Source organism: Peromyscus eremicus, chromosome 16_21 (assembly GCF_949786415.1).
Source record: "Peromyscus eremicus chromosome 16_21, PerEre_H2_v1, whole genome shotgun sequence".
Lineage (NCBI taxonomy): Eukaryota > Metazoa > Chordata > Mammalia > Rodentia > Cricetidae > Peromyscus > Peromyscus eremicus.
This window is the reverse complement of record NC_081432.1, coordinates 33,832,505-33,973,224: the sequence shown is the minus strand read 5'-3', so window position 1 is coordinate 33,973,224 and position 140,720 is coordinate 33,832,505. Positions and strand designations below refer to the sequence as shown.

General features: G+C 46.4%; 3 protein-coding genes across 5 annotated transcripts; 2 read left to right on the top strand and 1 right to left on the bottom strand.

Annotated features, from left to right (window-relative positions):
• The first annotated feature begins 9,976 nt into the window (after nucleotides 1–9,976).
• Npas2 (neuronal PAS domain protein 2) lies at nucleotides 9,977–13,850 on the top strand. Its single transcript, XM_059282060.1, has 2 exons — nucleotides 9,977–10,570; nucleotides 12,441–13,850. The coding sequence occupies exons 1-2, from the start codon at nucleotides 10,382–10,384 to the stop codon at nucleotides 12,615–12,617; spliced, it is 366 nt and encodes a 121-aa protein (XP_059138043.1). The 5' UTR covers nucleotides 9,977–10,381; the 3' UTR covers nucleotides 12,618–13,850.
• Nucleotides 13,851–19,318: 5,468 nt separating this feature from the next.
• On the top strand, nucleotides 19,319–23,467 carry Rpl31 (ribosomal protein L31). 2 transcript variants are annotated; one of them, XM_059281300.1, is made up of 5 exons: nucleotides 19,319–19,447; nucleotides 19,793–19,899; nucleotides 21,987–22,112; nucleotides 23,036–23,148; nucleotides 23,404–23,467. In XM_059281300.1, the coding sequence occupies exons 2-5, from the start codon at nucleotides 19,793–19,795 to the stop codon at nucleotides 23,433–23,435; spliced, it is 378 nt and encodes a 125-aa protein (XP_059137283.1). In that variant the 5' UTR covers nucleotides 19,319–19,447; the 3' UTR covers nucleotides 23,436–23,467. The 2 variants fall into 2 exon arrangements, with proteins under 2 accessions (XP_059137283.1, XP_059137282.1); XM_059281299.1 differs by lacking the exon at nucleotides 19,319–19,447 and adding an exon at nucleotides 19,454–19,569.
• Nucleotides 23,468–24,057: 590 nt separating this feature from the next.
• Nucleotides 24,058–134,121, bottom strand: Tbc1d8 (TBC1 domain family member 8). Of its 2 annotated transcripts, none has more exons than XM_059281298.1 (20): nucleotides 133,837–134,121; nucleotides 80,135–80,245; nucleotides 60,511–60,629; nucleotides 56,138–56,366; nucleotides 53,824–54,064; nucleotides 46,441–46,648; nucleotides 44,140–44,340; nucleotides 43,076–43,249; nucleotides 41,480–41,630; nucleotides 37,881–38,095; nucleotides 36,921–37,038; nucleotides 34,498–34,783; nucleotides 33,507–33,636; nucleotides 33,294–33,392; nucleotides 32,594–32,662; nucleotides 30,944–31,184; nucleotides 30,420–30,485; nucleotides 26,428–26,505; nucleotides 26,037–26,134; nucleotides 24,058–25,031 (listed from the first exon to the last, which is right to left on the bottom strand). In XM_059281298.1, exons 1-20 carry the CDS (start codon nucleotides 133,961–133,963, stop codon nucleotides 24,576–24,578), a joined length of 3,417 nt encoding a protein of 1,138 aa, XP_059137281.1. In that variant the 5' UTR covers nucleotides 133,964–134,121; the 3' UTR covers nucleotides 24,058–24,575. The 2 variants fall into 2 exon arrangements, with proteins under 2 accessions (XP_059137281.1, XP_059137280.1); XM_059281297.1 differs by having other exon boundaries at nucleotides 26,416–26,505; nucleotides 133,837–134,119.
• Nucleotides 134,122–140,720: the final 6,599 nt, after the last annotated feature.

Here is a 140,720-nt window from a genome sequence, read left to right as displayed (position 1 = left end):
ACATGGCCCTTACTTGTGTAAGCACTGTTTGAATTTAAGTCCAGAGTTTATCAGGATGGTGCTAACTAATGAAGCTTTGTGTGCAAAGCCTCTCTAGTGGCCCCCAGGACTGTCCCTAAGAATTCTTCTCTGCCTTCTGCAGCCCATAATAACATAGCTGAGCAGTTCTGAAGCTCAGGGGTGTTTGGTTTTTTCCTCTTATTCTATGGCTTAGGGACGCTTTCCTTGTTCCCTTCAATCAGTGGAGAGTCTGAGCTTTAAAAGAATGATGTCTAGAAGGCCATGTACTACCTATGGCAGAGCCAGGGACCAATTGACTCCAGAGCACAAACTCCCTTGACTTTGAATCTTCAAGACAACCTTGTTGGCCCTGTCTGGGGTCTCCCTTAGCCTATGGATAACTTTCTCTACAGTCTGTGCCCCTTAATACTTGACCACCTTCCCTCTGCCCATGGAGTGGGAGCAGGCATGGGCATACATCCTGTGGGAAGCCATCTTTAAAATTCACGGCTTCTGTTCTCAATTAGGTAGGCGGGTTTGGATTTTGGTTTTGAGTTTTGCTTGTTCTTCGGAAATGTCCCATGTAAGTGGAAAGAAAGATGCTTGTTACCTCACTTTCCAGAGATGCTTAATTCTTCTGTGAATGAGGCAAAACCCAGAGCATTTTTCCCCTGCAGCAGCTGTAACTGCCATTTTTGGTCAAACCAATCATTTCTACCCTACTGTCTCTTCCAGACATGACCTAACAGCTCTATTCTCTAGAGGGTGTCGAGTTCTGCCTCCCATATACACACAGAAGTCTCTACAGGGGACGTCTGGAAACCCCAAAGCCTGTTGCAGATGACCTCATACAGAGAAATGACTTCTTTAAAAACCAAACACAGAGGGGAATTCCCTGTATTGTCTTCAAACATCATCCTGTTCTTCCAGACCTTCCCATAAAGGCCGTTCCTGGTTCCTCGATAATGGACCATTATCGCCAACATCTTTTTATGTTATTATTGTTGTGATAAAGTACACATCATGTACCATTTGCCATTGACAGGTAATATCACATCTGCCATCATCACCATTTAAGCACATAGTTCAGTGACATCAAGGCAGCTGCACTGTTGCACAGCCATGCCCACCATCCATTTCCAGAACTTTTCATCTCCCTAGACTCCATCTCTGCACAATAGTTCCGGCCCCGCAGCCCCTGGCAGTCACCATCCTTCTCTCTGCCTTTCCGTGATTTTGACTATCTGGGGCCCTTGTACAGTGTTTGCCCTTTGGTAGCAGACAAATTTCACTTAGCATAATGTTTTCAGGTTTCTTTCCTGTCCTAGCCTGTGTCAGTACCAAGGTGCTGTGTTCCATTGTACAGCTATGTTCATCAGTCAGTGGATGTGGCACCATTCTGCCTTCTAGCTATTATTGTGAATAATAATATTTCTATGGGCATACATAGCATGAATTCTAATTGGTCTTAATAATAAAAACCCAGAGTCAGATATCAGGGTGAATGTTGCGTCCACCTCGACCAGCAAGGAAGACGCAACACCAGGCTCTTCTCCAAGCAGTTTATTCAGGAGCCTTGAACAATCTTCTGACCCCGGGGAAAGCTATCTTCTGACTCCGGGGAAAGCCATCTTCTGACTCTGTCTCTGTCTCTGTCTCTCTGTCTCTCTCTGTCTCTGTCTCTCTCTCTCTCTCTCTCTCTCTCTCTCTCTCTCTCTCTCTCTCTCTCTCTCTGTCTCTCTCTCTCTCTCTCTCTCTCTCTCTCTCTCTCTCTCTCTCTCTCTCTCTCTCTCTCTCTCTTGCCAACCAACCCCGTAGTGCCACGTGGACAATGCTGATAGGGTCAGACATACACAAGCAAGCCAGATTAGGTCCAGGTGCTCGGAAGCAAGCCAGATCCTAGCCTTAGCCAAATAAGGAGTTGTTTATCCCAGAGAACACCTGCCATCGGGAAGGCGGAAGCCGGACGCCGGCGCCATCTTTGAGGCGCGGCCGTGCACGGCTCTCTACAGGTGAAAGCTGAAAGATCAGAGAAGCAGAGCAGCCAGCCACTAGAAAGACTTCTTACCTCTAGGAATCCTCAGACTGAAAGGGAGTGAGGGCCTGTCACCTCCCACTTTATATTCCTCTTTCTGCCCAGCCATATATATATATCACTTACTGTCTCTACCTCCCTAGTGCTGGGATTAAAGGCGTGAGATCCCAAATGCTGGGATCAAAGGTGTGTGCCACCACCACTGCCTGACTGTTTCTCTTTTAGACTGGATCGATCTTGTGTAGCCCAGGGTGGCCTTGAACTCCTGATCATCCTGTTTCCTCCTTCCAAGTGCTGGCATTAAAGGTGTGTGCCACCACTGCCTGACCTCTATGACTAACTGATGGCTTAGCTCCGCCCTCTGATCTTCAGGCAAGCTTTATTTGTTAGATCACAAACTAAATATCACCACAGGTATACAAATATCTATTTAAGTGTGTACATTTATTTCTTTTGAATATATAACTAGAAACAGAATTGCTGGATCATAAGGTATTTCTATTTTTATTTTTCTTGATTTTTAGTTAACATGTGAATTAATGGAATTTGTTGTGAAATTTCCCTACATATGTGTGCTCTTATCCATCTGCCCCACTTCCCTTGCCTGTCCTCCAATCCCACCCTCTTGCTGGCGCATGTCCTCCCCCACAAATAGCTCCTGTATAGAAGCTCTTTATAATCATGCAATCCCACTTGTCAAATCTTGGAATTACTTCCTGTGGTCCTACGGTCCCTTTAAGAAAGTCCTTGCTTATGCCTGTACCTAGAAATGTTTTCCTCTAGCAGCCAGGGTTCCGGTGTTACCAATTATGGTCTTTGATCAATTTTGAATTGATTTTGGTCAGGGTGAAGGACATGGATCTAGTTCTTTCTTCTACTTGTGAAAACTCTAGTTTTTCCAGAACTATTTTTTGAAAATGCCGTCTTTTGTCCAGTGTATATATTTTTGACACATTTGTTGAAGATTTAGTTGGCTTAGTTGTATGGGCTTGTATCTGTCTCCTCTGTTCTATTCTATTGCTCCACATGTTTCTTTACCAGCAGTTTGTTACTATGGCACTATAGTGTAGTTTGAGATCAGGATTCGTGATGCCTCCATGATGGCTCTTTCTGATAGGAGTTGCTTTGACTATTGGGGGGTCTTTCGTGTTTTGTATTAATTTTTGGACTTTTTTTCTTTTTCTGTGAAGGACAACACTAGGATTTTTATGGCAACTGTGTTGAATCCATAGATCAGTTTTGGTAATAGAGGCATTTCACAGAGTTAACTTCTCCAGTGTCCCCACGAGTGGGGGAGCTTTTTCTACCTTGGGATGCCTTGTTCGATTTCTCTTTTCAGTGTCTTAAAGTTTCTATTGTAGATGTCTCTCACTCCCTTGCTTAGGTTTATCACTAGTCATTTTTAATGATTTAAGATTATTTTATCTGGGCATTTTAAAGCTACTATGATGAGATTCTTTTCTGATTTCTTTCTTGGCAAATGCATTATTGGTATATAGAAAAAGTTGCTCATTTTTTGTAAGTTAATTTTGTGTCTACTACTTTGCTGAAATTATTTTTCATGTCTAAGAGTTTTCTGGAAGAAGCTTTAGAGTCTTTAAATATATGGCCATGTGATCTGCATATAGGGACAATTAGACTTCATCGTTTCCTATTTGTATCCCTTTTATTTCTTTCTTATTTATCTAGCAAGACTTCAAACACGTGATTGAGTAAGAGTGATGAGAACGGTAACCCTTGTCTCATTCCTGATTGAGGGAGGAATCCTTTCCATTCTTCTCTATATAGAGTAATGGTGGCTGTAGGCTTTTCATATAGACCCTTTATTAAATTGTGCTATGAGCCTTCAATTTCTAATTTCTTCACGAAGAACTATTTCATTCATAAAGGAATATTGTACTTTCTCAAAAATCTTTTCTGTATCGATTACAAAGATCCTGTGATTTTTGTCCTGAAGTATACTGGTGTGCTGTATTACCTTTATTGATTTGCATGTGTTGAACCATTCTTGGTCATGGTATATGATCTTCTTAATGTGTTCTTGAGTTAAATTCACAAGAATTTTATTGAGACTATATGATCTGTATTCATCAGGGCAATTGACCTGGTTCTGGGATTTTCTTTGTTAGGATGCTTTTAATTACTATTTCAGTCTTGTCGACTGCTGTGGATCTGTCTATATTGTTTATATATGCTTGATTTCATTTTGGTAGGCCATATGCTTGTAGGAATCCATCCATTTCTTCTAGATTTTTCCAGGGCTGTTTGTCTGTACTTTCAGACTTCCAAGTATTCCCTATGATCCTCTAGATTTAATTGAAATCTATTTCAACATCTCTTTTTCATGTCCAACTAGATTAGTTTGAGTGTTTCTCTCTCTCTCTCTCTTTCTCTCTCTCTTTTTGTCAATCTTGTTTATCATTTCAAAGAGCCAGAATTATGTTTGATTGATTCTATGTTCTCTTAGTTTCCATTTCATAAAGTTCTGTTCTAATCTTGATTACCTCTTGCCACCTACTGCTTTGGGGTTTGGCTTATTCTTGTTTTTCTAAGACATTGAGGTGCCATTTATTTGAAATCTCTGGGTTTTTTGTTTGTTTGTTTGTTTGTTTGTTTGTTTGTTTTTGGTTTTTCGAGACAGAGTTTCTCTGTGTAGCTTTGCGCCTTTCCTGGAACTCACTTGGTAGCCTAAGCTGGCCTCGAACTCACAGAGATCCGCCTGGCTCTGCCTCCCGAGTGCTGGGATTAAAGGCGTGTGCCACCACCGCCCGGCTGAAATCTCTGGGTTTTTAATGTCATCACTCATAGCTATGAATTGTCCTTTTAAGTTGTGTTTTAATTTTCATTTCATCCTAGAATTTTTCTCTCCCCTTTCTTCAGCAACCCACTGATCATTCATGAATGTTTTATTCAGTCTCTAAGTATTTGTGATTTCTAGAGATTCTATTGCTATTAATTTCTAATTTGATTCCATTGTGGTCTTTTAAATACAAGAAATTGTCCCAACTATTTTCTATTTGTTAAGACTTACTTTATTCTTAGAATATGTTCTATTTTGAAGAAGTTTCCATAAGCAGCTGAGAAAAATATGAATACCACATATGTTGGATAAAATATTCCATAGATATCTACTAAATCCATTTGGTCTATGATATAGCATTTTGGGCTTTATGGGCCTGCATAGTGTCGTTTAACTATAGAGCTTCTTATTGGTTTTTAGTTTAAATGACCTATCTGAAGATAAAAATGAAATATTGATGTCTCCCACTATTACTACATGAGGACATATCCAACGTCCTTTAACGTCCATTAGAATTTGTTTTATGAAATTGGGAGTCCCAACATTTGGTGCCTATGTTTATGATTATCATGTCCTCTTATATATTGTTCTCTTTGATAATATGTAGTGGCCTTTTTATTTCTTCTAATTTTGGTTAGAAGACCATCCACATCAGAATAGCTACAGCAGCTTGTTTCCACCTTTTACACACTCACTAGATTAACAACCATCCTTCCACACTCAGGTCTGTGCAAGTCTTGGCTAGAGAGGTGTGTGTCTTGGAAGCAACACCACTCTGGATCCTGTTTTCTTAACGCAGTCAGTGACTCCATATCTCTTTATTTGTGGTGAGTTGAGGCCATTTACATTTAAGGTTATTATTGAAAGATGTTTACTAATCCCTGGAGTTTTGTTGATTGTTTCTGATTGGTTGGATTGTTGTTTATTCTTTCCTTTAGTATTAAGTTCTGCTGATTTTCTTTGTCAAACATGATGGAGTGCTTCTTAACATTTCCTTATTCATCTGCTCATCTCACAAAATGTATTCTTTCATTTGCTCTTGAGATTAAGACTTTCTTCGTCCCAGGCACACAATATTCCTTTTGTGTTCTTTGTAGTGCTGGCTCAGGGGCTTTGATGGTTGGCTTTACTTATCAACTTGATGCAACTTAGAATAACCTTAGGAAACTGTCTCAATGAGGAATTGCCTACATTGGGTTGGCCTGTGGGCATATCTGTGGGAGACTGTCTTAATTAAATTAATTGATGTGAGAAGCCCCAGCCTACTGTGGGTCTTCTTAAGAAAGGGAGTCCTGAACTGCAGGAAAGTGGAAAAATCCAGTTAGGCACAGAGAGCATGCAACTAAACACACACACACTTATTTCCTTGTGCTCTTGACTATGGATGAGATGTGACAAGCTGCTCCAAGCTCCTGCCACTGTGACCTCCCTTGTGTGATGGACTGTAACCTGGGATTGTCAACTAAATAAATCCTTTTGCCTCTCAGTTGCTTTTTGTCAGGGTATTTTCTCATAGCAACAGAATTCAAACCACTACAGTAGTCATGAATTACCATAGTTAGTAGTTATCTTGAAATGTTCTTAATTATTCATCAATGCAAAAAGATAGACTCAGTGAATTTAGGAATGTTGGTTGAAAGCTGTTTAGTTTCAGGACTTGAAATAGATTTTCCTGTGCTTTCCTGGCTTTGAAGTTCCTCATGGGAGGTCAGATATTCTGATGTAGTTGACATTTGTCCCTTTCAACTTTTAATATTGTTTCTTTGATTTTTATTTTTAACAACTTGACTATATTATTTCACAGAAATGTTCTTTTCTATTTGTGATTCCAAGTGACCCTTGTGTTCTCTAGATTAGGAACTTTTCTGCTATAATCCCACAAACTAGGTTCTCCGTGTCTATAATTTTTTTTTCTTCCCCACCCCCATTCCCCGTGTGTATAATTTTTATCTCAGTCTCCCGCCCTGGATTCATAGCCTGGTCTTCTGATCACTCCCCAGAGCTGTGGACATCGTAGCCATGCTTATTCTGCTTTATGTTTCTTTACTGAAGTTTGAATCAGTATTTTCCCAATGTGTCCTCCATCCCTGACCGTTCTTCTTTCTCTTGGTCTAGCTCATCAGTTATACATCTCACTACACGTCTCAACTGATTTATACATTTCTAGTTGTTGGGTTTTTTTTTTCTTCAAAATCTCAATGTCCTTGTTAAATTGCTCCTCCCATGAAGGTGAGTTTATCATCTGTTTTACTCACTCTTATATGTGGCTGGCTTTCCTGCCCAGATCCGACACTGAATTCATCTCTTTGTTTGTATTTTCTTTGGGATGTTTTATTTCTTTTCATTTTTTTACTACACCTCATCTAGCATTTTACTTATTTCAGTGACTTTTGATTCAGTAGGCTGTGCCCTTGTGTTTTCCATACTTTCTAAGTAGTGCTGGGCCGGCCTTCTGATGCCGCTGAGCTGTGAACTTGTGTCTCTCGGGCTGGAGATCTCTTCTGGCTTTATTTAAAGGTCTTCCTACCACACAGCCTGCTCTTTTTAAAATGTTTTTATTCTTTTTCAATTTTATGTGTATGCGGGTTCTATCTGCGTGTATATCTGTGAACCGTGTTTGTGTCTGGTGCCTGGGGAAGCCAGAAGAGGGAGTCAGGTCCCGTGGAACTGGAGTTATAGATGGTTGTGAGGCAACATGTAGGTGCTGGAAACTAAACCCAGGTCCTCTGGAAGAGCAGGCAGTGCTCTTAATCGCTGATCCATCTCTCCAGGCTCCCTACATTTTTTAAAACACTTTGTGTATGTGTGCACATGCACACACTATATTTGTGCAGATGACTACAGGGGCCAGAAGAGGTCTTGCATTCCATGAAGCCAGAGTCTCAGGCAGCTAAACTCCCAGATGTGGGTGCTGGGAACTGAATTTCGGTCCTCTGGAAAAAAACCAGCAGGCTTTCATCTCTCTGGCCCCAGGAAGCTTACTTCTAAGGATTCAATCCTTTTACTACTTAGAGAGGAGAAAATACTACTGGAATAGCAATATCACCAGACTATAGACAGTATAAAAGGACATTTAAAATTAGTTGATCCCACTAATATATCTCCACACATCTTGAAACAGAAAAATTCACAAAACTAAGATAGAGTGTTTTCTGAAGTTAAAAGTGACTTAAGGCAAATGTGGAAACTGTAAATGAAAGAGGCAAAAGGAAACAGGGGTGAGGAGAAAGTCGAGAGCAGTGACAGCTAAATAAAGAAGATAAACCAGAGAGAAGTGGAGGAAGATATTGAGCGGGGAAGAGAAATTATTTTTAAAATAAAGGAAAAGTTAATTCTCAATAATGAGAAAGTTTAAAGACAAAAGTAAAATGTAAGAAGGTAACTAAATAAGAACCGGTTCACTTAAGTGACTTCTCTTCTTTGTGTGGGGAGCACTCTCTGCTGTCCACACTTCACTTTGCACCCTCCCAAGATTTTTCCAGGCTGTACCTCTCTGGGTGGGCTACTGTTCTATTGGGGAGGAGTCTCCCAAGTACATTAAGAACTAGGAAAGCAGCCACAGCCCTGAGAGCTGTACAAGTGAAGGACCAGTCTGTACTTTCTTTATTTTTTTTATTTATTTATTTTTAATTTTTATTTTGCAATACAATTCAGTTCTACATATCAGCCACGAATTCCCTTGTTCTCCCCCCTCCCGCCCCCCTCACCTTTCCCCCAGCCCGCCCCCCATTCCCATCTCCTCCAGGGCAAAGCCTTCCCCGCAGACTGAGATCAACCTGGTAGACTCAGTCCAGGTAGGTCCAGTCCCTTCCTCCCAGGCCGAGAACTCTGAGGCTCCACTGGGCTATCTGACATCTACAGCGGCATCCTGCCGGTCTGTACTTTTTAGTAGCCTTATGTACTGGTCATCCAGCTGGAAGGATGCCGCTGTAGATGTCAGATAACCCAGTGGAGCCTCAGAGTTCTTGGATTCTACAGCAGTGAACAGCAGACAGGCAGCTCTAGAGACTGGTCCATTTGTGTTCTGTTCTTCATCCCAGGGATGTTCTTGGTAGATAAGGTATGCTTCTGGCCCAAGAGTGCAGGGCTGCTCTGTGCTCCTCACTGCCTGAGGCGAGTCTCTGACCATCTGCTCTTTTCAGCTCGTCAGCATCCAGCCTCTCTCATTCTCTGTAACTGCCTTCCAGATATCTCTCTGGCCCTGGGACTGTAGAGGGTTAAATCAGGCTCCCTGACTCATGGATTTCCCCCATTTGAGGGCGCCTCCAGGATTACCTCAGTTTTAAGCAGTAAGTTCCCTCTCAAATGGGACCCAGCCACTGCTCTCTGAGTCATACAGAATGGCAAGATGGAAGTCCTCCCACTGCAGGATTGTCCATTGGAGGAACCAGTCTCACCAATACCTGTAACTGGACCAGGGCTTGTGAGAGCTGTGGGCTCGTCCTGAGGGTAGTGTTCCAGTCGCTTTTCAGCTGCCTACATCATCAACTTTGGGATGAGACTTCTGGTCTACCTCAGAGCCACACAGCTGGAGCTGTTTCAGCTGGGCGTAACTCTGGATGAATCGCCTTTCTCCACACTTTCCAGCTGTTCCTCCACTGCCTATGAGTTTCTCTCTTTGGAGAGAAAGCCTATTTTTTCTTGTTCTGACTCTTCTCCCTCACCAAGTCACAAGGAGGCAGCTCTTAGTTTGCCATCTTACCCAAAAATCCCATGTTTCATTTTTTGAGGAATCTCTAAAATGATTTCCAGAATAGCTGTACCATTTTCCATTCTCACCAACATCACACATCCTTACTAACTAGGGTTTTGTTTTGTTTTTCCTTCTCGTACATGTACATACACACAGATACAATGTCTTCAAGGTTTACTCATCTGATAGTATATGCCAAAATTTATACATGTATGTATGTATAGCTTCATCATAATGGTGTGAATTGATAGCTCATGTCTGTTTTGATTGGCTTCCTCCTATTGGTTAGTTACAATGTGTATCTTTTCATATGCTTATCAGCCTTTGTATTTTTTCATTGGATGCTCAAGCCATTTTTCCTTACTTTGTTTGGGTTCTTTGGGTATTAATAGGACGTTGATGGTATAGCTGTAGGTATTCTTTTATATATCCTGAATATCAATCCCTTGTCAGACATATGATGGGCAGAGATTTTTCTCCCATACCCTGAATTACTTCTCTGTGGATGGACAGTACCCTTTGATGTCTAAGTTTCTTGACTCACTTTTTTCTATCATTGTCAGTAAGGTTTTTTTAAAGATTTATTTATTTATTTTATTATATGGGTATTTTGCCTGCATGTTTATCTATGCACCACATGCATGTAGTATGTGTAGAAGGTAAAGGGGGTTCAGATTCCCTGGAACTGGAGTAGCAGGTGGTTGTGAATCACCATATGAGTGCTGGGAACCAAACCCAGGTCCTCTGGCAAAGCAGCCAGCACTCTTAACCACTGACCCATCTCTCCAGTCTCTGTAGTTGGTGTTTTTAGTACCGTGTCAAGTGTCTCTTTCTTTTGCTTTGTTTGTCCTACATGAAACTAAACAGGTACGCACAGAGCCAGGTCATGTTTCCAAGTCCAGACGCGCTCCCTGCCGGCAGCAGTGCCTCCACCCCTGTCCTGCTGATGGGCCAGGCGGTGCTCCATCCCAGCTTCCCCACATCCCAGCCAGCACCGCTGCAGCCAGCACAGGCTCAGCAGCAGCCCCCACACTACCTGCAGGTAGGTGAGCACCACGGCCCGAGGGAGACACCAGTGAGCTTGGTGAGCAGAGGCTGAGTTCCACACTCAACTTTTATAGGTTTTTTCTTCTTCACTAGTAGAGAGAACAACCTCAAAAACCTTCATATTTGCTTAATTTGAATGCTTAATGTACAGTATGAAAAGTAAGAATAGGTTAACAGTATGCTGTTAACAGTATGGTGGTATGCTGAAAATATGTATTTAAAGGTAATTTTTTATCAGTTTTGCATCTTGATATGCTAATATTTTTACAAAAAAAGGTCAAAAATTAATGACAGTTTTTATCAAACTTTTTAGTGCATAAAAGTATAAAATTAAAACACATTTAGTTAAAGATCCATCAAACTGCTTTAGTAAATATGTTAATGTGTAAAATAAAGTTTGGGCATGAAAACTGGAGGCACATTTCACATAGACACTATCCAGAAAGTAAGAAGTACTATCAAGCAAGTATCAAGCACACCAGAGAAGGAAGAGTGGCTGGCCTGGGGCTTCAATAGGAGCAATGTCCCTTCTGGGGCTCTCAAGGGCTCCATCTTCTCCTCACACATGTCCAGAGCACCCCCCCTAGCTCAACTCATCCTTCACCCTGCCTGGTGGGACTTCCCCTAATAAGGACCACCCACTTGCTCTGCTTGGCATCTTTGAGGCCAAAAGACAACATGCAGAGGCTGAGACATCTTGAGAAGAGTGAGATAGAGATGGAGAGAGACAACATCCTTAAAGATCTGGGATGTCCTTTGATTCCAAAGCTGTTAAGCCAGCTGCGGTATAATTTTCAAATCTCCCTGGCTGTACCCACAGTGATAGTGGGTGTCAACTCTGACTTTGTGGATCTTGTCAGCTCTCGGGATAGGGAAGTAATCTGGCATGGGAAACAATGAGGCCGAGAGACAGGCTCGGATGTGAGAACAGGAAAGGTCTCCGTGTGTATTCCGCCGCCGCAGTAGTTTGCAAACACCTGCTGCATTCTAGGTACCAAGTAGAGAAGTAAAGGGCTCTTCAACCGTCCTGGTGGCCTTGGGATCTCAGAGCACATGCAGGGAGGTGGGCTGGCACAGAACACACTTGGGCTCTGATGGTACAGAGAGCGCGCCTGGTAGGGAAGCCTTCCTGGAAGAAGGCTCAGAGGCATCTCTGGCAGAACCTGACCATCAAGAAAATATCAAGTGTGAGTGAAGGAGAAGAAATGAAAAGATGGGGTTTCACAGACAGCCCAGCATAAGGCCATGGATAGGTATTCTGGGAAGTGTCAAAGGTGGCTTTGGGGCACTGGGCTATTGGAGAGGGACATTTATTTGTAGGCAGGAGTGGAAAATGAGAGTGAAACTTCCAAAGTCGAACTGACTGGGTGAAGCTTTTGCATTTCCAATCACGAAGTCTCCTTCCAGGTTCTGGAAAATGGCAGTATTTGAAGTAGTCACAGGATGAGGGACCTACTTAAGGGGCATACATCTGTCTATGCAGATTCTTCCCTGCCCACCATCTATGTGGGCTCAGACTCACACACACACACACACACACACACACACAGGACGTACAGAGATCATGTGCCTCTCTCTGGTTCAGAAACCTCACTCGCAGCCTCAGCCCCAAGCCCACGGTCCCAGAAGGAGCCCCTCCCCCTTTCCATCTAGCGTTGACACACAAGTGTGCTGTCGGAGAGTTTGGCTCTCCCTCCATCACGCATGCGCATTATGCACACATGCATGCACCACTGCCTAGCCGTCTGAGGGGGAGTCCCAGAGTCTGATAGCGTCTGCTGCAGAACCTGGGGGTACTGAAGTCACTTGAAGAGTGGAGGGACTGGCCAGCCACTCAGCCCCTTTTCTCCTTTTTCCTGCTACAGGCACCAACATCTCTGCACAGTGAGCAGCAGGACTCGCTCCTTCTCTCTAACTTCTCCCAGCAGCCCGGGACCCTGGGCTACGCAGCAACCCAGCCCGCACAACCGCAGCCCCCACGCCCTTCCCGCAGGGTCAGCCGGCTGTCCGAGTCCTCAGGTCTCCAGCAGCCACCCCGATAGTGCCCTGACACTGGAGTCCAGACGCAACCAGCTTTAACCAATGGAAGAGGAGGGGGTGGCCGTGGGGAAAACGGGAAGAAAGGTTTACATGGCTTTGGCACACACCCCCGCATACATTTCAGAACTCCCTATGGTAACCGTGTCTGGAGTGTGGCACTGGCAGACTGGGGAAAGAACAGGAATACTGGCCATGATTCCCTTGCCCTGAGGTTCTCGGGCATCCGCTACAGCCATACCAGACAGGAACCAAGCGCCCCATTATGGGCATCGTTTCCTGGTCTGTCTGCAGAGGTAGTACCTCTCGCTGCCTCCAGGAGAGAGCGCGCCGGGTACCCTACCGACTGACACATGTCCCAAGCCCTAGCTGGCCTTCACTCTCTTGACGGTCTTTCCTTTACAGTCAAGGACTAAGTTAGAGGTCTTTGGAGAGAGAGAATAAAGAGATTATTTTCATTATTTTTAAAAGGAGGTTTTTGTTTTAATTTGCACAGCTGCGCACAGGGGAAATAACTTAGGCACTTTCTGTTTTTGTTTTTTAAATAATAAGGTCTCATGGCTTCCCTAAGAATCCACAATAACAAAAACAGCCCACCAATCAGATAGCGAAGCCTGTTATTAATGAAGCTGCAGATCCACACCCTTGACCTAAACCCTGGTGGGTTGAGGCTCTTCGCCACCACGCCCTTCTGGTCGTCAGCTTCCTCCCTAAACGGAACACTGGATATTCCTGTTGACTTCACTGATTGTAACTACAAAGGTGGACTCCGAGCAAAGCACAATCTCACAGCTAGTCCAGAATTCCCTAGAGACCTCTAAGACCATGAGGGAAGAGGGTCTGCAAGCAGGGCAACCTGGCCAGCTGCAGTCTCCCAGGAAACCAGTCACGTGCTGGCCATCCTGGGGAGGCCGCTGCATCTTTCCACAGATCTTCCCTGACGATTCTGAAGATTGGATTTTCCTTTTTCAAAATGCACTTTGCTTTTTTTTTTGTATGTTTTGTTATGTTGAGATGTTTCTAAAGAGAAGATTTTATGTAATTATAAGAGGAAGTGTAGTGAATTGTACAGCTGTTGTAATAATGACCTATTTCTATAAAAAATAAAATTGTACGGATTATGTGTAAATTATTTTGTATCTGAGACACCAGTTCCATTCCCAAATATGAAAGTATAAAGGTTTCCTTGTGTTTTTCTGTGAGTGAACATTTTGTAATAAATTAACAAGTTTGTACAATTTCCTTTGTCCCTTGTTATACATCCACACATACATCAGTTTACTGGAAAACTATTTGTTTTTGTTTTTTTTTTTAATTTCAAGATATTGAAGCCAGGCACGGTGGTGCACATCTTTACTCTCAGCACTCGGGAGGCAGAGGCAGGCAGATCTCTGAGTTCACAAGGCCAGCCTGGTCTACAAAGTGAATTCTAGGACAACCAGGGCTACACAGAGAAACCCTGTCTCAAGAAAAAAAAAAATCAAGATGTTGAAAGCTTTAGAAGTAGTTTTGGTTCAGCTTTCTGTTACTGTGATAAAGTAAGTGAGGTGATGAACTTTCCAAAGTGGGCTCATGATCTCAGGTCTCAGGGACTTCAGTCCACGGTCACTTGGCCCTGTCACTTTAGGCCTGTGGCGGCATAGAACATCATGGAGTGAGTGAATGGCAGAGCAGGATGCTCACCTCAGGATGGCTGGAAGCAAAGAAAGAGAAAGGGATCAGGGTCCCAATAAAGGCACACCCCCAGGGACCGAAATTTATTCCACTAGGCCCCACCTGCTAAAGGTTGTGGCACACCCAATAGCTGAGGTCCGAAGTTTCAACACATGGGCCTTTTGGGGGCCATTCAAGACCCAAACTACAGTATGGTGGAAACAATACAATAACCGGTACTGGAATGGAGTTCTTGAGCTGCGTGAGTCTGCCGTTTTCCTAAGGGTTAAAGCACGTGACAGGAAAGCACATTTTCACTGTAGTTTCACTGCAGACATGATAACATGAGAACAAGGAAAAGTTCCTGGGAACATCTCAACCTTGTGGACACTGGAAACCTATAGAAACGATGGAGACATTCCCCACCAAAGCAGTCATTCATTGCTTGCGATCATAATCAGGCCAGATCCTGTGGACTCTCACTGCCAACATTTAGACCAGTGATGTCTAAACACACACAAGGTAAGTGTGCCAAGGTATGTGTGAGATGTGCACACATACACACCATTGAGAAGGCACAGAGCAGCATGTCTGAGGTCTTGATCGGCTACAGCCATCTCAGTTACGAGGTCCAGCACGCTAACATGAGGGTACTCTAGTGGTCTACACTGAGTGCTTCCAGGTTCTTGTTGTCTTGTTAATAAAAAGCTGAAGAAGCACACACAAATAGCGACCTAGCAAGGGTCTTATTCAAGAGCACGGTAAATACACAGAATAGACACACTGCTAGGAGAGAGCAGCTGGCGCCAAGCACGATTGCCCTAAGTTACTTTGCAAAGCTTCATTTTGTGAGCCCACGCGGAGGGAGGAGTTAGTTGACAAGGATGAGACTTAGGTGATTTTGTGTTTCCACTGATGGGCTTGGGTTATATAACTCTTTGTTCTCTCAACATGTTCTTTCTCATGATGCATCTAATTTTTGAATCATATGTGTGTCCAATCACGCATAGGCACAGAATGGTAAGGAGATTTTCCCTGAAAGCTCACTCGGTGGACACAGGTTGCCTCGTGCATGTGCACTGAGTACCAGCCTGGTTTGAATTGGCTCACTGCCTGCAGTTCTAGGACATGTTCCATGTTTGACCACAAAGTGGGGTGGGATCCCCAAAGGTTGTTAGGGAGTTGCTAGGGGTTACTAGGATTGACTTCATTTGGAGAAGGTTGTACCCATAGCTCCATGCAGATGGGGGCCCCAGATTGCTAAGTTGCCTGTGAAAACTACCTGAGTGCCTTTGGGAACCACCAAGATGGTCTCTCCCTTTCCAAACATGCTGGCTACATGGAACTATGTTCCTTGCAGGTATGTTATTAAGACAGGTCTGTAGGACAGGTCGCTCTCTTCTGTAAAATGATGCCGGTTCCTTTTTGGCTCTCTAGCTAAAGGACCGATCTTGGATACATGTATCTGTGATTACTCTACGCCTGAGGGCGTGGGTGGGGTAGGTAGTAAAGCCAAAATATTTTGCATCCACAGAGAGGAATATTTACTTCTTGAAGAACTTGAAGTGAACCCTGTTTTTAAAACATGAAGTTTGGATGGAACTCAATAACCTATTTTTTTTTCTTAATTTAACATTGTCTAAGGTTTAGAGATCTGGTTTTTCTGGAAAAGAATTTATCATTTAATTGTAGTCATACTTTAATTGGTGGTTAGCCTCCTAAGTAGAACAAGATTGTTAATGGCCGCAGTCTATTCATTATCCTAAGACTGTCTAGCTGGAAGCCATTAAAAGAGGGTGGAGTATGTTGTGCTCCTAATTTAATTTCGTTCTGCCTGAATTTTACACATGTTCAGAATTTGGATAAACTCAAAAAACTCTTATTGTGTAATATTCCACTAAATGCATGCATCATGGGAATTGTAATCACTGAGCTCTTCATTCATTAGCTTTGCTCATTAAAAGGCTATTTTGCAACCACATCTTTGTTCCAGAAAAACCATGACCTTAACTGTCTGGAAAAGTATAAAGTGTCTTGGTTCAAGAGTCAAGCTTGAGTGTGACCTCGGAATACTTGGTTTAAGATATTACAAACCAACTAAAATTATAGTGTATTCTGTGTCTAACAACTAAAACGTTGCTTGTACAAACAGCACGCTAAGTTGTTATTGTTGTTCTAGACAAGATCTCACTTTGTAGCTCTGACTGGCTTGGAACTTCCTATATAGACCAGGCTGGTTTGGAACTCTCTGTATAGACCAGGCTGGTCTGGAACTCACAGAGATCTGCCTGCCTCTGCTTCTGGGATTAAATGTGTATAGCATCACACCCAGCTGTGTGAACCAACTATTAAGCAGGGTTTTTTTTCTTTTTGGTGGTTTTTCAAGACAGGGTTTCTCTGTGTAGCTTTTGCACCTTTCCTGGAACTCACTCTGTAGACCAGGCTGGCCTCAAACTCACAGAGATCTGCCTGCCTCTACCTCCTGAGTGCTGGGATTAAAGTTGTATGCCACTATGGCTCTACTTATTAAGCAGTTCTTAGCCATGACTTTTGCACTCTTGCCAAAACGTCCTGGTAAAATTTTAGTGATATAAAAATTACTTTAATTTCTGTTCATGTTGTAGCCTGAAGATCTCAAAGTCAGCCATTAATATCCTGAAAAAAAATATCTAATTTGTATCATCTAGAGAAATGTTGTTCATGGTCAGAATTATGCAGATAAAAAGCTTTGTTTTTCTGTAGAAGATCTCATTAGAAATGGAGTAGGGGAAGAAATTTTCTTTTTGAATTGTAATCAGCCATGGGCATGTCTGGTTTATTGACTCCATAAGTTACCTATGTTTTAGAACAAAGTCATGAGCTCATGGGCTTTTATAAACTCAGAGTTTCTCATTAACCATTATTATTTCTATGCTCAAGTTATCACATTCTGACAAAGTGGGAGCTGTCTTCTCTTTCATTTTGTTAGCAAAGCCCTTCCAAAACCAGACTCCAGATTTCTCTCTAGAACATCAGAGGCATGGTCTATTTATCTATTTTCCTCCACCCCAAAGTATGGGATCAACTTCCCTTCTGATATTCTTTTACTTAAAAAAAAATTCAAGAGCCAGGCGGTGGTGGCACACGCCTTTAGTCCCAGCACTCGGGAGGCAGAGGCAGGCAAATCTCTGTGACTTCCAGGCCAGCCTGGGCTACCAAGTGAGTTCCAGGAAAGGCGTAAAGCTACACAGAGAAACCCTGTCTCGAAAAACCAGAAAAAAAATTCAAGATTAAAATCTGGTGCTTAGAGTGAATCTGGGAATCGATATTGGGTAATCATGTGGCTTCAATTCCTACCATTGGCTCATTCTGTTAGGATAGAGCTGAAAGTATACACAGCCGTGCCATGCTCAATGACAGCAGTCACTGATGGACAGCATGGACGAAGACACATAACCCACAGCTTAGGTTTGTAATAGGCTGAAGCACATAGGTATATACACACTACAATGTTTGCACAGCAAAGAAGATGGTCGATGACACATCTCTGAGGGTGTGCACTGCTAAAAAGAGACTTACAAAAGTCACAGAATCACACTGATTTTGCCTATTTAATAGATCATACATTGTGTGATATTTTAGCTTTTTAATGTAATGTAATTCTTATCTAATATTGTCTTTCTCCTAAACTACCATCTCACATAAAGTTACTCGAACTACTGCTTTTCATTTCAAATGCTGTCTATGCCTTTCTTTTCTGGTCCACTATTTGCTGACTTGCTCAAGATCCATCTCTGTTGTATCATAGCAACATCCTCCTCACCAGTCTCCCAGCCCCAGCCTTTTGGAACCTTTTACATCACCAGGCTGCTTTCCTTTTTTGTAGTGGAGGAGGCTTTGTGCCTATCAAATTCAGAGCCTGCATATGTCAGCAAATGTTCTACCACTGAGCTACATCCCCAAGTCCATATTTTCATATTCTCTTCACACACACCCTGTTTTTCCTCTCCCTTCCTCCCTCCCTCCTTGGATCAGGTCTCATTGTGTAGCCAAGGTTAGCCTCTATGTAGCCTAGAGTAGCCTCAGCCTTAATTTGCTATCCTACTACTCTGTGTCCTAAGTGTATCACACCGGCTTCCTTTTAAAATGTTTTTAAGTGGCCTTGCTTAGGAGATTGCACTGGAGTTCAGCCCAGCCTTACTGTACCAACCCACATTCCCATCGAACTCATTAGTGTTTGCACCCCACTAAGAACTGGAACAGAGCCGGTCCACTCCTTTCCTCCTAGCCCCATGGAGAAGTCTTCAGATACTATGAGGTGTGTTTAGGCCACTATTACTACTCCTCCCCTACCCCACCCCTCAGGCGGGCCTCAAACTCACCCTGTAGTCAAGGATGACCTTGAACTCCTGATCTCCTGACTCAACTACAAAGTTCTGGGATCAGAGGCGTGCACCACCACACTCAGGCATTGTTTTGAGATCCGAGAGTGAGCGTGCCTGTCCACCCCAAGTCCTGCCTTTGGGGAATCCGTAAGTACAGCACCCCTTAGCCAAAGGAGGCGGAGACCTAGCTTTCGGGTGAGACCGTGGAGTCTCTACCTGCCTGTCTTTTTTGTCTGTGAGATCCTGAAACGTGCCATTGCTGAAACCCCAATGGATAGGTTGTTTGGACTTGTTTGGATTCGGGGATTTTCCCACAAAAGTGCCTGGTGTTTACGGGCACCTTTCCGACTTGGGTTATGGTCTCAGTCATACCTGGGCCCTTCTGACAAGCACATCACCTAACAGATTCAATAAGTGTAGATTGAACGAATGCGTGAACTCCAAAAACAGAAGAGTGTCTTCTTTGCTGGCCTTGCTCTCCCAGGGTTCAGATTTAAAACCCATCCGGTACCTTCACACAGGGAAGGAAGGACGTTGTTCACAGCAAAAGGCCAGAAGACTGGCAGCCTCAACCCCGCCCCGGCCCCGCCCCGGCCCCGCCCCGGCTCCGGCCCCGGCCCCGCCCCGGCCCAGGCCCCGCCCCACGCCGCTCGCTCCGCCTCCGACGCGCCATATTTACATCACAGCCTAACCCTTCCACCTTCCCTCGCCACACTTCCTCTTTCCCCGCCTCCCGGCGACCCGGAAGTTGTACTTGCGACGCGGCTTTCCTTCCCACAATCCCTCGCGCCCGTCCTTTCCAACTTGGGCCCGGCAGAGTAAGTATGGCCGCGGGGTCCTGGCTCTGAAAATCCAGCTCCATCCTCTCCGGGCGCGGGGCAGGCCGGCTTGGTGGGATTTGTTCCGCGCCGACCCGAGCTCGGCTCGACGATCCGGGGCGGTAGGGCCTGCGCTGACGACAGGCTCTGGGGCCGATGGAGGACAGTGGCGGGGCTCAGAGCAGCCGAGCCGCAGGGGTTCCGGGGTCGGGCGTCTGAGCGCTGGGAGTGCATGGTGGACTGGCGGGGTCGGCTTTGGGCGACCCTGGGCGGATTCTGAGAGCGGGGGAGATCGGCTCGGGGTTTTGCCCTGCCTGCTTAGCGCCTCCTGTCGCCTGCCTTTAGATGGCTCCCGCAAAGAAGGGTGGCGAGAAGAAGAAGGGCCGTTCTGCCATCAACGAGGTGGTGACCCGAGAATACACCATCAACATCCACAAGCGCATCCATGGAGTGTGAGTACCTGGCGGTCGGCGCGGCCCGCGAGCCCCTTCCGGCTTCTGGCTCTGTCACTCTCGAGCATCGCCTAATTGCTGCTTACAGACTTGTGCTTTAGAAAGCACGCGGGTTTGCTTTGGTTCTTTTTGTTTGTTTGGTTTTGGGTTTGTTTGTTTTCAGTCTGACTCCGTGCACTTTGAAGGTGTGCAGGGTTTGGAGTGTACGGTACTTGTTAGAAACTAGAACCCGGAGGTTGTGTTTGAACTTTAGGGATCAGTGGACTCTGGAAAGCTTGGTGGTGGTAAAGCGAGTGTTTTTGTAATCTGGACCACTGAAAGTAAAAGCTTGTGAAGGGAAACCTTCAACAATTTCTGTGCAGCAGGAAGTTAGCCAGTTGCGAATTGCTGAGCCCCAAATGTGAAATAGGTCCTCTGACCCATACAGATTCATACTAATACGGGTCGAGTTGTAATACTGGAAATGCTGAGAGGCAGGTAAGTTACACCAAAGTTACAGTGCAGTGTATGGTAAAGACCCATGGCGATTGTGAATTTATAAAGAGGCAGTTACAGGGAATGATCATGGGTGTGTACTCCCTTTGTACACGATTTATCTACATACATTCAGATACCAGCATTTAGAGCAAGATTTCTTGGATTTGGCTGTTCAGACTCTTGTGACAGATTTTGCTGGGTCGAAATGTGTGTGGACATTTTCTGTGGGGTCCCTGCTGTGTGTGAATGCTGCTCGTGATCAGTCACATTCCATCATACACATTCCCTGAGTTGTGCATGTATGTGAGAAAGTAAAGACCAAGTTTACCAAAGCGGGAGAGGCAAAAAACGTTTTGAGTTGATGGTGGTTTTTTGTTTAAGTGCCCAGTGTGTTGGGTCCTTCTTGCGTGAAAGGTGCTCGTGGGTGAGCATGGTTTTCATACATTTTGTACTTTGTTGTAAAAGCCTTGTGTGAGGCTCTCCAGCCTCCCTCCTTTGGTAATGTCTTGGTTTCCATTGTTTTCCAAACCAAACTTGCTCCCTGCTCTCTTCCTCTCCTGGCTTTCTCTATTTCATTGGTAATGCTGGCTCTGCCCTCTTGATCCAGTCTGATTGCATTTAAGTGAAGGCAGCAGCATCTTGTTTCCATTGGAACTGCTCAATGCTCCATATCTTTCCTGGTGCATCCTGCTTGGTACTTGTAATTGATAGCACCTGATGGGTTGCTTGCACGAGCTAGGTCCATTAGATCAGCTGCTGTTATTTCTAACCCTGTTTTTCCAGGTAGGTTGTAAAGTGGACTTGTTTGGGCGCAGGCTGGTGATGGGTAGAGTGGAGAAAGCAATTCAGTGTGTCTCGCCTGGAGTGGGCCTGACAGTTGCTGGACAACACTGGGCTTTGTGGGTGGTTTTGGATTTGAGGTCTTCCTGCCCAACTTCCAGTGTTGTGGTTATCGGTGTGCACCATCACCATGCCCTAGAAAGTTCGGTGGGGTTTTTTTTTGTTGTTGTTTTAAATACAGGCTCCCTGTTATGTGTAGTTGTGGTTGTCCTAGAACTAGCTATGTGGACCAGACCAGACCAGGCTGGCCTTGATTCAAACAGATCCACCTGCCTTTGCCTCCCAGATGCTAGGATTAAAGGAGCACAACACCACATCCAGTTCGTTTTGGGTTTTTGTATTCATTTGATTGAAAGCATAAAATCTAGGTAAATGGCCCCTATGGTTCCACAGAATGCTGCCTTTTTCTGTACATGTTTGCCTGTGTGTACGTGCACCATATGGATGCTGGGAGCCAAACCTGGGTCCTTGGCAAAAGCAAGTTTTCCTAACCACTGAGCCATCTCTCCAGTCCCCAGCATTTCAGGACTGCTATGAGAGTAGACCACGTTTGCGAATGATAAGCTGGGAAAGCATGGCACTTTGTGCTTGGATTGTGGGATATCTGGTGTGTATTTCAACATCTTGTTCCAAGTGCCGGTGCTAGGTCCTGGACATTTCATGCTTGTAGGGGTGTGCTTCTGACTACTTCGATTGTTTTGTGAGGGCATGCATTTATATATTATGTGTAATCTATGATTGATTTTATATCCTTGTGTTTTGAACCTCAGGGGCTTCAAGAAGCGTGCCCCTAGGGCACTCAAAGAAATCCGGAAATTTGCCATGAAGGAGATGGGTACTCCAGATGTGCGCATTGATACTAGGCTCAATAAAGCCGTCTGGGCCAAAGGAATAAGGTACTGAAGTTATATTTGTTACAGTGATGCCAGTTATTCCTTCTACATAGTCTATGTGACAAATTTGGTAGTTTGGTTACCAGATGTGGAGTATAAAGATAAAGGACAATGGCTCTAAGCTAGTGTCATTTGTTGTAAGTAAGGGAGAGAGCAGTGTTAGAGCTTGATGAGATCTGGGAGAGATTGGGACCTGGAAGAGCTCCATTAGGAGCATGAGAAGCTCAGAGAAAGTGGTGTTTCTGAACCTGAGGTGCTGGCCAGCCCTGAGGAAAGAATCCTCCTGCTGCCTGCCCAGGGGTTGATTTGTGTCATGTCCTATAACATGAGAGGGTTCTCACAGAGTTTTATCCAACCTGGATGTAAATAATGCTGAAGTTGGTAAGTCCCCTTTAAAGGGGAGTAAGTAGGAAAATGGAAGGGGGTGCTGCTTGCTGCTGGCAGTATTTAATCTTGCAGCCTCTAAAGTAGGGCTATATTAGATTATCCAACAAGGAACTATAGGATCTGTCTTGAGGTAAGGGGAGTGGGGTCACAGGGACATGAGAAGGAGCCTTGTTTGTAGGAATCTGGGGCCTAAGAACACCTAGCACATCCTGAGATGGTGAGGGAAGGAGATAACTCAGCTGTACTGCTTCTGAAAAGGGAAGGGTTTTGGGTGCTTTTTATTTGAATTGGTGGATATATCTGTCGATGGCCATTTTCTGCCTATGAACAATTGTTTTTCATTGGTGGCTGCCTTAATATATCCTAACAAGAGTGCATCTTGAGATGGCAGCTTGTTGCTCATTCACCTGGGTATATTTTCAAGGTCAGGTAAAAGTGTTTATCGGAGCATTAGAAGCAGGAATGGATGTGTGAGTGCTACTAGTAGCTGGCTCCTGACCAGAAGCATTGACCTTAGTGACACATTTCTATTTTATTAGGAATGTTCCATACCGTATCCGTGTACGTTTGTCCAGAAAACGTAATGAGGATGAGGACTCACCAAACAAGCTCTACACATTGGTAACTTACGTACCTGTTACCACATTCAAAAGTAAGTTCCATGCTCTTCCACAATTTCACCAAATTATAGCAGAAAATTATTAGCATCTTTAACCCAAAATTTGTTCATCAAATGTTGGGTGCCTTTTTTCGGTGAAGAGATGCGTGGCAGGCAAAATTATCAGACCTTTATTTAAAACTGTCTAATGTGGGGGAATGCAAAATAGTGACATTCATATGACAGTGGAGTGTTGTGCAAGTGCTCAAAAAGATGGGATGTTGACTGGCTGTCACTTCTTCCTTCTAGATCTACAGACAGTCAATGTGGATGAGAACTAAGCTGCAGAGTGTCAAATAAAGTTGGAGAACTACCTTCAGGTTTTGGTTTTCCTTTTTGTTGTCTGTCCCACCGGTGGGGTTTTTGTATTGGGAGTTATTTAGAACCACTGCACTGGGGACATGGAAAACGAAGTATGTGTGTGGCATGTTCTTTTCACAGAAATCCATGTATTAGAGTTGTGGGTTTTGGTTTTTCAAGACAGAGTTTTCTCTGTGTAGTTCTGGCTGTCCTGGAACTTGCTCTGTAGAACAGGCTGGAATTAAAGGCAGGCGCCACCATGCCTGGCTTGTGTGTGGCTTTTAGCAAAGAAGCTACAGTATTAGGTCTCACTTTAGTCCCAGGTGTGTATGTGAGCCTAAAATTAAGGATTGGGGTTATAACTGTTACATGATACTGATAATCTGTTGTGTGGGTCCTAGGAATTGAACTTTTACCAACCACTACATTGCATTCCCTGGAATATGCTAGACCCTTAAGACAGCCTTTCTCTGTAACATCTCTGCCTGTCCTGAAACTCAATGTGTAGGCAGGCTGGCCTCGAACTCACAAAAGGTCTGCCTGCTTCCTTAGTGCTGTTGTTTTGGTTTGGTGGTTTTTTTTTTTTTAATTGAAAAAAGTCAGTACAAAAAAAGATTTTTATTAAAAAGGGGGGGGCAACATTGAAAGCATGGTTTGTTTTTGGAAGGACATACAAAGTGAATACAACGAAATATATTAAAATGGTTTCAATTACCAGCATTGAAACAAAATTAGTGCAAAAAAAGCCAAATACAGTTGTGCAGACAGTGGTTCTGGGATCTTGGAGGTGAGCCTGTTTCTTGACCTCTCCCATTACCAGTGGTACATGAGCCTGGGGTTGATGTCTCTTGGTTACTGTGACATCTTTTTGTCTATCAAAGGATAAGCTCGTAGCAGAAACACTGGTTTGAGCAAAGTTGATAGTCACAGTGTAAAGGGCATTCCACCTCTGACGACCTCCTAATAAATAGAACTGTGTGAGTTGCAGCAATTCCCCGGCCGTGGCTCTGAGGTTGGTTATCCACATACTCAACTCAGACTGAAATCTGGACAGTGACTGACAACAGTCCAGTCCGTGCTTTGGTGTGGTGGGCTCCAGTGTGTTCCCCGACAATTCCTGGCTACAGGTTATTCAGCTTCAGTTCAGGCTGTGGTGGGTGGCTCATTTCCAAAGCTTTGAGACTGTACTGATTGAGCTTGGCGTTTTCAAGTTTGGACTTAATGTTGAGTGGCTTTTCAAAAAAGTTTACCAGTGACTGCTCAGTGAGAAGGGAGGCCAGGATATGTTCCAGGGAGACAGTCCAGTCCCCTTCCCCTGCCTCAGGAAAGGCCCGAGGGTCCTGGGGAGTCTTCCCAGTCTCAGCAAAAACCGAGTCCTGTTCCGGAGAAGGAGCCGAGGCCTGCAGCTCCTCCCCACATTCCTGGGAGCAGCTTCCTGAGCTGCTGCTTCGCTGACCCACTTCTCCTATCTGCAGGAGCAGAGTGGTTACTGTGGCAATGGCTTGGTACAGCTCGTTCTCCTCTGGGTCTTCATGGAACAGACTGTACAGAGTTTTACAGAACTGGATAAATTCTCTCTAGAATTAAAGAAAAAAAAAACACTATCAGAAAAGCATGGACCATTTAATTTTTGTTCGCTAGGAGCTCACTGTTTTAAGACTGTCCACAACTTGTAGTCCTCCTGCCTCACTGACAAACACTGGGTTACAGGTGTCTACTGTTAGTTCCTTGTTCCATGTGCAGAATATATAAAAAGGCTTATGGGTTAAGTGAGAAATGCCAACTCGGGATGCACACATTCTCCAAAGAAAATCCAGAGCTACACTTGCTTTTTAATGGGAAAATGGCATGTGGCATATATCTTTAAACCCAGTGTTTAAGGGACAGGCATCCTAGGGCTACAAAAAAATTACCTTACATTCAGTGATCTAGATGAAACTCCCACAATTTATGACAGCTAAAGTAAGGTATCTACTGTAACTTGATGTCTAGTTTATACCTGGGTGAAAACAGTGACCGGTGTTCCAAGTTAAGCAGATAGCTCTGAGTATTTTAGAGCACTAAGAGTAGTATAAGGTTTTTCAGGGACTCATTTGGTCAGCTATTGTGGAGGGGTAGTAGAATAAGTAAGTATTTCAGGACTATCACAGAAAGTTACCACCCATATAAAGCTGGGAGAATCAGGGACTGCCTACCTAGCTTAAGGTTCAATGAGAGACTTGAAGGAAGTAAAGTAGAAGACACCCATTAAGCTTTTATGCACAACCTACTCATGCTTTAGAGCCTCCTGGTACATGGCAGGAAAAAACATTCACATCTTACACAGGAGCATTCAAAACCTTAAGCCTATATTTCTCACATACTGGCAAGAATACCCTTTTCAAATTAAACCTGCCATCATACCACTTGTATTTCCCACTTTTCTGGGAAATGGTCAGAGGTATGGGAGACTTGAGTATTTATCATTCTGCAGCCTCCTGTTTGGAAGAGGTGACTTCATCACAACACTGGTCTGGGAAGTCATAAGATCCATGGGCCCAAGCTGCCAAAATGGTTTGTTTTCTTCCCAACGAAGTCCTTACCTGGCTCATTTTGGGCAACTCTTTCTCCGTTTTATCCTTCTCTTTGGCTAAATCTTTAATCATCTGTTTCAGTTGTTTCTGATAATCAATTGTGTCACCTTGAAAAAGGGAAACAGTTTAAATTCTATGAAAGCTATGAAATTGGGATAGTAAGGGAACAGGGTCCCACTAAGCAAATTTCATATACAGCCAAAAAGCACGATTACATTTTCACAACTGACTCCATAGCCCTGTCCTAGGACCTTCCTGTAAAGAATCCTAGAAAGATCGAAGCAGCAGAAGGGACTCAGTGAACAGGCAGTCAAGCAGCACTGGCCATGGGCTGAATGGTAACAGGGAGGGGACAGGCTGCTAGGAGCAGATGAGAACAGATACTTGCCATTGGGCTTACCCAATACCAGGGGTCTTGATGTTGACAGCAGAGGATTCTTCAATGGTGACTGGCTGTCTCTGTCATTTTCAGTGAGTGCTTAAAAGAAAATATTAAAATTGGAAACATTCTCTGCTTAACTGAAAAAGCTAGACCCAAAGGCTAAGCCATCAGTTCCCAATATTGTTGTAAAGGTACAGAACCTGTAAAGCCAAATGAAGAATAAGCAAAATCTGTTCTGTGTATGTAGACATGTGTATGTAGCATACAAATTCCTATGAAACACTGCTGAGGTTGACCTGGAAAAACAGCAAACCCCAGTAGCATTGTCATTGTCTTGACAACGAGTGAGTACATAAGTAGCATATTTAAATAGTGTAACTGGGGGTTTGGGAGGGAGAGGGGTGTTGAGACAGGGTCTTTACACACATAGCCCTGGCTCCTATACAATGTAGGTTTTTAAGTAGCATTGGCTTCCATACTGGTATTTTGGCTTTTCAAGACAGGGTTTCTCTGTAGCTCTGGCTGTCCTCAGCTGGCCTCAAACTCAGATCCACCTGCCTCTGCCTCTGCCTCCTGAGTGTGCCACTCCACCTGGCCCAGACTGGTTTTTGTGACGTATACTAAAAATAAAACACCAGAAGTCCAGAAGGTGCTAGTAAAAACAAAATGGTTCAGCCAGTTTGGAAAACATTAGCCAAATGGTGGTTCATGCCTTTAATCCCAGCAGAGGAAGGCAGATGTACACAGTGAGCTGCAGACCCTGCCTCAGAACAGAAGTTTTCAGATAGTCAGCAGTCAGAGCACAGGTTGCTCTGCCGAAGGACCCAGGTTTGATTGCCAGCACTGTGGCAGTCAACCTTTCTATAACTCCAGTGCCAGGGGTCTGGCCTCGGGGCAGCAGGCAAAAATAAGGTTAAACCCAGAAACCCCACTTATGTACATCTACTGGGGAGTATGGAAACTTTGTGTAAAACTGATAGCAACAACACAACCCTAGCAGCAGTGGTGGTCCTAGCCACACAGTGAGCGCTCATTTGACCAGGACGATACTACAACACAGACCACTGGACAGTTACCAGAAGCTAGGCAGTAATGGCACACAGTGTATCCACTTAACACCTGGATAGGCAACACCACAGGCTGCAGGAACATGGGCTGGTCCAGGGCAAGAGTTTTTTAGGATGATAGACAGCTGATTATAGAGTCATTGCACTCCTTAATAAAAGTTATCTAGGTTGACATCTTAATTTTATCCTAAGTTCCAGTCTTTTACAACTAAAGATGTGATTTAAGAAACTTCCACAAGATGGCCCCAAACAACTACCTGGGATGGCGACTCAGCTGGCCTAAAATTTTAGGCAGTGGCCCTATGAGTCCACTCAAGATGTACAGGAAAATTATGGAACCTCACTGGTGCTTGAAGCTATTGGGATAGAAGGGTTTATAGAACAGTGAAGAGCCTGTCCCAAGGAGAATTGCATACACAAGCCGCTAAGAAAATCCTTGAGGAACCAGTACATGCAGCTATAATGACAGAAAAGAGAACTGAGTCAGTGAGCTCGAGCATTCACAGGGAGCATGGCCTCATTTTTGTATTTCTGTGTATATGTAGTTGGTAGTTCTACACTGTAAATGGGTGGAGACTTTACATTAAGGCTTTCACTTGGTTATTTGAAACTTGCCATTCCAGACTTCGTATACTACCTCACCTCTTGACACCATGAGTAGAAAAATCAAAGGTAGTGATGTACCAAAGAGTCAAGTCCAGCGCAGCTAGGACTGTGCAGCTCCCCAGTGCCTCACTCAAATGTAGACTAGGTGGCCCTGCACCTGCGGCAAGCCCAGAGTCCTCTCAAGTAGCTTTGTAGTCTATGGGCCAGGTAGGTTTGCCCCACCCTTTTGAGTTCACTACTGACCCATCCACTGGAGGAATCATTTGCACCAAAGCCAGCAACTGGATATGCTGTAAGGGCAAGCCCTGAAGTGACTGCTCTGGTGGACATGAGACACTTGTCCACCCGCTCAGCACCAGCATGGTTTTAACTGTCTACTCAGTCTAGGATCACCTGGAAAGTGGCTTGATGAATCTGGATTAAGCTGGCTGACAGACATACCTGTGAGACATTTAATTGGGTTAACAGTTGAGAAGACTCACTGGGCAGCACCATTCCAAGTCTGAGGTCTTCCTATGAGTAGAGAAGTTGACCTGAGCACTGGCCTGCATTAGTTCATTGCTTTCTGTTGACTTGGGGCTGTGGTGTGACAGCTCTGGGTTCCCGTCACCCCACAATGATGACCTAAAGCCTGGAATTGTGAGCTAATAAACTCCTAGAAGTGCTTTTGTCAGTGTTTTATCACAACAGGAAAGATGAGGTAGAGGAGCTAGGCAGGGAACTTGACATGCAAGCATGAGGACCCGAGTTCAAATCTTCAGAACTCCTGTAAAAGCTGGGTGTTGGCACACATCTATAATCCCAGCGCTCACGGGGAGATGGATGTAGACAAGAAAATCCCCGGAAGCTGTACAGACCAGCCAGCCTGATAGTACAAAGCTGCAAACAACCAAGAGACCCCTTTGAAACAAGGTGAAAGGTGAGAACGGACACTCCAGGTCCTCTGACTTGTATGTGCATGTGCACACAGATTTTAAAAAAAAATGGTGAAAATGAAAAACTCAAAACCACCACAACAAAGCATTATATGTGACCAAGAAGAAATATCAGGGATGGAGGACAAGGATGAGAAAATACTACATTCAAACATTAAGAAAAAGTTCAAAAAACATGACCAGGGGCTGGAGAGATGGCTGTTCTTCCAGAGGACTTGGGTTCTAATTCCAGGACCCACATGATCGCTCACAACCATCTATAACTCCAGTCCCAAGAGATCTGATGCCCTCCTCTGGCCTCAGCAAACACCAGGTATGCACATAGTATACAGACTTACACATGGACAAAACACCCATACACATAAAAAACAAGAGCATGACTATTATAACTCAGATATGATCAAGTGACCAAAACCTAAGAATCTACAGAAGAAAGCAAGATAAAAAGAATGGATTCTATTCATTTAAGTTATAGCAAAAGACTTATTAAATCTAAAGGAGCCGGGCGGTGGTGGCGCACGCCTTTAATCCCAGCACTCGGGAGGCAGAGCCAGGCGGATTCGAGGCCAGCCTGGGCTACCGAGTGAGTTCCAGGAAAGGTGCAAAGCTACACAGAGAAACCCTGTCTCGAAAAACAAAAAAAAAAAAAAAAAAAAAAAAAAAATCTAAAGGAAGGGCATCCAGATCTAATAGACATTTAAAATTAAAAATAGATAAGACCAGAGAAGAGCTCCATTCAGTCAAGAAGTCAAAATGTTAGCCAAGAAGTACTAAAAATTTAAAGGAAACCCCCCAACTCTACAAAGGCAGAACCTCTTTTCTGCAACCCTAAAGAGCCAGGAAAAATAGGGGTCAATATATTCCATATCCTAGAAGTATTTGCTGACAGAATTTATATAAATTTTATATTACTGAAACCTACATATTTTGATACAGTCTCCATCAATGTTTCAAAGATAGATGCATCATAATATCTCAAATTTGCTACATAGCCATATTGTCAAAAATAGCATGACATTGTGGGGGGTGGGGCACACCTTTAATCCCAGCACTTAGAAGGCAGACGAATCTCTGATTTTGAGGCCTAACTTGTCTACAGAGCAAGTTCCAGGGCAGCCAAGGCTATTTGAAAAACCACAGCATGATGATACTAACAAACAAAAGACACAAAGACCAATGAAATAGGAGAGAGGACCAAGAAATAAACCCATCCAACCAATCTTCAACAAATGAATCCAAAAATGCATTGCGGGGTGGGGGGTGGGAGGGGGAGAGAACAGGTGGTACTGGGAAAACTGAATGTCCACATGGAGAAAAGGGAAACTGAATTTAGAAAGAACTGGTCAGTGTCCTGCACAGAGCTGGCCTTGTGTTGAAGCACAGCCCAAACTGACTTTCTTACCTGGTGGGATATGAAGCCTGTATAGCAGCTTAATCTTCTCATTCATTTCTCCATTGTACATAACGTCTGCAGATTCAAGAGAGAAATCAGGTACAAATGACTTCCGTTAGTCATGGCTCAAGCTCAGAGTAAGGCCAATGCTTGTTGCTTCAAGTACCCTCAACCCAAAGGCACCCCATACTAGAAATGATGGAACTAAATGATGGAACTGCAGGGTAACTCATGGCTATTGCGCTTTTCAAGATTTTGGTTTTATGCACTGCAAACCATAGCCACACCTTAGGAATCAAGGATAACAGGTCAGTGGCTTTAAATATGGAGAGCCAAATCCCTCTCCTCCCTGAAGGACATGTAAGGGTGACACCCTAACAGGAACCTGCAGAGCAATATTTTAAAATCAGGATGATGTTAAGCAGGCTAATTATAAACACACTGATTGTGTGGATCTGCCCGGCGGCATTCCACCTCATCTCCTGTTCATAGATAAATGCCAGATCTTACAGTGAAGACCTGAAGAGTCATACCTAGACAGCTTACGAAGGCTTTGAACTCCATGAGCTGGTCCATGTTGTCATCCAGGAGCCTGAAGGTCCTCTCAGCGAGAATCTCGGTATGGACCCCGCAGGTCCACGGTGACACCAACTGGAACAGGTGTGCAAACTGCCGGGCATCAATGCGGTACTGCTCAGCATAGGGCCTGCTGGGGTCATGGCGCAGGGCCATGGGCTTGGGGTGCTCCCAGTAACAGCTCATCATGTGTGCTCTCTTAAAGCATGAGGGAGAGAAAAGCCGTGTTACACGGGGCCATTAGTGCCTTGGGAGCCTGTGCACGTAAAGCTGAGGCCAGCACAGCCCTCTCTCCTGGCTGTTTGGCCTCAGAAAATGCTGCTTATTAGGTGGCAATGCTAAGGGACCAGACAGGTGAAAAAGCTGTCACCACCTCACCCAAAGCCAGCAAACCTAGAATGAAGAGAAACATTCCTCAACAGAAGGATGGCTAAGTTAATGGCCATGTAGAGGTGTTTCCTTGTTATCCTTGCCCACATGAATGTGAATTTTGATTTCATTGCAAAAATATATTTTTTCTTTGTGATAAAATATACATGACACAAAATGTATCATTTTATCCAGTTCTAGATGTGTAGTTCAGTTGACAAACAGTTTTAATTATGAGATACTTTTTATTATTTTCACTGACAATGGCTATTTGAAATTCAGAAAGGACACATAGATTTACAGTGTCAAAAGGTGCACTCTGCAAGACAGCCTGTGTAACTTTACCCAAATACCCCAAAATTGGAACTCCAGTTTGCTATACTATTTTCAGTTAAAAATAAAACTGGGCTGCAGAAGATCAGCACACATGCAAGAGGCACTATCTGTTGACAAAATGTTAGTGAGAGATTAAGTTAAAAAGAAAAAAATTAAGGTAACTAACTTGGTATAGTGGTACATGCCTGTTATCCCAGCTACTTGAGACATAGGAGCATCACAAGCTAGAAGCCACCCTGAGCAACTTAGACCCTCCTTCAAAAGAATTTGATTTAATTTAAATTAAGTGCCCTAAGAAGCCAACTATACCCCAACAATGATGATTATGCAGCACAAGGAGGTGTTGAGATCACCACGGGAAAAATCTATGAAACAGCTACAGACCAACCACATAATACAAAAGTGTCCATGTGTACTGTGAGGCCGAAGCAGGAGTAAATCACGGTCACTTCACAACAGTCACTGTGTGTCTACTGTGGACCAGGAGCCCACACTCACTAGGACATTGCAGAGCAATGAGAATCAGCACAGCATACATAGCACAGCCTCAATGCCTCACTACCAGTGCATAGCTGTTTGGGTGTAGGGGCTGCACAGCCCTCTTACGCTCTCCTGGGATCACACTAGCTCCTCCCTTCATGTGCCAGCCTGAGGCTGGCCTCCAGGGAAGATCAACGCACACAAGAGGCATTAATCTGTCGACAAGAGTGTTAAGGTGAGGGTTTTCTGATATGGCAAGTAGGTGAGCAGCTCTAGTCTCTGCTACCAGAGAAAAAACACATGGCAGGCCCCCTCAGGCAACCATTAGCCCTTACAAGAAGCCACAAGCCCACAGGCAGACTGGGCCCTGTGGGTTAGGACCTGGCTCATGGCCCAGGACTCCCTCCCCCTAGATTTCCTACCTTGAATAAGTCGTACAGTTCGTCAAGGTCTTCAGGAAGAATGGAGACTTCAGGGATAACAACACGGAGCTTAGGGAAAGAATTAACAGTGATGGAGTAACGCCCAGGCGTGTACCCCCCACACCCCTGAGACGATCAGGGGAGAGTCACTCTCCCTCCTAGTGGGGACATGGGCAGCACCCTTGTCCCTGTAGCATCAACTCCTATAGACTGACTTCCCAGGTGTTTTGTCTTCAACACCTGTCCAATCTGCATACATGATCTGAGCCAACCTATGAAGCTCTTTGGAGGTGAAAACAGTGCAGAGATTCAACATGGACAGCTGCTTCCCAACGACAACACTTAGGCAGTTGAGCATCTGCCTGAGCATTTTAGTCCCTACATCTACCACTAAACCTGAGACATTGCCCTGTTTATAACCGTGGGAACTGAGGCTCCCAATAGTTAGCTGCTCACAATTTGACTCTGAAAATTTCATCACATTTAATGTGACATGGTGGCAGTTTTTAGTTCAGTGAGTGAGTGAGAGAGAGAGAGAGAGAGAGAGAGAGAGAGAGAGAAGGAGGAGGAGGAGGAGGAGGAGGAGGAGGAAGGAAGAGGGAGGAGGAGGAGGAAGCAGCCCTTCCTGTGTTTTATGACCAGTGAGGGCTGCACTCACGGTCAGCTCATCTCAGGACCCCAGGAGGTGTCCCCTGCTCACCACGTTCTGCTTGGTGGTGTCCTCATGGCCTTGCAGGACCCTGATCCTGTGCTTGCATCGCAGGTGTTCAATCTGCTCCACAGACTGGTTTCCAAATTTCTGCAGACACAGGGGCCGCTGAGTCCAAAGCTAACAGGAAGCCGCCAGCAACCCTCCCTCCACATCTGGATCCCAGGCACACTTCTGCCTCCAACTAGGAAGGGGCTCCTGTACCTCATAGGAGTCCCGGATTAGGTCAGCTATGTCGGTCACGGGATAGGGCTCCTGGTCATCAGAGAAAAAGCCATGGTGGCTGCCAATGGGGGGGCCCGGGCTGTCTTCATTCTTAATGTGATCTAGAAACCTGAGCACACCCCACACAGTTAGAGCCCGCATCTGCCCTCATACGGAGACCACAGGCACATGAGATCCCAGCACACTCTCAGACTCTAATTCTTGGAGCAGGGCAAGGCACCACTATGGTCACTCCAGCAGAAACAGCCAACACTCCAAAAGCCAGGCTTGTGGACTTGGAGCTGTGCGTTGCTAAGCCTTGAGGCTCTCCAGTGAAGCCAGTCAGCATCAACTGTGCCTATGTGTGGTTTTAAGCTTCTAACATAGTCTGAAAAGAACCTGTCTCCCAGACCCAGGGTCCAGGCTTAGCCTCATGTGATTTTTCTGTCACAGTAACTCATTTACCGCTAGAGCAATGGTTCTCAACCTTCCTAACGCTGAGATCCTTTAACATAGTTCTTCATGAATCATAATGTAAATATCTGATATGCAGGATATCTATCTAATATTCAACCCCAAGGGGTCGAGACCCATAGGTTGAGAATCAATGCCCTCTACTTAGTACCTGACCCTTCCGATTGGCTACCTATACATGAGCCAGCATTTCCTGGTGGTTCTCAATCCTGTTCAGCACCACTAAGACGTTTCTTCTTCTTAGAAGAAAAAGCCCTTAGGGCCCCGTTCTCCCTGAACTCTCATTTGGCAGAAAGAGTGAGAGAAGATGGCAACCTTCTTTGCATCCCATTGGTGGTGCCACATGACACTCATTCTGGAGAGACCACAGGAATGACAGGTGCCAAGGAGCAGTGTGGAACAGAAAGCTTCCACAGATGTGGCACCCTTGCTGTGGTCTCCCTCTGCGGTCTTCCAGTTGTCCCAGCTGTAACCTCACTCCCCCCATTAGCCACAGCAGGAAGTAGCCAGAGCCCACCTGCTGAGGATCATCAGGGCCTGCCCATCATCCTTGCTGCTGCACAGCTCCTCCGCGTTGGCTTCCAGCACAGCTAGCCCCAGCTGGAAGATGGCTTTGATCCCATCATAGAAGAAGCAATCGACCACATTCACAGCACTCTCCAGAGGCATGATGCTGAGGAACAGAGTCAGGAACCAGGAGAGAGAGATGGACGCCAGTGCCGAGAGGTCGTTCATGTGCTCTGCCAGCTCTGGGAGGTGTTCCCTGATGAGCTCCTCAAAGACAGACTGGTCCACCTGAGCCCCTGCCGAAGAGAGCAGGAAGCTCTGGTAGGGAAGACTCGTGCTCTCCAGGGTGGAGCTGAGACTAAGCTTGCTCTAAGTCTTAGAAGATGATGTAATGAAACAAAAATCTGAGTCCAGGAAAGAACACGTGTTTAATTCACTAAGTCTTGACAATTGACCACAGTCATTCAATATAAGGACAAGCTTGCCAAAACTTAGCACTTAGTCAACTGGTTATTAATGGGACTGGGGGAGTCCTAACCCCTGACTGTACCTTACACATCAAAAAACCATAATGGAAACCAACCATAGACCTAAAGGCAAACACTCATAATTTAGAACTTCTAGAAGTAAAATGGGAAATGAGCCAGCTGCTCACTCAGGCAAGGCAGAGAGCCATGAAGACAGCCAGATGTCATCAAGGGCACATAGATATCCAAAATGGCACAGCCCCTCTCTCTCTCTCTCTCTCTCTCTCTCTCTCTCTCTCTCTCTCTCTCTCTCTCTCTCACACACACCACTCGTTCTGCTTCTTACTCCTACAAGCTGATAGACCCTTCAGTTCTCAGGCCACAGTCTTCAAATGTATCTTCCTAACTGGGCTCTATAGCAAGCTAGGTACCAAAGTCTCTATCAGCCTGGTTCTTTTTGTTTGTTCCCCATTCTGACACCCTAAGTTCGGGTTGTTGTTGTTTTCCTGTTACATTTATTTGTTGGTGTGTGTGTGTGTGTGTGTGTGTGTGTGTGTGTGTGTGTGAGAGAGAGAGAGAGAGAGAGAGAGAGAGAGAGAGAGAGAGAGAGAGAGAGAGAGAGAGGTGGAGGAGGGCATGCGTGGAGATAAGAGAACAACTTGCTGGGGTCAGTTTTCCCCTTCTACCATGTGGGCCCTAGAGATCACACTAAAGTCATAAGGCTCTGCAGACAGCACTTTACCCACAGGGCCGTCTTCCCTGCCCTGACACCTTCATTTTATTTGTTATTTTTTGTTTGTTTTGTTTTTCAATTCAAGGTCTCTCTATGTAGGCCTGGCTGGCCTCAAACTCACAGAAATCCACCTGCTTCTGCCTCCCAAGTGTTAGGATTCAAGGTGTGCATCACCATGCCCAGCTACCCTAACTTTAAACCACTCTGACATCTCATCTGAATTACTAAGAAGTACTCCCCCTCCAAGAATATTGCCAAATTGAAACAATGTATTACTTTCTCCACTAGGAGGTTGTGGGGCCATGGAGATTGTGCACATCCACATCTAAACCATACCAGAGAGGGATCTAGCCAGTGCAGGCTATGTGGGTCCCGGCTTGCCAAGACCCCGCTATGGTTAGGATATAATTTAATTTTGGCCGATCCTGAAGACTCTTGTGTAAGGCTTGGATTCTAGGGTGGTGTGACTTGGAGGTCGGGCCTGATGAAAGGTACTAGCTAGGGTTTGGGGGACAAGACACAGTTCTCCTGCAAAGACTGAAATAAAAGGAGTAAATGTGTCCTTACCTAACTCTGTCTGCTTCCTGGTTAGAGTGCTGACCACATGCTCCAACATGCATTCCCACTATTGCCAGAACTCAACTGGGTAGGTACTGTGTACCCTTCAACCTTCAAAACTGAGTAAACCAACCCGTCTCTTAAGTAACTGGCACCAAGTATTTCCTTATAGCAACAGCAACAAAACAAAACGGACCAATACAAGCCCAGACTGGAAAAAAGAAAAAAGCTTTCTCCCAATCTCCTTCTGTGGGTCTCCTCTAGCGGGTGAGGACATCTGCACAAGCGGGCTTGGTAACCCAGAGGACTGCCACCCCCTTTCCAGGCCACGGCATCCACGCGAACACTGATCTGCTCCTTGGACCCAGAGACTTTCCCTTCCCTCTTATATATTCATCTAGCTATTTGTTTCAATGCGTTTGCTTTTCATTCCAAACTCCACAGTGTTTCACAGCATTACCTGGTTTTCTTTACTGCTACAACGACAGAGAACTTCCCTGGATTAAATGTTGTGTGTATGCATGCAGACTGGCTGAGGGGAGTGGTTATGAGCAAGGTTGACTATAACTATCTTCCCCGGGCTCAGGCACCACCCCCCAGATGAGGAGGAGGAGGAGGAGGAGGAGGAGGAGGAGGAGGAGGAGGAGGAGGAGGAGAGAGAGGCAGGCAGTTTACCGATCACCCGGTGGTTGAAGTAATCCGGCAGCATCCGCTCACACACGGCAACCAGCAGCCAAAAGGCTTCCTCCTCTTTGGCATACAGCAGCAACACCGAGGTCAGGATGTTCATGGACTGCACAGAGGGTCCCAGAGGAGACAGTTAGTGTCCAGGCTACCCAGTGCCACACAAACATTACAAACCCACAAGCAGGGGGCTGGAAGTGGACAAGCACTGGCCTAGTGTGCTCGAAGCCCTGGGTCTGAACTATAAAACAAAATAAGCCCAAGCAACCACTAGGGTAGAGTCTGTAGGTGAAAAACCCAGCATTCCCCAAGTAGAATGACACCCAGAAGTGGAATGGTCATGGGTTAAATAGTTGGCCTACACTGTAGTTAGCTGTGACATGGCTTCAGGCTTGGGTCAATACAGCTACTTTCTGTACATTCAGACGGCATTCAGACACACATATACTTCAATCACCCACTGACTTTGCTGATTCACTGACATATTAAATCTTACATTTGCCAGTGTCAGGGCTTCTAACCCAGTCTTCCGCTGGACTACTGTCTGAATTCCCTGGACTTTCATTTTGTACTTGCTTGCTGCATCCCTCCACTGGGAACAGCTCACGGAACCTTCCTCCATTCCCATTCCCAACAGGAAGTGACTGGCCCACGTCACCCTGTCCTCCACAAGCACACTGCCACTTCAGTCCTGTTATTTCTGCATCGGTCGGTCTCAGTGCTCATTAGCCCACTCCACCTCCACTGTGCTGGGGGGATGAGCAGCAAGCATGGCTGCCCATCCTGACATCCACCCCCACGTCCTCCTTCCCTGCGACCAGCCCGTTTGACGGGCCAGCAGTTGGCTCTATCAATTTCTGGGAAATCTGCTTAGCTAGATGGCTGGGAACAGCGCGGAAGCCCGGGGTAATCACTAAACGCAGTACAGGGCCGCCACGCACACCACTTCACCTGGCAGTATCCAATCTTGGGGTTCCGGTGGGCATACGCTGTCAGCACCCGCCTCAAGGCAGCAATACCCGTTTCGTTCTGGAAGGCGGGGTGCTCAGGCAGAGAACGGTGCAGATCCCGCTCTATCTCCTCTGTCACCAGGCAGCATCGCCCCAGCGACTGCTCCACCAAATTCCCATAGTACCCGGGGTGCGAGGCCAGATCCGTCACAGCGTCTGAGGATGGAGAGCAACATTTCAGGAAGACACGGTTATCACGATGGTGTCACAGACAGGTGAGGGACAGACACATCAATATGTGCCATAAAACATTTTGAGACTTCATTTCTGTCAGGCAGCCAGGCTCAAAAACTAGCAACAAGAGGGAAAGTAGCTTTTCTAGGAATAATGTTGTACAGAAAGAGCAAAAGGTTCATTCCACACATCAGCGGTCGGGGTGTGGCCCAATGACGGGGCACACGCTGAACATGAGCAAGACCCTCTTTCTAATCCCCAGCACACACCCAGAGCAGTCAAGTTATTAATGCACTTTTAATAAACTGCATTACCCAGATACACACATGGCCACATACAATTTTCATGTGTTAATTCCACAAGAAGTTGCCACGTCTCTCTGTGCAAAGCACACGAGAAAGCACCGCCCAGAGTAAGTAAGGCTAACAAACCACTGGCAAGCGGTCCGCAGCAGCCCGCAGGAACAACCCAGAGCAGGACGGCCACCACCCTGGAGCCAAGGCCCAGGCGTCAACTGGGCCAGTGGTACTGAGGGACAAGTGACTTGGTGGGTGTGAGGAATCTGTCCACTCACCAACCTGCCCCGGAAGACACAAGATGGGGCTCTGAGGGAAGAGGGAGCAGAAATGTGCCCAATTCTGCCTCAGAGGGTAGGTTAGGGTTCAACTCTAAAGAAGTATAGTAGAAACAACCCTCTGCCTCAGCTTCCCTCTTCAGTGAGCAGCTGCGATCCCCTCGCCACAACAGCACTCAGGTGTAAAGAGCTGGTGGCTGGCAGTCACTTAAACACTACAGTGATCTTCCCGTCACCAGAGCAAACATTCTAGCATGAACTGATGGCTCGTATCCCAGATGAAAACAAAACACCAGAACAGTACTTAGTCTGTGTTCACACATGTGAAGGGGACCCAGAGGACTGAAGCCCACAGCATTGAACAGGTGGCACTCTCGAGGCAGGTTACAAACACTGCTTGCCAGTGGTTTGTTAGCCTTACTCCCTTTGCTCACTCCTGCACCCCACTTTTCGATGATGAAGGAACACTGTTTACTGAACACAGGAGCACAGAAGGTGTTGACAGTTTTAAAGGCGAGGCTTCCATGGTGTGTCTCTGACAGGCAGCAGCTGAAGCACACCGAGAAGCAGGAGAGTGGGCGACTGCATGGTCATGGGCTAGGCAATGCGAGAAGCGTGAGGGAACACAGCCAAAGGCAAGGCTGTGGAGTTGCTACAGAGCTTAAGATGGATGGGCCGGAATCTTGGACAGGAAAGGAGCGGGACCAAATCGATGCCTGGGGAAGAAAGGGGATAATGGGGGTCACTAGCAAGGACGGCTGTGAGGAAAGAGCTGGGAAGGTTCCAGCCCCAGTGTGGTGGTTTGAATGAAAATGGCTCCTATATTTGAAAGCTTGGTCCTTAGTGGATTGTTTAGGAAGGATTAGGAGGTGTGGCCTTGTTGGAGAAAGTGTGTCACTGGGGTTGGCTTTGAGGTTTCAAAAGCCCATGCCAGCTCAGTCTCTCTGTCTCTATATGTCTCTCATGGTGATATATTGTGTACCCTAATAAACTTATCTGGGGATCAGAGGACAGAGCTCTAGATTAGACATAGAGGCCAAACAGTGGTGGCACACACTCTTAATCCTATCACTCGGGAGGCAGAAATCCATCTCGATCTCTGTGAGTTCAAGGCCACACTGGAAATAGAGTCAGGCAGTGGTGGCACACGTCTTTAATCCCAGCACTTGAAATCTCATGTCTTTGCTTGGAATGCACATACGCCTTTAATCCCAGGAAGTAACATGGTATATAAAGTGTGAGGAGACAGGAACTAAGCAGCAGTTCACCTGAGACCCTCAGGGGTGAGGACTCAGAGGCTTTCAGTCTGAGGATTCGTGGAAACAGGATCAGCTGAGGAGTTGGCGAGGTGAGGTTGGCTGTGGCTTGTTCTGTTTCTCTGATCTCTCGGTTTTCACCCCAGTATCTGGCTCCAGTTTTTTTTTTTTTATTAATAAGACTATTTAGCAATTCGTGTTACAGTCTCTCTATCTCTCTCCCTGTCTGTCTCTGTCTCTTTCTGTGTCTCTGTCTCTGTCCCTGTCCCTCCTCCTCTTTGCCTGCAGTTTACAGATTACCTGTGAGCTCTCAGCTGCTGCTCCAGCACCATGCCTGCCTTCCTGCTGCCATGCCCCCACCATGATGGCTATGGACTAACCCTCTGAAACTGTAAGCAAGCCAGTTCAGTTGATTTTGTAAGTTACCTTGGTCAACAGAAGAGAAACTAAGACAGACAGTGAGGAAGAGGGAACAGGGACAGAACGTGCCCAGGCACAGCCTCTCAGAGCCCCACCGGTGACCACAGCAGGCTCACGTGGGGAAGCAGCTCTTGCCTTTTACCCACAGCACCTGACAGGGGTTACAGTCCCCACAGATGGCAGGACCTTTCCTTGGCCTGGCACCTTTGAGTAGCAGGACACAATCATCCCTTGTGGGCAGGGAGAAGCCTGGTCCTGCTCCAGCCTGAAGTCCACATCTCCGCCATCCCCCAGTTAACACTCTTGTGAGACTCCAGGATGGTACCCAGCAGTCACAGAGGGAGGACTGCCATCCTACTGAGTCTGGATGAGGCTATCACTGATGATTCACAGGTGTTTGAAAGGCAAACAGGACAGCACTACAATCACACCTCGCTTGGGTACCATAGTTCCAGTAATAGAAACTCAATCACACCTCTCTGGGGTACCATATTTCCAGTAATAGAAACTACACTGTTTCTATTCAATTCAACGCCACCAGCACCTGTCACAAATACAGTTTTTCTACATCAGGGGCTCACATCCAATAAGACACATCACTTCCGGGTAGTTCTTTTTTATAGCCAGCCTGCCTTGAACTCATTATGTTATCTTAGGCTGGTCTTTAATTTCTGATCCTCCTGCCTCCACTTCCCAAATGCTGGGATCACAGGCATATGCTGCCACACCTTACTCATGCAGTGCTAGAGAGCTGTTTAAAAGTTCTCAGCACTACGGGCAGGCTTCCAGTTTTATTTACATTTTTATCTTTTGTGGGAGTGAGATGAGTCTTGAAGAGTTAGAACTGGTGATCCTACCCCAGCCTCTCCAGCTGAAATTACAGGCACATGCCACAACATCTAGCCATGGTTAAGGGAGAAGAGGTCACTGCCCTGGACCTCACATTTCCTAAGGAGACACCGAGCTAACCAACACAGCAGGGCCTCCCAAGTCCGCCCTGGGATTTACAGAAACAATCCAAAGACAGAGGGCTTCACCCTTACGCACTGCTCACAGGAAGCCTGTTCCTGAGTCTATTCCAAAGGTCACAAAAAGCTTGAACATGACAAGACCTACCTGAGAAAAGCAGCCACAGCCTTCCACGTAAAGACTCAGGGATCCCCATGGCCACCAGCTTCCGGATCTTCTCAGTGCGAAACATACACACGGTCCTGCCGTACTCCACGAAGTGATCGTTCCACAGACTGATTTTTATCTGTTCCCGTGACTGGAAACGGAAACACTTGTTAATGGGCCAAGAAGCCCATCCACAATGAGCCATGGTGTACATAATGTCTCTGTTTATCAGGGGCTGTCCAGTAGAGCATGATAGCAGTGCTATGCAGGAAAGCATGTCTGCACCTCTGTGGGCATCAAGGATGCAGGACAAAAACACAGAGCACCAGACCCTCGGGAGCTTACTGGAAACATCTGTACAAATGAGATGCAAAGTTCCTAACGGGAACTTGTCCACTCAAGGACTAAAGCAGCTCAAACTGGATGGGAGATGGGGGGGGGGGTGCGATGGAGAATCTGGGGTAAAGCTTTGGGGCACTGACTCAGAGCCAATAGCTAAAACGCCACTCGATTCCAAGGACAGCAGGGAGAAAAGGTGCCCACTGTGCCCTGAGCTTCCTGACAAAGGGAAAACTGAAACCTGAAAAAAAAAATATTTTCAAAAAATTTTTAAAATTTTATTTTATATGAGTGTTTTGCCTACATGCACCATGTACATGTCTGGTGCCCACAGAGGTCAGAAGAGGGTGTTGGATCCCCGGGAACTAGAGTTAGGGACAGTTGTGAAGCACCATGGGAATTGAACCTGGGATCTCTGCAGAGAAACAAGTGCTTTTAACCACGGAGCCACACCTCTCCAGCTCCCATTCTCTTTATCAGAAATAAGGGAGACACTATTCCTGTAGAAATCCTTTAAAATTATCCACGTTGGGGATATTCAGGACCTTTCATAAGATATTTACAATTATTTGTAATAACTATTGTCCAATAATGTAAATAATATATCCATAAATCTAGCATTTCACTTAGACAAGAAATGACCGAATATCAGTGTGTAAAGCAGTTGAGAAGATTCAGTTTGGATTTTCAAAAGCTGACAGTGACCCAGGACCTTGGGTGGCTGGAAGCAGCATGGCTGTTAATAGCGCTCAAGGCCACCGGCCAACAATGGGCCTGTGGCTGCAAGCGGCTTCTTACCCACCAGCCCAGAGTCCAGTTTCTAGTCCATTCACCGACTACACACGACTTCTGCCTCCAACATTAAAAAAGAACAGCTCTAAATGAAACAAAAACAGGGGCTGAGGAAATGGGTCAGTGGGTGAGGAAGGCTTGCTGTACAGGCCTGGGGACATGGGTTTGAATCCAGCACCCAAGTAAAACCCAGCGTTGGGGGCAGGGCAGAGACAGGCGGTCCCAGGAGCTTGACGCTCTGCCAGCCTGGCCAAAATGCCAACTGCAGGTTCAGTGAGGGGCAAGGAAACACCATGTAAGAGGCACAGGCAGACTAGCAAAGGAAGACTCACTGCACACCTGGACACCCACAGGGGCAGCTCTGTCAGCTGTGCAGGCCACACAGAGGAGGGCCAGCTCCCCACGGTCTTTCCCGGTCCTCACCGGGTGCCCAGGACAAAAAGAGGCCAGAGGCAACTCACTCACCAGGCGGGAGTCGGGGCTCTGGCTGCCGGACTGCTGGAAGACAGCGGTCAGGGGCTCGGGGTGTGGCAGTGGGCTCTTGTCCTTCTCTCTCCCTTCGCTACTCTGAGAAGACACCATTTCAAGATCCCCAAACTTGTCACTGCACATGCTTGTCGAATAAAACACAGGTGAAGTCTGCGAGGCAAAAAGAGTGAGAGAATACACAAGCATTGTGTATCCGTTAAAAACAAAAATGGGGGCTGGGGGGCACCTGTGGCACAAAGCATGGGGACCAGAGTTTGGATGTCTGGAACTCAAGTTTATTGCTGGGTAAGTGTGGCAGCTGAAGAGGACAGAGACAGGGGATCCCAGAGCAAGCTGGCCAGTGAGACTGGCCATATCAGTGCACTCTGAGTTTGACTGAGACAGCCTGCCTCAATGACTAGGTGGAAAAATGACCAGGATGATTCCTCCATCCACCACATGCATGCATACATACATACACGCATAGGTCTACCACACGCATATATAACACACAAATAACACACCTGTGAAAATTTAAAGATACACCAAAAGAAGTTGTCTAATGCAAGTCATAGCTAATGATGTCTCCGCCAACCCAAGGGCATTCCTGTATCTCTCCAGTCTCAGGATGACAAACCATCTCTCTTAACAGATTACAGCCACCTGAGGATTAGCCCCTGCAGCCATGGAATGATACCTGCTTCAAAGTGTATGAAAGGTGCCCACCCCACGCTTATGGGGGCTGGGGGGAGGTCCCATTACTCCCCTAACCTGCAGAGGGAGGTGTCACATCAACTCCTCCAACCCAGGCAGGACATGGAGGCACCCAGTCAACTCTCCAACACACAGGTTTTCCTCCATCAATCCTTCTAATCCAGGCAGCCCCCAACTCAGGACATCAGAGCATCAGAAGTGACGTCACACTAATGCGCGGTCCAGCCGTCTCCAGCACACGGTCCCCACACCCACACGACCCATCTTTCCACGCACTCCTCTTAGAGACCGTGGCTCTGGAGGTAACAAGAAGAGTCACGGAAGGCCAGCCCTGTAAAGGCTCCTACCATGTCGTCATCGTCACTTGGTGAGGAGTCATAATGCACAGGGTGGTTGGCGTGGACCTGCTTTAGTCTCACCAGGAGGCCCTCTACCAAGTTCTCTCTGTCCTTGAGCTCAATGAACTGGAAGGCCATCTTGCTGCGGATGCTGACAATGATGGGGTTGGGCAGCAGGCTGGTGTCCTCCATCTTCTCAATGCTTACTACCTGGAGCAGAGATGCCACACAAAGTACATCAAGAAAGGAGCCGGGCAGGTGTTCGATCACACCCTCACACAATATCCCAAGGCAGAAAGCAAAACCTATCTATCACCGCAGGAAGAGCTCTGGGCAAAGGCGGGGAAGGGGGCTAGGCAGCAATACCCACCAGCGCCACAAGAGGGCAGCAGCCCAAGGTTCTGTCCACAGGGTGAGCGGCTATGCAAACTGGTTTACATGGATAATGAAGTATTGATGAGCCCCCAAAGTAAACTCCAACCCACGCTATAACACAGATGAAGCTTGAGGGTGTTAATGCTATCTGGAAGAAGCCACTCATAAAAAGACAAATGCCGGGGCTAGAGAGATGGCTCAGCGGTTAAGAGCATGTACTGCTCTAGCAGAGGGCCCGAGTTAGATTCCCAGCACCCGCATCAGGTGAGTCACGACGGCCTGTAACTCCAGCTCCAGGGTAGCTAAGGCTTTCCTTTGGCCTCTGTGGCTGAACATATGTGCTAGCTCACGAATGTGTGTGCGTATGCACACACACACACACACACACACACACTTTAAACAAAAAAGGATAAATGCTGTATAAGCCCATTTATTCCAACTACCTTGGAGAGTCAAATTCATAAGAGAGGGAAGGAGGTCGAGAGGGAAATTAGTGTCTTAGTGAGACAAAGTTTCAAGCTGGGGAGATGAAAAAGTCCTGGAGATGATGGGGGGGGTTGGCTGTGTAACAGTATGAACATGCATAGTGCCTCTGAAATGCACATTTAGCAGTGGTTAAGAGGATAAATCATTATGCATAGCTCACTAGGAAAAAAAAAAAGCAGATGAGGCATGTTCTGGATTTCTCTTTTTCTGTCTGAAGACAGGGCTCACTATGTACCCTAGCTGGCCTGGAACTCATTGTGTAGACCAGGCTGGCCTTGAATTCATAGAAATCCGCCTGCCCCTGCCTCTGGAGAGCTGGGACCACACCTGACCTGGCTTTCCTATTAAGAAGGAAGACATGGCCTGCAGAACAACAACGTGGAGACCACAGGCCACTGAGTGAGGGAACCGAGCCTTCAAGAGAACCACGCAAGGACCAACCACACACAGGCGCCAGACTCCGGAGGTCCCATGTGTTGGGGTCTTGGTTATGTCATGGCTGGGGTGCCTGAAACCAAAGGACTGCACTGTTCACATCTGGACATAAGCTCAGGGTGTCTCTGATCTGCACAAGAATTATGAAACTTCATAGTAAGAAGGGACCCAACTCGCACTTAATTTTAAAATTTTTAGCTAAAGTTCCAAGAGTATATGTAAGCCAAGGAATCTGCCATTTGGTCTCTGAAGGTGACACTTCTTATAAGCTTTTTACAGGTTGTTCTTTCTTGGTGGGGGGGTGGGGAGGACTGCATTTCTAGGAGCTCTTGGGGAAGCCTTAATTACTGAGTACACACTTTAACAGCAGCTCCATCAAGGAGGAGGATAGAACACTCTCTTTACCCAGCCCTGGTAGGCAAATTTTGGGCTGTTAGGACAGCACCAGAAAGAACCACAACCATGCCAGTGACAGGCAACTCAGGTCCTGCTCCTCAGAAAGCCGGAGGTCCATCTTCAGGCAGGAAAGGACTGCTGGGTGGACACCCATCCCTGGGCCCTCTCACAGCGGCATCCCTAGCTGCTGTGCTTTCCTATGGTTTCAGCGGGACCCCAAGGGCTCACTAGTTGAAGCTCGGTCCCCATGAAGCAGTGTGAAGAGGAAGAATGAAGAGGTAGGGCCTAGCTGATGTGGTTGGGTCACGAGGGGCATTTCCCTCAGAAGGGATTAATACCGTTTTTCGTGACACCCTAATTAGTTGTCACGAAGTAGGTCACGGCAAACAACAACAGGATTGGCCTTTGCTCTTGTCTCACCATGTGATGTCTCCAGCCACTGTGTTACCACTTTGGATAAGATCTGAGCCCAAACCTAGCACCATGCCCTTACGAGCTAAACCTCTTTCTTTACAAGTTTCTCTCCCTTGAGTATTTTGTTTGGGGGACGTAAAAGAGACTCAAACACTTGGGTTCAAGTGGCAAAGCAAGGCAGCAGGGGTGAGCGCCGGGATCTACCTCTCTCAGGGGAAGCACGACATTGCAGCAGCCATCTTCTCTGCTGGCAAAGCAGATGTAGCTGTCGGAGGTGAACATCCGCCCCACCGTGTGACAGCGGCTGAAGGGGGTCCAGAGGGAACAGTCTACCACAGCGTGCAGTCTCTCCTTCCTCGGCAGCCGGAAGAAAGCCCGGAAGAACTCGTTCTGTGCTCTGGCCTCCAGGTCCCTGGGGAGCGAGGGCAAGAGAATGAGGTGAGTGAACACACAAGCTCATGGAGAAAAATACCTCGACACCCACTGGCCGGCCTGACAGCAAGGGCATGCAGCGGCTGCTGGGTTTCCCAGAGGCGGAGTCGGCCACAGGTGCTCCAGGTTCACAGCCAACCAGCCCTGGGAGGAATCAGATGCAGGTGCTCCACGTTCACCGCCAACCAACCCTGGGAGTGAGCACAGCAAGTGGAGCACACTAGTCCACACAGAAATCAGTGCCTGAGCTCACGGATCAGGATAAACATTCCCAGGGGCTGGACAGAAGGCTCGGAGGTTAAGAGCACACGGGCTGCTCTTCCAGAGGACCCAGGTTCCACTCCGAGCACCCATGTGGTGTGTCTCACACACGTCTATACTTCTAGTTCCAGGGGAATCCAACCCCTCCACAAGCACAAAGCACATATCAGAATAGAGACACATACAGGCAAAGCACCTACACACATAAAATAAATCTTCAGAAAAATAAGCGTGCATCGCTGGCTTGGTTTGGGTAAGATTGACCACAAAAATGGCCGAAGAATTCAAGTGTCAAAAAGTCAGGTTTCTCTAAGTGTTGGCCAGGATGTGGAAAATCAGCCTTCACACAACCGCTGGTAGGCATGTAAAATGGTGTGCACAGGTAAAAAAAAAAAAAAAAAAAAAAAAAAAGCCTGGGCGGTGGCGCACGCCTTTAATCCCAGCACTCTGGAGGCAGAGCCAGGTGGATCTCTGTGAGTTCGAAGCCAGCCTGGACAGGCACCAAAACTACACAGAGAAACCCCGTCTCGAAAACAAACAAACAAAAAAGAAACCAGTCTCACAGCTTAAAGGAGACTCGCCATTGGTCTAGAAATTCTACTCCTGGGGAAACACAAACAAGAGACATCACACCTGCTAACAAGTCACATGCAGATGGTAATGGTCATGGTAGCCAAAACGGGACCGAAGACCCACCAACCGATGAACAGCTAAAGAAAATGTGGCATGTCCCTTTAATGGGATAGAGACTGGTCATCCACAAGACAGAAGAAGGTACTGATACACATGGCAAGGTGGATGGATGAGTGTGGGCCAGACACAGACTACTGCCTGAGTCGGGCCACATGTAGACAAACGTCTCACATTCGAGGGCTATCCATTAACCCAGCACAGCTGACAACAGGGACCTGTGTCGTAAGAAGCCAGCTCCACATGCAGACCATCATCAGCCCACCGTTTCAGGCCGTCCCGGGAAGGCGGAGGTGTTTGGCCACTTCCTTCTCAGATGAAAGGGCTGGGGTTTAAAAAGAGTGACATTGGGGAGGACTGCCTCTTTCGGTGAGATTTAGCAAAAAAAAAAAAAGCCCCAATGCCATAGACAGACAGGCAGACAGCAGTGTGGCAGGGGCTTTGAGGGGAGTACAGGGCCAAGACGGCAGAGGAAGGGCCCTCCTTACTTTAGAGGACGGAGGAGGTGCTGGACCACATGGCTGATGTCTCACATTTAGGCGGCCTCTGAAGGGCCGGCAGACAGCAGTCATGAAGAAAACCTGGGACACCACAGCCAGCACAGGTCTGCAGCCTCTGAAGAAGCATCCAGCAGCATGGGCACTGCCCCAGCCAGGAGCAGCAGATTCAATTCAGAAGGTTCTAGATCTAGACTCTACGCACACCTTTATTACACTTGCGTTTCATTCCTAAGGGGCTTTAGGAACTTAGAAAATGAAGCAATCCCAAAAACTTAGAGGCAAAAAAAAACGTGATTGCGTTCTCCCCAAATCCAGAATTTGTTTAGTCCAGACTAGATTTGTCCCTCCTAGACCAGACCAATGTTCCAAAACAAGGTTTCTCTCTCTCTCCATGCCCCTGTCTCTGTCTCTCTCGTCTGTCTGTCTGTCCTCTCATCAACCTTCTAGAACGACTTACGGAAGAACTCCACCTGGGGTTTACAGTCCAACTCTCACTCCATCTGTTTATTCAGGCCACCCAGGATGCAACTATGAACCAGCAGCTGCCACCACGCTCAGGCTGGGTGACAGGCTAGGCCAGCCCGACGTATTCCTTAGCTCAGCATTGGAGGAGCTCTAGCCATGGCCGGTAGAGAACACCCGATGGACCGTGGTTCGTGCCATCCGGGTTAAGGAAGGCCACGTGGGTCCCATGCCATCAACATGCCTCACCAGGGACTCTTCACTTCAGTGGCTCTGCCTTGTGTAGCCTCCCAGACCCACGCCCATGGGTCTCTGGGAAATGCCAAGACTTAGCAACACAGAACAGGGCTGACGGGGCAGACGCTGCTTTTCCTCAGGGCCGCAGTCCACACGGAAGAGTTCCTTCTCAAAGGTGTCTTCACTCAAAACATAACCAGAATTGTTAAGGCCAGAACCTGGGCTCCCACAGCCCAAAAGGCTACGTTTGACCTCCCATCCTGACACACCACTAAAGAAAGAAGCGATGGGGACAAGCAGAGGAAGATTATTCAACGTGGCCACACTGCCAAGAGGAGCAGATAAAGTGGTCCAGCAGCCCCAAGTCCATCTTCAGGGTATTAACGTGAGCGTCATTCAGCTCTAAGGAGGAGGCGGCGGCCCAGGACAGGTACGCACGAATATACAGTCCTGGTCTAGGCATGGTCCCACTGATCACTGCCTCGGTTCTTGTCCTGCAGGGAGCTCTGAAGCACTGCTGCTTGAGGGGACAAGGGGCTTGTCAGGAGATGGTTAGCTCCACTCCAGAGAGCAGCCTCAGCCCTGGGGTAACTGCCCTCATGGTGGGGTGGAGCCCTCTGTCACGTGAGGTGACACTGTCCCTGGACTCCAGGGTTGAGAATAAAAGCTGACCTCTGTGCCTTCACCAACATAGAGACAAAAAGGAAGGGACATGTCAGCCCTTCTTCCTGCACTGTCACCCTGGGGGTCCAAGTGAGGAGCCCCTGTGGTTTAGCAAAAGTGGCTTCTGAGTACCTTTGGCAATTGTCCACACTGGCCCCAAGACAGCAGGACCCCTGAGGTCTCTGCACTCCAAGAAAAGTTGCCTACTGTGCGCTCTTCTAGCCATGCTACCCAGGAGAAACCCCCTGAGCTGACCAGCAGACCATCTTGGAGCAGCCCAGACTCTGAGGTCAGGAAGGGGAGGGTGGGCCTTCCCTTGAAAGATGCTTCTTTTGTGATGGCTAATGTTATAAGTTTAAATTACCGTGCTTAAGAGAGCCACAAGACAAAATGCCTCTAACCCAATGGTTCTCAACATGGGTATCAAACAACATGGGTCGCTAGAGACCATTGGAAAACACAGATATTTACATTATAATTCATAACTAGCAAAATTACAGTTACGAAGTGTGGAGGCCCACAAAGGTTTCCTTGTGAGAGCTGAGCTGGCTTTACCCAGCAAAGCTGCATTAGAGGATTGCTTGACCACGTGCATGGTTACCAGGTGTTTGGAAGGCTCTGTACTTGGCTGTGCAGTGTGCTTTGATCTCGCTAGAGGGAGGTCTTTTGCCCTGCCCCTTGGCATTCCTTTAAAAAGCCCTTTAGAAGAGACAGGAGGGGCCAGTGGATAATGATCCAGACCCTCCCGAGGCTACCCTGTGTTTCTGTTTCTCTCCCCTCTATCCTTCTATCTAAATCTCTTATCCCTCACTCCTCAAGAGTACCCTGGGGAAAAAAAAGGTGGAGGTGCATCCCCCACAATGAAATAGCAATGAAAATAATTGTATGGTTAGGGGTCACCACAACATGAGGAACTGTATTAAAGGGTGGCAGCATTAGGAAGGTTGAGAACCACTGCTCTAACCTGTAAGTCTACTGACAGATAACTTCCGACTGCACAGGATGTGTGCTTGATCATTGTAGGCAGGAGATACGTCAGGACGTATACTCGCCCTGAGTGGATGAAAGTGGGAAGTAGGGAGTTCTGAGCGTTTTGCCTTTACAAGCCCCTGACTAATGTAATTTGGCACCATACCCTGGGACTCCCAGGTATGGTCCTGGCCAACTTTTTTTTTTTTTTTTTTTTTGAGACAGGGTTTCTCTGTATAGTTTTGGTGCCTGTCCTGGATCTCACCCTGTAGACCAGGCTGGCCTCGAACTCACAGAGATCCGCCTGGCCCTGCCTCCTGAGTGCTGGGATTAAAGGTGTGTGCCACCACAGCCCAGCCTCTGGCCAGTATTTAATAAAGCTTGCTTCAAATATGGCTCACAAATTGTGGCAGCCTGGTGGGGTTAACACTTTCCCAGTCTTCTTCCTGCTCCCAGCATGGGGCCCACTCTGATCCGATGGATGGGAAGTGGGCATTCTGTGGGGGATATGGGAGAAGAGCAGGAAAGAGGAATAAGGCCAAAGAGGTCTGTAGAGACAGAAGGGTCAGAGGCAGGGGCTTGACACTGAGGACAGACACCCCAGGAACCACTGGGAGGAAAGTAGTTCCCACTTGCAATGTAAATGCATCCCAGCATTCACCCTGCCAGAGACTGGAAGAGGCTCATCGTCCCTCCAAACTCCCCTGCCCTGTCCTCCATACAAAATGGCTGGATACCTGACCAGACCCTAACTTTAGGATAAACTCTCGTTGGAAATTTCAGGATCAGCTTATTTCCTGCTCTCCTACTGTCCAGGCAGCATCCTTACTCCGCAACCACCACCACCCTGCCTCCTGAGCTTGGAGATGATGTGCTGAGATCTCTGGTCCAGGTCCTCTCTGCACTGGGCAGGCTGGGCCAGGTGAGCCCCAAGCCTAGCCAGCTTTCTTCTCTCCTCCATCAGACGGGTGGGAGGATGGCAAAGCACCAGTCCCTCCTCCCCCTCTCATGGAGCCTGCTCCAACCTGGGGCCGAAGTCTCAGGGGAATGACCATAGGACCAAGGTGACTAATGGGTAATCAGATACTCAGCAACCTCGAACTTTGTCCCTGAAGGTCACCACTGGAAAGCTGACATCTGGGAAGGGAAGTGAAAATGGATCAAGGAAAGAGCTGGAGGGGCATTCCAGCTTGTCTGGCTCTGAGTTGGGGAGACTGTTTTCCTAAACTTTAAAATCTGCCACTAGGCAGGGCGCCAAGGAGCCTGAGTCATTACCTGTTTACACCCACAGGCCTGGTCTCCATGACAAAAGCTACTGATGGGAACTACCCTAAGGGCAGGCAACCAGAGCCTTTCACTTTGGAGAAAGTCCCTTACCAGGTAATTGGCAGGTGAGGATGCAACTGGAGACCAGAACCCCGCCCAGGGCATGCATGGGTCCAGCCCTGGGCACAGGTGGGCCTTCAGACAGTCAACTGCTGTCCATGCCCCCAGGTCCTCTCCTCCCTTTCCTTCTCCCGAGTGGTGCCCAGGGTAGAATGTGGGTGGCGTGAAAGGGAGGACTTAGAGACTCTCCCCGAATCCTGGATGTGAATGTACACGGTCAACACCGATACTTCTAAAACAGTTTGCTTTCTCCATCTTACACAGTCCAGGATCCTAGCCAAAGAAGGGCATCATCCAGTATCTCCCCACCTTAACTTACCTCTTCAAGATAATCCCCCACAGGCATGCTCAGAGACTCGTCTCCTAGGAGACTCTAGAGGTGGATGGTATTACTGAAGAATAGCACACCCAAAGTTGTCCTCTGACCTCCACATCTACACACACACACACACACACATTCATACATGGGGGGAGGGCATGGTTGAACCTTGAGGCTATTAAGTGAAATAAGTCAAGTGCAAAAGAGGATTCCACTTTAATAAGGGTCTGGTCAGCTTCCCAGAGAAGAGTGGGAGGTGGCAGCCGGGCAGTCAGTCATCAGCAGAGGATGGATTTGTTCTATAGGTGGACAGTGGCGGCCACTGGGTGGGATATCAGTGTGCTTCAAGCTACTGAACTGCATGCGCACCTACACTTTGTTACATGTAATCTGCTATGAAAAAGGATTTCAATGTCTAGTAGCATCCAAACTGAAACAAGTGACTCCTAACCAGGCAGTACATCACAGGCTCTTGCTTCTCAAAGGTCACCTTTATACCTAGTGCCACACTTACCCAGACACTCAGAGCAACAAATCCAAACAAACACCTCATGAAGTTGCCACCAAGTCCTTCAAGTTTTAGTCAAGCTGAATATATACAATGACGATTGGCTCTATAGTAAAAGTATACTTCTGACGACAAAGAGAAATCAAAATCATCCAGCTGTCCTAAACAACCCCCCTCCCAGAGATTACAACCTGACCGGAAGAGGACTGGGATGTAGTTCGGTGACAGAGCACATCCCCAGCCAGCACGTACAAGGCCTGGGGTTTAATGTCCACCATTGTTAAAAAGTGAAATGTCTTCACGTTCCGTGGTAAATAACCAATTTCTACCATGAGGGTACCCACACTATGTACTGAAATATTTGGAATAAAAGGGGGCCTAGATCTAGAAACCCTTGTCTACCACACAAAGGGAATGAGGAGTAATGAGAGGCATCATTTAACTTCTGTCTATCAAAATTAACCACAGAGAAGGGGCCCTCAGGTAGCTTGGTGGGTACAGACATTTTCATCAAGTTTGACCACATGATGGAGGAGAGAACTGACTCTCTCAAGTTGTCCTTTGGCCTCCACACTCATGCAGTAGTGTGTGTGCAGCACGCACACACACACACACACACACACACACACACACACACACACACACACACACTCAAACACAGAATAAAAATGTAATAGAGAAGTAAAAGATTAACCACAGAAGCAAATGTGAGTGACATCACCATAAAAACATACATCTGGTACGTCAGCCCTCAGTGTTCACAGGCTCTGTAGCCTTGGATCCAACAAATCATCAATCACATATTCAGAAAGGAAGTCCACTCTGTACAAAAGGCATGCATTTTTTCTTACCGTTCTTCCCTAAACAGTACAATATGACAACTATTTACATGGCATTACATTGTATGAGGCATGACAAGTCCTCTAGAGATGCTGCACAGTATTTGGGCATCGCACAGGCCATGTGCAAGCACTACAGTATTTTACAGAAGGGCCTTGTACAGCTGTGGATTGGATGTCCAGGACATCCTGGAACCAATGACCGAGGCAGATGGAGGAAAACCACGTACCTAAGGCTATCAAAAGCATACGCACATGAAGGGTGAACACAAGCACGGGTCCCCTGAGCAGCTGAGGGACACCTGGGAGCTGAAGCCCTACCTTTTGGTGATCTGGCTAGGCTCCTGCAGGTCAGGGTCCAAATCAAAGACCTCATTGTCCAGTAGCCTCCGGAGTGTCACATCTGCCAGCTGCTCCATGATCTTAAACACCTCATCCAGGTTGAGGAACGTGGAGAAGTCACGCTCCTTATTCTGTGTGGTGATCCGGATGGTGTCCGTGAGAAAGACATTGGCTGTTCGCTCCAACTTCTGGATGTCCACCCAAGGGATCACAAGTTTAACTGTAAGAGAGGAGGACACAACACGCATCAACCGTGAAACGGGAACCAGCTTGAATGAAGCAGCAGACGGTGGGCAAAGCTCTCCTTTAGCAGAAATGCAAATGTCTTTTGATCCAGGGCAGGGAGACCTATCTAGGACTGTGTGGAACTCAGCCTCATTCCAGTGGTTTCTCACAGGTGTGTGTGAAACTTCCCAAGATGCTGGCTACTGCATTGCCCCAAGGACTGCACATATCCACGGAACATTGTTCTAGAATGCCAAGTTAACCATGCACAGGCTTTCCCAAGAATACTTAGCCAGTCATGAGATCATGAATAAATATCTGAAAATGATTTTTCTTTGAATTGAAAGCTAACCAACATTTCTGCCATTGCTATCTACCTTGCAATACTGTTTTCAGAGCCCCAATAATTTTCAAAGGCACCATTTGTGTCATCCTCGACAGGAAGTTTCTTAGCTGCTTCTGTGTTTTCACACAGTGTCTTTACACACACACACACACACACACACACACACACACACACACACCTTAGTTCATTTACACCACCAACTCCAGTTTATTAAGTAACCGCTGTGAAGAGCCCAATATAATGGTCTGCAATATAATGGTTTGGATATGAAATGTACCTCAAAAGGTTCACATGTCAGGGCTTGGTCCCATGCTGATGGTGCTATTTTGAGGGAGGCGGGTCTTTGGAAGCACCTTGTCCCTGGCTCTTTCCTGTCCACAGTGAAATGGGAGGCTCCCCTGACACACCTTCCCAGTGCCTCCATGTTCTATGTAAGTGTGAAGCCTCAGAGACTATAAACCAAATAAATCCCGCTTCCCTGTTTCTGTCAGGTATGCTGGTCCAGTAATGAACAATCATTAATGTGTCTTGTATGAAGCAGCTCATTCACATAAGGCAGACAGGCAAACACGTAAACAAACCAATTGGATGGAACCCAGCACAAACACATAGCATGTACAATTTATATGGAGGGAATGCTTCTGGAGGGGTCAAAATCAAAATTGGATTTTTTAAGGATTAACAGGCATTTATAAACAGGGTAAACGTGGGGAAGGGAAGAGTATTCAATTTGACAAGAATTTCAGAAAAACAATAAGAATGCCTATGGTCAGGCTAGTGTACACTGCGAGGGAGGGAATGGTGTGGGAACGGTGTGCAAAGAGTCCTGGAGCATCAGTGAAGCAGCCGAGTAGAGAATGGCACACCAAAGATGCTCAAGAGGAGGCCCCTTGAGCCAGCTTCCCTTGAAAGACAAAGAATACGAAAAAGCACTGTATATCTGCTTTGTCGCTTTACCTATTGCTGTGATAGGACTCCCTGCCAAGAGCGGTTGAAGAGAGAAAGTGTTTACTTGGGCTCAGAGTCCCAGGGTACAATCTATAGTGAAAGGAAGTCATGATGGTGGAGCCTGAGGCTCTGGTCATATTACATCCAGTCAGGAAACGGAGATGGATGCTGATGTTCAGCTGTCTACACACACACACACACACACACACACACACACACACACACACAAAGAATATAGTCAAGGTTGGAGAGATGGCTCAGTAGTTAGGAGCACTTGCTGCTCTTCCAGAGGACCCAGGTTCGATTCCCAGCACTCACACGGCAGCTCACAACTGTCTATAACTCCAGTTCCAGAGGATCTGACGCCCTCTTCTGGCCTCTGTGGACACCAGGCACACACACATACACTCAAGCTAAACACTCACAGACAGGAAATAAAAACTTTTGAGGAGACCATATCTCTTGTAGAACTATGCAGTCATTAGCTAAGATACTCCATTTGCAAAACGTCTACAGTACTAAAATCTGATAGTAGCTACTTGAGTTACAGAGAAATGTTGAAGGGATAAAAGAAACAAGCCCTCCCTAAATCCAGCCCCCTTGTAGGAGAGGCCTATATATACTTAAGCACAATTATCTGCAAGCATCACGGGACACGGATCAAGCATGCCGTGGAAATACTCCCATGTTCTCTCGGCAGCAGCAATGCTAAGCATCCCCAGGGCTGCATCTGTGAATTCGGGACCAAATAGCTCTCGGCTCGGCCACACTTACGTTCCTTGCCCAGGAAGAAGGAGTAGAAGCAGAGGTGGTTGATGCTGAGGTAGAGCCAGCCCTGGCGGGGCACCCGGCCCTTCCAGCAGCAGCAAGAGTAGTAGGTGACCAGCTTCTCCGCCTCCGGGAAGTTGAACCTGGCCTCGAACTTCACCAGAGCTTCTCGGAACTTCTCGGGCTCCTCCTCCTGTTCGGCCAGCCTGCTACTGGTCTCTTCGGCGATCAGAGCCTGGGGCACAGAAAGACACTCACCTGGTCAGCCAGACCAACGTTCAACAGAAGGGGAAGAGGACAGGAAGCAGGAAGGAAGGACGGGCACCATATTTCCTCAGATGTTTGTTACACCAAGAGAAGACAAACCGACCCCAAAGGTGTAACAACCAAATCTTGTTCTTGAATTTTGGAGTTACACATTAACACTTGAATATTTGTCTTCCTTGTCACATTAAAATAAAAAATGTTGATTTAGGGCCACCGAGATGGATCAGTGAAGAAAGGTGCTTGCAGCCAAGCCTGAGGATCTGGGTTTGATTCCCCCATACCCACATGATGGAAAGAGAGAACCGACTCCCACAAGCTGTTCTCTGACCTCCACACACACTGTGGCACAGTATTCTTGTACACCGGTAAATGCGGTAAAACCATTTTTATGTGAAATATTGATAGTAACCTAGCAACTAATGCATTTCAGTACCTTCATACACTCTGCTGCAGGAGAACGGAAATCAAGTCAATCCTCCCTGAGGTCCTAAGCACCTCCATTGCCTTCGGGTGTGAAGACATGGACAGCACAAAGAATCTGAATGAATGTACACCCGTGATACAGAATGTAAGACATGTCCCTCTAAAAGGTCAATGTTTGTGGTTACAAAACTCTGATTCCCATCCTGGGAGCTCACTGCTAAGTTCTTCAATTAAAGTATCTTCCTTAGGCTGCGGAGATGGCTCAATGGTTAAGAACACTGGCTGCTCTACCAAAGGACCGGGGTTCAATTCCTCGTCTCTACACGTCAGCTCACAACCATCTGTAACATCAGTCCCAAGTGACCCGATGCCCCCTTCTGGCACCTGCGGGCACCAGGCACACACATAACGAACTGACATACACACAGACAAAACTATGCATACAATAAATGAGTAAATAAACAAATACTTTAAAAAAGTTGGGTGTGGTGGCACATGCCATGCCTTTAATCCCAGAACTCAGGAGGTAGAGGGAGGTTGTTCTCTGTGAGTTTAAGGGCAGCCTGGTCCACATAGCAAGTGGACCTACACTGTGTATGTGGCCAGCAGAGCTACAGAGGGAGACCCTATCTTAAATAAAGAAACAAAACATCTATCTTCCTGATCTTTCCAGGGAAGCAGCTATGAAGAGTTCAGGGGCCTTGTGTATTTGACTTAATTTGAAAAATCTAGTTATAATTTGTTCTCATGAACACCCACGTTCTTAAGACAAGGCAACTTAAGAGTGTTTTACCGGGCCCTTCACTGCAATCTTAGAAATCAGACCTGGGAACTGACATTAAAATATTTTTTTAATAAATCTGAAGGCTGGACTGAAGAGATGGTTTCGTTGGTAAGAACGCTTGCTGTGCAAGCATGAGCACTTGGTTTGGATCCCCAGCCCATGTAAGAAGCAGGTGTGGCAGTCCACTCCCATATCTCTAGCGATGAGGGACGGTGACAGGCAGATCCCAGGGTCTCACTAGTCAGTCTCATCCAAACAGAGCACCAGGCTTGTGAAAAACCCTGTCTAAAACCTAAGGTAGAAGGACTGGCGAGATGGAGGGGGCTGGCTGCCGCCAAGCCTTGAGACCTGAGTTCAATCTCTGGGACCCACACAACAGAAGAGAGAAGAGCCCCCCCAAGTTGTCCTCTGGCCTGTGCAGTGCTGTATGCACGTGTCCCCCAGCCCACACAGATTCAAAAACTAAACAGATAAATTTTTAAAAGTTTAGATGGAGAAGCAATTGAGGAAGGCATCCTAACAGCTTTGGCCTAAGGATGATTTTGAGCTGAGGACAACCGAGAAAGACTCTGTCCCCCCAATGACCCAAAGACGGCAAGAAGCTCCATTTGTACGAGCACAGCCTCCGCGGGCCAGGAAGAGGCTTTGACTTGTAACCGCTAGAGACCCCTTCAGATGCTCACCAGCCTGGAGACAGTGCTACAAGGGGCCCACAGAAGCCCTCGGTGACAGGCCCTCCCTTCCCACAAGCTCTCCACATGCCCACCTGCCCCATGGCTTTTGTCCTCAGTCACGTTTCTGCAAAGTCACCCTTCTTTTCTCAAAACACCTTATCAGGCAGGTGAAGTGCTAACCACTTCTTACAGTTACTCATGGCTGAGTCTCTGCCATGCTTGTGTACCCTGCAAATACTCAAACAAACCGCAGTGGGGGGGGGGGACCCCAAGAGACAGTGCCCACTGCTCTTGCAGAGGACCTGGGTTCAGGTCCCAGTACCCATATGGGGGTGTGTGGCTCCCAACCACCTGTCACTCCAGTTTCATGGGACCTAACACCCTCTTCTGGCCTCTGTGGCACCTGCACACATGTGGTACACATAAACTCACATGGGTACAAATACATTAATTTCCAAAATAAACAAATCTTTTTTAATAATTAAAAAAACTTTATTTTTCTCTTGCTAACCCCCTCTTGTCAGGTTATCTGGGGTCACACCATAGGGCCCAGGAGGAGAGAAGCGCTCTCGCCACGCAAGCTTTTAGGAAGCCACCGGGGCAGAAATGAACTTCCTGCCAATCAAATGAAATACCTAACTCAAAAAGGAAAATCACTACAGTCGTTTCAGACTGAGAAAGGTGGGTCTAGCCCTCATCAAGGAGAGGCAAGAGGACAGCCTGGGCTACAAAATGAAACCGTGTCTCAACAGACAGAAGAAACAAGGAATATGGACGTGGTTTGGTGGCAGAGGCTTGCCTAACACATACAAAAGTCTGGGTTCGGGAGAGAGGGTGGAGAGGAGGAGGAGAAGGGCCAGTGGCGTGTGACACAGAGAGGCAGCGCTGCCACTCATCCTGTGAGATGTGACCCTGCAGATGCCATCAGTCACTTAGAGCAGGACGAGGGCTCAGGAGAGCTGCCTAGGTCTACCCTGACTCCCTAGCCTGGGGGTCTGCTAGAGGATGCCAGTCAACAAGCTGTCCTGGCTGGGCATGGATGGCCTCTGCTTGGATTTTTGTTGTGGCTTTTCCTCACTACGGCCTAGCTCTGCCTGGTCTAAGGCCCATAGAGACCCACCTGCCTCTGCCTCCAGAATGCTGCCATTAAACGTATGTGTTACCATGTGCTTGCCTTGATCCCACAAGTAAACCTCAGTCCCCAAAGGAAAGGGGACTTCCATTTTGTTTTTGAATATGTTTTTTTTGTGTGTGTGTGATTTGAGACAGGGTTGTGCTACGCAGCCTAGGCAAGCCTTCAGCCTCTCTGCCTCCCAAAAGCACTTACATCCTACTCTTCTAAATTAAGACTCCCAGCAAGGCAGTGGTGGTGCACACCTCTGATCCCAGCACTTGGAAGGGCAGTTCTCTGAGTTCGAGGCCAGCCTGGTCTACAGAGTGAGTTCTAGAAACAGCCAGGGCTACACAGAAAAATCCTGTCTTGGAATACCAAAAAAAATAATAAACAAATAAATAAATAATAAAAAGTAAGCTAATAAACTAAGACTCCCTTTGACACCCTTTACTAAAAGGGGTGGAACACTTGGGGTATCACAGCTCCTTGCTTTTTAAAAGACAACAGATAGCCTGGGTTTTGACCCTAAGGGAGGAAAGCTGTAGGAAAAGCCTCCTTGCCCAGAGGCTTCTCAAGACCTGATGCTAACCACCACTACACTGCAGTATGAGGCCTCACAGGCGACACCAACCATCACTCCCCTGAACCCCTTCCCTGCCTCCTCCCAACGTCACTGGCTTTGACTCCATTCAGCTGAAGTGTTGAAGAGTAAGCAGCCACGCTGAGGAAGAGGAAAGCGTCGGCTCCCACTAGGCAGACACACCACGCCACCCGCTGTGAACCAAAGCTAGGAATCCAAAGATTCAGATAACACATCACACGGCAAAACGAAAACCAGCAGCAGCGAAACGGCCTCATGCTTCCCTGAAACGAACAGGGTCCCAAGCTTCTGAAACAGAAGCAAGGAAGCCAAAGAACGGATGTTTAAAATGCTGAGTGTATTTCGCTGGACTGGACTTTGCACAAGGGTGGCAAACCCAACTCCCTTTGCTTTACGTAAGACGACAAAAAAAAAAAAAAAAATGTCGCCAGAGTGTGGACGCTGTCAGGAAGCTGCAGAGTTCAGGCCCCGGGAGGGGACCAGCAGACGGGGAGAAGCGTTCAAATCCGGGCCTACCTTCACCTTCCCTTTGACAAAGCTGGCGATGTCATCCTTGTTGTCAAAGACCGACAAGGTGTGTAGCAAGTTCTGCTCCAGCCAGTCCCAGTGCTGGTTGATCTCCTCCAACGTTGCCCCTGCATCCAGACAGACACATGGATCAGGAAACAGAAGGGGATTTCTACAACATGAACTCGTTTCCCAGCTCCTGCCATATGTGAGTCTATGTGTGTCTGACGTCATGGTCAGGGAGCCTGGCTGCCTCCAGTAAAACCAGAGTCTCCTCCTGCAGCGTGGGCATCTGCAGGGGACGAATCCCACCACCACAAGACAGGCCAGCTGACCGAGAGGGTCACCCTTACATGTGCTGTGGCCATCTTGCCTGCTTTGACGATGCCCACTCATCTCCACCTCCGCTCAGTGACAGAGAAGCTGGCGATTACACAGCGATCCCAACACAGAACAAACCCCAGACAGCAGGCTCAGTGCCCACAGGCTCTCACCGTGCACCCTGTGAGAACACGAGTCCCCAAGAGGTCCTAAAGCTCAAGTTCACAGGGGAAGAGCTTGCTGCAAAGCCCTGGTTGACTATACAAGGATGTTACCACTTGGGAGCAGCAGAGTTCGACCCAGCCAGGAGCAGCCTTAGAAATCATCCTCTACCGATGGACATCTTGTGACATTTACAGCAATATCCCTCAAGTGCATAGACAAAGAGTTCTTACGGTGCATGTTATTTAAAAAAAGCACACACACACACACAAAAGCATGAAGTCATATGCAATCCATCAGTTAATTTCTTTTCAAGGCAATTAAAATTCTCACTATACTACCAAAGCATTAAGCAACACTGTTAACAAAAGCATAGCTGTGCCAGCCACCTCTTTCTTCTCAAGGAGCCTTATACACACTCTCCACTGGAGAGACACCTGACATGGGGACTGTGTCCAGCCTCTAGTGAGGGCAGATGCTCAGCTAAGGGTACGGACAACACGGGTAGAGTCCCCGACCAGAAAAGTTTTCGTCAGTCACGTTTCCAAAATGGGAGGAAACTAAGCTTAGAGACACTAAAACTACTGGACAGAGTCACCCAGAGCAAGCATGGGTCAGCAGACAGTAACTATTTATCCCAAAGCAGGCGTGTTTTGCTAAAAAATGAGGTTCCTTTCTCTGTGTTACTCACAGTCCTCTCCCTGGATGTAACTGCACCCAAAGATCTTGGAAAGACACATTAGTGTTCCTCAACCAAAACTGCTAATCACAAAGGCCCCAAGTCTGAATTGTGCCATGATGTCACAAGTATACAATCCCACACCTGCCTGACTTTCTTCATGCACACAACTTAAGACACAGTATAAGAAAAACGCAGACTGTGGGGAGAAGGTACATGAACTTCATGCCTAGACCAAGTGCCCATCCCCACAATACTGTGTCTATACAATATTCCACAAGCCAAAAGGATCCAGAACACTTCAGGTCCTGAGCATTTGGATGAAGGATCAACCTGCACTGCATGCAGTAAAGTGCCAGAGGGCTCCATCTGCACTTGTGATCTGGGCCCATGGAAATGAAGACCACATGTTAAATTAGGCTGCTGTTCTGAGTGGGCAATTAGGGTAGGAGGAGGAAAGACCCGAGAAACTACTTCATAAGGAAGGAAATCAGGAGTTAAATAACATGGAGTACCCAACCCCTTGGCACCACTCAGAGGAGCATACTACATCCAGTCTTTGCCTCAGCACAGGGGAACCAGCCATGTGGTTCACAGCCCAGTGTCTCCACTCACAGGTCCCCGCTTGGGTCCTGCACCTACGGCTCATGACCCCTGACCTTCACTCCCCTCCAGGTGCGCCTCTCCAGATGGTCCATTTGGGGCTTGCCAAGTGTTAGCCCTGAGGTCAGAGGCTCTTCTTGGGTTTCCTCCTTTACACCTCAGGGTTCCTGGGCTGTCCAGAACCCTCCAGCCCTTCTGGGTCCCCACATCTCTCTGTACAGGGAAAGCTCATTTTAAAACAAAATCAAAACACCCAAGTCCAGCCTCCACGTGCCCATCCATCTCAGCTTCTTTCTTTTTCTCTCTCTCTCTTCTCTGACCTTTCGCTACCTCAACTTGAGACACTGGGCACCTATTTGGCCCCTCAGCGGGCTGTGGCACACCATGGCTGACATGGTCAGGCGGTTTGCCTGCCTCTGACCTGCGTGTCCCTGTCCCTTCAGTGTCCCTGACGGCAGCTGTGTAGGTGACAGTAACCGGAATGGCACCCTGGCATCTGGAGAGCAGGAGCCACTTTACGAAGGTACAAAGTTCTACCACAGCCCGTGAGCCTGCAAAGCTGGAGAGGGTGGGGCTTTATGGACCATCATAATAAAACCAACCAAGCCACTGAGCAAACAGAAGAAGAAGAAACGGAAGAGGAACCATCTTTATCAGCCTCCAGTATTCTGCCATGTTGTTTCAGACGGACTTCCTCATTCGTAAAAAATGAAACGGTGGGAGGACGGGGCGAGAGGGAGAGAAGAAAGCTACGGACCTGGATTCGAGACAGAAAAGGGAAGTGGGAGCTCAAATTATTTGTCCTGGGTCACATCAAATGAGGAGCAAACCACAAACGATGGGGTCCTCCCACAAAAAGGGAGACTCTTTATACCACCTGCAGGGTCCCTATGTCTAGTACGTGCTAAGAGCTGTCTGTCTATCTGCATTCAGCAGGAGTTCAGGTTCAACCCTTTCTTCATGCATCTTCCCAGATGCACAGATACAGGTGACGTTTCGTTTGTTTTAAAGATTGGATTGTTTTTAAATGCATATGGGGCGGGGGTGTTTGTGCACTGAGTGCAGTTGACCACAGAGCCCAGAAGAGGGCGTCTGATCCCCTACAGCTGAAGTTACAGGCATCTGGAAGCTGCCGACCATGGGTGCTGGGAACCAAATTCAGGTCACTTGCAAGAGCAGTGATTGCTCTCAACAGCTGAACCATCTCTCCATCCCCTGGGACACAAGTTTTCACTATCATGCCATCTGAGCTCCCAGGAGCTAAGACTTAACTACTAACAGCTTCAACTGACAACTTAGATAACATGAATAAAATTATAATCAAGTCCCAACCCCAATATATCCCTGTGGAATTAAGAGTTGAGACAGGAACTAGAGAGATGACTAAGAGCACTGGCTGTTCTTCTAGAGGACCAGGGTTCAATTTCCAGCACCTACAGGATGGCTCACAACTGTCTGTAATCCTAGTTCCAGGGGATCTGACTCTTCTCATCTCCTGGACCCCATGCACACACATGGCACACAGCCATAAATGCAAATAAAACACCCATACACTTAAAAATAATATATTTAAAAAATGGCTTGAGATAGCCAGACTTGGTGGCACACACCTTTAATCCCAGCACTCGGGAGGCAGAGGCAGGCAGATCTTTGTGAGTATGAGGCCAGCCTGGTCTACAGAGCAAGTTTCAGGACAGCCAGAGTTACACAGAGAAACCTTGTCACGGGGGTTGGGGAAGGTGGGGGGTGGGGGGTTGGAGGAAGGTGGGAGGGTGGGAGTGGGGGGTGGAGGAAGGTGAGGGGGTGGGGGGCATGAGGGGGTTGGGTGGGGGAGTGACTGAGACAAAGACTTTCACTCTTACAAAGAGTGCTTCTCCGCAATGCTCATAATAAGGAAAGAAACTCCACAACTAAAAAGGAAAAATAACACATAAAAGCCATCCCCGGGCCACAGAGTGACTGAAATGCCTCTGTTGTGCTTGTGAGTGGAAGTCCTCACGCATGCCTCTCCCAGAAAAGACAATCGGCCTGAGGAAACATTTCCACCCCAGGGTCGGTTTCCTACAAAAGTTGCCAAATGGCAGGGAAACTTTCCAAACTGAATTTCTTCTGCAGAGAAGCCTTCGGATGGGCTTCATGAGTGCCACAGAACAAGACAGGCTGATGCACGTCCACGACCCTAGATGACAGAAAGGCAAAGTCACCTCAGCTCATGTCACACGGCACACAGTTCTGAGCCTGCCTGCACTGTGGCAGTGGCTTCCCGAGAATTCAACACTAGAACTTAAAAAAACAAAACACAAGCAAACCAAAGAAACAAACTTCAAAATGGACTGCACGCCTCCCAGTAAGAGTAGCCACTGAGCCGGGCAGTGGTGACTCACGCCTTTAATCCCAGCACTCGAGAGGCAGAGGCAGGAGGATCTCTGAGTTCGAGGCCAGCCTGGTCTACAGTGCGAGCTCCAGGAAAGGCACCAAAACTACCCAGAGAAACCCTGTCTCGAAAAACAAAACACACACACACACACACACACAAAAAAAAAAAAAAAAAAAAAAAAAAAAAAAAAAGGAAAGAGTAGCCACTGAACTGGGAATGCGTTGTGAGTTGTATGCACACATAAATACATTTCTGTCTGCAGGACATGTTTGAAAGTCACTGCATTACACTGATACCATTGAGAAAGCCAAAGAAGAGAAAATAAGAAAGTTTCCCACCTATTCTAGAAGCCAACCTATGCGACACTGAGGTTCTCATTTACGAAGTTCACCTCTAGAACCAAGCAATGGGAAGCCAACAAGATGGCCCAGTAGGTACAGGAGCTTGCCACCAAGCCTAGCAACCTCAGTTTAATCCCTGGAACCCATGTGGTGGAAGGATAGAACTCTGACCTCCACATACGCTAGAACATGAGTGCATCTATACAAATACAAACAGATTTTCTTTTCTTTTTTTCTTTTTTCTTTTTTTTTTCTTTCTTTTTTTTTTTTTTTTTTTTTGGTTTTTCAAGACAGGGTTTCTCTGTGTAGCTTTGCGCTTTTCCTGGAACTCGCTTTGTAGACCAGGCTGGCCTCGAACTCACAGAGATCGGCCTGCCTCTGCCTCCCGAGTGCTGGGATTAAAGGCGTGTGCCACCACCGCCCAGCAAATAAATTTTTTTTAAGTGTAACTGAGTTACCAACAAAAAGTCACCAAAAACAAAAATCTCAAAATGTTTTACTTTATAATTTTGTGTGGGCCGTATTCCTAGATATCATGGTCATCTGCAGCCCACGAACCGTGGTTTGAACACATCTGACATAATTATTGAATGCTGGGGGAATATTTCATCCTTCCTGCTGGATCCTTCCAAGACTGAACACAGAGACCTGCTGTCAGTGCCTGAATGTGTCTCCCCAAATTCATATGTTGACGTCCACATGTCAAGACTGTATTTCAAGAAACAGCTTTTCAGGAGCAATTAAGTTAATGAGAGCATAGGGTGGGGGCCCCAACCCAACAGGACTGGCATCATATCATAAATACCAGAGATGTTCACGCACCAAGGAAAGGCCTTGGGAGGATACAGCAAGAAGGTGGTCATCTACAAACCAAGGAGGAAGGCCTTATTTAAAACAGCTCAGTTGTACCCTTGTTATGCCCAGATCACGAGGACCCCCAAAAGACCACCATGGATACCGAATCCCTCATGTAAAAGCAAAGAGCCTTTATTTCAAGCTCTGAGCTTGGTCTCTCGGTCTGTCTGACACAGCAGTGAGAGCAGAGAGCCCCAAGCTCTGGGGCAGAGTTTTTTATCATAGCAGAGTTTGGGGTGAGAGGATTTCCAGGGTTCAGGACCCTGACTGGCTGACAATTGTCTAGTTGTATCTATAAAACAAAAATAGGTGTGTGTTAGACTCAAGGACATCTGGCCACCTTATCAAATGGTTGGAATGTTTGGGATGTCAGGTACTTCCTCATCCCTGGGTGGATCCCTGAGTGGTATCAACTTAAGGCTTTTCCTGGATCTGGGTGTTGCCTACCAGTAAGCCTGTCACAGAAGCTATGTCTTGGCCCCTAAGCCTGTCATGGCTGCTGTGTGGTCAAGCTGTTTTGGGGCCCTCCACACCCTAACCATGGACTTACAGTCTCTGGAACCGAAGGAAAAAAAGCCCTATTGTTTAAGTCCCTAGTCAAGACTGTGAGGTTTTGTTACGGTAGCTGTAATAGCCTAAACTAGTAACTGTGAACTGTAACAAAGCCGGCCAGCAAAATTACACCGCTCTCTCATTCTGCAGAAAAAGACTTCTCCGTTTTCCAAGAAAATTAAAAGTCCATTGTAAAAATCAGACTTAGAGATTCAGTATTAGAAACCTAAACAAAGACCAGAAAACCAAGGAGTGATGACTCCTACGTGGGAACCAGCCGAGGCGGCCGGCTGAGGCCATTCTTGAATGCCTGGCATGTGTTAGGCACTGAGTTGGGTATACTATATCTTTAACTCACTCTATAAAAACGTCACAAGGTAGGTATTAACATTACCATTTTTCTAGACAAGAAGTAAAAAAGGAAAGAAAAAAGCCAACCCCACAGCCCATGCTTGTGACTCTGGGGGCCCAGTGTCCTGTGACATCACAGCGGATGGAAGTTCAGAGCGGCGGGCGGCAGAGGATAGTCATTCTCTCTGGCTTTCCTCTGGGGGCATCGTGAGGAAATAAAACAAGCATCTCATTGTCTACACCTTCAGCTTCTGCACGAACACAGCCATAAATAACTGGGTCTAAGCTTTGGTTTTTTAAAAAAGTAACTGTTTCTCTCTACCTAATAAACACCCAACTGCCTGCAGAGTCTCTTCCAGCCTCCCAAGTCCCAATGGACTATGAAACGGGCGCCGTGTTCCTAGTTCGGATCTGTTCCTACGAATTAACAAAAACGTTTCTCTATGTACCATACACTAACCATCTCCTGTTGAAAGCCATGTAGATGACAGGGGGCGAGAAAAGGTGTGGCAGGCAAGGGGCAGCACCCTCCTGTCCCTCGCCACTCATTTTAATGCAAAATGACACAGGCGCAAAGCATTCCTGGCACACACTGTAAATGGGGTAAACGGCTGGGGATGTAGCACGCCTGCCTGCCTAGCACACTCAGGGCCCTGGGCCCAGTCTCCAGCACCAAGCATGGTGGTGCATGCCTGTCATGCCAGCACTGGGGAAGTAGGAAGCACGAGGGTCAGAAACTCAAGGTTAGCCTCGGCTACTGTTCTGGTTTGGTTTCTGTTGCTGTGGTCAAACACTGACCAAAACAAATTCGGGGGGTGGGGTGGGGGGAAGGGTTTCTTTAGCTTACAGGTTACAGCCTATCATTCAAAGGCAGCTGAGGCAGGAACTCGAGGCAGGAACTCGAGGCAGGAACTCGAGGCAGGAACTCGAGGCAGGAACTCGAGGCAGACCCTGCCTACTGGCTTTCTACCTCTGGCTTGCTTAGTTATCTTTCTTAGACACCCCAGGCCCTCCTGCCTAGGGGTGGCACCACTCACACTAGGCTAGACCTTTCTACACCAAGGAGCAATGAAGAAAACGTCTTACGCGCATGCCCACAGGCAGCCGGTCTGATGGAGGCTAGCTAAGCCGAGCTTCCCTCTTCCCAAGTGACTCTGGGTTATGTGAAGGTGACAGATGAAGCTAACCAGGTCAGCTACATAGGGGCTTCAGGGTCAGCCTTGGCTATACATGACTTGTCTCAACAATGAAAAATGTTTTTAAAAATTTTTAAACCCTAACAAATAACAAATAGGAGGGCATGGTTGGACCAAAAGAAAAACATTTTATTTTTGGAAACCCCACATTCTGAAAGCAGACACTACCAGACCTAATCTGTAAGTCTAAAGCAATTATCCTCATGAGAACGTCATTAGATATGCTGGATTTTTCTGTTTTAAAAATAGCTCTGGACATAAATGTCTTATCCTTTTCCCTCAGAAGAAATAAATCATTAAAAAAAAATTTACAATAGGGGCTAGAGAGATGGCTCAGCGGTTAAGAACACTGGCTGTTCTTCCAGAGGACCCAGGTTCAATTCCCAGCAATAACATAGAGGCTCACAATCATCTATAATGGAATCTGATGGCTTCTTCTGTCATGCAGGCACATATGCAAATAGAGCACTCATATACACAAATAAGTAAATCCTTTAAAAATATTTACAATATGTGAAGTCAGACAAAGTCAATCTCAGGCACCCAAAGTCAAACAGATTCTTAATTTCTAATTAAAAAAAAAAAAATGACTCCATCACTGAAATAGCCCCAGACACCCCTCACAGAAGCAGGGATAGATGGGGTGGAGGAAACTGGAAGCAACCAAATAACAAACCTATCAGTAGAAACAGAGACAGAGGAGGCACAGACAACAGACAGCACACAAGCGGGGGTGGGGGGTTGGGGGGTGGGAGTAGAGGTGGAGACAGCTATCAGCAAGGAAGTCCAGACTTTCAAAAGGTAGAGGAAGGTGGTCTCAAGGCCTGCCAACAGCCAAACAGGAAACACAATCATTTCACGACAGATACACTGGATGAAAGGAATAATTGTAGGAAAAAAAGGTTGGGTGAGTTGAAAGTATAGTTAACATATACTTAAAACACTCCAGGAATCTCACCAACCTGCCACCACCTAGAGAAAGACATATAGACAATGTGTGCCCCCAAGGACATAAACAAAGTGGGGAGACTAAACAAAAGCTTTTGACCCTCCACTTTTCATGAAATAAGATGATTAGGCTGGGAGGTGGTGGCCAAGCCTTTAATCCCAGCTCTCAGAGAGGCAGAGGCAAGCAGATCTCTCTCTGAGTTCAAGGCCGTGCCAGATTAAGTTCTAGGACATCCAGATCTACCAGAGAAATATCTTGTTTCAAAAAATCCAAAGGAAAGAAGGAGAGAGGGAAGGAGGGAGGGACAAAGGAGGGAAGGAGGGAGGGAAGGAGGGAGGGAGGAAAGAAGGACGGACGGATGACTGAACACAGTTGGGGCCCAATTTCTTCATCCAATAATGGCATGAGAAGGGGTGTAGGGGTACAGGGGGAGGGGTTGTCCGACTAGGGAAGACTTATGAAGCAACAGGGTTTCTCTGTGTAGCCCTGGCTGTCCTGGAACTCACTCTGTAGACCAGGCTGACCTCGAACTCCAAGATTCTCCTGCCTCTGCCTCCAGAGTGTGTGCCACCACTGCCCGGCACAATGTCAAGTTCTTGATGCCATGAGTGGGACCAGCCAGAGCTATGAAGCAAGCAGGAAGCCTAAGACTGAGTTCAAGAGACACCAAGAGGTGCCAGTTAACTTTCATTTCAGAGACAACACACCACAGTGACAAAAAAAATAGCCAAACTTTTGAGAATATTTGAGTTTATAGGGTTGAAATATTATAACTTCTAGGATTTTCTTTAAACTCCTTCAGGGTAGAAAAAAAAATACATCTAGAGACAAAATGAAGCAAGCTAGGCAAACCCTGATCCTGATGAGGAGTCAGCAGGAGCTCATCATAGTCCTCAGGACTTTTTACTGTTGCAAAATCTCTACTGGGGGCTGGAGAAACGGCTCAGTGGTTAGGAGCACTGACTGCTCTTGCAGAGAACCTGGGTTCAGTCTCCAGCACCCACCTGGTGGCTCACAACCATCTGTTAACTCCAGATTCGGGGGATCTAATACCTCTTAAGCTCTCCAAGGGCTACTGTACACACAGGGCATACACATACACACACACATACACACACACACACACACACACACACACACACACACCCCTAAGGAATATAAATTCAGAAGTAAAATCAGGATCAGAAAATGGTAGAGAAGTATGTGTATATATATGTATGCATGTATGTATGTATGGAGACAAATGAGCTCCATGTTTAAATATGGGTTTCATCCCTAAAGTATTTCATAACGTTTACGGAAATATTCCAAAACAAGAAAAAATTCCAAACATTTCAGGTAAGTGGTCTTCAGCCTGTAGTTTTTAAAGCAAGGTCATTGCCAGCCCCAAGTAATTCAGATAAATTAGATGTTGTTCTCAACCTTCCTAATGCTGCGGCTCTTTAACACAGTTCATGTTGTGGTGACCCCAACCATAAAACGATTTTCATTTCTACCTCATAAGTGTAGTTTGGCTGCTATGAATAGTAATGCACATATCTGTGTTTTCTGATGCTCTTAGGTGACCCATGTGAAAGGGTCATTTGACCCCCAAGGGGGTCGAAGCCCACATGCTGAGAACCACTGTATTAGATGCTCACTTGTGGCAGAGAAGCCGGAGAAACAGCCACTTAGCTGAGCCATCTGGGACCTCACTGACACTAGTGGGAGACACACACCCCCACACCCCCCCACACACACAGTAGAACTCACCCACCAGTGTGAGTCTCATAAAAAGAGGGGAAAGAGCCCTCAGGGTGGCACACAGTTCAAGGTGGTCACAGCAATTGCTCCCATTATGCCCCTTTCTGATCACTAAGGTGTTATCTAAAAGTTACCAGGATTATCTTTCTGTGACCCTCACGTCTCAGCATCTCTTCATCTATTAAAAGAAGAGAACTCACTCAGATAGCTGTGAAGCACCCCCTCCAGGTGATCTCTATCGACAAGTTAATCTAACCGGAAGTCAGGCAACCTTTGCTTTTAGGATTCCATTTTTAATTTGCTTTTCTTTCTTTGTTCTCCTTATATGGCCCAGGCTGGTCTCAAATTCATGGGATCAAATGATCCTCTTGCCTCAGTGTCTTGAATAACTGGGACTACAGGCATGTACCAACACCTTCAACTCCAAAAAGAACTCACTTTTAGCTTCAAAACATACTGGATCTAAAAGTTGGTCATAGCATTCCCTTGCTTTTAAAACACCTACCAGCAACACACATCACAAAAGGAAGAATACATTCTTTCAAAGAAAAATTGTACATAAGCAAAATTACTTTTAAAAAAAAACATCAACAACCTAATGACAGTCCATGACAAGGGAACAAACATTAATTGGCACCCCTCTTCCACTTCTAAAGGTGAACCCCCTGTGGAAAATTCCAGCCGGCGTGTTGTTCCAAGGAAATGCCGAGCTACTGAAAACAAGTGTAACAACCCTGACCTCGAGTGTAAACCCAGAAAGTTCACACTTTCCTCCTGCCGGGCTGCCTCCCAGATGTTCCTTGAAGCACCCCGTGAGTCCTCTGCCTGGAGAAAACAAGCTGGCACGTGCTTTGCCACCTTGGCATGAAGTTCAGGAAGACACTAATCTGGCCCACCCGGGAACACTTCCTCCCCTTCATAAAACCCACTCGGCAGAGACAAAGCAAACAGTGAGGCGGAGCACAGGAAAGCAAAGCACCAGCCACAGTCAAGGGCACGGATACGAGTCCGTGCGTCAGAAAGAACACTCGGAACGCACACTCTGTCAGAGCCTCCAGCCAAGCTGCCTGCTGGCACCCCGGCACCTGGCGTGACCCTGGCAAGTGACCAGTTTCCTGCCCTCCAAACCAGGGTGTGCTGCCTTCTCAAGTGCTGCTGAGAGGAGTGAAGGGGGGACAATAAAGGGGCTTAAGGGAGAGGATTCGCTCCTACGGCTCCTAACTTTTAAAAACACGCACCACATTTTGATTAGCAAATGTTTCGCACTTTCCCTTTCGTGATCTTTGACGTTTCCAAAAGGATGCCCGTTTTCATTTTCCAAATCTAAACCATTAACTAAGTGGTCCTCAAAATACAGCAGCCCCTCTGTGTCTGCAGGGGGCTGGATCCAGGGCCTCCCCAAAGACTCCAGAGTCCAGGGCTGCTCAAATTCCTTATCTAAGATGGTGTAGCATTTGCAGGGTTACTTCCACACTGCTCCCAAATACCTTAAGTCATCTCTAGATTCCTCACACTGCTCAATAAAAAGCAAATGACACAGAATTCTCATGGCACATTTGTTTATGGAACACCAAGAAGTCTATATGTGTCCAGGACAGATGGAAGGGGTTTTTGCTGTTGCTCTGTTTTGTTGTTTTTTGTTTGTTTGCTCCATGTTGGTTGGATCTGCAGGTATGGAACCTGCAGCCATTAAGGCCCAGTGCCCACACATCCTCTCCCAGTGAGCACGCTTCTGCTCACCCAGCTGTGCATCCAGACCCTACCTGCCCATTCTGCACAGGCCCATGGGAAGCATGCTCCCTGCTTCTTCATTTCATTCATTCCCAGGGAGCAGACCTTGCAAGCAAGGGGGAGACTGCACTTACAGAGCTAGGAACTCCTCGGGCCAGTGCAAGTCCAAATGAACGTCTTGGAAGACGGGAGCATTATTGAAAGTCTTTCTGTACAAAGCCTAAGATGCTCCTGAGAAGAGCACTGTGGCCACCTCTCACTAGGAGGATGTCTTCTTCCAGAACTAGGAAAGACACTCCCCACCAGGCCTTAGCTGACAATAAAAGGTGTTAAGTTATTGCATAAGCAATTTGATTCTTGAAAACTGATTCTAACCAGATCAACTCAGAGCCCTGCAGCTCTTCCCTATTTTTTTTTTAATTTGCTTCCTAGAAATCAAATGCAGACAACAAACAATCCACCCAGTGTTCAGAGCGGTGGTGATGAATAAGATGTGCAAGGCAGCAATGTTGCAATAGCACTGAGGACTACTGAAAGTTACCAGGACGTGCCACCATGTGGGAATAAGAGCAGCCGGTACAGAGGACAGCATGGCCTGGATGGCCTAGACTTCTCAAGTGCAGGCCAGGACACTGCAGTGACAGGGGCACCCCATTCTTACAGGGAGGACCCCAAAGCTTGCCACGGCATAGGCATCCATTCAGCAAGGTCCAGACCCGCTAACTCAGTGGTTCTCAACCTGTGGGTTGCAAACCCCTCAGGGGATGTCAAATATCAGATATTTCGCAGGGGGTGATATTGTGGTTCATAACAGTCACAAAATTACAGTTATAAAGTAGCAACGAAAATAATCTTATGGTTGGGGGGTCACCATAACATGAGGAACTGTATTAAAGGGTCACAGCGTTAGGAAGGTTGAGAACCACTGCTCTAACCTGTCCCTCTCCACCTGCTTAGAGGTTGGCTTCTGGTATTCTGCCCTCCTCAGTCCCTGCCTCCTGCCGTTATTGTACTCATGTGCCAACTATTAGATGTCTAACTCCCAAAAGACAGCTGCTATACACGGGATTACCATCCAGCCTTAAAAAAAAAAAAAAAACAAAACGGAAATTCTGACACGTGTTGACATGAACGAAGCCAGGAGACATTACAAGCCAGTCACAAAAGGACGGATCGTGCACAGTTCCACCAATGAGATGCGAGGAGAATTCAGAGACAGACAATAGAACAGGGGTGTCCAGAGGCATGGAGTGAGGAGGTGCAAAAGGGATTGTCCCATCTGGGCGGTGCTTCAGCTTGGAACAAGGACAGGCCTGAAGGATCAGTGGTGGTCACCACAAGCTGTGCAACCCAAGTATACTTTCTAAACTCAGCCCAGGTGGGACTGCAGCTCGGTGGTGCGATGCTGACTGAGCATGTGCCAGCTCCTGGGTTAGCTCCCCTGCTCCCACCAAAAGAAAAGGTTATGATAACCAACTCCGCTACCAATATTTTCCAGCATTATTTTTTTCTCTAGCGTAGACCGTGCATCTACAGCCGCATGCATGCTAGGCAAGGGTTACATACCGAGTTACATGCCCAGCCCTTTATCAAGTTTGGGATTTTTTTCCTTCCCAACAATTACTGACCCTCTTTCCCGCTTCTACTCTCCCCAATCTTTTAGAAGGAGTGTGTGGCCCAATGAGAGTTTCTGACTTTGTATTTTGAGGCAGGAATCTACCTACATTGCCCAGACAGGCCTTGAACTTGCAATCCTCCTGCCTCAACTCCTGAAAAGCTGAGATTACAGGCCTGTGCCACCAGGCCCAGCAAAATATTTTCTCAAGAACCGTGATTTCTGTCTTCTGAGTTCTACCCGTTTAACGAGGAGACTCACCACATGCCCCAGACTACCTGGGTCCTCGTGTCTTAAAGAGTTTCTATTGCTGTGGCAAACGCCATGACCAAAAGCAAGTTGGGAAAGAAAGGGTTTATTTCGATTCATTTCCAGATAGCAATTCATCATGGAGGGAGTCAGGTGAGGAACTCAAAACAGGGCAGGAACCTCAAGGCGTGAACTGAAGCAAAGGCCATGGAGGAACACTGCTTACTGGCTTGCTCCACATGGCTTGCTCCACAACTTTCTTATAGAATTCAGAACCACCAGGCCAGGGGTGGCCCCACCCATAATGGGCTGGGCTTTCTCACATTAATCACTAATTAAGAAAATACCCTACAGCCCGATCTTATGGGGGCTTTTTTTTTTCTCAATCGGGGCTCCCTCCTTTCTGATGACTCTAGCTTGTGTCAAGTTGTTATAAAACTAGCCAGCACACCTGGCTGATCAGAAAGGGCCCAAGAGTCATTTGAAATTACTCCTCAACTTACGGTAGGGCTGCAACCAACTAAGCTTGTGTGAGTCGGAAATGCACTTCCCACACTGATCCGCTGAGCGAGCCTGGCCTGCCTTCCATGTGCCCGGTACACTTCCATCAGCCTGTGAGGACCGGGCAAATGCACGTGCCTCAGCATCCCTTAGGGAAGTAAACAGCGGAACTGCTGTCAGGCTGTGCTTCTGTACAATCTGAAGACAAGACAGACCTGTTGTCTATGCTCTGGATATCCAGGGCCACATGAACCCGAATCACCTTGCAGGGGAGCCTGAGTCCCCTTCTTCCCAACTCACCCACCCCGCGGTGACTTACAAAGATTTGAAAGTGACATACTCGGTATTGTCTTGGGCATTGGAAGGCCGGCGACCAGAAAGACTCTCAGAGCTAGCATATCCATGAGGGAGGCAGAAAAGAAACAAGAAAATGCCAGTGGTAGAGGGCTATGGAATGCAGGGAAGCAGGGGACAGCTGTCAGGGGATATCTGAGCTCTGACCTGGAGGGCTGGGCCCATTTCCCTGTCCACAACTTCTCCAAAAACTCAGCATCTCTCTAGCAATACCTGACTATCTCCTTAGCCACAGAAGCTGGCTGTTCATACAAAGTCTTAGGGTGGTTTGGTCCACGCTGTTAGAATGGTAACCGCATCCTGTCTGTCTAGAATCATGGTTATGTTCAGATCTGCTGCCCAGTAAAATAACTGACCCATGAGACAATCTACCCATCTCCTTTCACCCGGCCTCAAAAGAGAAAATGAACTCTCCAAGGTTTTGCTCAGCCTTGCCCGTCCACCACGCAATAGTCAAACTTCAGTGAAGATCTGGATTGTTCTTGCAGATTGCTCTTCCTGGTTGAACACAGACACTTCCTACAGCTTTCTTCTTCACCAGGGGCCCCAAACCATGGGCAGACACCTTCCTCAATGCTCAGGTCACAATGCAGTATGAGTGAATAACAGCGTGTACGATGCCCACGTGACTGTGAATAGAGACCTCAGTGTCTCCATTGACCTCACAGGTCCAAGCCTGAATGTACCCCCACTTCTCAAGAAAAATACACTGAAAAGGTAAGTATTGTTTTTTTGGGGGCGCCTTCTGCTGGCAGGATGACAGCAGAAAGGGATACTTCTGCAAACCCAGCCTGTGTCAAGTCCAAGGCACAAATCCAGCCAGATGCAAACTGCGGGGAAACCCATTCCGGACCAACAGGAAGAGTGAGACCAGGACCTGCTGCTCAGGACAGCTGCCCTGGCGTGGCGGGGAGTCAGAGGAACTGCAGAAAGCAGAGGCTGGGAATTTGGAAATACACAGCGTAAGAGGCACATGCATGCATCCCTTCAGGGTTTCTCTAGCCATCCCAGCCCACTTCTTCCCTGTACCAGTCTTTCCCATACGGCTGTGCGCACCTCCCATGGCCCTGTTTAGCTGGGTGGAGGGAGACCACATTTGACACGTTCTCCACAGAATCCCCCACATCAGGAAGCTGCCTGGTGTGTGGAAGGATCCAGACACTTTGGATGAATAGAAAAATCTGGGGTGGTGGGGGCGGGGCAGGCATGGAAAAATGTTCTAAAAATTTTAAAAGATTGCTTTGGAAAGTACTGAAAAATCAGGAGCAAGTAACATCTGCTGAAGAACTAGATGAAGAAACCGAGCTACAGCCACGGGGCTGAATGTCTGCAGATAGTAAGAGCTGTATCATGCAGCTGCATTTTCAAAGGGTGTGGACTCACAGAAACAGCAGGGATCCGGGGTGACTCCTATCCAGCTTCTGGGAGTGCTCTGAAGCCAATATAGTATAAAGGGACAGAAACCCCATTGTTCACACCCAAGGCTTCAAATCCAGAGGGCGGCCAATTCTTTTGTTTGAGGTAGAGTGCACCCGGGATAGCTGTGAAGAATGACGGGGATGCTACCACTTCACTCCCATATCGAGTCTAGCCAATGCCAGTCTTCCTGGTTCTACTCCCATAGCCCAAGCACGAAGTCCCAGCATGCTAATGTCCACAGAACATCTGAGGTGGTGTGTAGTGGGTAGCCATTCCAACCTTGATCTGGAACTTCCAACCCCCATTGAGGCTTCGGTAACTGTCACACCTACAAGGCGGGGCCAAGAGAGGACCTTGAAGACCTGAGATCTGGATGTGCTGCTTCTCTTGAGATCTGGATGCGCCGCTTCTCTTGATTCCTGGACCCTGGATGCTAGGTTCTCCAGAGAACACCGCCAGACTGCGCTGCGTCTTTCCCAGACCCTGCAACCTACCTATCCCTTCATTTGTAAGTTACCCCACAAAATAAACCTCCCTTTTAACTACGTGGAGTGGCCTAAATAATTTCACCAATAGTGGTGGTGGCCCCAGGATGAGTGAGATGAGGAGTAGCACCACCCTGGACAGACAGATGAGGACAAATGGCTCCAGGCATGGAGACAGAAGGAAACGGAACACCCCGGGAAGAAAAGGAGACATTTCACAAACGCCATGCTCCCAGGAACAAAGCAAGAACACAACCTCTCAGAGGAGGCGAAGAAGTAGAAAAGAAAAGAGATTGAGACACTGAACTACAAATCAAAACCTGACCCCAAAACACTAATAAATAAGTTAAAAGCAAGGTACAGAATATACTGCTGAAAACGGAATTATGAACTCAAGAATTATGAAGTGAATGGAGAGAACAGACTTAACAAGATAAAGACAAACAGAAATGAAACACCAACAATAGCTAACCAACAGAAAGTGTCTTTATAGAGAATGATACAATAAATGCCAGGGGAAAAGAATTTTAAAACAAAACTCATGCACAGAATTACAGGGAACATTTCCTGTGATGATTAAAGAAATCATTGTGCTGATTGCCAAGAGCATGGTACGTTTAAAAAAAATGGCTAACCCACTGAGCTTAGGGGAATAACAGAGTCTAATCAAATCATTCTAGCCCAATGATAAAAGCAGTGCTGCATGTTTGAAAAGCATATAATCCACAAGTAGAGAGCAGGTAATGAGACAAGCAGACATCTGTGTCGTCTCATCAGACACCAGAAGACCCTGAAGACCACAGCCACCAAGTCTGTAGTATGGCCGATGACTATATTTGGACTTGGTACCCCAAATCCAAAGGCCAAAAGCAGACGTCTGCAAATGTAGAAACCTTCAGAGAACAAGATATCCATGATACATTACTCAGGTAAAAATAGGAATCCAGCTAGCTAAGCAATGAACAAAACAAAACAGAGAAAAACCAAACAGGTTTGGTGGCGCACACCTTTAATCCCAGCACTTGGGGGACGAAGGCAAGCTGATCTCTGTGAGCTCAAGGTCAGCCTGGTCTACAGAGAGTTCCAGGTCAGCCAGGACTATTTAGTGAAACTCTAGTCCAGTGGTTCTCAACCTTCCTACTGCTGTGACCCTTTAACACAGTTCCTCATGTTGTAGGGACCCCCAACCATACAATTATTTTTGTTGCTACTTCATAACTGTAATTTTGCTACTGTTATGAATAGTAATGTTTTATAGTAATCTATGTTTTCTGATGGTCTTAGGTGACCCCTGTGAAAGGGTGACTCAACCCCCAAAAGTTGAGAACTCTTGCTCTAATCCCCAAAAGAATAAAAGAAATGAACGAAAATGGAGGTTCCAGGTTGGGAAAAGTCATACCTGACTGTTGAGTATTAAATCGGCATAAAGAACTGAGACAAACAATAACAGGAAATACAGGAGCCAGGGAGAGAGATAGCTCTGTGGATAAAGTACTGGCCGCACAACCATGAGGACTTGAGTTCAGATCACCAGCATCCACGTGAAGGCTAGGTACCATAGCACTTCAACCTCAGAGCTAGAATCCAGCAGAGATGGACAGATCCTTAGGGCTTGCTGGCCAGGCAGTCTAAACTAGTCAGAGAGCTCCAGGTTCAGTGAGAGATCAAGTCTCAAAAGAAGATGGTAGAGAAGACATCTGATATCAACCTCTGGCTTTCGTTCACACTGCACAAAGACCCACACCCACACTTACATACACAAGTCAAAAAATAATAACGGAAAATAGTGTCGCAGGTCTGAAATGAGATTGTCATATCAACCGCTCGTTAATGAGGGATGGGGAAACAGAACAGAAAATACCCTGGCACTCTCGTCCCATAAGGTGACAGAGAATATTGTCAGAATTAAACACTGTTTTTCAAACACTGCAACTCTAACTTCATACCGCTAAACAAAGTCCTTGGCCTTAACCTGACATGAACCTTTTAGAAAAAATAATCTCTAGTGTTAAACATTTGAAGTTTTGTTCCTCTTTAGTTTCTTTCTATTGAAACTAACTAAATGTAACACTTTCATTATAAAGCAGCATCGTCAGATAAGTCGGCTAAATTACACATATCCATCTTTGTAACCATCCTGTATCCACCTTTCTAACCACCCTTGTCGACCCACTAGAAAGCTGATCAGAAAGATGTCCACCTGGTATAACTAGAAGGTATTTAGGACGGCTAGAGTTTGAGGCAACAGGTATCTTATTAGTATTGTTGAAAGGTGATTTCTTTATAAATCATTTTTTGAATTGGAACGATCTGTCCTAGTTATAAAAGAAAATGGCAGACAAGGGCCTGCCCAGATGTTAACAGTGGTTAGGATGGGATGGTGGATGGGAATGAGAAGTGTCTTCAAACTTCTGCTTTTTCCAAGGGAAAAGTCCAGTGTGGCTGGTGAACAGGGACAATGAGCAAAGTTTACCATACCCAATGCAAGGCTAAATACACCACTGCCATGGGCACACAGAGACCGAAGATAAACACTGAGTCCAGCATTCAATGAAAGGGTCTTGGGTGATAGTTTCCCAATTTTAAAATAGGAACATATTCGTAAATTCCCTCAGCAATGTTCTTTTTTTGTCACCCCTTGTGTGAAACAAGGAGTGAACATTATCCAAATCAGATACAGCCCGCAGACTCAGTCTTCCTGTCACTACAGTGGGCGTACACACCCGGGCACACACTTAAGTCAGAAGCAAGATTAAAAAAAAAAATGGCTCAGTTCATCTGGAGCGATAGTAGTGCACTGAGACATCACTCAAAGCTTGGCATGCCCAAACTCTCAGCATTTACGTACTATGATGGTTAAAGTGAGATAGAGACATGGAGGACAAGGGAAAAAACAAACAAAACGAATATGGAAAACAGGAGGAGGTGGATGAAAAGAAGCAGGTGCAGGTGAAGAGGAGGAAGGTGGAGGAGGAAGGTGGAGAAAGGGAAGGAGAGAACCGTGAAAGGGCTCCAGAGGCGTTACCTCTCAAACGTCACTGACATGCAGACACTCGCGTGCTTCGACGGTAAGGTTTGGAACATTCCAACCGGAACAAAACTCACCAGTGGCTATGGCCCAGTAAATGTCTGATCCATTCAGTAACTCACCACATGCTATGGGAGAATAAACCTGGGACCCGGGAACTTGAAGCAGGATCCGAAACGGAGCAACGCGGGCACTGGAATCCAGTACCGCATCCAGAGCACCCACGAGGCGACCTGAAAGGGAGGCAGAAGAAAGGGTACTTGTGAGTCCTGGGCAGACCAGGCCAGGCAGCCGGTGCACATCCTCCCGCCCCCATGCATGGGAGCTGTGGTGGTTTGAACAAGAATGGTCCTGTTCTTAGCATGGTTTCTATGGCTGTGATGAAACACCATGACCAAAGCAACCTGCGGAGGAAAGGGGTTATTCAGCCACCACAGATCATCACCAAAGGAAGTCAGGACAGGAACTCAAACAGGGCAGGGACCTGGAGGCAGGAGCTGATGCAGAGGCCACGGAGGGGTGCTGCTTACTGGCTTGCTCTTTCAACGTGAACTCTCCTGGTCTCTCACAGGCTAAGCCTCAGCTGCTCTCCATAACTCCTTCATGCCTTCAGCAGTATCACCTGGGTGACTCTTATACTACCGAGTTCAGCTGCCAGCACAAGGTCCAACCTTTGCCGCCTCTGGAATGCAGCTTCAGTGTGCTGACTCTGAGGACACACTTCCCAGAAGATGTCACCGCAGTGACACCATGCTCTTCTTAATCACCGCTGACTTCTCAGCTCCAGCTGACCAGCATCCACTGTCCCAGCAGAGCAAAGGTTTCACTCTAGTGGTTCTGGTCTCTCACTCATCACAGCCCATTCTTCAGCTCCAGCTGACCAGACAGCACAGATTCTTCACACAAATGGCCTGGTAGAGTCTTTGCTTCCCTCTGAAACTTCACAAGCCAGGTCCCCATCCTCTGCATTTCTCTCAACCTTCTTATCTTCCAAGCTCCCACAGAACAGCTCACCAAGCTCTGAACACCCAGTGGCCCTTCTCACTAAAGTTCAGAAGTCCTTCCTGGCAGCAGCCTTTCTGCCTCCTGCTTGCAGATGTGGGCTCTCGGCTACTGCTCCAGCACCACAGCTGCCTGCCTGGTGCCATGCTCCCTACCCTGACGGCCATGGACTCTAGCCCCTGGAACTATCGGCCCGCAATAAACTCTTCTATTAGCTGCCTTGGTCATGGTGTCCTACCACAATAAAAGAGTAACTAAGACAGGGGCAGTCACAGGCAAGGAGCCTCGGGTTACATTCCCCGATTCTCACAAATGACTGCCTCTCCCACTGCCCAACATCTGGAGTTTACAGGCATCAGCTTGGCAACCAGACCAGGGTAACAGTGTCCCTCAAGTCAGATTTTCTGATTCAGATCTGGCTATGTGACTTAAAGTTGCTTGAACTTCTGGTGTAGCTGCTCTCCTTATTTGAAAACCAGAGTAACCACAGTACACTACCTTGTAAAAGTAACTGAGAGAATTACATGGTTAGCATGTCTGTTACCTGAAGTGCTGCCTGGAACATAAAAGGCACTGTGTTAAGTATTGTTCCCCTTACTACTTCACCATGAGCCTCATCCCAAATACTGGATGTTACCTCATCTACTCCAGAAATATGCGGTGAGAAAATCTATCAAGACCTTCACAGATTGTGAGGCACGTGCACGTGTGCACACACACACACATAGATATGTGATATACATGCTGTGCATATGTGATATACATAATAAACACATATGTGTGGTATACATGTGTGATATACATGCTGTGCATATATGTATGGTATTCATATATACATATATGTAATGTTTGTTATATGCATATATTGTGATAAACATGGTGTACATACATGATACACATGACATGCATGATACATGTGTGATATGCATAATATACAAATATATGATATACATATTATATACACATATGATGTGCATCTATATTATATATATGGTATATGTGTATATGTATGTATGTATATACACACACATATATACGTGTGTGTGTGTGTGTGTGTGTGTGTGTGTGTGTGTGTGTGTGTGAGATGCAAAAGGATTGGCTTTCTGCTGTGATGGACATGCCCTGAGCTGAAGGCAGACAACTGCATCTGCTCCCACCAAATGGTATATTTCCACATGGGAACAAGCCTAGGGAAACTTTTTTTTTAAAGGAAACAGATTGTAAATTACTTGCTTTATTATTATAAGAGATGATAAATTCTTCTCAGAGTCTCTTTTTTTTGTGTGAGCTATGTATATATCCATTCATAGAGTATGTTTCCAATATTATCTTCAGTCCAGTGTATCTCAAGATTGATTTACCACTTAAAATCACCTACCGCCCGTGAGCTATATAGGATTATAAAGTTTAACTCCTTACTGACTACATCAACCCACTTCACATCTGGCTCAGCAGCACAACCCATGGTCAAGCACCACTCATGACCTTGGGCCTGACTGGAAGCAAGACAGCTTGCTTCGCCGTGTGGAATGTGGGAGTAACCAAAAAGGAGGCATGGTTTCTAAGTAGCCGGAGTAATTCTGCCAATACAGTATTGTACCCAGTATCCCATGAGGATTGTTCCTATCCAGCGGACAATTTAAATTCAAAATTCCAATTCTGTAGATCAACTTACATCATTATAGAGGGAAAAAACACCGATCCCAACTCTTAGATGTGGAGATCCATCTGTACTACCCTTTTCTGTAACAGGTTCAGTTCAGGGTCATGTGATGTATTGAGCCACTTTCTGTGGCATCTTTTAAATTAAAATAAAAATTTGCTATAAAAGCCAGGTGTAGTGGTGCATGCCTTTAATCCCAGCACTTGGGAGGCAGAAGCAGGCACATCTCTGAGTATGAGACCAGACTGGTCTACATGGTGAGTTTCAGGACAGCCAGAGTTACACACTGGGACCCTGTCTCAAAAAAAAAAAAAAAAAAAAACAAAAAGACAAAAAAAAAAACCACCACCAAATATATATATGACTATGGGTATGCACACAGATGTGTGCACAGGTACACATATATTTATATAATATGTGCACATATATTTTTGTACAAATGTATATATGCATTTAACATTTCCATTTGTACTCATATATACAACTGACATTTAGAAAACTGGGCTTTATACCCGTACCTCTCTCTTATTACAATCTATTCCTATAGTATTCTTTCCACAAAATTTGCAACTACATCAAACACAACACTGAGAAAATCCTTTTGAACAAGCTCAGTCTAGCGCCCAACTTACCATCTTCCTGCCTCAGCCTTCTGAGTGAGGATTACAGACATGCCACACCAAGCCTGGCTTTCATGACTCTTAACATGTTTACTTAGCAATCAATCCTGTTGCAACCAAGGTAACCTCCGTGGCAGATACCCTCCTCACCTATCCAGGCTCCAGCTGTCTTACAATCGCCTTGTTCTGCCCCCACCTAACAACTTCCTCTGGGAGAAGGATAAAGGGCACAATACTGTACTGGCAGAATTACTCTGGCTACTTAGAAACCATGCCTCCTTTTTGGTTGCTCCCCCATTCCACATGGCCAAGCAAGCTGTCTGATGGAATAGGGCCTCTCCGGATAGGAGGTCCAATCAGCAGCTGTTAGGCAGGAGGGCTAAAGGTGTGTTTGTAAAAGACTTCTGCGATGACTCATTTCTCTAGCAAAGATGGGATGGAATAGAGAGGCTGAGGAAAATTACAAAGGAGCTAAATGCCCCATCCACCCAACCCACATACATCCTTGGCACTTCCAAGTTTCATAGAGAGCCCATTCATAGTTTGATTGGCAGTGCTGGGGATTAAATCCAGTACTTTGTACTCTGGAGGCAAGCACTTACCACCCAGCTATCACCCCAGCCTCCTGGGGGACTCAGGGAACCATGGAAACGAGGGTGGAGGAGAGGTGTGTAGCACCTCAGAAAAGCAGGGATTGTTTGACTGGAAAGGGGTTATTTCCCTCTGTAAGATTCAGGTGCTTTTGAAAGGTCAAGATGTCTTACATAAACCAGCCCCCTTCAACTCGTGGGAAGGTGGGGAAGGCTGTGTGCAGAAAGCCACGAGGGGACTTCCACTCCCCACTCAACCATGCGGAGCCGGGAAGTCATCCCATCCATGAAAGAAAAAAACTGAGCAGCCTAAGAAGTGGGGACTTTTCAAACTCAGCTCACCAGAGAGCTGAGGTCATAGGTCAAACCACAATCACCAAATTCTAGAGACAACCAGGAGAAGCCAGAGTCACAGGTGGGGCAGATTTCCCTGGTGAAGCCATTAACCGCAGGAACAACTGAACAGTGACGCTGGAAAATTGTTGCACGTAGACTGAGCACGTGAAAGGGAACCCCAAGACTACAGTTAAGGGACCCCTCTGACCTGCATGTGCTTTAACATCAGATCCCCCACCAAAAAGTGCAGAGTAACACCATGCAATGTCCTCCTCGAAGTATCCTTATCAAAAACCCAGACTTCCATGGAGGAGTAGCCAGAGCCTTACCCAAGCTAGAGAAGAGCACTGTTCAGGTCCTACATTTCCCCAGGCTTTTCTGTCCTCAAAGGCAGAGCCGAGTGACCAAGAAACACTTGTAAAGGTCACTGACATATCACGACTGAGGTTTACCCGTGTGATCACAGAATCAGCTCCCCAAAGCTCCCAGTACAGTGGTGCTGGATGAGAAGGAAGAGCACCAAGACTCACGCTATCTGAAAAGTCCTTACAAGAGCCCGAAGATGAAAGGGTATCAGCATGAGCACCTCCGAGGAATGTGAAAGCCCTGGTGTCTACAGCTATAGCCAACCTTGAACCATGCTCCGATCCAGCCAGAGGACTGACTGCTCCTTCAGATCCTAGTACCCGGACGCAGTGTGCCTGGCTTCCACACAGTGTCTGTTGGTAGGCAACAAGGAAACAGTCTCAGGGATAAAGCACCATCAGTGAGATGCAGAAATGATACCCACCATGCTGTTAACAGACAAGGGGTTTGTAATGTTCACACGTAACAGGTTAAAAGCCCTTCTAACAGAAAGAGAAGGAAGGAAATTTAAATGGAGCGAGAGCCTCAAGAACGAACCGAAAAGCCAACCTGCAAACCCCCACCCAGACAGACAGATTATCCTTCCGAACTCAAAGAACCGTACAGAGCAGCAGCACATGCCTGGAATCCAGCACAGCGGTGGGGACACAAGCTCACATGAAAGCAAATGCTGCCCGCCCTCAAATCTACACCCAGGAAACCATCCTTGAGAGCACTGCATGGTAGCACTTGGCAGTAATCCAGCACTTGGGATCAGAAAGGAGGACACAACCTGAGGGCCAGCCTGGAACACATAGCAAGATCTGTCTAGAAAACAGTAATACTATTAAACATTTTTTTAAATCCTGGAGAGGGCTAGAGAGATGGATCAGCAGTTTAAAAGGCAGTGATGCTCTTCCAGAGTTCAGTTCCCAGCACCCACCTGGAGGCTCACAACCATCTCTAACTCCAGTCCCAGGGGATCTGACGCCCTCTTCTGGCCTCTGAGAGCACTGCACACATGTGGTGCACTTACATACATGCAGGCAAAACACATTAAAACACATTAAAATGTATTTTATGGCAAAACCATAAAATACATTTTTTTTTAATATCCCAAAAGAGAAATGCTGCCTTCAAACAAAACTCAGGAAGTTGATTCCTACCTGACCAACCCACAAGATTTCTTCAGGGAGAGACAGAAACCTGTGGGTCGAAAAACTAGACTTTGTCCGAGAGAAGCAGCTGGTGAGAAACAGGCAAACGGGCCCACACAAAGCATTCAGTTAAAATCAGAAAAGGGGTTTTAAATAGTGCACTTATAATAACGGTCAGTTAAACAAATGCTAGAAATCACATCCACCACATCAGCTTATGACTTTGCACAGCTTGGGTCTAAATTACACCACCAACTAAAAGTGATTTTTTTTTCAGAGTCTATTTTTTAAATGACAAATCCCATTCTCTAAGAAACTCACATTAAGACTCACATTAGATAAGGTTCAAAGTAAGCAAATAGTACCACCCAATTTTATTTTATTTTTCTTTTAAGATAGGGTCTCCAGGGCTCAGGGGAACCCTTCAGAAGAGGAAGGATTGTAGGAGCCAGAGGGCTCCAGGACACAAGAACACAGCCCACAGAATCAAGTAAGCAGGGCTCATAGAGACAGACATGGCAGTCATGGAGCCTGCATGGGTCTGCACAAGGTCCTTTGTATAGGTGCTGTGGTTGCTGAGCTTGGGGTTTTTATGGGACTCCTAGTAGTGGAAGCAGGGGCTGGTTCTGACTCTTTTGCCTGCTCTTGGGACCCTTTTCCTCCTACTGTGTCGCCTCATCCAGCCTTGATATGAGGGCTTGTGCCTAGTCTTATTGTATCTTATTATGCCATGTTCAGCTGATATCCCTGGGAGACCTGCTCTTTTCTGAAGGGACAAAGAAGAACAGTGGATCTGGGGGAGAGGGGAGGTGGAAGGGGTTGGAAGGAGTGGAGGGAGGGGAAGCTGCAGTCAGAATTATTATATGAGAAAAGAATAAATAAAAAGAAGAGGGGAAAGAAAGATAGGGTTTCCTGTGGCCCAGGTTGGCCTCAGACGCACTGTATTGCCCGAGCTGACCTTAAACCCCCAATTCTCTTCTCTCCACTTCCCAAGTGTTTAGGATTTGGGCTGTGTTAATGTTTACTAATGTGCTATGTACAATAAGCAAGACATGTTCACCAACAGGAACATGGATGAAAAAAATATAGTACATACACAAAATGGGAATTTTATTCAGCCATAAAAATCAATTTATGACGTTACGTGTTTTTGGTCTAAATTGATTTCAAAAGCCATACAGAACAAAATCTTACCATTTACAGGATAATGGAGGACACCTGAGATCATTCAGCAAACTAAGCCAGTCTCAGAAAGATAAACATGATGATTTTTCTCTCATATGCCAAATCTAAATTTGTGTGTGTGTGTGTGTGTGTGTGTGTGTGTGTGTGTGTGTGTGTGTGTGTGTAGAAGAGGTTTCTATTTGAGAAAAAGGATGGGAAGGAGGAGGAGGCAAGGGAGGATAAACAGAGCAAACCCGGTAAAAGTACACAATATACTTGTACAAAAATAACAACAAAAACATCACACCAACTGTACAATGAATATATACAAATACAAAATTTTAGTAAATAAATTTTTAAAAGAAGTTCCAATTTTTAAATACCAGGTTCAGGAAGGTAAGTGGATCAGGAGATACTAGACTCACACCAGTTAAAATAGAGTAGCTGTGTCAATTTTAGGCAAAACAGATTTCATAAGAGGAAACACCATCAGGGTTAAAGAGAGGCATTATGTAACGCTAAAGGTTTCTGCAGGACTGGACACCAGTCGTTAACACGAATGTACCTAAGTGGACATCTAAATACTTTTGACCAGAGTGGTAAACTATGGGAAAAACAGATGAGTGCAGTATCCTAGTTGGAGACTTCGATATATCTTCTAGTAACTGGCAGAACAAGCATGCAGAAAACCAGTGAGTCCACATTTACCCTAAACAAATCAATGAACTCTAATCTGTTTACAGAATCCTTCATCAGCACCAGACAGGGCATCTCAAGTTCACAATGACATGTACCAAGGAGGACCTAAAACAAATCCTATCCGAAAGGAATAGAGATCACACAGGTGCACCCTTAGATCAGAAGCCAAGAACAAAAAGCAACCTGGGAAATTCCCCCAAATTTAGAAATTAAACAACTTCAAATCACACAGGTCAAATTAAAACCCTCAAAAGAATTTCTAAAGTATTTTAACCACATGGAAGTGAGGTTTCCCAAATTAGACAAAATGTGTAGGGTAGGCAAAAGCATTGCTTAATGGGGAAATTACAACATCAAGTACAAAAGTTAGGACAGTACAAAGACCTGGAATCAATAACCTAAGCCCGTACATTAGAAAACCAAAGAAATCTGACCCTAATGCAAAAGAAAAATCAAAGCGGAAATCCATAAAAGCTAAAAGATAGAGAAGAAAATAACACTATAAGATCAATAAAAATTGGCAAAGCCCTACCTAGAGTAACCAGGGAAAGAAGAAGAAATAACAAGTTACCAATACTAGACAGGGAGGGAAGGCGGGGGATGTAGTGTCTGCCCAGCATGATAAAAGCCTGGGCTCTGAGCCCCCAGCATGGCATAAATTGGGTGTGGGACTGCAAACCTATAATCCCAGAGCTCCATAGGTAGAGGAGGATCAGAAGTCCTGGGTCATCCTTGGCTAAGGAGGTGTTCAAGCAGCCCAAGATGCTCAGATCCTCCTGGGAGGGAGGGATTAGAGTTAATACCCAAAGATATTAACTATAAGGAGATACTGTAAATAGTTCTATGCCTCTAAATTCAGTAAGTTAGACAAAATGGCACAATCTTTTAAGGAAACGAACTATCAAAACTCATAAGGAGTAATGAATCATTTGAACAGACCCTTATCTATTATTAAAGAAATTTAATCAATATTAATAGCCTGATAAATCACCCGGCCCAAATGTGTTCACCAAAAAATACCATTAAACCTTAAGGGGCAATGATAACATTCCCCACAATCTCCTTCAGAAAACACTTGTCTAGTGCATTCTACTTACGATAGTGAAACTTGCATTCCTGAAACAACCAAATTGATAAAAAGAAAGCTACCATATCACTTTTGCAAAAAGTCATCAACAAAATATTAGCAAAAAGAATCCAACATTGAATAACATTAAACTCCATGGGCAATTGTGACTCACTCAGGAGACAAGGGTAATATATTAGAAAAAAAATAACATATCAAGGAAAAATTCTTGTGTCCATTGCTACAGGAAAAGTATATGAAAAAAATCTAACTTACTTGTGATTAATTAAAACAAAACCCAAGCACCAAGGAGTTGAGAATTTCTATCATTTGGAAATCTCTCTCAGCTACAAACAGAGGGCACTTGAGTTATCATAATTAATGGTAAGAAACTGAACACTTGCCTACTACAGTAAGGCTGTTTTCTCACATCACTCCCACTTCACATCATACTGAAAGTCCTAGCCGACACAGCAAGACAAAAAAAGGAAATAAAATGTGTACAGACAGGGAAGAGAGAAATAAAACTTGGTTCACAGATGATATGTTTGTTCAACAAAACAAAAATCTTAAGGAACTAATAACCAACAAGTTATTGCAAGACACCATGGCACCCTATGATAACAAATGCTTTCCTGTGTGCTAGGAATGAATGCTAGACTCCGAAGAAAAACAAAACAAGTCACTATGGACAACAGGAAAAGGGACTTTTGTCAGGCACAAGATTGACTAACATGCATAGATGTACATGCATAAAACTACAAAATGCTGAGGAAGGAAAGCAAAGAAAATGTAGATGGAAGACTCTGAGCTATTGGGGTGGTGTGGAGTCATCTGTAGATTCAAGTCAACATGAGTAAAAATCCAAGCATCCTACTTTATAAATACTGACAACTGATTGTAGCATTTGAAGGAAAAAGCAAGCACACCTACAAGAGCCAACAAGCTCTTGAGAACAGATTTAAGATGATTCAAAGTTGTACTGCAGAGCTATGCTGGTCAAGTACTTACACAGGCCAGGGGGAGAGACCAGCCCCTCACAGATGCAATCAATAATCCATCCAATCTTTGACAAGGAAGCAAGTCAACTTAGTGGGAAAAGTGTTTTGTTTTGTGTTTTTTTTCAGCAGCTGGTGCTTAACTGAAAGAATTAACTTAGACAAAAGACTTTACATCAATTACAAAAATTAACTCAATAGCCTACTAGAGTCTGAAGTATGAAGTGTAAGCCAGAGACGTCCCAGAAGAGAAAACACAGAACACCTGGATGGCCTCGAGTGTGACCAGTCCTCACTGGTTTTTAAGAAACAGAAATTAACTGTACAAGGGATGTGGGACCCACCTCATTGAAGTGGGTGAGGAGAACTATATTCACGTATACCTGGACGTAAATGGAGTCTAAAAGAAGAAACACAAAGAAACACACACATGTATGTATCTCATGGGGTATAGGTTAACAACCCCAGTACTACTACACGTAGCTATTATAGCATCAAGGGAAAGACCAGCAGAGAGCGAGCGAGCCCTGGTCCACACCAAGTGGGAGTTTCCAGGGAGGAAAAAAGAGGCGGAAGGATCCACATGGAAGAAGTTGACTGACTAGGGATACAAACGGCTACCATGATGGTGAGACTTGACAAAGGAATGCCCATGTAGCCAACTGTACAGCACCATTTCTGGACATAACTCCAAGGACATTTCTAACTATTTCTGGACACAATGCCAAGGATATTTCTAGAAGAAACTTGCTGTGGGATGTCTTTCTGTATGCTGTGAATATGTGTGGCTCCCATCGGATAATATAAATAAAGCTGCATTGGCCTAGGGCAGGGCGGGATAAGGTTAGGCGGTACATTCAAACGGAAGACAGAGATGAGGGGTGGAGTCAGGCGGACGCTGTGACCCACTGCCACGAGAAGCAAGATGTGAGAGAACAGGTAATGCCATGAAGCCACGTGGCGAAACATAGATGAACAGAAATGGGTTAAGTTTATAAGAGCTGGCTAGCAAGAAGCTTGAGCCATAGGCCATACAGTTTGTAATTAACATAAGCCTCTGAGTAGTTATTTTGTAAGCGGCTGCAGGACCACAGGTGGGAGAGATTTGCCCCAATGGTGGGGCCGAGCAGGACACAGAGGAACTTCCCTCTACAGAAACTGGTGTTTCAATCGATAGATTAAGTAAAGAAGATCCACCCTGAACCTAGGAGGACATCATCCAATTGGATCAAAGGGGCAGAAGAAAAGTGAATTCTGTCTTTTCTCAAGCTAGGCCACCTTCTTCCTCTTGCTCTCAAACTCCTTAGCTAGAGAGGCTCCAACCTTCAGACTCTGAGACTTACTTCAATGGCACCTCACCCCAGGCTCTCAGTTACGTCACCCACTTCTGTAGTTTTACAACGTATAGATGACCTGTCCTGGGAATTCTCAGTCTTCACAATTGCATGAGTCCCATAACAAACATTTGCATACATCGCTCCCCATGGAAACAAAGGTTTTCATCAAGGCAGATCAGAATCCATGGATCCTTACTACGTACCCGTTTATAAGCAAGTCTATCATGCAAAGAAGCAAGGCCAGCCATCAACATGGCCCTACCTCTACAGGAAAACAGTGGCAGTGGTGTCGTAAGAGCCTCAGGCAGGTCCTCCAGGAGAGAGCCAGAGAGATGGCTCAGCAGTTAGGAGTAGGCACTGCTCTAGAAGAGGACCTGAGTTCAGTTCCCAACATCCACACCAGGCAGCCCACTCACCCTATATATAACTCTAGCACCAGAGGATACAACACCTTCCTCTGGCCACCTCCAACAGCTCCACTCCCACGAACATGTGTGAACACATGCATGCGCACACACGCAAACACACATAACTAAAAATAAAAAGACGGCAGGGGCAAGTTTGTCACCTTAAGAGGTTACTTCCTCTGAAGTCCTTCCAGGAGGACAGGATGTGTAAATGAAAGACAGTGACACTGATGGTCTTGATGCTACATAATCCTAGGCCAAGCAGTATGTTAGTGTGTCAGTTTACCAAAAAACAAACAAGCAAAAAACTTGAAAGTGTATATATACACATATGTATACATACATATATACACACATATGTATATATATTTCCTAAGATATATATCTCCTAATCTATATACATCCTAAGATATATCTATATATCCTAAGATATCCTGAGATATATATATATACATATATATATCCTAAGATACACACACACACACACACACACACACATATATATATATATATATTTCTCCTAAGATATATCTTTGGATATGGAAAGGTTTATAACTGTGATTTAAGCTAAGTACCAGTACAAAAGTTTTTCTTAAGTTTATAAAGTAAAATAAACAACAAAACTCACACAGTAAACTATGACAATTGTTCTTGAAAAAAGAAAAGTATTTTGGTATGGATTTGGCCTAGCCTAAGCACACACTCCTCAAGACCACAGTGGTGAACTTGTCAGGGCTTGTCATGCTGGCTCCCAACACACTCACTGACTGCCCTGTTGTGTAGCAGTTTCCTCCAAGATTAACACTGCCCAATTTTGGAGGGAACTCCTTAAGACACAGGATGTTCTAAAGCAGTGGTTCTCAACCTGGGGGTCAAAAAAGAGCCCTTTCACAGGGGTCACCTAAGACCATCAGAAAAACAGATTTTTACATTACGATTCATAACAGTAGCAAAATTAGTTATGAAATAGCAACGGAAATATTGTTATGGTTGGGAGTTCACCACAACATGAGGAACGTATTAAGGGGTCACAGCCTTAGGAAGGCTGAGAACTACTGCTCTAGAGGGAGGTGGAATAATTCATCATCCTAGGAAGGACCTTAAACTCACAAAGTAAACAACTGGGCTTCAGGAAGTCCCTGAAACCGACCACATTCACTAGGTCCCTCCTTCCCGACGCATATATAAGCAGAAAGCACTACTGAGGGACACTCTCAGACAAGCTGCCTCGAGGGGGCTCAGACTAACTGAGGTATCTGGAAGGGCCCCTCTCCAACCTGCTGAGCTACCTGCAGTGCACTCCAGGTTTCTAGCCTCCATGAGCTGTCGCCCATGCTGGGGTGGGCCTCTGGTGACGGCAGCTGTCCTGGAGTCATTTCTGCTCCTGTAAGTAACCCCTCACCCATATTTCTGTAAATATCCCCACAGTAAAACTCCCTGGTTCACCAAGTTGAACTGTGGTGGGATCCTTACTCTGGTCAGGTACAGGTTCCCTAGCTGGGGTGCGTAGGCATTTGCTTACATGTCCCCAGGGAGAGTGTCACATAACACCCCTAAAGCAAATTCTAGCCCTGCCTGCAAGTCCCACCCACTGAAAGCGCCCTATACAGGAGGACCACTTACCTTGTTTACTTTTACTGTGACTTTTTCAGACACGTTGAAACGTGTCTAAACATATTTAGACAAACACCATTATGTTACAAGTACATATAGCAGCCAGTACAGTAACATGTTTGTAGCCTGGGACCAGTAAGCTGTGCCATTTATCCTGTGTACACAGATAATAATAGTGCCTAAACGTGTGTAAATACACTCCAGTGGTCAGAGGACAGCAGTGGCGGTGCACTTCCCAGAGCACACTCCCATCGTTGGGGAACACACGACTGTGTGTGTGCAAACATCCTACTGGCTTCCTCTCTGCAGACCATGACACAGTGGCATAGAGAAATACCCCCGCTGAGCATGCTGACACACTCACTCTTGTAACTGTAGCACTTAGAAGGCTGGTGCAGGAAGACTGCCACAGTGCAAGGTCAGCAGAGCTACACAGTGAGCTGCAGGCTGTATTAGCCTACGTTGTTAAAAACAGCGCCTAGCTAGGTGTACATACAAGTTTCGGTAGACATACACATGTCCCCTTGCTCTGTCCGCTGACAGATCCAGAATCGGGGAGAGCACACACAGCTGCCAGATCTGGTCTCTGATACCATTCTCCAATAAAATAAAGGGTTACAAAATTGGGTCTGTGCCCCAAGAAGTCAGATTTGGCCACCAGTCCTCCAAAGGTAAACTAAACAGCTAATTTAATAGTTAAAAAGCAGAAAGGGGGGGCAAAAAAAGAAAGAGACAAAAAGACATCTAGTGACCCCCCCCCTTGAATCCATCTCCCAATTGTGGCCACACTGAACTAATCTCATTTTTTTTTTCTGCTTTCTACTATTAACTTGGTTATTCTAATTGACTTGAGGACAGGGAGCTAAACCTGTCTTTCTTGGGACATCATACCCCAAGTTCAGAAAACAAAATAACAAAGTCCCTTGGAGAAATAGTTCCTTCTGGAACTATGGCAGGAGAAAGTCAAGATGAGCCTGGAGCATTCTGTAGTGACAGACAGTATTGAAGCACTAAATGTACACGGGCATGCACGCGCACACACACAGAGGGACTGACGGATGGACAGATGGACGGATATGGAACAATCCATACACATGGAAAGCAGGATAACTCTACAGTGGAGAAACTTGACAAGCTCTGCTGCACCCAGGTGCTCAAGGTTGACATCGTGTTGTCTGTGTATCCTTCTGAAATGAAGGTAATACACGCTTTTGTGGTCTTCTGCCTTAACACCAACCAACCACTCAGTTCTACGTGCTACAAGAAAAACATCACAGAAATCCCAGTTGAAGTGTATTCCAAGAACACATAACCAGTCATCTGTGTGGCTCTCAAGGTCAACAAAAGCCGGGAAAGGTTTAGGAAGCCAGAATGGGATTCTGAAACAGATAAGGGCTAAGGAAATCCAAATAAACTTACTATCACTGTTCCATAGAGCAGTGGCCTAACACAGGTCACACGGTGCTCAGATCTGTGTCAACAGGAGCATTCTTTGAGAGGCTCCAGATGAGAAAACGTTTGGCCCCCCTTCCAGCCTCTGAAGCTACCCACTTCCCTTGGCTCATAGCCCCATGCTCTATCTTTGAGGCCAGCAACAGCAGGCCGTGTTCTTCCCACACTAGCACTGTCTGAGCCTCTCGTACTTCCTGCCGTTGTTAAGGGTCTTTCTGAGGACTACCCATCAGCTCCATGGCAGAGCCCTTACTTCACACTGGCAAGGCCCTGCTTTCTATCCTCAACCTCAGACAAAGCTGTCTTGTGATTACACCGGGCCACCTACGCAATCCAGAGTAATTAATTGCCCATTTAAGATCAGCTGATCTGCCATTTTAAGTCTCCTTTACCATATAACTTAGAGCCAAAGACTGGCGCCACTGTTCTGCCTACTGATGTAATGTGCCAATGTCAGTTCGTAAGGAACAGGCATCCCGAACCAACAGCACGTCAACCACAGGAGAAACTGGGATTGGGGTGTCAAGAACTCTGGGCTACCATGACAACTGTTTCAGTAACTCCATAACTGTTCTAAATGTGATAAGGTGTGGGAGCCCCAATTACTCAGGGTCAGAGAATCTGATCTTGCTTTACCCAGCAGGGATGAATCACAGGATGATTTGGCCAGGGGCGTATTTACCAGGTGTTTGGAAGGGTCTACACTTGACTGTACAGTGTGCTTTGATCTTGCAAGGGGGAGGTCTTTTGCCTCTCCCTTTGGCATATTATAAAAAGCCCTTTTAAATAAACCTCTGGACGGCTGGGTATTGACCCAGGGCCCTCCCAAAGCTATCCTGTGTCTCTGTTTCTCCTCGTTGTCTAGGTCTGTATTTCTACCTAATATTTCCTCATTCCTCTCTTCCACCCAAGAACCCTTTGATAGGTGGGAACAGGTTGGAGCTGGTCTCCCACAGACTCCCACAGTAAGGAAAGTCAGGCCAGCCAATAGCCTTTAAGAGATGTCATAAACATAACCAGAGTCAGTAGAAACCCATAGACAGGGCAAGAGCACTTAGCCAGTGAGTCTGTCAGAGCACTCAGCGTGGAGCCACCTAATGCCTATGGGACCAAACCACAGAGAAGATGCAAAGGACACAGATGAAGACAGCCAGGAAAAGTGAAAACTCTGAAAGGGCAAATTCATCAGTTTTTGTTGAATAGGCCGACTTTTAAAAGTCTGAATAGCAAAAAATAATCTCGAAGTCATGAGAAAAGATTTCTATAAATTCCAAAGGAGTGAGAAACAAGTGCATACTTGGAAGGCTGAGGCAGGAGAATGTGGAGTGAGTTCAAAGACGGCCGGGCTGCATAAGGAAAGCAAACAAAGCAAAGCTCTAACACACAGCCCCTAACAGTGGTGTGCAAGCATTGAAACAACCCCAGCCAGCTAATAAAATACACACATAGTAACTTTAAAATACTAACATCCTACACAGTGTTTTTCATCCAGCCCTCACAAGCACCGTGTGTGTGTGTGTGTGTGTGTGTGTGTGTGTGTGTGTGTGTGTTAAACACACAAGGCGTCACTATGTAGTTCTGGCTGTTCTGGAACTCACTATGTAGATGAAGCTAGCCTCAAACTCACAGAAATCCACCTGCCTCTGGCTCCTGAGTGCTGGGATTAAAGGTGTGCACAACTACACCCAGTTTACAAGCTCCTTTCTATGATTGGGACGAAGCTGGTGAGGCTGTGAGCAGGAAGTGTCAGGGACATGCAGGACCCATGTTCTGTCCTACCAGGCACAAACTGTTTAAAGACAGGGCAATGAAGTTTAGCATGGTGACAGACATCTGCAGTCCCAGCACCTTAGGCAGTGGAGGCAAGAGGATCAAGAGTTCAAGGCCAGCCTAGAGAACTTGAGATTCTGTCTCAAAAACAAAACAAAACAACAACAAAAATGCATAAAGGGGTTGGAGAGCCCTCTGGTCTACAGAGAAGCAGTTAGTTCCCAGCACGTACATCAGGTGGCTCCCAATCATCTGTAACTCCAGCTTCCGGAGAGAAAAACCCCAATATATCTGGCCTTGGACACTTGCACTCATATGCACAAACCCACATACAGACAAATACATAACTACACACACATGAAAACAGAGATAATAAGCTATCTCCTAAAACCAATACACCCAAATTAACAACTGCTCTTTGGGGGACCCCAGGGCAGCTCACGGGGTGCATTCTGGTTTCCCCTCAGCAGAGGCTCCACATGGCTTGTCTGGCACTGCAGGAAAATCCTCCTGGCATTCCAGTGAGCAAACACTCCTATTTTTAGGCTCTTAAAATAACAACTCTGGCTGGGAGGGACGATGTCGGGTAGCCGGCTGCTGTATAACGAGAAACCAAGGAGGGGCTAAGAACTCACTCTGATGTGAGGGTGTCATCATCCTTTGATCCCTGCTGGATCCATATGCTCAGGGATGTCAGGGCTGAGATGAAATGGTAGTGTTGACATGGAACAAATAGGGACACTAGGAGAAACCTTCCAAGGCTTTGTAGTTTTTGTGATCTCTATGTTGGGCCTTGTACTTACCACAGACACTGTGGCAATGTTCTCTGCTCTTACCAAAAAAATAAAAAATAAAAATAAAAATAATAATAAAAAAATAACCTCACAGTGAGATCCTCCTTTTTTCATGGAGACATTCAGCCCCCTACCCACAAACACAAAGCATTTCAATAAAGCCTGAAGCCTCCCCTCCCCCCCGCCCCCCGGTCTTTGTATTAAACAAAGCAGGTCTCTAATGGCTTTGAGTTCAGCCACAATCTGAGCCATCTCATGAAGGGCAAGGCTATGCCTCAAGTGAAGGGCTTCCTATCGCTATACACTAGCAATCCAAGTGTGCTCACTGGGTACCACAGCCAGGTGGGGGTGAACCCAAGCATTGGCTGGGTCTGTCTCCCTGTTAAGCTGTTTGGTTTGGCTATTGTGGCTGTGGGATGTAGAAGAAAACTGAAGAACCAGGTGGGCTGGGGACAGCCACTTGTCTAGCATGCATAAGACCCTGGGTTCAATGCCTAACATGCACACACACCACAATAAAGAAAAAAATGCTAAATTCAATAGTCACAAATAACCAAAAAATCCCATAGCGCCCCCCTCCAAGATAAAAAAAAGACTTTATCTTAGCTAACTGAAAAAAGTAAAGTATTGGGGGAAAGATTTGGGTTTTTGTTTGTTTTTGTTTTTGTTTTTTTTTCTTTTTCTTTCTGAGCTGAGGACCGAACCCAGGGCCTTGCTGAGCTAAATCCCCAACCCCAAGATTTGGGTTTTTGATGTGAGGATATTTCCTAATCCACATGTCGGCACTCACCCAAACACTACACTTTGAGCCCTTTCCTGACAGAGTTCTAATAACTCAGTGTCCCTTTTGATGCAGGACCTTTAAGCTCCACCCAGACCTTACCTAAACCAAGAGGTGCGGTGTTTGGTTCAGTGACACCAGGAGACCATCAGGCAAAGCCACCATGTGGGAGCCAAATCACCCACCAAATGAGCTCATCTCTCAAAACTAAGTAGACAATACGGGGATAGTGAGCCTGTTGCAGCTGCGGCTAGCGGCTGTAAAAGCCACAACCACCTGAATACGTGTGTACGTGTGTGTGTGTGTGTGTGTGTGTGTGTGTGTGTGTGTGTGTGCGCGCTCGCATGCATGTGCACCCCCAAGAGCAGCAAAGCAAGGGCAGTGTAAGGGTGTGGCCAACAACTGCTTGGCATGCCCCAATAAATGAGATCAACATCTATGCAGTAGTCCTTAGCTTTCTCAGGAAACCAAGGGAAGATGGCAGGGGTGGGTGCCAGCCTCGGTCAGCCAGGGTGGCATATGCTGCTCATTCTTTATAGCCATGCAACAAAAGAGCAGAGAGACGCTTCTGAGGGGTTTTCACTTAAGCTAAACAATCACGGAACACAGTTGGTTTTGCGGCATGAATCTGAAGGAGCTCAATGGTGAGGTTTACACAACCATGGGACGATGGCTCAACACTGTGGAACTATACATTTCAAGACGGGCACAATGGTCAATTCATGTGTCGAAAGCATGGGAAACTCCCAACAGTCAGAATATCTGAACTCAAAAAGTCAATGCAAGTTTTTGCCTAATCCACATCTCCAAGTGAGGAATTGAAAATGTTTCTGAACAGGATCTGAGCCTGAATTCATGCAGCTGACCCTGACGTCTTCCTCTGTGTACTCTGTAAATAACCCTTGGATGGGGTCCAAGCCCTCTGCTTTGCCTCACAGTAAATGCAGGGGTGCTGTTGTCCTGGCTCTCTCAGCAGGGTGACGTCATGCTCAAAACGCATCGACTGTGAGCATCCTGCGTAGAACGCCATCAGGATCGGCGGTCCAAGCATGAAGACTGCAGACGCTTGTGACCAGAGATATGGATGGAGCGTGAAGTCCTGTGAACCCTTCCAGCATTTCCACCCATGGGACCCCTGCCTGATCTAAGATATATTCTGGTGTGGTGGTTGGTGGTAGCACAAGATAGTTCTTTTCTTGTCATGGAAGCATTTTTCAAGTCTGTAAAAGTAGAAGGCCATGAACACGGTGGAAGAAAAAAATGAAGCTCTGACAGAGAACATGCTTTAAACTCTAATAGAGTCTTCAAATGAAGTACCAGCTGCCAGAGGCATCCAGCATAGACAATTATTTGCCATACTTGCCCAGCCCAGCCCCAAGGCAAGCAGGACCATGCACAGCTCTTCCTTAGACCCTCAAGGACAGTTCTTGCTCATCCCTAACGTCTCTGGCTCTCTGCAGCTGTGGGCCCTAATGGTTCCGTCCCACTGTGTGGACCCACTCACCTAGAGATTCTTTCTAGAAGCCCTGCTGACTTCCATTTTAACCCCTACTCCTCCAAGAGTGACGAATAAACTCTCATCCACCACGACTAAGCCATTATCATGCCCTAGTCCATGAAACGCAGATAAAAACTGTTGTTTAAAATATGCATCTCATTGCTACATGGGGTCAGCACAGTGGTACTTTCTTGCCAATGCCTGCTGCTTCAAAAGAGCCAAGATCCCTTATGAAACCTTCTTTGCACATATATGTGCACGCATACTCACACTAAATACACACATACACACACCTTGATATCCCATCTTAACAAGCTTAGTAACTATTACCTCTACCCCAACATCGCAACGAGAATGAGTTTTTTAAATATATTCCCTAAAATCCCAACTAAGAAAACAAGATTGAGTCTTCATCTGTCTCCCTAATAGCAACTTCCTTCTTGGCTGCCAAGATAATCTGTTGTACCAAAGAACTATGCTTATTTCCTATCTTACCATTCAGGAGCGACCGTGGATTGGATATAGGCAACATGGGGCTGAGGATATGGCTCAGCCAGGAAAGTGGCTGCTGTGCAAACGTGAGGACCTGTGCTTAGATCCCAACAGCAACCACTGGACCTGGTGGTATGTCCATAACCCCAGCACTGGGGAGGGGGAGGTCAACAGACCCTAGCACGTCCTCACTGGCCAAACGGGTGAACTTCAGGTTCAGTGTAAGACCCTGTCTCCAAAGAACGGAGGATGCCAGAGGACGCCGCCTGAGGTAGACCCCTGACCTACACACATGCATGCACAAATGACCATATACACACATACCACACACACAAGCGAAAGACAGGAAACATACGAACCATAGGCACACAAGACTGGACATGAAAACACAAGCGTTTCCATTTCATGCTCAGAGACAGTTGCAGAAAGGCTGCTAAACTTGTCCAACAGGCCTGACAGCGCACATGCCACCGTCTGCCTGCCAGGCAAAACTAATCACAAACGCAACCTGCTGCCTGATAGCATCGTACACTGTCACGGCCACAATCCTGCCACCTCCGCTTTGCGTTCTGAACTCAGGGCAGGAAATGGAGCTTGGAGGCACTTAATAAACATAAAAAAAAATAAATAAGGCAACAGTGTCTCCTTTGCAAAATGGAAATCAATATGAAAGGCAAAAAGGTCAGAGAATGACGTCAGTGTTACAGGCTCAAGTTCAAAAGGAAAGACGATGCCGAGGTGAGCTCTGTCTCAACACGTGGGAAGAACTTCCCTGGGAGCCTGCACCCTGCAAACAGACCTCGAAAGGGAATGAGGCCGCTGTTTACCAAGCCACATGCATAATATCATATTGTTCATTCACATGTGCCAGGCCATCCTCCGAGGCCATACTGGGTTCCACTGGTATACCAACGGTGCCAAGCTGAGCCTACGTTGGCATTGGGCACGACTGTTTACAACCTTCACAATAAAGCCCAGACTCTGACCTTCATGTCAACATTTATCTTGGATTACACAGTGTCTTCGGACCTCAAATTAAATCTAGTTTTCTACCACTAAATAGCAGATGTTTTCCTAATTGTATGTCTATGGGGGACAAAGGCCAAGGTTAGGACTGGGATCCTCTTGCCCATCCCTGCTGCACTCCGCTCCTGAAGAAACCTCTAAATAAGAGAAGTTCAGAGCCCAGAGTCCCCTAAGCTCATTTGGAAACTGTTTTCCATATGCTAAGTAGCTGGAGTGTGTCCACCACAGCCCTGAAATCAGATTACTCAAAGCTGCCATCTGTCACTCTCCTGCAGGGACTTGTAACACAGCAACAGTTCCGCAGTTCCGCTACAGTGCCCTGATAATCTTATCTTGGACTAGGCACAAATACACGTTTAAGTAACTAAATTTATCTTGCGGATTCAAACAGTGGCTCTGTTTTCAGGGAAAAGCATACAGTCAAGTCCCCACAGAATAGAATGTATCCCTGGAGATGTTGCAAGTTTTCTGTACAGTTATACAGATGGCAATTTAACCAACCACTGACTCCAGAAAGTAGAGCAGGGCAAGATGGGAGAGAGGAGAATGCACTGCCCCACCCCCACCCCAAAGAAGGGTTCTATTCAGTGGACGTTAGAAATCGAATATGAAGCCATGCCAAGGTCTGATTTCCTCAGAAGGTGACACTGTCAGAGCTGGTCTTTAAAATGCTGCAAGTGCACATGAGTTACAGACTCTGTTGCTACTTTTGGTTTTAAGAAGGCCATGAAGCTGGGCGGTGGTGGCGCATGCCTTTAATCCCAGCACTGAGGCAGAGCCAGGCGGATCTCTGTGAGTTCCAGGCCAGCCTGGGCTACCAAGTGAGTTCCAGGAAAAGGCGCAAAGCTACACAGAGAAACCCTGTCTCGAAAAACCAAAAAAAAAAAAAAAAAGAAAGCCATGAACCAGAGCTCAGCTGCATACGAGTCCTGACAAAACCAAGACAGTCATAGAGAAAGAAAGATAGCAGTGTGACAGTTTGCCCTGTGTCTCTACGGTCATCATACATCATAGGGGCAGAGGTCACCCACCTTATCTCTAGAAAAGTTGTCCTTTTTATCCCAAGATGTATTTCCACCAACATCTGCAGGCAGGGAACAGGTGGCTAACAGTCAATGTGAAGCCGGTGATTAGAAAAATTCTTATCCAATTAAAATTATTAAGACTGAGTGGCAGTGTCCCAGCAGGGGCAATTTACTTCCTCAGATGGCTGGCTGGCTCATTATTACAGAGAGTTTCCTACTGGGGATTCAGAGCTTGCAATCTACTGGCTGCTGTAGACGTCCAGATTCCGAATCCCCAAGACAAGCTAGTGCAGGGCACTTACTGGCAAAGAACTCTAACACTGACTGCAGACAGGAGCACGGTGATCATGATGGAGCCAGGCCATCTTGGGGGCTCTTACCCTCTGGGCCCTTGTGTGCTAGAGAAGCCACCAGAAGCATAAGCAATCGTCAGGAAAGACTGATGGCATAAAAGGAACCAGTGCTCATAGCGACGTTCGGCAAAGTGTAGAGATGTCAAGGCCAAAAAACAGCTCTTCATTCCATTAAAGGGAAGTACAGCTTGTAGAGCAGTTTTATATGCTCATATATATAATAAAATAAAAATATGGAAATAAAATAAATGGTATAAATAAATAAAATATATGGAAGTATATTTAAGAAAAACCTCCACCCCATCTCACCACTTCACCCAGTTAAACTAACTGGGTGTTTCCATGTTCCCTTTTAGGAATAGGTGATATTTATTTCATTAAGAGAGGTAGGAGACAGGAATGTAGTTTCTCAGTAGAATAGTTTCTTGCAGATGCATTCCACCAGCAGTACTCTGAAAAGGACTGAGAGAATATGGCTTCCATTCCAAATAGTCCCCAAAGGACCCCAGTCAGTCTTGAGTCATATGTTGTTCCTGAGTGACAAAGTCCTGGGTTCAAAAATCTGATTCTCTCCCCCACTGTCTGTGTGGCTTAGATAAGCACACACTCACCTCCTTCGGTCTCAGCTTCCTGGGTATCCAATCAAGGTAACACCCAGCACACAGGTCTGCTTGAAGATGGCACATGCACAGAGCTGCTTGCTTCCCCATTTGCCTGCTGCAGGTTAAACTGTGTTCCCCTCCCCCAAGATATACTTTGGTCCTATCCTCAATACCAACGGATGTACACTTAAAAATTATTATGTAGATGCAATATGAGTCAATAAAACAACGATGTGAGAAACAAAACAACACAAGAGGTAGAGCTATAATTCAGTGCTAGGATACTTGTCTATCGTGAGGCCCTTAGGTTCAATCCACAGCATCATAAATAAAGGGAAAAACTCAATGCTATTTGATGTCATGTTGGAGTAAGGCAGCCTCTTAGTCCAATATGACTGGTGTTCTCATGAGAAAATACATATGTGAAGACAGATACCCAGGAAGAATCTCACATGAGGATGAAGGCAAGCTGAAACTATGAGGAATCCCACAAATTGTCAGCAGTCACCAGAAGCAAGAAGAGGTGAGGGAGAATTCTTCTCTTGGTTTACAAGATGCACGGCCCCACCTGCTTCCCAGTTTTGGACATCTAGACCTAGAACCTCAGCTCTGCTGTTGCAGGCCACCCAGTTTGTGGTCCTGTGCTATGGCAGTTCACAGACACTGATAAACTGCCCAGGGCAGGAACACACGCCAGTCTAGACAGCAAGTCCTAAGGACTTAAGTAGATTTGTCTCTACAACCTCCTGTGACAGAGCTGGAGAGGAGCTCGGTGGGAAAACACTTCCCAGCATGCACAAGGGCTTCTAGCACCATTAGAAGCAAAGAAAAGGAGAAAGAAAGAGATGACAGTGGATTAACCATCTCACTTAGCCCATCTGCCTGGACTCAAGGTGGATTTCAAAAGCAATTTCTATATAGTAGTCCTTTACATTACTCTTTATTTTATCCATCTTCTTGACTTAATAATCTAAAGTACAAATGAAGGACACATTCAGAGAGAAAGCCACAATCAAAGACCATGTTAGTTATTAAGGTGGCTAAAAAAATTTTTTTTTTTGTTTAACTTTCAGAGAGGCTGAACTCCTTAGAATGTCTCTCTGAAGTGAGGAGGATGTTTTAATTACCTCCCCAGCCCCTCCTTGCACACCAGCTGATGGACTCACATTCCTAAAACAGCTAATGCCATGCCTCTCACCATTCTTTGGGCCAGAACAACTAGCAAGGTTGGGACTCAACAGGTGAGGCTCTCACTGGTACCTGGCAACCCACCACCCCAAGCACCGCAGGTCCAGGGCCTCAGCTAAGTCTCCCCAGTTAGTTCTTTGCAGAGTGGGGAGCAACTGGGAGTGCAAGGTCCTCAGCATCCATCCCTAGAATCCTTCAACTCCCTCTCCATCCACACCCCACAGGAAGCCCCGTTTAGAGACTATGGAGAGACGGGGTCCTCTGCTCACACTCCTGGGCCCTTTCAATGATTGGGAACCACTAGAGAGGTTCTTGACTTCTGGCTACAATGCTGTGACCAGGGCCACATGCAGCATCTAATGGCAAGAACTAGGGTGCTGTTTGGGTACGGGAAACATCCCAGGTCACAGGGGACTTGCTATGTAGTCAAGACCCAGGACCATTGTCCTAGGACTTGCTCTCTTGTCCCCGAGATGACTGAACCTGTTGCTGTGTTTCCCTCTGCACCACGGTTCATCTCTTGTACTCACCTCTCAGAAGTGAGGGGGAACACACCCCCTTCCCTGCTGCACCTGGCCTCCAAACACTAATTCATCTGCATGGTGAAGACAGTAATCCTTCTTGCTGGTCATTGGAGAAGCAGATAAAACAAGATGGTAGACAGGGAGGTGCCTCTTTCCCACAGAGCCGGCAAAATAGCAAGCGAGCCAGAGACAACTGTGGACTCAGGCCTCCCCATCCCTCAGCTGGGACTTCTCTTGTGCAGTCCCAGGAGGTCAGGGATGGGAGGGGCTCCCTGACTTGTCATTCCAGCGTGGGGTGAGGGCAGGGAAGAGCAGAGTCGTTCCAGCATCTGATAGCAGCTCCCCAGTCTGGTGCTGGAGGCAATATGAAAACCTCTCCTCTCTGCAGAGCATGCTGGGGGTGGGGCACCTCACTATTCTGCCTCCTTGGGTACTACTCACACCGCCAACCTCATCTTCCGCCAAGGAAACTCCAGGGAGCTCTGGCAATCACAGTGCCTGAAGAGTTAGTGGTATGGGATGTGGCCTGGGACAGTCACTGGCAGCAGGTGGTGGCCTGTGCAGACAAGGCTGAGAAACACTGGGTCTACCCCAATGTTCTCTACAGCCAAGCAGGGGCCTTGGGCATGAATGAGAGAACACAGGACTCAGGTAAGCCGCCCACAGTTAGGAATTATTACAAAGGCTGGAACACCTGGCAGTCTCTTTCACTGAGTAAGGCAGGACCATTGGCCCCTGTGAGAATGCCAGTCTCAGGGGGACAGCTTCACACAATGGACAAGAAAGGCCAAGGACCATGCACGAAGCTGACTGACATCCACCCTTAACAACAGCTCGCTCATGGCCACAGGCCAAGGTGGGAGGGAGTCTGGGGGGACCAGAAAGAGGGCACACAGGAGGGTTTATGCACACACAAGCCTGGAAGGATGAAGAATGGGACAATTACACTACAACCCTAAGACTATGGTCCCAGGGTTATGCTGACATGTTCAATAAATGTTGCAGAATTTGAGTTTCTAACGATTTATTTTTCCCTCCTTTCTTTTCTTCTCTTCCTTCCTTCAAGCTTGAGGAACATTTTATAAGAGTTTGAGAAGGAGAGAGGCAGGGCAGGCAAGCTGTAAATCCCACAGCTGCTAGGAGGAGGGGAACGGAGGGGGAGAGAGAAAGTCATGCCTTTTGAGTTAGGGTCCAAGAAAGCGGGCAATCTCAGCAGCAGCGAGGGAGGGCTGTGAGCAGCTGTGGGAAAGTGGGAGGGGAAGAGTGTTGAAAGGAAACGGTGAACAGCCCAGAGTGTCAAGGCGAACAGACTTAGGAAGCCATGAGGTGGAGGGCGGGAAAAAGGAAAAGTCACGCTCTCGAGTTAGAACCCACAGAGTTGGGCAGGCTTAGCAGCTGAGGGCTGTGACAGCCGCCTCTTACCTATCTCTAGCGTGTTATTCTCCTGACCCTTTTTGAAGTCCAGTAGCACGTTGATACTGGACATGACTTATACCAGGACACTGAACGGCCTAAAAGACTCCAAAACAGCAAGTCTCCAACCTGCCTAATGGAATATATTCAAGGTTACCAGCCGTGATTTAGAGGGGGGGAAAAAGAATCAGGGGTAGAAATTTCAAAGGGCCTTATACAGAGAAAAAGAGCAATGTCTTCTTCTAGCCTTTATGGCACCGTTACCAGCCATGCCCACCTGAACATAAGCCGTTTTCCTTCCATGCCCCCATCAGCTAACACCTATTACACACCACAGTGCCACAAGCTCCTCCCATACACCACGTCCTCTAAGCTGAAGCGGGACAGACTCAATCTCCAACATTCAGGAAGGTCCCACAAGCTGGCCTACAAGCTCACACAAAGCCACAGGGCACATAAATTGAGTAGGGCTCATCCAGAAAAACTGCTCCCTGCAAGCAGCCTCTTCTTAACCATGATGCTGCTAAGGGGCCAATTCACATTCCCCATAGACTGCACCAGCCACCTGAGGCCAAGGGGAGGAATGTCTCCAGAAGGCATCCATACTCCTTAGTCCCATGAAATCACATGGATACAGTTGAAATTCGATGTAAAAAGAGGAGTTCAAGCTATGGATGTAGTTCAGTTGGAATGCTGGCCCTGGGTGCACAAAGCCCTGGGTTTGATCCCCTAGCCCCACATAAAATGGGTGTGGGGGTACATGCACGTATAATTCAAGCACTTGGGAGGTGGATGCAGAAGGACCAAAAGTTCAAGTTCATCCTCAGCTACACAGCAAGTTGAGACCAGCCTGGGAAACATGAGACCTCATTTAAAACAGAAAGTGAACTCTGGGATGAGATTTTTCTCCTTTATTTTTCTGTTCCATCTACAATCGCCATTTATAAAATCATGCAAGAAAGCATCATTGCACAAAAAATTTCACCATGTAGCCCTGACTGGCCTTGAACTCATGGGTAATCCTCTTACCTCAACCTTTAGAACACTAAAATTATAGTACGTGTCCTGGCTCTTATTTTTCTTGATGTCTTTATTAGTGTATATCAATTATTTATAATAATGGATTTTATTATAACATTTCCATACATGTATTTAACATATTTTCATCAATTCACCCCTGCTCTGTAACCTTCTCTTATCCCTGCCCTCACCCCCACTTCCTCTGATTTCCGTTTTCTTCCCAACTGGTACTCATCTACTTTCATGTCTGGTTTTGTTTCTTTATGTCCCAGTGAGTTTCATCTGAGGAGTTGACAGGGCTATGGGGACCTTACCAGTTGCTACACCACTGAAGAAAAGATCTCTCCCTCTGCTAGCATGTATTAACTACGTAGAAATCCCCAAAGAGGGGTGGGGCCTATTCAGCCCCTCTTGTCTTCTAAGAACTAAATTACATCCAGCAGAGCTGGACACACTTGTAACCCACTACTTAGGTGGTTGAGGCACAAGGATCACCTCAAGTTTAAGGCCAGATTGGGCTTCACAGTGAGATCCTGTCACCAAACCAAACCCTGAAAGCTGAAACACTGCCCTGCCAGAGATGATCACGTGCCCACTAGCCAAGCGTGGACGAAGGTTATGGTGGTAACCAACTGCTCTACAGAAAGAAACCCAGGCCTTGTGCTATAAACCTGGTCAACAGCCTGTGGCACAGGAGGTCACAGGCCCTAGAGGGACCTAATACTAACAGTCTTGCTGTTTTTCTCAATGGCCACATTGTTAAACTGCCTTCTGAGTATTTTTTTTTTTTATACCCCTAGATTAGGGAGGCTCTCAAGTTTGACCAGAGACGCTTCGCCCTGAAGTGGACAACGGTTAATACAGAAATTCATAAGTGCTCGAGGTACGCCGGATACATGACTACCGTGTCCTCAGTCCCAAATGGGAGACCTGTGTCAACCACTCCCAGGCTCAGGAACACTGTGGAAGGAGGGGTGGAAAGGATTCAAGAGCCGGGAGATGGAAGGGTGCCACGAAACCCTGTCCTCTGGACATGACACGGCCATTGTACTCGTGAACTCACTACAGCTGTGGCGACCTCTTCAAGGTCAAGCCAGCAAGATCAATGCTTGCAAAGAAGACACTAATCGGACTCATTGGTTTTAAAAATAAAAAGATATTAAGGTAGGAATGAGATGTGTTGGGAAGATGAGTAGGGGTGGGTATAATCAAAATACCATTTTTACACACACACACACACACACACAGTCACTCTTACTTGTCAACAAATAAATAAAAGATACAAAGAAATAAGTAGCCAGGCATCGCAGTGGTACACGCTTTTAATCATAACACTTGAGAGGCAGAGGCAGGCAGATCTCTGTGAGTTTGAGGCCAGCCTGGTCTATACAAGTTCCAGGCCCACCAGGGCTACATAGTAACTCTGTCATAAGAAAGGAAGGGAGAGAAGGAAGAAATAAAGATGGCAGACAGGCAGGCAGAACTGAGAAAGTCTCTAAATAATGCCACCTTGGCAATCATCATGGCTCCCTCCCAAAGACAGCAGCCTTTGTGATAAACTGGAGCCATAAATACGGTACGCGTAACCACAAACACTCCTGGACTAGTCAGGCTTTTAAAACAGCAGCCCCTCCCCACAACCACACTTGTATTCATTCCCTAGCAAACCCCAAGGTCTGTCACCATCTAAAACACGCTTTGCCACAGCAGAGATACTGAGATGGACGTTGCTAGCTGCTGGACACGACACGGGACGGCAGCCAGGGGGGCAGCCTTGGGACACTGGTGGACGGACTGTGGCCGATAAGGGGCAGAAGCACTAGGCCCCAGCCAAGCTGCACAGGCTTGCGAGAAGCACTTTCAACCTCGACAGAAACGGAACATGGATGTGCTCCTCTGATGCCTCAAGGCTGTGAGAGAAAAACCTTCCTAGAAACTGCTCCTGGGGCTCGATCTACGGCTAGGTCAGAAAAGTTCTGAGGACCCCAATACTCACATTAAAGGCCAGGCAAAACCAAGTGTGCTTAAAATCCCAGTGCTGGAAGACAAAAAACAAAACAAAACAAAACAAAAACAGGGCCTCCCTGGCCACCCTGGCCAGTCTAACCAGCAAGCTCCAGGTTCCGGGGAGAGACCCTGTGTCAGATACAAGGTGGACAGCTCCAGAAAAAGTCATCCAAAACTGACCTCTGTCTCTCTGTCTCTCTCTCTCTGTCTCTCTCTCTCTGTCTCTCTCTCTCTGTCTCTCTCTCTCTGTCTCTCTCTCTCTGTCTCTCTCTCTCTGTCTCTCTCTCTCTGTCTCTCTCTCTCTCTCTCTCTGTCTCTCTGTCTCTGTCTCTCTCTGTCTCTCTCTGTCTCTCTCTGTCTCTCTCTCTCTCTCTGTCTCTCTCTCTCTCTCTGTCTCTCTCTGTCTGTCTCTGTCTGTCTCTGTCTGTCTCTGTCTGTCTCTGTCTGTCTCTGTCTGTCTCTCTCTGTCTCTCTCTCTCTCTGTCTCTCTCTCTCTCTGTCTCTCTCTCTCTCTGTCTCTCTCTCTCTCTGTCTCTCTCTCTCTCTGTCTCTCTCTCTCTCTGTCTCTCTCTCTGTCTCTCTGTCTCTCTCTCTGTCTCTCTGTCTCTCTCTCTGTCTCTCTGTCTCTCTCTCTGTCTCTCTGTCTCTCTCTCTGTCTCTCTGTCTCTCTCTCTGTCTCTCTGTCTCTCTCTCTGTCTCTCTCTCTGTCTCTCTCTCTGTCTCTCTGTCTCTCTCTCTGTCTCTCTCTCTGTCTCTCTCTCTGTCTCTCTCTCTGTCTCTCTGTCTCTCTGTCTCTCTGTCTCTCTCTCTCTCTGTTTCTCTGCATTTGTCTATCTGTCTCTCTCTTTCTCTCTGTCTCTCTCACATGCATACATGCACACTCAATACATGAACATGGGGACGCAAACTCATGCCTATGCGCACATGAACATGACCTAAATAAACTATCTTGGGGACATCTGAAACTCCCGCGGGATTATATGAAAACCGAACAAGAGGGAAATTACCGCGCCCGCCGCTATTCTGCAAACTCCCCCAGACCATTTTTGTAAAGGCTCTCAATGTAAGGGAACACTTCACGTTCATTCAGCGTGTGCTCAGTGGCCGAAGGGAAAGACTTGGCAAGGGGCTTCAAAAAAGTCAACGAGGCTTACTCTTTCCAAAAACAGGGGACCAGCCTGGGTTGGGGACCAGACTCAACTTGGCCTTTCCCTTCCAATGCTCAGGACATAATCCCTGTTTTGGTCCCTCGCCCAGGGGTTGGTACGGCAGAGGGGGGCACTTATTTTGTTGTTACTTGTGAAGCTGTGGGAAAAAAAAATGCTGCAACCAGTTATGAAGGAGCTGAGTGGGCCAGAGAATCTGGAGACATTGGAGGGCTTCTCACAGCTCCGCACAGGAAGCCGAGCACTCCCACAAGAGGGGGTCAGCGCCTCAGAATGAGGTTTCCCTGTAAACCAAACTGTCTCACAGACACAACCTAAGAGCACCAAGGTTCATGACACTCTTGAGAAAATCAATTTCCTCTGAGCAAAATGATATTTTTATGCTTGTTTAAAAAAAAAAAGTCTCCCATGACAAATGCACTCATCTAAACAATGTAGCAAGCGGCCTTCCGGCCACTCCTCTAGACAACATCGCTTCTGGCCAACAAGGGTTATCCAGCCAAAGCAACACCTACGGAGCCCACCGCATGCTGGGTCCAGAGTTCAGATTGTTACAACATGGCCCCACATTCCTGAACCTGCTCCTCACAGCCACTCCCTCCTCAAAGGATACAAGATGAGCCTGTAAGGAAAAACCGCGGAAAACATCACATTTTCCATGACTTCTGCACCACTCCGAATACCAGTCTGACAGATTTATGAAGCCCTTGCGGAGTCAGGAACTTGAGAAAATATACAAAGACATTCACACGCACACAGACAAAAGCCTCTCTGGGAGTGATTTCTGCAAAGCACAGTATAGACGGATCCATTACTGAAGCATTTATTTCTAAAAACCTTTATATTGGAGCTAAAGAAAGTGTCCAGCCCCCAAACCACCAGATCAGCAATAACATATGTTAGGTGATGTTTCCTGTTTTTTCATACCTAACAATACTGTGAAGTAGCTTAGAGAGAGGAGGCAGAAACTCTGATGCACAGCAGCATGTAAAGCCTACAGGCAGGAACACCTAAAGGCACTGTTTAGAAACTGTCTCTTTGGTGACAGGAAACAGATAGGAGAAGAGCTGTGAGTTACGGTCCAACCTAAGCTACAAAGCCAAATTCCAGGCCAGTCAGAGCTACACAGTGAGTGAGACTCTGCCTCAAAAGCTAGGGCTAAGGAGGCAATGGTAATGTGTGCCTTTAGTCCCAACACTTGGGAGGCAGAGGCAAGTGGATCTCTGTGAGTTCAAGGCCAGCCTGGTCTACATATTGAGTTCCTGGACAGACAAAGCTATGTAGAGGGTGTAGCTCAGTCTTGGAGCACTTGACTAGCATGTGCTAGACACTAGGTTCAATCCCCAGAACCACAAGAAAAGAATAAACGAATTCAATGGTTGATGGTAGCTACAGCCAGAGGTGGGCAAAGCAAGTCCTTCCCTATCTACCTCTTTTGTGCCTTATTCTATTTTCTTAACACATATCCCACTTGGTGAGGATAGTCACTGAGAAACAGGGCCTTGGGATCTGATGCCACATAGATACTGGAATCCTAGGCTACAGGAACTTGGCACCAAACTTCTAACAGGAAATTTTTGCCCAGAAGAGGAGCACCTTGGAATATCAGACATTCCTCTTCCCAGCTCTTTCACATCCCATGAGGTATGTCTGCCATCTATGGAGAGAGCACAGAGTTCCTAGAAAATAAAGCACTCCAGGAGTCAGGGAAGTGAGAGGTCCAACCTCCTCATAGGTGAGGACAGTGGGTCTGAAAAAGTGGGGTGGGGTGGGGTGCATACGCGAGACCCAAATCCAGCCCCTGAGTTCTACCTACCCTTGGCTCCCTTCAGAAGTTGAGTATAAAAGTCAACCCTCGCTACAGGGTTTATACAATGTCTTTTAAGATGAGAGGACAACACACCACCCCCAACACTCCCTGACAACAGGATCCAGCACGCTAATGACTAAGCTCCGTGGCTGTTAAGCACCGCCCCAGGTAGTTCACATCCACTTTCCCAATTACTCACAATGATTACTGGTTCTGTGTCATTGGTTCAATTTCACAGATGAGGAAACCAAGGCCTAAGGACACGCAGATAACAGAAACAAGATTACTTTCCCTGCCTCCTAAAAATCCTATTATTTCCCCTAACAGCACTCACTTTACATACAGATAGACTTGGGGATGTGTTGGGAATAGCCTCCAAAACCAAATTAACTTGCAGCATTTCACTTAGAACAAAGCACATGAAATCCATAACAAGACTTAATAAACCTGAAAACACTAAGCGATTTTGTTTTCTTCAATGAAGTCAGCAGGGAAAAGTCAAGGTCATCTCAAAATTTAACAATGACCACATGGGCCAGCAATTCCACTTTCAGGATACATACTGGAAAGAAAGGGTTGAGAGCAGGGACCTACAGATAACTGTACTGCCTGCAAACCCGCCTTTCCAGAAGTCTATTTCCAATAGTCAGGAGGGAAAAGTAACTCAATGCCCTTCAACGAATGACGGATAAAATGTGGTATGTGAATATGATGGAGTATTGGCCTTAAACATATTCCTTGGGGCACTTGAAAGCTATCGTGCTAAGCGATAGACACAGAAGAAGTGGGGTGGGTGGGAGATACGTGTGTACGTGACTCTATGCTATATGACTCCACTCACGGAAAAGACCAAGAATCCTCAAATCCATAAAGGCAGGAAGGAGAATGGTGGTAGGTGGGGGCTGGTGGGGATGGGAGGGGGATGGGTACTATTTCCATGCGAAGAGAAAAAGTTCTGGAGGCAGATGGCAGTAATGGCTGCCCATCACGAAGTGCCACTCAACTTCACACTCCAATGGTTTAGGTGCTGAATCAAATGATCAGTGTATTTTTGCCACAATATTTTTATGTGTGTTAAACCATTACAAGCAGTTGTAACACGTCTTTAATCCCAGCCCTTAGGGGGGCTGAGGCAGAAGAATGACAAGTTCAAGGCTAATATAGACTACAGAGTGAACGGAAGGCATCTGAGGGAACGGGACAATGCCCGGTGTGGAAATAAAATAGGAAACACACAACTACTACTTCTCTCTCTTGCTTGCTCAGGCATGAAACAGTCATGGGAACCCATCTTTTAAATGGTTCTTTGTTTTGCAGGAAACAGTTAACCTCAGGTAAGGGACAACCAAGCGAACCCACCTCTGCAACAGATCAGTCACTGAACCTCTTCCCAGCTCTCTCATCTACAAGAAGAGAGTCTCCATTCCCAGATGTACTGAGGACTTGCCCTGACCCTTTCTGGAGCACGATGACCAGGAGCCCCAGCAGCGAGACAGGTGCCATCCTCGTGATCAGAAGCCTTGAACCCACAGCTGTCAGGGCTATTTTTAAAGCAGGAACATGAGTCCCCTTTATCCCTGGTTCCTCCAGAAAGCAGCTGAGCTGCTGAGCAGAGGAGGGGGGACAGGGGAGGCAGGGAACCAGCCATCCACCAGAGTGGCTGTGCAAAAGCTCTATGGGGGCTTAGGAGGGCTGAGCCCAGGGGACAGGTGTCTGCTTCCTGATTCCCAGTGCAGGGCTCCACTCCAGCTGTGCACACACATGCACTGCTACAGGCCTCAGTCTCTGGTGAACAAGCCTTCCAGGAGTCAAAGCAGCTCACTCCATCTCCAAGTGCTTTGCCACAGGTTGGATGTCAACACACATCTAAAGCAGAAAAGAGCCACACTCAGAGGTCCAGGTGCCTCTGACTAAATATTTGTTCTCAACAGTAAGCACCACAAAAAGTCAAGGTCTTCATATAGGATGAAGACACCAAATGTTTTAATTAAATGTGCCCCAATAAAATGATGCCCAAGCCAACATATGTGGCATTATGCAAGGTCCACCCGAGAACTCCTGCCCTAGACCACCAAGACAGTCTTCAGGTCCCATGAGGGCAGGCTTTGCTTACTCAATACGTCCCCATACCCTCCCTTTTCATCAGCAAATGACACTATGCTGTGGGATGTCTTTCTGTACACTGTGAATCTGTGTTGCTGATTGGTTGATAAATAAAGCTGTTTGGCCTATAGCAAGTCAGGTTATATCTAGGTGGGAAATTGAAGGGGGACAGGAAGAAGAAAGGCAGAGGGGAGAGAGACCCCAGTACCGCCAGGAGAAGCAAGATGTGAAAATACTGGTAAGCCATGGCCATGTGGCAACTTATAGATAAATAGAAATGGGTTAAGTTACAGAAGCTAGCTAGCAAGAACCCTGAGACATTAGGCCATACAGTTTGTAAGTAATATAAGCCTCTGTGTGTTTACTTGTTCAAGCAGCTGGGACAGGAGGACACAGGAAAACTTATGACTACAACACTATCATTCAAATTTTAGTCTACTTTAAAAAAAAAAAATCAATAGATGAGTGCTTCCAGGTCCACATTAAATTCTTTCACTTTTTATTTAGAGAATATAAATTTTAATAGACTGTTCCATACTTAAAAGCAATCAATCTCTCTGAAGTTATAATGGGAATATTTCTAATCTGCACAATTCTGAATCTAAATAAAGCTTTTCAGGAATGCACAGATCTATGTTATGTAGAGTATATGGGCATGTGTGTTGCCAAACAGTTCCGGGATGATGACCTCTCTGAGCGAGTCCATCAGCCACTGGCATCTCAGATTGCCCCTCATACATATGTTTTCTAACAGTTTCTCTGGAATAAATGGACACTGTCTTATGGGGACTCTTGTCTGGAGTCTTAGGAAGACTCAGGCATCAGCGCAACCAATCTCTGGCTTTGCTTTAAAAATAAAGTTCCAGAGTTCCTATATAAAGTTTAATTCAAAGAAAGTTACATATACTATTATGTGACTTGCTAAAGAAAATTCCTTAGATGGATCCTATTCAGTAGCACTTGCTTGAAGAATGCTAAACAAGACAAAAACAATTTGTAAATTAGGGAGTTTTATCAGACTACAACAAGCTCTGAGAACTCCAGTCAACAAGATGAACTGACAGTGACGGAAACATGAAGTAAAGCATGGAAAACTACTAGACTGGTTACAGCTTAATCAGTCGGTCAGTTAGTTAAAACCTAGCTCACTTGATACTGGGCCTCCCGCAGGCAAAGCTCCATCACTGTCACTTACCTATCTGACTTAGTCCTCTGCAGGGGTCCAGTCCATACACACGGTCTCCCACCAAAATTTACTCAACACAATATCATCAAGTCAGGCATGACATCACTCACACTCCTGTAATCAGCACTGGGGGCGGGAGCAAGAGGCTCGGGAACTCAAGGTCATCCTCGATACTTCGTGAGGTCAAGGTGTGCCTGGATCACACAACAAAAACTCACCTCAGGAGAACAACAACAACAACCCCACCTTGATCAAATAAGACCACAGGGCACTGTGAGCAGCACTCATCCAAAGTCCCACCTCCTCAACAGAGGACAAGGTCATCAAGAGTGCTAATCAAACCTGAGTCCCATTGAGACCAGACAAAAATTCTAAAAGCAACACAATTCTAACTTTGAATAGTTGTACATTGTGTCTTCAGCCACTAAAGACATGCCTTGCACTCTCCACACAGGAACCGCTTGTAGTTTTGGCTATACCACCTGTTCATCAAAGTCAGTTCCTAGGAGTCTTAACTTCTAGGGATGACCGAGGAAGCGATTTTGAATGGTTTCAAATCAGCAATTTGCAAACGAGCATCACTTCATAAGGTCCTTGGAAACATGTCTACCGACAGACCCAGGCGCACCGAGATTTTCCACACGTTGTAAAACCAAGATGAGAAAAACTGACTCATGCGACTGGTACTCGGTGGAACAAAAATGCTGACACAGTATAAAGATGCTGACTCCGGGATCCTTCTCCAGCCTCCTTTCCTTGCGGGTGCACACAGGTGGCAGAACAGACAACCCTCTTTCTCTCCCTGTGATTTCCCACCACGTGCATGCATTTACTTCTCCGAAGGCTCCCATGAGGGGAGGAACTACATACATCTACCTTGTCGTTCCCCTGTGTGACACTTAGATGGCCGTGCATCTGTTGAATGCCACACGGCATCAGCCTCAAACACCTTGTTGCTTCATGCTTCGATGCTCTCCAGTTAGAACCCACTTCACATTTCTCAATGCCAGCAGTGAACAGCTGTGTGGTGACAGTCTGTGTATGTACCCTAATAAAATTTGCCTGAAGATCAGAGAACAGAACAAGCCACTAGATTAAACAGAGATGCCAGGCGGTGGTGGCACACACCTTTAATCCCAGCACTCGGGAGGCAGAGAGCTGTCTGGATCTTTGTGAGTTCAAAGCCACCCTGGACTACACGAGACTGACTCAGTTGAGGAGAGAAACAGAGCCAGGCAGTGGTGGCACACACCTTTAATCCCAGTACTGGAAAGCACACACGCCTTTAATCCCGAGAAATGATGGCTGGGCTGAGAAAGGTATATAAGGCGAGGAGACAGAACTAGAGGCTTTTCGGCTGAGGAGTCCTAGAGGTAAGATGTGGCAGTGGCTTGTTCCGTTGTCTCTCTGATCTTTCAGCACTTACCCCAATACCTGGCACCAGGTTTTTATTAAAAAACTTAGCAATTCTTGTTACACAGCTGTTTTTCAGAGCAGCCTCCAGCAGTCCATCCCAATCATTAAAGGCACCTGGGCACACTGTCGGATCACACTGAAATAAGCTTTGGTGGTTTAACTTTATTCAAAAAGACTCAGATGTTTCATAGATACCTACCTCTGAATTCAACAACACAGTGGCAGACAGACCTCAAGTGCAAGATTCCCAAAGCTACTGTCAAGCTCACGACAAATTTATGTTTACCTTAAATAGGCTTGAGGTGCTTAAAGAAAGCTGTTGAAAGAGTTCAAAAACTACCACCCCAAAATAGATTCTTTTGAATATCCACACTGATCAAAGATCCAAAGCACTAGAGAAACAGCAAACTGCAGGGAAAGTCCTCCCCAACAAAAGACAGTTCTCCAAGACTCCGCCGGCAAGCGATCCTCGGGGGACCCAGTCAACCTCAGGAGAGATTTCACCTGAACCAGGCACAGCACCTCCCACACCCTCCTGGCCATTCCGCTTTCTCAACAGCCTTTCCAACTGAGGAGGTCTGCTTCACTGCTTGCCCATGTTGCCCATGTAGGAAAGAGGGCTGACTCCAGGAATGCCTGCCTCTCTGTTAACTGAACTGCCTCAGGATTGCTGTAGATCAGACTTCAGACCTGAATGCCATTCCCTGCCAAGACGAAGAGAAACATCGCATAGAAAGCCACGGTCAATGGTGAAGCTTGCTGCAGAGACCTGCCCTTGCCTCCGCTATATAAAAAAAAAAAAAAAAAAAAAAAAAAAAAAAAAAAAAAAAAAAAAAAAAAACCTTTCAGTGATTTCATGATTTCATCTTCCCTTGGCTCCGGGTACAGTGGGAACCACCTTCCCTAAGTATTAGTATGAAAGCAACAGAAGCCAGCAGCATCCTGTCTGTTCTTTTACTGAAGCAGAAGGTCCTGTTAACACAGGGCCAACAGGACACCTTCCAACTAGGATCCTCTACTGTTACAGGCTGAAGAATTTTGGCCAAGACATAAAGGTGTTCAAAGTGATAGATTCCACTGATCTAAGGGTTCGACATCTATAAACACCCCCCCAACACACACACACACACACACAGAGTTGTTTTAAAGGCCTCTTTGTACCAATTTTAAATATATATCCCAGAGCCACTGAGATGGCTCAGTGGGTAAAGTTGCTTGCAGCTAGCTGATGCTCTGAGCGCTCTCCCCAGCCCCCACTTCTACAGTGGACAACTGACTCCTGGAAGCTGTCTCCTGACCGCCATATGCATGCTCACTCACACCTCACACTCCCCACAAAGAAATAAAAATGTAAAGATCCATACATACCAGCAGTCAAAAGGACCATGTCCAAGGCCAGCTTAAGACAGATTCTGTCTCAAGGGTAATATTAGACATTCCATTGTTGTCTTGTGGATTCTAACTCTTCCTTTTCTAATGTACTCTATAAATAGACAGTTGTTGTCCAAAGCAGAAACCCCATAACTGTGGCCATTGTAATTTCTGGTAAGATTTCTCCTTTCCTCAAAAGGCAGTATAGGCTCTGGGAATTCTTATAAAGCTGGCTAGAGTTCCAAATGGAGGTGCTCCAGACCCTGGGACAAATCCAGTTTCTACCTAACAAACCCCCAAAGGGTCACATGCCCTCCCTGGCATACACTGGCCCTTGGCATACCCTACAGTTACGAGTACTCTCATGGACTAACTCAGAAAGTAAGGAAAAGTAAAGTTCCAGACTCCCTGGGTCTAGAGGAACCCCAACTCCATGACCCCTGAGAGCTCAATCAATTACTGAACCCACTTCAGTAAATTTGAGGAAGGGGGGTCCTCTCTCCCTGACCCAACCATGTCCTACTGAACCCAATTCAATTTCCTTAGACACCTGAGGATTCCTTCCAGGACTCAGTCTTGTTTCTCTCGGACCTTCCAAATGCAGGCCGGACCAAAGCATCTTTCGGCCTCAGAGACTTCAAACCATAGATGCACGGAGCTATGAAAAGCCAGGGAAGAGCTGACCCCGACCAAGCAACATCAGTGCGATGCACTGAGACACCCATGTTGCTGGTTATCTGGTTCCCAGGGGAAAGGAGGGGGCTGCAGGGCTCCTGCTTCACAGCTCACCCACAACGCCAAAACTGTCAATTCCTCCAGCAATGCTCAAACCAGACAGCTAAAGCTTCTAGAAGCAGAGCAGGCTCTGAGAATGCTAAGGGACAACCTGAGCTGACAGCATTCAGGGGAGAACAGAAGCAAGGCGTAGAAAATCCCTGGATTGGCTATCACTTAGTTAATCGGTCAACTGGTTGCAGCATGGTTAACTGGCAACAGGTGCTCCTGCATGAACTGCTGTCACTGCAATTAAATGCCACATTGGCTTGGCCTGTTCAGCCCGCTGCAGGTGCCCACACTGCATCCATCCTCAGCCTCAATGAGTTTTACTCATCTAGCAGAGTTTAACTTTTTGTTTTTCATATAGAATGCTCACATCCGGCTTTCCGGGTTATATGAGAAGTAAAAATCCAAACTGGAAAATGAGCTTGTGCCGTGAGATACACAACAACCACAGAGTCTCGTCAAGTTCTACAATGGGTTCCCCAACTCTTTCTCAAATCTAAATGTTTTGTTTGGATAAATGAAGATGGGCAAAGGCTAAAGGGGAAACAGCATCCACTGAGTATGGACCTTGTGGTTACAAGCCCATCCAAATAGCAGAAATCAGCGCTGTTGCTCCAGTAAAACACACCATCAATATACCACTGCCCTCATCTCTGGCTTTGAAGCTGCCTTAGGGGCTTCAACTCCCATCTCAAGTTTGACTTACCAAATTCAACAATCTGTGCTAGCCAACACACCCTGAGCAAGACATTAGCATGGACTGTCTGTAACTGGGAGAAAGCATGCCCCACACAAATTCATGGGACATCATCATCATCATCCAGTGACTCTTTACAGCACACCCAAGTTACCAAGTTACCAAGAGACGGGTGGCTTTTCACATAAAGCAACCTTTGTCTCACATGTTGACTTTGCAACCTAATCCCACACGAACAGACATTACATCGTAGGCACTAAACCTTATCCGCTCAGAAACCCGAATGAGTGTCCAAATTCCCTTTTCTTAAGGAATCCCAGAGAAGCTACATATTAAAACAAAACGCAAAGGTGTGGTTTGCACGCAGACTCTGGAGATGCTATATTTACTAGCACATAGCCTGATCCTTCCCACCAGCCAGATATTGTTGCTGCTACACAGTCGAGATCAATCTCAAGCTGCAGATTCTGAGAGCAAGCTCCGTGCCTTGTTCAAGTTTTACACTTACACTGTAACAACAAAACAACACTTCAGTTCTCTGCACCCCCTACACCTCCTTTCTGTGGTCGAATAATGCTGTTCATGAAGTTGAAGTGTTTCTGTCATTCAAACACCGCTTCTCATGGGAAACGTCCAGGAGTCTATTCTAAGCTATTCCTCATTATTCTAAGCTAGGCAAACCCCACTGGAAGAATGTCCCTGCACTCTGTAGACAAAAGTCCTCTGCATCCCAGCCAATGGACTACAGACACATTCAAACCCCTCTGAAATACTCAATCATTGTTACAGTTTAATTAGCACCCCCTACTCATTCTTGAAGGCTTGGTCCTCAGCTGGGGGTTCTGGAAATTTTAAGTGGTGGGGCTTGCTCCATAAAATAGGTTCCTGGTCAAGTATCCTTGATGGCTGGACCTTTTCCTGGGGTCGTGCCCTTCTTGCTGGTCACTGTGAGCAAGCTGTCTGCTCCACCATACATTCTCATGTCAGACCCACAGCAGTGGGGTCAGCAGACATGGACTGAAAATCCTGAAGTCGTGAGCCAAAATTCAGTAAGTCTCTCCTCCTGAAAGGTGTGTGTGTCACCTGGTCTGTCACAGCACCAAAACTTAACACAGTATTTCAGGAGAGCCAATCTCCTGATCCGTCCATGTAAGTCACTGAAGTGATAATCTACCTACAGTTTCCTTCTAGACATAAACTGCATTGCTTAAATCCTGATCATACCATCTATAACAAAATATTTCTGTGATGCTGAGACATAAAAGCCTGAGCAAAACGGTGAAGCCACCATCTACCCCAGACAAGCCCGACAGCATGAAACACATCGGGCACCACGTGTCACCAATAACACCTTGCAAATCACATTACTCACTTTCCAGGGCCTCTGGTATGCTTCGCCACCAAGGTACACTCTCAGCCCACGATCCCCAAGTTTTAACTGCTTCTTTAATTCCTTTCTCCTGGTGATACAATTTCTGTCTGGTGCTAAGCTGACATCCTTGGATTGCACTTTTATTAGTTAATTCTTTGAGTTGGGAGGTGACTACCATCCACAACAGTTCTGAAACCAAATGAGTGTGGATTCTTCCTACATCAACTGATTCTCCAACTCTCCAGCATTCCATCAGAACATCAACTACCTGGAACTCAGGCAGATCCCGCAAGTTAAAAGTTGCATCCTAAGGAACTGACCTACCTCAGATGCCAATTACAAGGTTGTCATCTGTATATCAACTCTAAACGAGGACTCACCATGCCCCCTTCCTCATGTTTGATAACTTATTTGAACAGTCCCTGGCACTCAGGAACCAACTTATTATAAAGAATATGATAATAGATACAGATAAATAATCAGATAAAGGTGTGACTAGGGTGAGGTCCAGAAGATCCCAAGTGTTGTGGAACAGAATATTTGTTTAACTATGTAAAGATGTGTTACATCTGTTTGTGTTGCAGAATAATTGTTTAACTATGTAAAGATGTGTTGCATTTGTTCAGGCTACATTTATTTAATTATGTAAAGGTGTGCTGCTTTTGTTTATGCTGCTACATTTAACTATGTACAGATGTGTTGCGGTTTCACCTTGCCTGACTGGTCTAATAGAAAGCTGAATGGCCAATAGCTAAGCAGAGGGGGTATAGGCAGGGCTGGCAGGCAGAGAGAAAAGGGGAGCCAGCCAGGGGCCAGCCCATCAAGGCCCAGACAGATAGACATGGAGGAAGCAGGAAAGCAGGATGGACAGTACATAGATGAGGTAAACGAGCCTTGGGGCAGCACATAGATTAACAAAAATGGGTTAATTTAAGTTAAAGAAAAAAACTAGATAGAAATAAGCTAAGGCCCGCCGGGCGGTGGTGGCGCACGCCTTTAATCCCAGCACTCGGGAGGCAGAGCCAGGTGAATCTCTGTGAGTTCGAGGCCAGCCTGGGCTACCAAGTGAGTTCCAGGAAAGGCACAAAGCTACACAGAGAAACCCTGTTTTGAAAAACCAAAAAAAAGAAAAAAAAGAAAAAGAAAAAGAAAGAAGCTAAGGCCCAGCATTCATAATTAATAATAAGTCTCTGTGTCATGATTTGAGGACTGGAAGTCCAAGAAAGCCAGCCACATTTGAGGCCCAACATGGGGCATGTATTTCAACATAGGGCCTGAGAAAGCTGAAAAAAAAAAAAAGAGAAAAAACAAAAAACCAACAAGGCTTCCTATTAGCTGGGTGCTCGTAGCATACATACCCTGTAGTTTAGGCACTTTTATGTAAGTTTCACCATATAGGATCAATTGGTTTGATCTAAGCCCTTTCTCTTCCCAGGAACATGGGGCTGGAGCTGAGAAATCTAAAATCTGATCATGGTTGGTCCAGGAACCCATAGGTTGCCTCATTAGAACAAAGGATGGTCCTATCACCAGGAAATTCCCAAGGATTAAGATCTCTGAGGCAGGAACCCAGGTCAAAAGCCAATTATTGGAACAAAAGATGCTCCTAACACTCTGTCACTCAAAAATTATAGGTGTGTTAGGAGCTCAGGCCAGGGAGAGGCATGAATGTGTTCATTACGTATAGGAAGTTGCTCACTGGGTTACTGAAATAATTATCTCTTCTCTGTGCAGAATACTTGGCATGATTTCAAAAGCAAGACTTCCTTGAGAAATGACACCTAAAGCCCCTCATGTGGATGCCTCACCTGCCTCCTGATTATGCAAAATCCTACCCTGACCCATCTAAGGCCTGGCATCTCTTCTCCTGGCTCACCACACCTGGAGACTGAGCATTCCACAGATACTATGTATTGACAAATAATAAACTTAAAAAAAAATTTATTTATTATTATGCATACACTGTTCTGCCTGCATGTTAGCCAAGAGAGGGCATTAGATCTCATTATAGATGGGTGTGAGCCACCGTGTAGTTGCTGGGAATTAAACTCAGGACCTCTGGAAGGGCAGTCAGCGTTCTTAACCTATAAGCCACCTCTTCCTCTAAGCCACCTCTTCAGTCCTGACGAACAATAAACTTTTAAACAGAAAAGAAAAATTAGTGTATTGCGCTCACAAACTGCCCTCACATGCCCTACAGTTTCCTCAATGACCACTGGTCTTCAGCCGCTCTTAGGGACTTCTCTCTGCACCCACACTGCGCTTATGGAGGCTTCCAATGTCTTGCCAGCTGCCTTTCTCACTACTATAAGCCGACTGGATTCCCTCCTTCCTTCCTGCATAGACTTCCCTTCAGCTTTAGGGAAAATATACTTGCTGATTTTCTCCTGTGCCTCTGGCCACTCCTTGGTTCCTACTGTTTCCTCTACTACAGGCTTTACTGAATAGCTCTGGGGAATCTCAATTTTAACAGACTCTGGTGGCCTCCGGCCCTTTGCACATGCTGTTTCCGATTTTCCTGGGGCACTTTCTTCCAACTCTGACCCAGCTAACACCATCTCACACACCCTGCAGGTCTCAGCTGAGATCACAGGCCCTGAGATCACGGTGCTCCAATCTGCATCAACTTATCTGATATTATCTCTGGCATTCCCTACAGTCACCACCATTTGTAGGATGGCATTTGTGATTTATTGTCACACCACTGCCATCTCCACCTTCTTCAGACTGTAAGTATTATGAGCACAGGGCTGGGTGCTGTGGGAGGGGGAAAAATACCTTCTGGGAATGTCTTCTTCTCTGACTGTAAGTAATTAAATTGACTTTGCCAGCATATCTGGAAAACAAAAATGGTGTGATACAAGAAATCTTCTGCAATACAAAAATTTGGGGGTTGTTTTATAGTAATTGTTACTATTGTTTTACAGGTTAAGAACCTGAGACCCTAGAGGGAGCACATCATGTGACAGTCTCCTCTCTAAGACTTGAAGCAGCACAAAGAGCCTAAGTCTAAACTGCTTTCCTCTCTAGAGAGAAAAAAATCTAGAGTAGATTATCTTTTAAGCTTAAATGAAAATCCCTGACCAGGTGAGCTCATTTCTGAACACGGGTATGAGCCTGCATGAAACACACCCCACACATTCTAAACTAAACACAGCCCACTGCAGGCAAACACGGAACTGACCATGAGGCCTCTTGAGGAAAGGACAGGATAGTGTCCTATCACCTTCCTGGCCCCCAGTATCCACACAGGGATGCTAGCAGAAACACTACCAAGCTCTCCCAAACATTAGCTTCTGCTCTATTTAATCCAAGCTACAGGTGTGTGTAAAGAAGCACATCACCCTGGCAAGGTTCATGTGGATGACACACAGTCCTCTTACCCCAACCTGACCTTCCCCCCTGCTCCTGAGAGCAACCTCATCCAATTCCTCCTTCTGTATTCTCCTTCATTTCTCCAAGTCCATGCCTACGGTACTATTTGAATTTCCTTTTTTCTTACTTTCAGTGTTAGGGATCAAACTTAGGCCCTTGTACACAGTACTCAAGGACTCTACCACTACACTCTATCTATGACAGTTTGGGTGGTTTTGTTTCTGAGGCAGAGTCTCACCAAGTAGCCCAGGCTGGCCTTGAACTCCCAATCCTCCTGTCCCTGCCTCCCTTGTCCTGGGATCATGAACCTGTACTACTGCATCTAGCCTCGTGAATTCCTAGTGTAGGCACAAGCTGCCAGCTCTTAGCAGTGCAGGATTCAATTCCCTTTCACTGGCCACCATGCCACCTACCACTCACATCCCACCTCGACAATAATTTAGTACATCACCCTTGAGATTATCACAATGACAGAAACATTACTGAATGCGGAGTCAAAGAAACATGGTCCACTTTGGACAGGACCTTTAACAGCCAATATGACATTTATGACAGGTGGCTTTCCCCCTGCTCCAGTGGTCATGGAAACACTCTGGATAGAGCCTTTACCACACTTAGGTGACTTCACTGAGAGCAGAGTACCGCTGACTCACACAAGGTGGACAGCATGAAGAAGAAGAAAGTCCCTGAAACAGACTATGTGGCTCAGCTGGTAGAGCACCTGTCTGGCATGTACCAGGCTGGGACCAACTCCAAAAGTGAAAAAAATAAAATCTTCTGCTAGTGAGTGAGCTATCACAGCATATATATATATATATATATATATATATATATATATATATATCCCACCTTGATGAATATGCCCCACCAAAGTCACTCACAGATATATTCTCTGCAGGAACTTTCACATGTGTGAACACTATACAAAAATGTCCCGGGGCTGGAGAGGTGGCTCAGTGGTTAAAGAGCACTTGTTGCTCTTGCAGAGGACCTGGCTCTGTTCCCAGCACCACACTGTGGCTCACAAATATCTGCAACCCCAGATCTCAAAGCAGAGGTTACCACCTCCTTGACCCCCGAGGGCACAGCACACATGTGGTGCACATACATACATTCCAGCAAAACACCAGCACACACAGAATGGACCTTTAAAAACATGAACAGTCACAGCAGTAGTATGTGTAATAGTAAAAACAACAACTAGAACCCAAACAGCCACGAGCAGGAGAATCAACAAACGGGACAGCAGCAGTCAGGCAATGGGCTACTACACGTGGGTGAAAATGAGCGTACTCTGGCTGTATGCACCATGGTTCAAGGTCAGAGACGAATTTTGTTGAGGGAAATGGGTAACCAAATATATAAGTGTTGAATAAAGCACGACTCCCATTGCATAACTACAAATTTATACATAGCTAAATAATATACTGAGTAAGGATAGACACAAACCTGCTAAAACTGTAAAGGAAAGCAAGATGGTGGCACAGAGGTTACCACAGGGGATTGGGGGTTGTGGGGGGCGCCAATGAAGCCTGCTGCTAACCAGTGCACAGGGTTAATTCTATGGCTTATTCTTTATGTTTACATCATACACAGGATTTTACACAGGTTTCATACTCAGGACGGTGCACGATATGCATCTTTCTTAGGGAGAGCAGAGTAAGGGTGTTTATTTTGTTGTTTGTTTGGGGTTGGTTTTTTTTTTTTTTTTTTTTTTTTTTTTTTTTTTTTTTTTTTTGAGACAGGGTTTCTCCACGTAGTTTTGGTGCCTGTCCTGGATCTCACTCTTTAGTCCAGGCTGGCCTCAAACTCACAGAGATCCACCTGGCTCTGCCTCCTGAGCGCTGGGATTAAAGGTGTATGCCACTGCTGCCCGGCTAGGGTGTTTATTTTGTTAATTTTTCCTTTGTGAAAAGCAGATCTCTGGAAGTAGAAAAAAAAAAAGATAAAAATCCAGTAGACTGGTAGCGCCCCACAAGCGTTCAAGAACACAAATGGCTGGAGTTCACAGAGCTGAGTTAAGTGGCTGCTACCAAGCTGGGAGCTACGTGTGGCTCAGAATCGTTTCTGTAAGGTTACCCATGGGTAGTTCCAACAGCGGGCACCACCAACACTCAACTGCCTGTCTGTCCTTCCAGCACACCACACTGGCATTAGAAGTGAGAAGCAATGCTCTGTTACTCACTCCTATGTTCAAAACATGCAGAATTTCCATTTCCAGGGTCAAACTCACAGGCTCCCATCTCAGATCTGCCTGGGTGCCCATTCACTCAACAACTATTTACCAAGCATGTTCCAAAGGCAAGAACCACTCCAGCTAGATAGAGTCCAGCAGAGGAACAAGGACTACTCCCCCCACCCCTCTACCCCCACTACAGTTCACACGCTAGATGACTGGAGCTACCAGGAGCTCAGATGTGGCACAGGTGGGAAGTAGATGATGTTCAAGACCAAAGGGGAAAGGGGCAGGTCCTACACTTCCAGGAAATGGAATTCAGGGTGACAAGAAAAAAAGCACGAAGCAGGGTGGGTGAGGGGCTTGTAGCAGAAGAAGCCAGTGGGAACAGCCTATAGCAAAGGTCCAGGCAGAGATGACTGCCTCGGTCCATGGGTAAGAACAGAAGGGGGAGAAGTCCCAGGACTTAACAAAGGGGAAACACCCACAATTCAGAACAATGAAAACCTGCTCAGGCTACTTTTTGATACAATTGAACAGTTTATACACATGGGTGAAACTTACCTTAAAGTGTTATCTATGGCACTTGCTACTTTTAACTTTCAGTAAGTTCCTCCCTTCCTCAATGCCACAGAACACCCGGTCAGGAACATAAAATCCTTGCCCTTCCCTGCTATGAATTCGCTTTCTTAAAGCTATGGGCCACCCAGGTCACAGTCACTCTTCCTTAGGCGTTTCCAGTGGCTGGAGGCTCACGACCCACCACTCACAGGCTTCACTCCTTCCGCGTTCTGGAGTGAGTGCCACCAAGAATGGCTTTGATCACCTCACTGTAGCACTTGCTCTTACTGTGCCCCAATAAGGACAATTCTTAGAAACCACCACGTTTTCTGTTAATGGTTTATCAGCCCCCAGGATTGTATCCATTAGTTCACTCCCATCGATTTTCAGATCTGTGCGCCAATTCAAACTACTCCCTTTATTTATGGTTTCTTTCTTAACGGTATTTTGGGGAAACAAGACCAAAGCAGTAAGACTCTAGAAGCAACACAGAGGCGCCTACACAGTGCAACAAGCTGCCCTGCTCAGCCGAAGATTTTCCTTGGAAACAAAAACCACCAACAAATCCAGTTACCTGAGTGGGTCCCCAGCCAATACCAGACATACCTGCTGCCCTAGTTCCATTTCTGGGCCGTGATAAAACAGTCTGACCAAAACAACTTAGAGGAGGAAGAAGGCTTTATAATTGCATGTTACAGTCCATCACTGCAGGAACACCAGGGCAGGACCTTGCAGCCCTTAGTCCACAAGCAATAGCAGAGAGAAAACAAATGTAGGCATGCTACTCTATTCTTAGTTTGCTTTTTTTGCACATTTTTACCATGAAGGATCCTGCCCTCCAAACAGTGCCACCCACATTCAGGGCGTTCTTCCAACTTCCATTAACAAGTACAAAAAAACCCTCACATGCACGCCCATAGGCCTGATCTAGACAATCCCTCATCAAGACCCTCTTCCAGAGGGTGAAGAGTGGGCTCAGTGGTTAAGAGCACTTGTTCTTGCAAAGGACCCAGGTTCGATTCCCAGCACTCACATGGAGGCTTACCACCTCTTCGGGTATACAGACATACATATAGTCAAAACACTCATACACACAAAATAATAAATAAAAAAAAATTGGGCTGGAGAGATGGCTCAGAGGTTAAGAGCGCTGCTTGCTCTTCCAAAGGTCCTGAGTTCAATTCCCAGCAACCACATGGTGGCTCACAACCATCTGTAATGAGATCTGGCGCCCTCTTCTGGCCTGCAGGGATATGTGCATCAGAACACTGTATACATAATAAATAAATAAATCTTTAAAAAAAATAATAAATAAATAAATAAATAAATAAATAAATAAATAAATAAATAAATAAATAAATAAAATTAAAAATAAAAAGGACTCTCTTGCAGATAATTCTAAGTTGTGTCAAGTTGAGAATTGAAACTAGCCATGACACTAGCCAAAAAAGGCACAGCATGCTTGGCTTCACTCATGCCCAAACGGCCAACACACTCCACAAAAGGATGCAAGGTGGAAGGTTTTTTGTGTGTGATTAAGAAGCCCCGTACTGAATCTTGGAAAAATGCCTTTTCCTTCTCTATTGTTGTTTTGCTTTGGTGTTTTGTTTTAAGGCAAAGTCTGACTCTTGCCCACATTGGATACCACTCACTTCTTAGCCTGGGCTATCCTCAAAGTCATAACAAGGCTCCTGCCTCACTCTCTCTGGTATGGGGATTACCTGTATGAGCCACCACAGGCTGCGAAGTGCCTTTTCATTGCCAATGGGCAATACTTTGCCCAGCAATGCTTTTAGTACAAACTTCTTTATGTACTTATTCTCAGAAGCCCTCATAGTACTCAAGTTTCTTTCAATGTTACTCTTTCCTTTTTTTCTTTTCCTTTTTTTCCCCCAACCTACTAGGTGCTAAGGGTGAGGAAGTGTAATTAATTATCTCACTGAATTCTAACACTTTTGTGGGAACCCTTGTGCTGGTAGAAATGCAGGTGAGAACAGCTAGTGTGGAACCACTTCTGACCTCCAAAGCAACTTCAGCATTGCTCCACTTTAACTCTGAGTTACGACTCTGGCTCTTCGGACTGGATAATCAAAGCTCAGCCCTCCCCCCCCCCGCCCCCTGCACACACGCACACACACACACACACACACACACACACACTGGTACCCAGCATACTTAATCCTGACTCCAAAGCCAATATTAACCACCATGTTCCACTATCCCTTACTCCTTTCCCTGATCCTCTTTAGATAATTACAAATGCATTAATGTGGACAGGGGCTATGGTCAGCACTCTGCAAACCAGAAAACATCAATAACTTATTCAAGTTCTAAGTTTATAATAGCCAGGCTCTTTAAGAAAATAATTGTAAGATTATTAGAGAAATGGACAGAATCAAACACCAAGCATTAAAACAATATCCTTTGGAGGGGCCCTTCTAGTCTAGGATGCCTGAACTTTAGAGTTACATTTATCCCTACTGCTTTAATGGTTTCACAGAGACGTGGGGGAGGAGGCAGAGATGGTGTATGCTCTCTCTGTCCACTGCCTCCCACATGCTCACTTGCTGGCTCTTTGTTCTCCCAGGGTAGACTGAACTTTCATAAGCAATATTCCCATGAGCTGGAGACTGTATCCAAGTGAACACTGTCTAAGTTTACATCCGTCCCAGGGTGGCAAAACCACTTCTGTCTGCAGAGCTTTGGAAACAACTCATGATACTGAACTCATCATGTTCTTACCCAGATTTCCCAGAGCCCAGGATTTCATATTTCAGCAAACCCTCTCTTAAAGAGAAATGGGGGCCGGGCGGTGGTGGTGCACGCCTTTAATCCCAGCACTCGGGAGGCAGAGCCAGGCAGATCTTTGTGAGTTCGAGGCCAGCCTGGTCTACAGAATTCTAGGACAGCCAGGACTGTTTCACAGAGAAATCCTGTCTCGAAAAAAGAACAAAAAAAAAAAAGAAAGAAAGAAAGAAAGAAAGAAAGAAAGAAAGAAAGAAATGGGTCTCAGGAGGTGGTAAGGACAGCTCCATCTTACCCACCCTTGCTGGCCACCTGAGAAGTCAGTACTATGGTCCTTCCCGGTCCCCAAAGCAGGAGCTACAAAAATAAAGGGGGTGAGAGAGGAGGGAGAGGAGGAGGGCACAACATCCATCCACCCATTGCAGCTTCCCACAGTGGTCAGATTGGCAAGTAAACAGGAAGTCCAGAAGAGGTAGGAGAGGCTCCAAACCCATAGGATCAGCTTACCCTGGGTCACTATCCCTCACCCAACTTGCACCCCAAAAAGGAGGCTCATTCATATGTGTTTTCATCTACCTACTCCCTTTACAAATGTTTACTGAGCCTACAGTCTGTACCAAGCACCATCAAAGGTAAAACACCTACCCTTATAAACAGGCAATTTAATTAAAAAAGAAAGAAAGAAAGAAAGAAAAGAAAGAAAAACATCTAGGGGGCCAGAGAGATGGCTTAGAGGTTAAGAGCACTAGCTGCTCTTCCAGAGGACCCGGGTTCAATTCCCATCACCTACAGCTTACAAATGTCTATAACTCCACTTCTAGGGGATCCAACACCCTCACACAGGCATACGTGCAGGTAAAACACCAATGCACCTGAAATAAATATTTTTTTAAAAGAAAAACAGAAGTACATTACATGAGAGAATGTGGTAGTTTGAATGAAAATGGCCTCCATCGCCTCAAATATTTAAATGCTTGGCCCCCAGTTGGTGGAACTGTTTGGGAAGGATTAGGAGGTGTGGCCTTGTTGGAAGAGGTGTGTCACTGGGGGTGGGCTTTGAGGTTTCAAAAGCTCAAGCTGTTCCTAGTCCTCTCTCCCTCTTTCTCTCCCCTTCTAGTTATTATCCCATGGTGTGAGCTCTCAGCTACTGCTCCAGTACCATGCCTGCCTCATGCCTGTCCGCCTGCTGCCATGCTCTCCACCAAGATGGTCACTGACTCATTCTCTGAAACTGTAAGCCCCCAATAAATGGTTTCTTCTATCAGCTGCCTGGGTCATGGTGTTTTGTCACAGCAGTAGAAAAGCAACTAAGACAGAGAATTAGAAAGTTAGGGCAAAAAAAATGCAGGGGGTTGGGGATTTAGCTCAGTGGTAGAGCGCTTGCCTAGCAAGTGCAAGGCCCTGGGTTCGGTCCTCAGCTCTGATAAAAAAAAAAAAAAATGCAGGTGTGTGTATAAGGAGTAAAGGTAGGTGAGTGCGTGAGTGCATCCGTGCATACGCGCATGCATAGGTAGGAAGATAAATTATAACCCTCAGACAAAAACTTGTGTTTCTGAAAATGGGCAGTCCAAATTATTTTAAACTTTGGACCTTTGTATGCCTAAACTAGTATCTAATAAAAATTAAGCACAAAAGGAAAAGACTACTGTATGCTCTCCTTTATTCCTGACCTGTTAGCTAGTCTACTCATCATTTTAGCCCCTATTATTTCCTTTAAACACAATGTAAACCATAAACTCTTGCATTGCTAAAAACCTGCCAACTGCACTTCTGTCTTCTCACAGCTGCCAGACCGGAGCTGCCCAGTGCCTCATCGGTCCTGACTCTACCACATTCCTACGTGGCTGAGTGAAGACAAGCTCAAGGGCAATCCACTAAGTCTAGATTGCTAAATAAATGTTCAAAGGTCAGGAGTCGGGCTGCAAAGGACAGGTCATCCTGGCACAACCAAAACAAGAAATCCTGGGTGTCTCAGAAATGGAGTACCTTCTCTTGGTCGGCTTTCTCCTTTTGGTCCACTTATTTGCTACCTTTAAGAAATTTCTCACTGGGCGGTGATGGCGCACACCTTTAATCCCAGCACTCAGGAGGTAGAGGCAGGCGATCTCTGTGAGTTTGAGGCCAGACTGGTCTACAAAGCGAGTTCCAGGAAAGGTGCAAAGCTACACAAAGAAACCCTATCTCGAAGGAAAAAAAAAAAAAAAAAAGAAAGAAAAAAAAAAGAAAAAAAGAAATGTCTCATTTGGGCATGGAGGCATGTGCCTGGAATCCCAGTCCCCCAGAAGCTGAGGCAAGAGGAATATGAATCAGAGGCCAGCCTGGGCTATATATTTTAGACTGTATCTCAAAGACAAGAAGAGAGGGAAGTTTTTGCACATTCTCAAGATGGAGACAAAGGAAACACCAGAGAGGACCAAAGCCACAGGTATTACAACACAGGTCCTGCAGCAGGAAGGAGTCCACAGCGCTCTGAAGTCAATACAAACGGACTCTGTACATCTGAGTCATAAACTCCCTGAAGCTCCGCCCAGCACTGAGGGGCAGCTCTGCCCTCCATGCCTGGACCCTGCTAGATGGAGAATCAGCCAAAGGCTGCCGGCCCTTACCTGCTCCACTTTTTTTTTTCCCAAGGCAATATATCAAACACCCCATAGAGTCAGTGGATTAAGTGGGTGAGTGGGCAGGGCAGAAAGTGTTTGGAGGAACAAACTGTCCTCATGCTTCCCAGTTCACAAGTGTCCTGCCCTACGGTCACCCTCTGCAACAGGAGACCACTTACCAGATACTCTGCTTTTAATCCACCATAAATTAAGGCACGGTCCTCAGTGTTGTGGACTCTTGGCCTCTGCTGCACTTTGCAGGATGCTACCGAGTTCTTGTTCCCCAGTCCAACACTAAACCCCACCACCGTGCTGCTTAGGGGCTCACAAAAGGCCCAGTGGCCTCTGGCCTCATACCATAACTCTTTCCCGTAAAGCCCACCTGCTGCAGAAGTTGTCCCTGCTGCTCAGGGGGACTAATGGCCACCCAACTGCCACATCCAGAACCCTCTACTGCCCACTACCCCTTTCAACCAGAACCCTGCCATCCCCTGAGGTCTCAGGAAAGATGTTGTCACTATGGACATCCCCAAACCCATCCCCAAACCTACAAGCTAAAATATATTGCCCTGAAACTAAAATATATTGCCCTTCGTTATATGGTTTTAGGGGCGTATTTCTCAGTTTCTCCAATCACACTCTACTCCCAAAGGTCCTTCCCCAGACTGGCCCAAGGGCAGACAGTCACCAACAATTAATCTGAGCACACAATTCTAGTCCTTTGACTTCTTCAGTGCCGTTCAGCAGAAGGTTGTGAAAGGACCATCATCTAAGATCCCTGTTATCCGGGCTCCTTATCCAAAGGATGCATTTCCATCCCCTAGATAACAATACCGCAATTCTCCTTCTCTGATTGAATGGGCGCTCTAGCTAAGGAAAACTGGTCCCATTTTCTAAAAGCTTTGAGTTGTAACTTTTAGGAGGGGAAAATGCCTTGTTTTGGGCAACTTCAAAGCTTTGGGTTTTTGAACTATTGTGCTTCAGAAGACACTGGAAGGAGACACAGAACTGGCATGCTTAACTTCACTACTCCAAGTACAAGCTTATAGTGGCCTCAGTTTCCCCTCGGAGCGAAGACAGCCCCTTTCTCCTGAGCCAGAAAGTCTGGGATCTCTTGAGCCTCGCTAAGGTCTGGCCTTAGGTCCCCAGCTGCAACACCACCTGGAGCCACAGCTGCGTCCAGATGGTCAAGTCCGGGCCTGCCTGGGCGCACCCTTCTGTCACCTGGCGGGGCCCTAGGGCGCCCCGATCCCGCTGCCTTGTGGCAAGCTCTAGAAGCCGTGTCGCCAGCGTTGACGAGCCAGGTCACATCCAGGTGCACCTGCCTCTCCCGGCCCGTGGGTCCCTGAGCTCCTCCAAGCCCGACCAGAGCTCGCGTGAGACACGCAGGAGAAAAAGGAAAACAAGCCATAAGGCAGGGCCGTCCTGGCCTCGGCGGCTGCCACCGAAACCCCACCTGCGACGCGGCCAGGCAGCAGGGACAGAAGCCGGGCCGAGCCTCCGCGCGCGCGTCCCCTTACCCGTGAGGCGGCCGCCCCCCTCGCCGTGCCCGCGGCGCCGCTGCAAGACGAAGTAGCAGCTGCTCTTCTGGGTCACCCAGAGCTTCAGCGCGTTCTTGAGCAGCACCTCCTCGGGCTTGAGCCACATCGCGGCGAACCTGCCGCGCCCGCGGGCCCCGGTTCACATCGCCCCAGCCGCCGGCTGCACCGGGCCGAGCCCGCTTGGAAAGAGACGGCGGGGGGGACTGCGCGCGAGGACCGCAGCCCGAGCGCCTAGCCGAGTCCCGGAGCGCGGAGACCACAGCTCGCCAGGATCACCCCGCGCTGCCCGCCGTGGCCCCGCCCCGACTAAGCCCCGCCCCGCCCAGCCAGCCTCAACCCCGCCCACCTCCCTGAAGTCACGCCCTCCACCCGCCCCCGAGGCTCCCGTGGCGCCTCCCTGGTTTCCTAGTCCCAGCCGCTCCCGGGCAGGGTTCCGGAGTGGCGGGAGGAAATCGTAACCACCGCCAGGTCCCCTCCCTCCCGTCAGTCTCAAATCCCCTCCTTCCTGGGAGGAAGCAAAGCAATAGCGCGAGTTGTCTCCGCACTCCTGGTTCTAAGAGGTGGATGAAGGAACAAGGGGGAAAAAAGGCATCTTCTTATCCAAGCTGCAGGTTGTCCAACCCAAAGTCTTCATTAACCTTGGGGAGTACAAAGCACTCCAGTAAACTCGAGTGTGTTTGAGCTTCAAATAACCATAAGCTAACACTAAAATTTGGAAACCGTTATATTTTGGATTCTTTAAATACTGTGTTCTTTATTTTTTTATTTGACACATAATAACTACATACAGAGTACTGCATATTTTAGTACCTATATACAGGATATGAGGATAGGATCAGAGAAATTGCTTTCCCGTTAATTCAAACGTTTACCATTTCTTCTTTATTACATTTCATTTATTTGGAGGGTAGTGGTTCAAGAGAGCCAGTTTGGTAGGTGGAAGTCAGAAGACGACTTTCAGGAGATAGTTCTTTGCTTCCACTATATGGATCCTGGGGATTGAACTCAGGGTGTCAGGCTTGACAGCAGAAGTCGTCTTGACAGCCCCCATTTATCATTTCTCTTACAGCACATTTTTCGTGCTTTTGTAAGGCTCCAACTGAGCTGTGGGCGAGGTAGAGATGTAGGAACCTGAGCAAGCGGTAGACCATACTGAACACTGACAATGATCCTTCAGAGGCATAGAAGGTTAGAAAGCAACACTATGAGATGACACCTTGTGTCTATTCTGAGAAAACTAAAACACTAGAACACGTGGAGCAGGTAATAGTAATGCAAAGCCACGGGGCATGCAGACGGGGCGGGGAGGGGGGGTGTTGGTTGGTTGGTTGGTTGGGTGGGTGGGTGGGTTTGGTTTTTCAAGACAGAGTTTCTCTGTGTAGCTTTGTGTCTTTCCTGGAACTCACTCTGTAGCTCAGGCCGGCCTTGAGATCCACCTGTCTCTGCCTCCCAAGTGCTGGGATTAAAGGTGTGTGCCACCACCACCTGGCTGCAGACACAGGGTTTTAAATAAATATTTCCTCTTGTAGAAATAGGTTTTGTAAAATGATTGGAGTGACCTTGGTGGGTTGGAGCCGAGGGTCACAGGGAAAGTCACTCACACCATTTGACAGGGCTCAACAATAGGTAGCTGTCCTTGAAAGGGCTGAGGAGGAGGGATCTAAGTGCTCTCTCCACAGGGAGGCAGTTAGATCCAATATCCTAGCCACAGAGAGGGAAAAGGTTCTCTTAGTACCTGGCTTTTGACAAAGGGACAAAATGTGGTTGTTAACTAGGACAGGACTGAAAAGTAGATGCTGAGGAACCTGTCCAGGGGCAGATCAGAAACTGATCAGATCCCTCAGACTGGAGCCCTGTAGAAAGAAAAAGGTAGTGTATGGGCAGGGAAGTGGGGGGGGGGGGCGTTGAAAAAGCAAGGTTTAAAGTAATGTTGTATGAAAATGTCACCGTGAAACCCATTTCTCTGCCGACCAACAAAAAATTAATACAGAGAGAAAGAAGGAAAGAGAAAGGAAAGAAAGCAAGCTGGTACGCTGGCCAGTCCCAGAGAACCATCTTCTGAATACAACAGGAAGTCTGCAAGCCATAATCACAGGCATGGAGCCACACCAGAGTCAAAAGAGTCAGGGATGGGTGGCAAGAAAACATTCCTTCGAGAAACATTCACGGCTCCCTCTGCTCTCAGAAGCACAGCAGGCAGGAATCATAGAAACGAGCTGGATATTAGCCCACTGTTGTGTGACAAAGCTTTTCCTGGGGAGATGCAACACACACCTCTAGTCACCCCCAGATAGAGATCCCATGACAGACCAAAGTACATATACCACCGAAGTCCAACTTAGTTAACCAATGAGTTATTTACAGGAATATATGTGAGGGGTCACTTACAGGACCAGAAGTGACTCAAGGACAGCTACATCACCAAAGCCCACCCCAGCATAGGTGACAGCTCACAAAGCTGGGAACTTGGAGCACACTGCACAGCCTGAAGGCAGCTTAACAGGTTGCAGAGGGTCCTTTCCTGGTGCCTCAGTTGGTCTAATCTCGTCCGGGCAGCTCAGCTGGTTTCTGCTTCTTCCAGACACCTGGTCTGGTCTTAGCATCTTCTTTGCAGCTTAGCTCTACTGTGTAGGAGGGGACTCTTGGCTTTTATTGCTACTCTGGCAGGGAGGAGCCTAGTGACTCTGGTCAGTTTCAGGGACTTCCTGAAGCCATTTGTTTACTTTCCTGCTTAAGGAGCTTCCCTGCAGGATAGAATGTTTCGATCTTGGCGGAAACCGTTAGACAACACCTGCTCTAAAGATTGAAAGAAGGAAAAACAGACACAGAAGAGTGATGTGGACTGAGGACACTGGACATGCACAAATCCCATGTTCAGGTCCTAGGGGACCAGGTTGAGAAAGCTCTAGAGAACAGCTTTTGCTAGACTTGAGCTTAAAAGATTATATATGGGCTTGCCACAAAGTCAAGCCTAAAGGCTCCTGATGCCCCAGGCTCCAGAACGGTGAGACAAATAAACTTCTGTTCTTTATAAATTATTCCAGCTGAGGTATTCTGTTATAACAGCAAAACCAGACAAGATATGATACACACACCCAATGACCATCAGCTGTTCCTCTTGAAAGTAAAATCTCCTGACCCATCTACAGTCACTTACGTTGTAACTATTAAACGCTTCCCTGTCAAATGTTAAATAGAAGTAAGAGAAGCAGGGGCTGGAAAGATGGCTCAGTGGTTAGGAACAAGACTACTGGTTTTTTTGTTGTTTTGTTTTTTGGGGTTTTTTTTTGTTTGGTTTGGTTTGGTTTGGTTTTTCGAGACAGGGTTTCTCTGTGTAGCTTTGCGCCTTTCTGGAACTTGCTTTGGAGACCAAGCTGGCCTCATTCTTGAAGTTTGGGTCCCGGCACTCAGAGGGTCTGTCTAACATCCTCTTCTGGCTTCTGCAGGCACTGCACTCACATGAACAAACCCAGCCAGCACCCTCCTCTGGCCTCTGAAGGAACTGCATTCACATGAACAAACCCACACACAGACACATACATTAACCCATCATTTAAAATATTTTTTTTAAAGATTGATTTATTTATTATGTATACAGTGTTCTGCCTGCATTTATGCCTGCAGGCCAGAAGAGGGCACCAGATCTCATTACAGATGGTTGTGAGCCACCATGTGGTTGCTGGGAATTGAACTCAGGACCTCTGGAAGAACAGCCAGTGCTCTTAACCTCTGAGCCATCTATCTCTCCAGCCCCCTTTAAAATATTTTTTAATCTTCAAAAACAAAACTGAGAGGCACACAGAGAAGCTACTCTGACTTACCTCTCTCCCGTCTCTAGGGCTCCTTCGTCTGTCTCTCTCTCACTGTCTGTGCCAGATAGAATCCAACAGAAGGCAGGAACACGCAGGGTGCAGTCTATGGAGCTCAGCCTTCCAGGCACAGAACAGGGAAAGGGGATCCTCAAGGACTGATGGAGAATACATAGCACAGGTGCACCCATCCTTCTGGCACTCACATCTGGATGCTAATCACCGTAGTGTTATCATAGGTTGGACTGTATCCCGCAGAATTCCTGGGTTGTAGTTCTACCCCTCCAGGAGCTCAGATTGTGACTCCACCTATAGAATCAGTGCAGATCTCATTAGTTAAGGTGGGGTTATTAAGGTGGGTCTTAGTCCAGTGGGGGTGGTTCTTATAAAAGGGGGGAGTTTGTTCAGACACACAGAGAATACTGTGTGCTGCTTAGAGTAATGTTGTCACAGTTTAAGTAAACCACAGGACTTCAGAGGGAGCCTGAAGCATCCTCAGAAGGAACCGACCCCAGTGACACTTGATTCTGGGATTCCAACACACAGAACCAGGAGATAATAAATCTCTACTTAAACAGTCTAGTTTGTTGTGATACTTTGTTATCCCCATGCCAGCAAAAAGACTATGGTTGCTTCGCTGATCCTGACTACATCTGTGCAGCATCGAGTTGCTTCCAACTACTCTGAGATGGATTCCAGTTCTGGACACGACCCTGGCTGATACGAGGAATGACCTCAGGAAACACAGTTTATTGACAAGGAATTCTGACTGAGTTACTCCTATAACTGCGCACAGGGGACAAAAGTATACCAGTAACCCATGCAGTTCACTGGCAGCTGGATTACCCAAAGTGACCCTGGTGGTGGTGTGAGGGGCTGATAGAGAACAAGGCTTGGGGGTTCTTGCTGCTGTTAAAATGTGGTTGCTATGGCAACGGTGATAATTACAAAGTTTGGACAATGAGATGGCTGTTTGTGACTGCCCCGAGAAAGAAAGAAAGAAAGAAAGAAAGAAAGAAAGAAAGAAAGAAAGAAAGAAGAGAAAGAGAGAGAAAGGAAAGGAAAGAAAGGAGCTTGAAGTATTAAATTCCCATCTCAAGGTACAGATGGGATGTAATTCGAAGAAGCCCTTATCTATGTGGCCACAGGACAGACAAGGTTCTTCTGATCCTAAATATAATTGTGCAGGTTACCAAACTGGGACAAAGGTTAAGCATTTAACCTCAGCAAGCTCCCTTCTGAAGATGAGGATACCGACTGGGAAGATGTAAGTCAACAGATGCATTTTGGAAACATTTAGACGGATACAGACAAAGCTAATTCCTCATATTCAAACCTCCCAACCCACTGCAGGGGGAAATCAGCCTCCACTTACAGGGAAACCTGAGACCCACTGCAGCCTTTGATTAAAACCTACCCTTCTGCACACCATCAACACCAGCATCACAATAGAGAGTCTCTCAGTGAGGAGAACACAAGGTCAGTTGGGGGAAGGAGAATAGAAATACATTATACACCTTGGAGTTGGAAAATCTTGCCCATATATATTGGGAAGAAATTGAAGGTCATGTATGGGTCATATTCTAGAGTGTTAGACCAAGAAGGATGAAATATAAAATTGGAGTCAGCAATATTTATAAATATTCACATACTTGGGATTATTATGTGATATATGATGTATCAGAGTAATAAAAGAGTTTTGGAAAATGTTATGGTGCTTACAAATATGCATGCATATGCCAAATTTTCTTTAAAAGTGAGGAGTCGTGCTGGGCAGTGGTGGTGCACATCACCTTTAATACCAGCTCTCGGGAGGCAGAGGCAGGTGGATCTCTGTGGATTAGAGGCCAGCCTGGCCTACAAAGGGAGTTCCAGGACAGCCAGGGTTGATACATAGAGAAACTCTGTCTCAAAAAAAAAAAAAAGTGAGGGCTGTAACATTAGGAAGAAGAGGACTCAGTCAGTCAACTGTTTGCTGTTTAAGCAGAGGACTGAGCTTGATTCCCCAGAACCAAAATAAGAAAAGCCAGTGGCACATGCCTAGAACTGCAGCCCTGGGGAGATGGTGATGGGAAGGGCCCTGGGACGTGCTGGCCAGCCAGTCTAGACAACTCAGCAAGCTCCAAGTTCAGCCAGAGATCCCATCTCAAAACAGTAAAGTAAGGGGACTAGAAAGATAAATAAGTAAATAAACCTTTAAAATAATCAGAACCGAGGTCGAACTCTATTGGTGGTCTGGGAGCAATCAACACAAACAGATCTCCCCACAACAAAGCCTAGCCCAATTCCAGAGCCCCAGGTCCCAATGAGACATGCTGTCTCGATAAGTTAGGTTGAGGGGCTAGAGAGATGGCTCAGTGGTGAAGAGCACTTGATGTTTTTACAAAGGGCCCCAAATTCGATCTCCAGCACCCACACCAGGTGGCCCACAACCTCCTGTACCTCCAGCTCCAGGGAGATCCTGGCCTCCTTGGGCACTGGCACTCATGTGCACCTATGTACACACAGACCTACACACATACACATAATTAAAAAAAAATTTAGGGAATGAAATCTAAGTTTGACCTCTGGCTTCCACATGTACATATGCATGGACACAGGAACACATGGGTGTACCTGCACACCCATGAACACTCACATGCACAGGAACATACACAAAAAATAATAAATAAACAAATGAAAGAGAAAATGAAATGAGAAAACTAAGGAAAAAGAACTTTCCCGCCCAGTATACAGACACCCCACTCAACTTATTCCTGGACCCCAAGAAAATATGCTCCTCTCTTAAGATGAGACACTTGGCCAAGCCTATGAGGGAAAGACACAGGCCTGAGCTAGGACATATCTGCCCTCCATCCCAAGGTCACCCAACTCTAGTGACATCTCACAGTGGCCATCTCCTCATCACTGACTGGCAGTCTGAGAAAGGTCTTGGAAACAAAAGACATGGATGCTTAAGGTGCTCTGAGAAGCATTCAGAAAAGAAACGAGTAAGAAAATAAAATATTCTGGGAATGTTCGACCAAGGCAAAAAAAATAATTAAGACATTTCTA

Excerpts from the sequence above, each read along its gene's own strand:
- Npas2 (XM_059282060.1), top strand. The coding sequence starts at position 10,382 with ATGAAACTAAACAGGTACGCACAGAGCCAGGTCATGTTTCCAAGTCCA. Across the intron at positions 10,571-12,440 it reads AGCCCCCACACTACCTGCAG|GCACCAACATCTCTGCACAG; the intron begins GTAGGTGAGCAC and ends TTCCTGCTACAG.
- Rpl31 (XM_059281300.1), top strand. The coding sequence starts at position 19,793 with ATGGCTCCCGCAAAGAAGGGTGGCGAGAAGAAGAAGGGCCGTTCTGCC. Across the intron at positions 22,113-23,035 it reads GTCTGGGCCAAAGGAATAAG|GAATGTTCCATACCGTATCC; the intron begins GTACTGAAGTTA and ends CTATTTTATTAG. Across the intron at positions 23,149-23,403 it reads ACCTGTTACCACATTCAAAA|ATCTACAGACAGTCAATGTG; the intron begins GTAAGTTCCATG and ends TCTTCCTTCTAG.
- Tbc1d8 (XM_059281297.1), bottom strand. The coding sequence starts at position 133,963 with ATGTGGCTCAAGCCCGAGGAGGTGCTGCTCAAGAACGCGCTGAAGCTC. Across the intron at positions 38,096-41,479 it reads GCTGTGGCTGCTTTTCTCAG|ACGCTGTGACGGATCTGGCC; the intron begins GTAGGTCTTGTC and ends CTCCATCCTCAG. Across the intron at positions 25,032-26,036 it reads AGTTGCCCAAAATGAGCCAG|AGAGAATTTATCCAGTTCTG; the intron begins GTAAGGACTTCG and ends CTTTAATTCTAG.